This window comes from Furipterus horrens, unplaced genomic scaffold (genome assembly GCF_987537825.1).
Source record: "Furipterus horrens unplaced genomic scaffold, mFurHor1.1.pri manual_scaffold_10, whole genome shotgun sequence".
Taxonomy (NCBI): Eukaryota; Metazoa; Chordata; class Mammalia; order Chiroptera; family Furipteridae; genus Furipterus; species Furipterus horrens.
In genome coordinates this window covers 13,184,500-13,303,961 of record NW_028327180.1, presented here as the reverse complement: position 1 = coordinate 13,303,961, position 119,462 = coordinate 13,184,500, and the positions used below count along the sequence as shown (strand labels likewise).

The 119,462-nt window shown below is 41.1% G+C and overlaps 1 protein-coding gene across 4 annotated transcripts; it reads right to left on the bottom strand.

Annotated features, from left to right (window-relative positions):
* Nucleotides 1-9,195: 9,195 nt before the first annotated feature.
* Nucleotides 9,196-115,900, bottom strand: GAB1 (GRB2 associated binding protein 1). Of its 4 annotated transcripts, XM_090288534.1 has the most exons (12): nucleotides 114,794-115,900; nucleotides 38,964-39,255; nucleotides 30,954-31,179; nucleotides 30,502-30,582; nucleotides 26,299-26,900; nucleotides 25,024-25,109; nucleotides 24,526-24,829; nucleotides 16,244-16,333; nucleotides 14,484-14,577; nucleotides 13,565-13,688; nucleotides 11,305-11,427; nucleotides 9,196-9,737 (listed from the first exon to the last, which is right to left on the bottom strand). In XM_090288534.1, exons 1-12 carry the CDS (start codon nucleotides 114,863-114,865, stop codon nucleotides 9,579-9,581), a joined length of 2,253 nt encoding a protein of 750 aa, XP_090144660.1. In that variant the 5' UTR covers nucleotides 114,866-115,900; the 3' UTR covers nucleotides 9,196-9,578. The 4 variants fall into 4 exon arrangements, with proteins under 4 accessions (XP_090144660.1, XP_090144661.1, XP_090144662.1 ...); XM_090288535.1 differs by lacking the exon at nucleotides 30,502-30,582 and having other exon boundaries at nucleotides 114,794-115,899; XM_090288536.1 differs by lacking the exon at nucleotides 16,244-16,333 and having other exon boundaries at nucleotides 114,794-115,898.
* Between the last annotated feature and the right edge of the window lie 3,562 nt (nucleotides 115,901-119,462).

The following is a 119,462-nucleotide window of genomic DNA, read 5'->3' as shown; positions in this document are numbered from 1 at the left end:
CATAAGGGAAGACGTGAAGGCTATGCTAAATGAAATGAAGGAAAATCCACAAGAAAACAATGGTGAAGGAAAGGAAACTGAGGTTCAAATCAATGATTTGGAACAAAAGGAAGAAAAAAACAGTCAACCAGTACAGAATGAGGAAACAAGAATTGAAAAAAATGAGGAGAGGCTTAGGAACCTCTGGGACAACTTTAAACATGCCAACATCCGAATCATAGGGGTGCCAGAAGGAGAAGAGGAAGAGCAAGAAATTGAAAACTTATATGAAAAAATAATGAAGGAAAACTTCCCAAATTTGGCAAAGGAAATAGACATAAAAGTCCAGGAAGCAGCGAGTCCCAAATGAGCTAGACCCAAAGAGGACTACACCAAGACATATCATAATTAAAATTCCAAAGGTTCAAGATAAAGTGAGAATCTTAAAAGCAGCAAGAGAAAAAACAGAGAGTTACATACAAAGGGGTGCCTATAAGACTGTCAGCTGACCTCTCAAAAGAAGCTTTGCAGGCAAGAAGGGGCTGGCAAGCAGTATTCAATGTGATGAAAAGCAAGGACCTACAACCAAGATTACTCTATTCAGCAAAGCTATCATTTAGAATGGAAGGGCATATGAAGTGCTTCCCAGACAAGGTGAAGCTAAAGGAGTTCATTATCACCAAGCCATTATTATGTGAAATGTTAAAGGTACTTATTTAAGAAAAAGAAGATCAAAACTATGAACACTAAAATGACAACAAACTCACAACTATCAACAACTGAATCTAAAAAAATAAAAACAAAATCCAACTAAGCAAACCAGAATGGGAACAGAATCATAGGTATGGGGATCATTTGGAGGGTTATCAACTGGGAGGGGGAAGGGGAGAAATGGGGAAATGGTGCAGGGATTAAGAAGCATAATTGGGACCTGGCTGCTGTGGTTTAGTGGATTGAGTGTCGGCCTGTTAACCAAGTGTCACTGGTTCGATTCCCAGCCAGGGCACATGACTAGGTTGCACGTCAGGTCCCCGGTTGGGACGCGAGTGAGAGGCAACCACACAGTGATGCTTCTCTCCCTCTCTTTCTCCTTTCCCCCCTCTCTAAAAATAAATAAACAAACAAACAAATAAATAATTTTTTTAAAAGTTTAAAAAAAAGCATAATTGGTTGGTACAAAATAGATTGGGGGAAGTTAAGAATAATTTAGGAAAGGGTGAAGCTAAACAACTGGTATGCATTACCCATGGACATGAACTAGGAGGGGTGGGATTGCTGGGGTAAGGGGTTACTGGGAAGAGGGGAGCAAAGGGGAAAAAAATTGAGACTATTGTAACAACATAATCAATAAAATATACTTTAAAAAATGCTACCACAGACATTCTTGTGTATGTCTCTTTGTACAAATAAGCATGCATATCAGTCAGGCTGATACTAAGAAATATAATTATTGGGCACAGGACATTTATATGTAACATATGTAAAAAATGAGTCAGAGTAGTTGTATCAGTTTGAACTTCCACTAGCGCTGTATGAGAATACCTGTTTCTACACATCCTTGGCAACACATGGTATTGGCAGTCTTTAATTTTAATCATTTTATTGGATGTACAGTATTATGACTATGGTTTTAATTTGCATTTCTCCATTACTAGGAAGGCTGAACCATTTTGTATATTTGAGCCTTTTAATGTATTTTTGTGAAAATTCTGTTCATTTGTCTCCTCCTTCCCTTTTTGGAATACTGCATTTTTTAATGATCTATTGTTCTGAATATATTTATTAGGGTTATAAGACCTTTGTCAATTATATGAGTTGCAAATATAACCCAGACTGTTTTGACTGTCATAATGGTGTTTATATCATCTTGATATAATCCAATCTATCCATTATTTCTTTTTGACTCATCCTTTTTTTGGTTAAGAAATCTTCCCTTTCTCCAAATCATGGTTAAAATCCTGTATTAACTGTGTTGCTCTGCCTTTCACAATGTCTACAGGTTAAAGGGAACTGATATTTGCTTGTGATGTGAGCTAGAAGTCAGTGTTCTTTTACTTATTTATATGGATATCCAGTTTACCCTCCGCAATTTATTGAAAATAACATTATTTTTCTACTGCTGTGCAGAGCTACCTTGTCATAAGTATCCATATGTGTGTTTGTTGTTCTCTGTGCATTGCCTTCCTGCTTGTGAAAAATATTTTCTTCTTTGTTGAATTGATTCTAGGTTAAATACTCCTGGGAACCCACATATTATGATCCAAGGTTAAAATTTAAATACCACCACCGTGAAATATTTTCAAAGAATTAGCTGCAGCCAAAGCTATGATTAAGAAATTTGGAGGTAGCCTTTGCTCGAAAGATTGAAATTAAGATTAAAGATCTGCCTCAAACATTACTCATAAGAAAGTGGGAGTGGCCACATCATTATCAGTTAAGGTAGACTTCAGAGCAAAGAAAAAGTGGAAGGACCCTAATTAAACCAAGTGAAGGGGAATTGGGTCTCCTAAATAGTTGGTCTTCCTTTTGTTTTAGAGGTCTTTTCTGCTGGAGAAAGACACTTGAAGATTATTATTCTATATTATAAATGGCTACATATGTATGTAAAACTTAACCCATCCTCCATTGTTGGATATGCTTCTAATTTCTTGGAGATAAATTTTTGTGCACACCTTTGATGCTTCAGGGCTAACTCCTTGAAATGCAATTCCTGGGTTAAAGGTTAAGTACAGTTGCAAGACTTGAAGATTGTACTGACCAAGTGCTGTTTAGAAAAGTTGTACCAAATTATGGTCTGGTCCCACTGGTAGATATGACAGTCTTCTACTCTCCATCCCTGTATTGGATATTATCACTGAGTGTTTTAACATATTTGAAGGGATATTATGCAGTCTTCAAAGATGACAATTCAGATCCTTAACACCTGGGAAAATAGTTATGACAGTAGCCAATGCAAAAAGCAGAATCCAACTACACATTCAAAGATAGGGAAGAACACAGCTTGTGGGCATTCTTCCTCTTCTTTCTCTTCAATTTTTTTCAATTACCAGGGTTTACAATATGAGAGTAAGAAAAAAAATCCAAAATGCAAGAGGCTTGGCTCCTCTGTCAATTTTCAGACCCAAGCCCCTCCAGTAATTTTAAGCAAAGATGAATTTAATGTAGAGAATTAAGGAATTTATAACCACTGACGGGTGTGAGGGTCCTTTAGGAACGATTCTTAGAACATTGCCACAGAACTGCCAGACATTGGAACGATCAGGGATCCAGTTCAGGAAACCCCCATACCAATGGTCAAGTCCAGGATCACATGATCATAGATAGCCACATGAGAGTGCAGGATATACCACCTCCACTCTTAACACATTGTTGACCGGCAATTTTACACAGAAGCTATCTCATGTCACCGGCTATTATTTCATAATGGAGTATGAAAGTGACACACTCTAATAAAACTTCAGTATACTTTATTTATACATTAGGAATTGAAATGAAACTTTTTAAGTATCTTCTACATAAATTTTAATAATTTTTTTTGGTATGATAAACTATATAGCAATCACCTACGTGCAATGGTACACAACAGGTTTTGCAAATATATCTGGTTTCACTGCGCTTCCCTTTTGAAGAGCATACTCTGCATGTTCTGGTTGGATTCATTTTTAGGCCAGTGACTATTTTTTCTAAAACATCGTCTTTTAGTTGTTCTGAGAGCCTGTGAAGTGTTTCTTGACTCTTGATATTTTGACGATCTTTCTTTTGGTAGCTCATTGTTGGTAGTGAGAGAGAATTACTTACTATCCGCTATCATTTATTATTTCACACATACTATCCATAAAGATAAAAATGATGTAGGTTTCTTCAGCATGTCCCATGGCACCTAGCATGATGCCATGTGTAGCAGCTACTCTAGTGAAATGAGTTAATTTTCAATCGGCCATCATCCACTGGAATACAAATTTGAGACAAAAATACCTTCTTCTTAGTCTGAATTCTACAATTATTGCATTGTCTAAGAATCGAAATAAGCAACCTCCAGACTCACTGCTTTTACAAACTTGAATACCAAGTACTTTTAGAGGTATATAGGATACGTGTTTTACATATGCAAGGGAAATTTAAAGCAGGGATAATTAAATAACACAACCCAAGTGGCAGCAAATGAAATTCTGTTCTTAATAGAATACTGTGCCCCATACAGCAAGAATCCAATAACCTTTCTGTTCCTCTTAGCAGTTTCCCTCAATGAAGATGCTATTTTAATGGTTCCTGAAAGACAAAAAAAGTTATGCTAGCAGCAGAAACATGTTTCACTGTTGGCATATGGCTTCAGAAATTCATCTCCACCACCTTAATTTTACAAGAGAAAGAAATTTGGGGCACAGAGAGTGCCAATTTATTTCAAATTAAACCTCAAAACCATTGCTTGGTCCATGTGGAAGTGGCACTCAGATTAATGAATGAATACCTGTATCAGTCAGGGTTCTCCAGAGACACAGACCAATAGGATTATCAATACACCCACCATGCATCCATGCATCCATCCGATTTCAGAGACTTGGTTCACACAATTGTGAGAGCTAGCAAGTTTGACCTTTGAAGGGCAGGCCAGCAGGCTGGAGATTTAGGAAGGATTCTAGGTTACAGCCTTGAGGCAGAATTCTTCGGTGGGAAACCTGTTTTTGCTCGAAGGCCTTCAATTAACTGGATGAGCCCTGTCTCTACTATGGAGGATGGTCTGCTTTACTTAAAGTAGTTAACTAATTGTACATGTTCATCATAGCTCCAGATATCCCCACAGCAGCATCTGAACCACTGTTTGAACAAAGGCAGGCACTTCGGCCTAGCCACATTGACAGACACGTTAACCATCACTGTACCACATTTGAGGAAGTGGGTTATTTTGAGAGATTTGATTTTTTTTTTCTTTTCTGAGTATTCAAAATATTCGGAGCATGATTTACCACAAGATCAGAGACACGTTATGCTGAGAGTTCATCACCAACAGAACTATTAGTGATAGCAATCATGTCTAATGAAGTATATAGAAACACATCTTAGAACAACTTTCTAAAGCTGTTCATTTATTAAGAAAAATCTTTTTTTGTAGTCTTCAAAAAAGGAATCTGAGGAGTGTTACCCATCACAACAGTTGATAAAATGCCTCCCATCACTGACTCCACTTTTAAATACACAATAACACAGTCAAGTTATTTTCTGTAAAATCCCAACAAAACTGCAATTCAGAAAGTGTTTATCAGAGAAAGATTATTTCCCCCCAAAGTTATATACAAATATCCAGTAGTTTCACCATTTACAAGGTGACAGAAAGACAAGGAGGAGAGACTAATCTCAGAGAATATAACCTCACCCACCCCAAACTCCCTAAGTATGATTTAATGAGAATTGGAGCTACAAAAGGCTGGGCCGAGCAGGCCAAAGGGCGGACTTAAAGTGATTTGGGGAGTTTATGAAATACTGGAGATGTTTGAAAACTCTCATAAAACAAGAAAGCTCAAGTCACGTTTTATACAGAAAACCTATTTTCTGATGGTAGAAGTTGCACGCAGACCATTATTTATTGGCCTTTTTACTCAACAAGGCTGGTAGCGCTGGTAGAGGAAGAAAAACCAAGGACATACATATGTGACAACAGTCTCAGAGGCTTTTCTTATTTAGAGGTTCATCCACTTTATTTTATCAGGATTTAGTGAGATCTTTGATACAGAAAATGAGTGACCTTATAGAAGGTGGACTGGAAAACAGTTCATGGAAGGACTGGATTTTTGATTTAGATAAAGACTCTAAGGAAAGATCAAAAATATAAATGTGTATGTTCTTATCGGTTCTGTATTTATCTCTGTATTTATATGGATTATTTAAGGTCTTGAAACCAAATTGCTTGAAAAGTTTTATTTGGTAGCAGAAAATATCTACAATTGGATCTTTACAAAAGTAGATGTGCAAGAAGGGAGAAATAAATGTACACATAAGATTTTGCTGTTGAAATTTGGGATGATCATCAACAATCGATTTAGGTTACAAGAACTCACACAAAGCCATGTCTTTGGACGCAAAGGAAGGAGTTTGTTAAAACTCATAATAGACATTATACTGAACCAAAAGAAAGATTAGTCAGTGGAAGAGAAGACAAATTGAATTATTTCAAGCTGTAGTTATAATAAACACAGTTGGTCAGACTAAAATCAATTATCTCCACAACCTGACAATCGATTTTTCATCAAATCATGTCTATGATGTCTACCCTATTAATTTATACTGTGGCTTTTCATCTCATAGTTTTCAATATTTTAAATTATATGCAGATTTACATATATCAGATGCTATAGACAGTAATGCCTAAACTGGGCTATATGTCTCTCTTTCTGTGTATCCACTTGATTTGGTCACATGCACTCTTTGTCACAGACCTGACTGTCTTCCAACAGTGTAGGCCAACACCTGCCAGGATGACCCAAAGAGAGCAGGAACAGGAAGGAGGGGCCCGCCTTGCTGTTCCCAAAATTCTAAAGACTTTGTATTCATTCAAAATACTAGTACCAGTATTTTTAGTGGGCCAAATAAAAGAGGCACTAAGAGTGTTCAGAAACACTTTTTAAAAATATAAAAAATACAGATATCACTAAATGGGAAAGCAGGCAATTTCCCATTAGTAGAAAAAGAAAAATAAACACTAGTGTTCAATGTTAGATTGTGACTCCCCCATTAATTAAGTACAAAGAGTCCAGAACAAATTCTGACTTATGACCTTAATGTACAAGCATAGCGGTTATTTCTATATCAAAGTGGATTTAGTCAATGATTAAATACAATGCTATATATACACACACACACTCATAGTACCTTTATGGAATTCTCTAAAATGCTCACAGTAGTTTATATGGTACTGAGAGAAATAAACAGGAAAATGTATAAGCTAGAATGTAGATAAAAACCATCTTTTGTAGCTTACTAAGTGATACCCCCTGTGGGTTAAATAGCTTATATTATTCAAGTTTGAATTTTGTCAACAGAACTGTGCTTTGGTATTTAAACCTTTGTGAAATTTTACAGGTTTTCAAAATAAGGAATAAAAGGTAGAGAACATCAAACATGTGGGAGAAAAAGACTTCTGACTTATAGCTGTCACGTGATTAAACCAGTGGTTTTCTACCTAGGCATGGCAAAAAACTCAGCTTCCTGGAGGTGGTTGGGTATTAAAAGGATTTGACTCAAATTTGTTTTCATAAGTACATATTTAAAAAACATAATAAAAATGCACATTCTAATCTGTTACATACCCCAATTATACCATATTGCTTATGTATTAATTTCCACTATCAAGGTAGTTTATTTTGGTATCAGTCTTAGAATACAATTTCAAGAACCTCCTAAAATGTGTGTTTAAAATCTGTTATTATTTGCACTTCTGATTGTGTGAACCAAAATTTTCCTGACAGTATGCAAATAAACCAAGGTATAGAAATAAACTGGCTGCTGAAGTTTTTCACCAACTACTGGTAACCCCAACTTCATATTTGTGTTATTCAGAAACATTACTCAGTCATGGACTAAAATAAGTGAGCATAAATGTGAACTTAAAATACATTTATACTGATAAATAAACTTTTCAGGCTTTATGTATTGGGATTACACAAAATTTTATTTTAAAAAGATTCTAGTGCTAAAAAAATGTTTGGAAAATAACAGACCGCCTTTTAATTTAATCTACTAACAATGTTTAATGTGTGAAACAAGCTGCAGAAGACATTTCAATTCTTAAATTCCTCTGTATAATGGGAACATTTCTACAAATTAGTGTTGAAGATCTTCTAACAAAGAAGAAATTACACCAAAAATTTCATAACTGCCTTAGACTCTTCCGATAGGCAGCTTTAAACAAGATTCCTATTTTTAAATTAATACATATATTGTTGTGTTTTAATCTCAAAATACGGTCCTCCTCCAAGCAACACAACTTTGTTTCATCACACATCCACTGTGTTGTGTGTTCTGAATGTTCAGATACACTTCAATGACTTCAGGCTTTGTGATTTCATTATAAAACAGCTTGTGCACACCAAACTCAAACAATATTCTTATTTAAAAATCCACCTCAAAATTCACTTCTGGGTTTTAGTTTCTGGTTAAAAGGAAGCAAACATTTAAAAGCATCAAATGTTACTCATCCACAATTCAGCTTGTTACGAACATTTTTAGTTTGTGGATTGGGGAAGTAAACCCATTACACCGATTAGGCACAGTACTATGGCCGAGAGGCGAGGCCAGGGATCGGGGCACATCTGTGTACTCGGGCAACAGAGGTCTGGATGGAGGCAGTCACGCCTCAGCGGTGGGCACTCCTATTTCATTGCCCCCTCTAAAAACTGTTAGTAGGTCTTGAAATCAATACGTAGGAGATTGTATGTCACTTAGTTAAAAAAACAAACAACTCTATCTGCTTTCTAAATTACTTAGCAAAGCCAAGACCGATAAAGATAATTGTAGTCTCACTATAATTGGTGGTCTTGACAGCCATGTCACAGGACTATGTTACAGGCGAGACAGAATTAAACGATTCCTCTGGTGGTTTCAGAAATCTGGTTGAAAGAGGTCCATGACTATAGATTTCACATTAGAGCAAGGCTCCAATATTTCCTGAATTGGGACAGTGAATATAAATCACAGTACAAAACTCTTTTTTTTTTTTTTTTTTTTTACTGGAAAAGCAACAGGTGCTACATGAGAATCACTTACATGACATCTATATATTTTTTAAAAATGCAGGTATAAAATATTAATTGCATAGGGATTTAAATATAAGGCCAAGAATATTAAGTAAAGTTAAGAAAAATCATAGAAAGGGCACTATGGTGTCAAAAGATAGAATTTTATCCTTAAGAGTAATAAATCTTAATTACTGTCTAATTAAAAAAATCACAGTATGTTGCTATTACTAACAGTGAATGTCAACGGTTTCATTAATTCCAAATTGGAAACCAAACACTAGGACTAACAAGAACATGACTAAAGCTGTCTAAACCTGATCAGTGTATTAGCACATCAGTGCCTGGTACGTACCTGATTAGTTATATAAACTACGTTTTGCAAATAATGTAAAGTTTAATAATACATGTCAACAAGTGTGAGAGCACATCATCAACTCATGCCGTCAGTGATTTATAGGCTTACTTGGTAGTGTAATTATTCAGTACTGTTATATAGAGTAGTGTGAAGAAAAACAAAAACTCCCATAGGAATTATGTTAAGGTACATTTGGGAATACCCCAACCAATGGTTTAAGTGAAAAAGTGCATAAATACAGTAATACTACAAGTGTGTTAACTACGGAACCAATTTTTTTCCTGGGAGCTAAACCATTCTATTTTCCCACATTATCTACACGTTATGAATTGTCCAGATACCACAAAGCACCATTGACAGTCTAAATTGCTTGATTATGTCTGAAAGGTCCTTGGACTTCAACTTGACTCAGTTGAGGATCTACCTAGAGTAGAAGTGTCAAGTCATCTTCGGTCGAACAGGATTTATCTTTACAATTCAGTTCTCTTTTGTTCAGACACAGCAGAGCAATATTTTCATTTCACACTCTTGGCTGGTGTTTCCGATTCTGTGGACTGTCTCCCATCTGTCCAGGCTTCCCGGGTGCTCTTCAGAGCTAGCGTCTTCTGTTGGTCAACCACAACATAATCCACTCTCTCATCTGCTACACTGCTTCCTGAGCCACTGCTCTTTTGCTAAAAAATAAAAATTAAATTAAAAATAAATAGATAAATAAGTGTGCCCCATAAATTTCTATATATAAAGGAGAGCTTCTGCTTCTGAGTAAAATTCAGTCTTAAAACACATACAGAATGAATAACTCTTGAAATGCTACTTGATCACAAAAAGATAATATTACCTCCATTTAACGGCGCTGACCCTCTTCCAACTCTACCCTGTTTTTCTTAAATGTAAAATTGTTGTATGTAATAAGATTCAAACTAATCCCCCCCCCCCACTGATGAAATTCTTATAAAGTAGATATAGCAGACACTTGGTTCATCTTAAGGTACACAACTTGCTTCTTCTCCCTTTAGCCTTTAGCTTAAGCTTAACCTTTTCAAGTCTTGGGAGGATGTGTCAAGACTTACTTTCAGAGCTAAGAATGTTTTTTGAAAAGCAGTATTTCAAGAATGGCAAATTACATAGGCCCTCTCATCGCTAAAATACAACTTAATACTAAGTACTCGCTAACTTAAAACAAAAGTAATTATTAGGGCATTGTTTGGCTTGCTAGAAAACAGAGGCAGCAGCGAGCTGCAAAAATGGTACAGGCGGTGTTGTCTTCGGGATGAATGTCAATGTCAGCAATGTACTCAGGAGGCCGTGGGTGGGAAGACATGCTGAACTGGAACTGCCTTGTTTAGTTAGCTAAGGACCCTTGATAGGAACTGACATGATCCTAGCATCGAGCGCTACCTGCTTCCTAGCAGAAATCAGTGCAGGAGTCCCACAGATAGCCTCAGCGAAATGAATTCCCAATAAAAATGTGTAAAACACACCAAGAAAGAAGCTATCAGGAGTGTGAGTTAGCAAAAAACAATAAGCACAGATTTAGACCTCCAAGGACTTCAGATATTGAAATCACTATAAAAAGAGTATATAATATATGTGTATAAAATGCTTAAAGGAATTAAAAAATAAAACTAAATAAAATGAATAAAATAAGAAAGGAATAAGAAGCTATTCAAGTCAGCTAAGCATATTTGGGGGGGAAAAAAACCCAAGCAGAACTTCATTTTAGAAATAAAAAATAAAATAATTGAAATGAAAGATTATACAAATGGGCTAAACAGGAGAGTGGAGAACTAGTGAAATTAGTGATAGATGTAAAGAAATTACCCAAGTAAGCACAAAGAGACAATAAGAGAGGACATAAGAGAGCAGTAAATACAAAAATCAGAATGGTGAGCACCTAAAAGTAGAACGTGTATAACGTCTAACCCATTAGAAAAAAAACTAATTTATTTAGTCTCCATAACTTTGTTACTTGTGGTTTATGGAACTGCATTAGGTAACAGATTTTGCTAAATTTAAATTGAACAGACGAATAAAACTCCCCCAAAGGAGATATGATTCTTTAGGTTTAAAACATGATCTAACTGTACAGGGTGGGGCAAAAGTAGATTCACAGTTGTTCATGTGGAAAATAATGCAGTAATTAATAAATAATAACATAAGAGTAAACTCCGTGTTTCACGTACTCACAACTCTAACCTACTTTTGCTGCACCCTGTATTTACAGAAGGAGGTTTCACTTACCTTACGTGGTGGTGTGGATTTCCCAGAATCTAAATCTAGATCGAGGTATTCCACTTGTTTGTCCCCTTTGGGCTTGATCATAGGGCTGCTTCCTCCATCTAGATTACTGTTGCCAAAAAGATGCTGAAAGTATAACACAACCAAATCAACCACCAAACATCTGGGAGACATACTGCTGTTCTCATTCGTTACACGCTAGAGCCTAAATATTTATTTTAAGAGAACATAGCTTAATCCATTCAGCTTAGAAATTTAAGTAACATTTTAGGATTGGGGAAAACAAGTAATGTTTCAAAAAACTGATTAAAAGTTAGCTTAGAGTAAGCTAAAAGTAGTTTCAAAAGCCCACCTTGGGCCCTGGGGGGCAGGGCACATAGTGGAATCAGCCAATGATGCATAAATAAGTGGAACGAACAAACAAGAAAATCGATGTTTCGCTCCCTCTCTCTCTCTCTCACTCTGCGTCTCACTCGCTCTCTCTAAAATAAATTTTTAAAAAAGTCAAACTTGGTGCAAACCAAGACTGGGATGTCAAGCGACCATTAGTTGCGATAGCTCAAGCTAAACATTATTAAAATGACATTTGTAAATTTCAGGATCCTTATGCTCCTCGCTTTCAAATGGTATTTTTTAAAAAAGTTCTATATTTAAAGCCTTTCACACTAAAATTAGTTTAAAATAAGTATGCTAACTAAAGGCTATGAGTGATGACTTTATTGACAAAGTCTATTTTATTTCAACCATTTGAAATTTTTACCACTTAACTTCCTCTGTCTTCTAGTGCCCTCGACTAGTCTCTAAAAAAAGATGAAGAAAAAAAGAAGACGGTGAACAATTTTTGCTCAGGTTACACAGAGTAGGCTGGGACTCAGGGCAAAGACCACTGTTAGAAAACTACAGTCTATTCCCTCATTTGACAGCATGTGTGCCGTGTTTCTGCGAATCAGAAGACGGTGCTCTTCCTCTGGGGCAAGGCCGCGCTGCGCCAGGGCCCGCTGCCTGGTGACCTGGACGAGGCCTGGATTGCAAGTGCTCACGGACGCCGTGGGCTGTACATACTGCATCCTGTGTGCAGGGCGTTGACAAAGTAATCAATCCACCCGACTGAATGTGGTCGCTCTATTTGCAGGAACAGATTTTTAAGCCAAATGTATCGACTACTTCTAATACAACACTACTCAATATTGACAATAACATCCAGGGAAGAAAAAATAAGCAAGTTTTGGCATTTAATTAGTACAAATAGCCATTTCCCCCCCTGCCTTTTTTTTTCTAATTCATAAAGAAACTGATTTTTTCCCTCTAAATGACACGATTATTTCATGATCACATTAAAAAATCAAGCAGGTGTGTGTGTGTGTGTGTGTGTGTGTGAGAAAAAGTTTTGTATTCAAATGTGACCAATGAAAGAACCCATACCTAGAATTTCCCTAATTGGAAACATTTAGAGTTCACAGTTATCAGAAGGCTGTGAAAGGAACCTATGAGTTTATATTTTGTACATATTTAACTTCATAAGTCGTATCTAAAGAGAATTTCTCAGAATTGCTAATTAAACTGTTTTCTAATTATTAATGGAACTGGAAATTTTTCATTTTAAAGCATTGTTAAAATTTATGTCTCTACAGGGAAGTCGATTTGCTCTTGACCTAATCTTAATGGGAACAGCCTGCCACTGTGTTCTAGCCTTTAACCTAGTGCTTTCCCAAAACAGTTTAGAAAAACCCTAAGATTCTAGGAGTTGTTATGAGTGTTCTACGAATTAAAAAAATAAAATAAAAGCAACAGTAGTACTTTGCTTTTCTAAAATTCTTTTAAAAATACATAAAGTTATTGAACATATTTCTGTGTTATTGTTAGATAATAATATTTGTCTTTAGTAATGGTGTAATGTCATTCGAATTTCAGGAGTCACACAAAGGATTCGCTCCATGAATGCTTGACTTTGTATCTCTGTATAAATGAAAAGGCAGCATCCAGCATAAGGTGTTTTCTTGGATAGTTTCAAAAATCAAGTACATCTTAAAAAAACTATAACTGGAAACCTTTATAACTTTCCATTAAATTTATATCTACTTTTTAGATCCTGGTATTACACTTTGCTCTTCTATTGGTTTTTAGACTTTACCATATTATTCTTCAAAAGCACTTAAAAAAGTTGTCTTTTATCCTTTTTCCTTAAGTGTCGAGAAAGCTGGAAGGATAAGACCAATAGACTGGAAGGAAGAGGAGAGAAGTTAAGATGGAAGACTTTACATACTGAGTCTTCGCAAGAGAGGTTTGGGTTCATGGGAACATAATTCTCTTCACTGTCATGTGAGTCGCTGCTTGAAGTTGTGCTGTGCACCGAATCTGGTCGCGGAGACATGGGAAACCTAGAGGAGCTAATTACAGAAACTATCGTTACAAACATAAACCTTGACAAAACTTCTAAAATCATTTTCAATAAAAATAAATATAGTTTACATTCTTTCAGATATCTCTATTTAAGTTTATAATCATCTATGTACACTTATTATAGCTATACTGCAAATGTATATTTTTGGGCATCTAATTACCTGAGCAGAACAAAGAAAAAGTATTGCTAGTGATTTGGATAATCAGTAGAAAGCTACAGATATAAAAAGAAAGATTTAAGAACTCTTATTGAAAATATGGATACCAAAAAAAAGCAAAATATATTCAACACAGGTTTGTAACTTCATATATTCATTTCCCTATATACACTTAACTAATCTTAATTAAATAATTCCTACAAGAAACTAAAACATTTTCCAGATCAGTAGTTCTTAGAAATTTCTGGCCTCGTAAACTCTTTACACTCTCAAAAACTATTGAGAACTCCAAGGAACTTTGGTTTATCGGGGTCATATCTATTGATATTTACCACATTACAAACAGTAGAAAAACTTTTCAAACATAAGAATACGCAATACACATTCTATTAGGTGTCACACATATCACCAAATACTGTGTAGCCTCTGGAAAACTCCCGTATACACCCATGAGAGAAAAAGAGTAGAAAAATCAAATGACATCTTAGTATCTTAATGAAAATGGTTTTGACTTCACAGAACCCCTCAAAGGGGAGCTTCCCAGACCATCCTTTGGCAATCCCTGTTCTAGATATTTTCCATTATAATGAACAACCAAGCTATGTATTTTAAACAAAGACTTACTCTCGAGCAAAACTCCTCGTGATGGGAGATCTAACTGGGGCTTGTAATTCTTCCCATTCTGGCAAAGGTTTTATTTCTAAAGGTGCTGGCTTGGCTGAAATAAAAGAGAGAAAGAGAGACTTTAGTATGCAGAAATTTTGGAAAACAAAACCAGATCCTCTCCCTGTATCTCTGTTTATACGTTATAGCCAGAGTACACCTAAGACCAGCTATGTTCACAGATGAATCGAGGTTCATGGATGTTATGTGATTTGCCCAAGGTTACACAGCTAAATAATCAGTGACAAAGTTAACCAGATAATGCTTCATGATTATTGACTAAAAGCCTAAAGCTCTATTACAACATGTTACTTCTTCATTTAAGTAAATATTTTATGAAGATAAACTAAATGAGAACAAGAGAGAGTAATGGGATACAGTTCCTTTACAGTTACTTGATTTATACCTTTCGTGACTTTCTTATTCATTTTTACCTAATTTTATCTTTAAATATGGAGATTTAACTTCTGTATTAAAACATTTCTATTCTTCAATATTGAAGCTTCAGTTATACTACTATATGTGTAAAATAATGTATGAATTGTATTAAATACAAACCTTTGCTAGAACAAAAAACAAAAAATTCATGACCAAATGTTTTAAATTAACTCATGCACAGTCTGGAAACAAATAACACAAAGCAATAATTTTATCTTTAGGCCCAAACTCAGCTTTGAGAAAAGGCCATAATTAAAACAATTACCCAAAACTTTTACTTAATTTAACAGACAATATCCTTCACCAAATTAAATAAGTGTGAATATTCCTATTAGTTTTACTTATAAGTGGTCTTTGCTTGTTTACCTCATTATTGCAGTAGGCAATTACTATGCTAGTGCATACCACTTAACATTGACTGAAACATTTTTCAGAAGTTAATGAAATGAGCAAAAAACTAAACCAATATTACTTGTTAATATTAATTATATTTTAAGAGACTATTTAAACATACAAGGTAAGTATTTTAGTTATCTTTCATCCGGCCATTCTAAAGAAAACATTTTCATTTTTCCAGGTTTCCTTCTTCCAGTGTTTGTCCACATATGTGTACTCTTAATCAACTATGTTATAATAACCATCAAACTATAAGATAGGTGGTCATTTTAAAGGGCTAGGCAGATTCACTGGAGCGTGTAAGGAGGTATGTTTGTCAACTCAAACACAAAAGCTTAACGTGATTTTCTGAGGATGGATGTAAGTTCAGGTTAATTTTGCTCGTCTATACACCTGCAATGGACATGCACAGAATACTGGGCTGACTGAAAAGATTTCTTTAACTCTTATGTTTCACTTTTCTGAAACCCAAAGGTTAACAGCAGTCTACTTGTCAAATCCTAAATCATGGCATAAAACAATTAATCCCCGGAAATGAGTCTATATTTTATCTCAGAAAACATACATCATCTGTGAATATAGAAGACAACTAGAATTCACAAAGTAGCTTACAAGTTTAAAATAAACAATGTATTGGTGTCTAAAGGTTAAAAGAATGCAAAATGACAAGACTGAATATCATATATTATCAAATATTTAACATGCTGCTGTTAATGGAATAACAACGAGACTCCATGTGTATTAAGGGAAGCATTCACTTTAGAAAAACAGTGCTGGAAAGCTTTATTTACAAAAGCTCTTCTTTACTTTTAAAGGAAAAAAAAAATCACAAAATAAATAAAACTCCCAATGCCCCATCATCCAGCATGCGGTACTAAAGTACATACCCTTTCTTCTTGTAGCAAAGTCACGTATGGTTTGTGAATCAGTTCGCTCTAAACCATGGGGTTTGGGTCTTAAAATTTTAGGACTTTGACCTAATTGGTAAAAAGAAGACTCTCTTAATATGTCATTTTTTAATTGGAAAAATGGATTCTGTCAAAAAGCAACAGAGCTCTGAGCAGAAATGTGACATCTCAAAAGTAGAAACAAAAGTTTGTGGAGACTATTTCAATCTCGCTACCTATCGTTCATGCTCAGTAACCTGGAAAGGAAAGAGCTCCATGCAACAATGTCATAAGCAAAGTGTTATGAAAGTGGGAGGGTTTTAGTGAGATAAGTGGCCTGGTTAGTTCTGATCTTTATTTATGGAGGAAAAACAGGTACCATGTTAGTTCTTCTACCAGGCTTTAGAAAACTGGATAAATTAAAAAAAAATTTTTTTAATCTCTCAGTCAGATCTCAAGTACCTCTTTTCTTTCAAGTCTGGTATCTCATAAGAAAGAACCCAGGCCTACTTCCTTTCTTAACAGTAAGTACTCTCTTAATTTCGTGGAGGTATTTTAAAAACTTTAATCTGACTTGACTATCCCTTTCCCTTTCTGACCAAACCCCTTCTAGAGAAGCAGGTGGATGCTACAATGTTTACTAATCCGAGACCAACATTTGTTTGTCCTGGATACTCAGCGGCTGTCTGCTGACACTGTACAAGGATCAGATGTCTAGATTCTGGAACTGCTGATTGTCTAGCTTCAATTGAAGGCATAAATTCATTTGCCGTGATTTTCTTTTCACTTAATCTGTGGCACATCCACGTGCCGATGAAAAACCTTATGAAAAGGACAGGGTTAACACCCAGCAACTGGCCTACTTTATCCCTACAGGGAGCCTGGATGTCAGAACAGCTATATATCATTTGAAGAAATTATTCAAGCTATGCTATTCTCAGTGGCACCAACTTTTCTTTTTTCATGGCATTTACAAAGCTAAGTGGACATCTGTTAAATGGCAAAGTAAGAATCCGCTAATATCCAGCACCTTATCTACCGAAATCTAAAAGTTATTAAAATACGATTATCTAGATGAGAAAATGTGAAAAATCTCTAATAACCAATTTTCTAAGTCAGGCAATGAAGACATAGAGCTAATTCAGAAATGAGGCAAGCCTACTTTATGATGTAAGTGTTAAAATTCTGGGCCGTGATCCTATCCCTAACACTGACCCATCCAGGGCGCAGCCTGCCAGGGCACTTTTCTAAAACAAAGGGGTACGTCAGCTTTTTATACTCCTCCAAAATGGTGTGCTTGCTTTCCAAAAAAAGTGAGAGGCAGGGGATAAGCTTTTCCATAGGAAAAAATACATTTATTTTAGAGCTGAAGGGCCCATACAGACCGCACCCAGCTTTATTTTATGGCTGAGAGAGCTCTGGAGAATGAAAAGAGGTGAAGCGACAAAATTGAGACTTCCTTTGGCCCTTACCTGCTGGCGCCATGCGCCTGCACTGCCCCACCTTGCTGCTGTACCTCTCTATGCCTTTGGGAAACAACAGAATCTTAGAAAACCTGTGTTTCGAGTTCAGTTTTGAACTCCTCAGCTGTCTGAGACCTTACATCAACTTGAATGCCACAGACGGTGGCGATGAGAGTGAAGTGATGTTGAAACATTACAGACGGCTTTCAGGACCACTTTTGGTTTGTTGGCACCCCCTCTGCGTGTTCCCCGCCCTCTTCCTTTTCTAAAAGACCCACTTCCATGAGCGCTCAGCTTCCTCCTGATTTGTCACTGTGGTTTACCTACCAGCAATCATTCTTTACATTTCTCAACGTTCGCCCTCGGTATCTTACCTGGACCTATGGTTAAATAATCAAGGTCATGTGCCTGCTAAATCTACCTAGTTATGACCCAGTTCCGTACTTCAGTTGTCTGACAGGTCACCCCCATTATCCTTCCAACACTCGACACTGAGCTCATCATCTCCCTCAAAACCAACGCCACCTCTCAAGTACTCTCGAGGGTGCTCCTTGGCTTTCTTAATAGGACAGCACTGTATTGAGTAAGATTTTTAAAGTGCAGTTATAAAATTGACAGGTGTTTTCTACTCCATCCAAAGATTAAGGTTGATTTTAGGATAAAAGTCGCCCCATGGATATATTGCCCTGAATTGTGCTGGACCACTTAAGACACTTTGTTAGCTTTATTTCTCCATATCTTTCCAAACTCAATGTGACATCTATGTTCCAGACAGAAATAAAAGTCATGCCCACATGACAGCTCAGTATTACTTATGAGGAGAGAAAGGAAAAGAAGTCCAAGGTGTGACTACGTCTGCCTTAGCCCTGTCTTCTCTACGGTTTGTAAGCAAATCCTTGAAGGAAAGTGTGAAAATGACGAGTAAGAAACAAGAATTCGAAAGTAAGGGCAAAAATGAACCAATCTGAAGACACACGAGTTCCCAAATTCTGAGCGTAAACAGAGGACCTCCTCTGAGCCTCAACTTTTAAATCCAAGGCAGTTACAGCTTGGCTCTAGCTAGACTTAGGTTGGAACAAAGGAAAGAGCGTTTATTTTCTCACTTAGCAAAAAGCACCAACTGCTGGTGAAATTCCTACTGTGCTTGAACCCTTATGGGTTAAAACGATCTCACCCAGGCTGGCGTCCCCGGGGCCTGTGACAGTTCCCTTATTCAGAGCGGTTTGTAAATCTTAATCTCTGGTTCAGATCCTTCCCTCCCTGCTCCCCAAAACCACCCACATGGGTACTCTGCAGGCATTCATACCACATGTTCAAGACAGAGTCCATCCGTTCTGACTCACCACAAACCTGCTTTGTTTCCTATACTTTCAGGCCCCCTGGCACGCAAATCCCTTAGGAATCATCTCGATTCCACGTTCACTCTTCATCTCCCTGTATCAATGTTACTTGACATCCGTGTAACAGCTTGTTTTTATCCAGCCAAAAATTTTTTAAAATCTGCAAGTCTAAAGTCCTGCCTTCCTTTATTAATGTGCACTTCACTTACCTGGTTTTCCTGGGAGTGATGAACTCGCATGGTGCGGCTAAATGACTTCCACCTATACTACAAGTGCCCTCAAAGCTTTAAAAATTATTCCAAGTCCCCAAGTTGAGGGAGCAACTGAGAGCCAAGAAGGGGGACTGTTGTATGCCTTTCCCATTGATCATTTCAAAACTAAGGCTTCAAGAACTGTGGATTTGGAAAACAGGGCAAAGCACTCTGAGAAAGACGCTGAAAAAGGTATGATTTTATATCATTTTACGTTAAAACTATAATTTGTTTCTGTCGCATCGTTCAATTTTAGAAGGAGGTTTCTAGCGGCCGACCTGATTATATTACTTGCCTGCATAAAACTCTCTAATGGTGTACTCAGAATAAAGCCCAAACTCATTAGCGTGAATCATAATACTCTCAGCTTCAAGCACCTGGCAAGGCATCTGGCATTGGTTCTCTCATTCATACTTTCCTCCCCGCCTCCATCGCCCCTCTTTTTAAAGGGTCTGGGTATGCTGTTTGGTTGGACTAGAAGATCCTCCGCCACCCTCCCCTCCTCTACCATTATTTAATTGCCACTCACCCACTCAGACTTTCCTCAGGGAGCTTAGCTAATCATGCCAAGAGCTTACCTCAGGCACGGCCCCTTTCAGGCTAATTATGATAATGTGTTTACTTTTCTAGCTCCTCCACTGGATGGGAGCTTCTTCAGGGAAGCCATCTTTTCTTCCCTGGGTTTAAAGACCCAAGGCCTAGCAGAGGATGCTAGTTGGTAGGCACTTAAATCTACCATATATAAAGCTGGTGGTGTATAATCTGATTAATGTCATAATTAATTAATTTATTTTTGTCCTTTAAGAGGAAAAAAAGCGAATGAATGTTGTTTTCACAGTTGGTCATCCCCAAATATGGTCAAGGCAGTCACATCGGGGTCATGTCAAATAGGCAGATGCGATCTTTCTTTGCAAAGTCCATACACTATAAAGGATTCTTTTAATAGGTACTGCCTCCATACGCGTACATTCAGCTCTCAGGGGAATTATTTATACTCTTCCAAAGTTTTACAGGTTATGCTACTACTCCCAGTAGGCATTTCAAAATTCAAGAAAGAAGAAAAATAATTCACATTATAATCTTCAGCTAATTCCAAAAAGTAATCAAGGAGGTATAATGAACACTTTCACACTTGTTTTAATGGACTCATTGTAGAGAGAAGAATATAATAATAATAATTCTACAGGAAGGTAAGGAATACTTAGGGGGGAAAAGCCCACCTGTAAAGACTATGCTGTAAAAATGCACTCCATACTCCTTCCCTTAAACTGGGACCCCAAACAAAAATCTGACTGGGATTCAAACTTCAATGCTTGTTTATTAAAATCTAGTTATTTTTACGGGTGTCACTCACCCATCTTCCAAACATTTATTATAGTATAAAAGCCACCTTGAGAAAGCATGTTAATTTTTAATTACATTCAAAAAATTCTTTAGAAGATGTCTTGAAGAAAATGTTTCCAGCAAATATATCACACTGGGCCCAGAAATGACCCACCCAGGGCAGCTCCTCACGACTGGTCTCCTGGATGCTTCCTTCACCAAAGGCAAGACCCAGACCTGATGCTACTTGAACCAACTCGTGTACAAAACACTAGCAGTAACCTTGTGCTGTTTCTAGAAACATCGACACCATAACTAACAGCCAGAATGGACAAAGGCAAACACAGCAAAATAGGCAGCATTTGAGGCTCAAAGAGCTGCTCCATGATGTTCGAAGGAGACTGGATTGGGGTCGGGGGTCCTAGATAAGTGCAGTGATTAAATATGGTAGATTTATGTAAGCACTGACTTTCAGAGAAGCCACGATAGATAACTTGTAGAAATTTCTCAAACTTTACAAACTGCTCTTCCATTGAAATGTAAAAGTTTCAATGAAAACAATCAAGGCATAATTTGTACTATATGTCCAATGATTCATCTGCTTTCCTAATATTTAATACAATGCACTGAAATTAATGTCGTTTTCCTCTAGTAATATACACAAAGATTGATTCAAAACAAATGCTATCATGACAGAAATGGTATGGCTGAAAATTTAGCTACCCCAGGGCAGGGTGTGGGCAAAGGATTCATGGAAGTACATTAAACTTACAGGTTTAGAACATCTATGTATTTCTGCAGCTTCAATTACTCAGAAGTATTTGAAAAACTCATCTGTATCACTAACTACAGCAGCTGACATCTATAATTGGGAGTATAAACAAGACTAGAATGTCACTCATTCATTGTAGACCCTTCCAAAGAAGCCACTCCAGACACTGGCTATATTGAATGTTGAACTAGTTATACTGGCCCTGAAACTAATCAAGCCGTATTTGATAGAATTAGGTTTCCTTATTATTGGGTTTAGTTAATAAGAGATACTAGAACAACAGATTGAGTCATGTGTCTGATGTCACAACACTAGAAATTTAGAACAGACTTATCTGATGCTATACATAATGAGAATTTCATGATTAAATAAGACATTTCTTTTACAGTTTAAGTTTTGAAGAATAAACTTGGCTCCAAGCTCTGAATTTGGATTTTAAAATGTGTTCTTCTTGAATAGTTATAACTTTGTAAAATGGGTTGACAAAGTCTGTCCTACCATATTAAACATCTTCTCATGCATCCTCTCTTGTATCACATTTATTGAAAAAGTAGGATAGCACTAAAGAAAAGCAAAAACATTTTCTTTACTACTATGATTTTAGTAACCCCTTTACAGTTTGGCAAATCCCTGATTTTGGCAAAAATTATATGGGTATTTATTCCGGGTGCTTTCTTGGTTCATTTCGTATCTAAGAAAAGACACCGAATAAATGATCTGGTCCATGAACCCAGACCTGTCTCTCAATAGTTCAGTTAAAATTTTTTAAAAGACTAAACATAATCTCCATGAGTAACCAAGAACCTGCTTTGTTCCGTTCTAGTGTGAAGTCACTTCAGGGCGGTTAGAGGACTTGGGGCAATGACTGTCACGTACTAGAGTATATAGTACTTTCACTATACACATAGGGAGGTACCATTACACAAATATATGTAATATATATCATATGTAGTATACAAACCATATTATTATGATACATATTATAATGTGGGGAACATGAGTGCTGTCAGACCTAGATAGTACTAAAAGCAGATCATTAGGATTTTGAAACTTTTCTACATATACATAGGGATTGTTTTTTGATTCTGCATTACGCTTACCACAAAGAATCCTTAATTGTGTAATCTAGTGGGAATTTTCAAACTGTGTTCTGCACAGCCCGAGGGGAGGCAGGAACGGGCAGAGGAGCGAAACAGAGGGGACTCGGAGCCTGTACCTTACCCACTCCATGCCAGCTCCACCCGGGGGACCTCAAGATATAAAACTGTTTCGTTTGGGGTTACAAAGTGCAGCTCTGCTGCTAACATGCACTAATCACAGAAAAGTAAGAAAAGAACCAGTTTAGCATTCAAATGAATATTTCACTATTTCAAGGAGTTCAGGACACTCTTAATCCTTCAGCAACCTGTGAGCTCAGGGATAAATGTATACGCGACCTAACATACTTTCACATATTGTAAGCAAAGAAGAAAGGGACCAACTCATGTGTTAATAGACTTATAGACAAATGAGGACAAAGAGTAGTGGAAGGAAAAGGTATTAAACAAAAAGCCGGTGACACTCATGCCCTTTCCAAGATAACCGTCCTGATTATGGCCCCGCTTCTGGGGTTGTCTGGGTGGCCGTGGATGCTACACATGACCATGTTTCCAGCTGTTGGACCAAATATGGGCACTTGACCCAACAGCAGCCAAGCTACAGCCTGGCCTACAGTCGATCACGTGGCTTGGTGTGAAAAGACAGGGAAGACCAAACAAATTCTCTCTGAGCAACCTGACGTGAGTAAGCACTGAAGGAGGCACTTAGCAGCCACGGAAGCTACAAGGACACGCAGAGAGTGGACTGAGGCAGACCCGAGGCCACAGAGGGGCGCAGTAGGCCAGAGCGCTGGGAAAGCAGAAAACCACGGCAAGCAGACAGAGGGGAAGAGAAAAGAAGGAAAGGCTGTGAGAGAGACCAAAGCAGGTGCAAAGACATCCCAGAGGACCGACACGCAGAGCAGAGCAGGATGAAGTGACAGTCCCCTGGGAGTGCCTCAGCTCCCAGTCACTTTCTCACTTTAGCACAGGTGTATCCTACTTGTAGCAAAACAAAACAATACTCATTTTCTTAAGATACTCTGAGTCTGTCTCTCTTCCCCACAACAGGTACTTAATTAGAAGTAATATTACAGATCTAAGCCCAGGTTAATGAGAAATTTACACAGACATTACATGCTCCTGAAGATCTACATACAGCACACGAAACTCTTCAAATGTGCCGAATACCCTTATGCCACTCATCATGTAGCTGACATACTACTGTACGAGGTTGTCCAGATTAGGTCATGCCACCGACATGCTGCAACACAGCTAGCTGCCTGGGTTTTAACCACTGAAACTCAAACTTTAAAAACTTGGGAACATTATCACCAATGTGGCCGAAAAGTTTCCTTTACACTGAGTTCTTCACAAACCCTGCTACTTGAGAACTTAGGGTTACTTACGAAGGCCAGTGTGAAAGAATAGACTAGAAGCATTTATTTATACCCCAGTCAAAAAAGAATAATTTTAAAGAAGTTGTTTCACAAACAGCATGGAAAGATGACGCACACAATCTCGCTGTCAGGGGCGTTTGTGTCTCTTATCTGGTTTGATACTAGATACTTTGGTGGTTTGGTCTGCAGTGTCTTGTTCTTTGAAAATAATTACATTAGCTGTTAGGACTTAAAAGTCAAAAGATAATACACTTGAAACCCAAAATTTCTGGCTTCTCTTGATACATCAGAAGATCTGCATGTACCGGTCCTTATTATTTCCACAAGTCAACGCAGGACCGGTGCCAGGGAGCTGTTAGGTCCTCCAATTGGGGCACTTGAGTTTCTCTAATCCGCTCCTGTTCCCTGCCAGTCCTTGTGAGTGTTTTAGTTTGTACCCTCTGCCCTAGAGATAGGAGATTTAAACATCTCACCTGGGCATCGACATACGATGTTAATAATTCTTAATCTAGAAACAGCAATACCACTTAAGCTAATAACTAAGGTCATATGAAACACTTCAGAACTTCTGGTCCCAATTCTGTCCTGGAGGTAACAACAGGTGAAGCAGATCTAGACGGACGACCCTGACCCTTTCCTAAATTGTACCCTCCTTACCTTTTCTGTCTGGCTTGAGGTTCCTATCCACCGGGGGTGGTTCACAGTCTGCAACAGGTACGGGCCTTCTGGGAGGGGTCTTGGGGCTGGACCGGAAGCCCATATGAGCAGGAGGAGGCACTTGCATTCCAAACGAAGAGAAATCAAACGTCCCCGGAGTCATTGGCACATAATTTGCTTCCTGAATTGGCTCTGTAAAACTGCTGGAATGTTGCCGTGGCGGAGAGTTGGGATTCATCGGGACGTAATTTTCATCCAGCTCTTCACTTGATACACTTCCCACTGTCAACACATTTTTGATTTTCTAAAACACACATACATTTCTTTTAATACACAAAAACGGCTGTCAGACAAGAAAGCAATGTAAGACATACCTATTCACAGGGATCAGAAGGGGCTTTTACTTCACGATCTCATTTAGTTGTCTCAGGGAACTAAGTGTGAAGATTTCGGACAATGAAATATAGACTTGATTATGCCAAGGTCAATTATACTTACAAAGTGGTTATGGAAGCCTTCAAGTGAACTAGATCTATCAGTTGGAAATGTTCGTGGAATATCATAGCAGTCTTGAGAACTAGGATCTAAAATAAAGAACAAACGATCAACATCTTTTCCCATACCTGCCGGTTCTCACGGTAATCAGGGATGACCCATTCTTTCTCTTTCTTTAAACACACACACATGCAGGCACATATGCACACAGATTTTTAAAAAGATGCTCACAGAACAGTATCTCAAATTGACACAATAAAACACTAGAGAATGCAGACAAACCCTCATATGCTAATCAATGGTAGTACTTGAATGAATATGACAGTGACTGTCTACCTCTGGGATGAGATCGGTTACCTAAAAATGAAGAAAGATGTACTTCTGATTTCTTACCATTTGCACCATCTTGGACCTCACTCACATCGCACTAACTTACACGCAGCTTATACAAACACTTCAAGAAGGGAGTCAGCAACTGGTACTGAATGCCTAAATAAGCATCGCCATAGTGCTATTCATGATGCATTCAACCCTTATCTAAAGACAGCTGGATAACTCTGAGACAAAATACAACTATGTGAGCACATAGTTTTTAGGGGATGTGCCTGTTACACTTTAGCTTTCTATTTTTAGGACTTTTAAGAATCTCAGGGTATGACCCAGACTCCATTTTTCTCCTCCCAAGGTCTGTGACAAGGCATAAGGGGAGAGAGGATTCGGAGCTTTAAAAATGAGTAACACCGAACAAAAATCAGAGTGGCTTGACTGGAACTGATTATTACCTGTTAGATGCAGTGGAGATCAATAGATGGGACGCAGAGACATGGCCATAATGGCTCACAAATACAAGAAAGGGTACAAGTCACAGACACTGGGTGGCTGGCCCATGTCCTTCTCTTCGGCTCCATCAGAGGAGCTAATCCCCCCCCCCCCCCCCCAGTATTTATAGAAGGTGGGAGACCAGGGCACATACATCCCCAGGCAGGAAGGATTCCTAAGGCCATACTTCTTTAGGGGTGAAAAACTCCAACTCTTTCTCCCTTCTGGCAGACCAGGCACACAGGGACAGGACAGGTGTGCAACTCCCGGCCCCAACTCCCCCCGCCTCAGGGCATCTACTGAGACTCTGGTATCTTCCCTACATGATTGCGTAACTGCAAGGCTGAACAAACAAAGAACCATCATGTGACATCCTACTATGCTTCAAAGAGCAACTATTCGGAAAAACCGGTTTTCTGCCATGAACCTCTAACAGAGGGGAAGCCAACGAGAGCTGACCTTTCCGCAGTTTGTTCAAATCCACAGTGGAGATGGTGTTGCTGCGGGAAGGTGGTGCCCCCGCGGTAGGAACACAGTAACTGCTGTCGGTGTCCGGAGCCCCGCGAGGGATGCCACATGTGTCCACGGGGGATCGGTCGTGAGCCGGGTGTGGTTTCGGTGGCCGGGGTGGAGGAATATCTGGAATAGTGTCTAGCTTTGACGTCTGCCCCAGAGTTCCTTCTGGAAATGTTCGTGGAATCTGATAAGTATTACCAGGTGTTGAAGGAATGTCGTAACTCATAGACACATGCCTCATCTGAGTCTCTATGCTCGAGGTCCCAGTCGGGGTATTAAACACATACAGTTCTCCATCCGCTTCGGTACTCGATGGAGACACCTTTGGTAAAACATCGTGGGAGTAACTCCTGGGCAGGTTATAAAGGCTGGAGTCGACCGAAATGGATGCAGCCCGGGACGGCGGGGAGTCATACATGCTGTGCTGCTGGAAGAAGCCATTCACTCCGTGTTTGCTCTGGGAGGAAGCAGGGTTTTTATGAGAAGGGATGTTATCATTGCAGTCTGTTTCAGAAGACGTGGATCTGGCGGAATCAGCATGTGTTCTAAATAAAAATTGTTAATGACAGAAAATAAAACACAGTGAAGACACGGGGTCTACATTTAAATCTCCCTATTTATAGCTTAGCAATCGAAATACATGGCGTTTTTCATTAGTTTATTTATTTATCCTTTTTGGTGTGATCCACAAGATTTAAAGCAGAACGCTGCTCATTTTTACAATTATACAGCGGACAACAGAACTGCCACCACAAAACCCCCACAAGCGTTCTCTCCAATCTCTGTCCTGGACCTGCCCACACCCTCAACGCCACCTACTAAACCCACACATTGAAACCACAATCTCTGAAGTACTGGAATTAGAAAGGTACAAAACTCCGAGAAAGGTAAAGGATGAAGCATAGACACGAGGGAAAGCATTTCCTCTGAAGAGCATGCAAAAGCCTGGTGCCAACACAATTTATCAAGGTGATCACTGCTCTCTGGCCCACCGGGGCCCATTGTTCTGTAAACCTGCAAGTCTAATGATTACCTGCTACTGCATAAATTCAGTGTGATATACAAGGAGGTAGCAACTTAAAAGGTTCTGCGTGTCTTCCTTTCTACTAATTTTCTTTAACAAGCATTTAGCCAATACTGTAATGACAATCAAAATAGAAGTCACGGGGGTGGGGGGGGTGGGGGGGCAGTTCCAAACTGTAATTAACCTTGAGGCATCTCATTGCAGTATTTTTAATGCTTTGGGTACACGTTCAGTCTCTGCATTTAGTAAAATCACAAAATTTGGGTATAAGGCAAAAGGAAGTCCTGCAGGAACTTAAACTTAGTAATTTAAAAAATATACTCGTGATGGTTTTTTAAAGGTTTATCTTCCCTGGTCTCTTAGTAACACCTGGTTCTGTGTGCTCCACTTATTCACCGGAACTTTCTTCTCCTTTATTAAGAACCAATACAGTGATATCCCGATTTTCCTCATCCCTCATGGACATTTCCCTTGTCTGTTGACTAGCTCTTTCTTCCTCTCTCTCTGCCTGGGAATGGCCAACAGAATTTGGTCTTCTCATTTTTGACCACACACACCATTAAAAAGCCCTCCTGTCTCATACCATCACCTTTCACTGAATGCTGACAACTCCCATCTTCTCACTTAACTCTGTGCCCCGTATTTCCCGATTGTTCCAATGTATTTACACTTGGTTGTCCCAGCATCACCTTGCTCCTGTGTTCCGAACCAAACCCACCTTACTTCTCCAGCCAACTGCCCTTTCCGACTTGCCCCTGAAAGAAATCTCTTGATCCAGGTTCTCTCAGCTCCAAACCCAATCAGCTTGGAGTCCTTCTCTCTGACCTCCACATGACTTACGCACAAAGTCTTTCTTCCTAACTGCGTGTCTGTCCCCTGCTCTGTTTCCCCTGTCACCACCTCAAGTTCAGGTCCTCGTCTCTGCCACGTTCTATACCACTGAACCCTCCTATGTGAATTTCTTTTCCTCAAGTTTCTCTTTCTTCCAGTATGCAGAGAATCACACTGCTAGGCTGCGGTTAAGATCAACCCTTTCAAAACACGGTTTTCTTATCATTCATGTACTCAGAGAAAATCCTGTTTCGGGTCCCTACAGGTTGTGGGAACTCCAAAAAGTCCACAAACTACTCCCCTGGGCACTGAGGCCACTAGTAACCTGGCTCCACCTTTTATGTCCTTATCTGAGGTCCTACTATTCCCAAAGGAAACCCTGGATCCAGCAGGCTCTCCTCCTCACTATCTTCTACCCATCACTGTGGCTTTCACCCCTCCTTTCCCTCAAGCATTTTTATGCAAATTACTAGTGATAGTCTCCTTTGCTCTCTCCAACCACATATAGTTCAGATCCTGCTCCTCCCAGTGTGGGAATTTCCAACCTATCTACCTGTATTGTAAAAAGCGCTCTGCCGTTGGATTCCAACCTGGCAGTTATAAAACGCAAAAGCATAACGAGCAATAAACTTACGGCCTTTGACTAGCTTATAGTTTAGTGGCGAATGAATACAAATATCAGTTATTTCCAATTCTGTGATAAAACAGAGATAGAGAGGTGCCACCAAGATGCTATGAAAACCCAGAGAGGCATTTAATCCAGCCTGGGAGTTTGGGAAGATGTTTCCTAACACATGTCTGAGCTGAGGGTTGCAGGCTGAACAAGGGTTTGCAAGGCAGTTCTCGGATTGCATCCCCATCTCTCAACACTTAATGCAGGTGTTTTGATTACTGCACAAGGTTTGCTCATGAACTGTGGAGGTGACTGTCTCTGAGGGGGCTGCAACGTATGTCGTTACTTTGAACCTTCATAGCAAAATAGCGGGCACATCGTAAATATTAGTTAACTGTCACTTTTACAAAAAAGGAGATGCCAAATCTATCGGAGCATAATTTCTCCCAGAGCAGGAAAGTTGTGATAACAGTGAGATTAATGAAAGACACTACATGAAATGAAGAAGAAAATGTCCTGAAAAGTGTCCCTTAGCTGTCTGTTGGCTTTTAAAAAGTTGATATTGAAAAACAATTGTGACTCTCTGTAAAATAAAACCTTAGTTAGTAGCACAGGTAACAAAGTTGCAAGTGTGTAATTTTAAATACTCACAGCAAACAAGCAAAATCAAGTTAGAATTTGGTATTATTAACTAGTGTTGATTTATGCTTCTTTTTTTTTTTTCTCTCTCTCTTACAGGTAAAATCCCATTAGAACAAATATGCAGAAATCCGTCTTTGGAGTGTTTGTTTCCATTATCTTAGGAAATAGGTCACAGAAACCAATTTGTGGATCTCAGCAAATTCTATATTCTTAGCCTAGTAACAGTCACTTTATACATGAAAAAAAAATCTCTTTGTTATAAAAAATAATACTTAATATCTAATAAGCCTATTTAACCCTTTGAGTGCCATGCGTAATTCAAAATTTGGGTCACCACGAGAAAAAATTGTATCAATATATAACCTGAGGTACAAAAAAAGAGAACAAAACATAAACTATGAATTATTTCATTGTTATTTACATTTATAGCCATTGAAAAAAGAGCCACTGGGAGGGATGCTGGCACTTTTGGGAAAATTTGTCAGCATTGCTCACAGTGACATTGGCACTCAAAGGGTTAAAAATCTTTCACATCTACTATTCAATTTACCCCCACATTTATGCTACAAACTAAGATAATAAATATACCAAATATCATTAGTTGTCAGAGCTGTTAATGGCAGAGACTGGTCTCCCGATCATTATTGTTCATCTCCAACACTCACCAGTACCTCAAGCCTTCTGATTACTCAATATCAAATTAAAATACTTTATAGCTAGAAGAAGAAAGGGGTCTTAGAGCAGGGATGGAGATGAAAGGAAAACCAGGATTTGGAAAGTCTTTATGATACCTCTGATCAAGCACCGAAATCCACGTATTTCTTTCTGCTTAAAAGTTTGTAAAGTCAAGGCTTGGGTAAGATCTGCTTCATTGCTAGGTATGAAAATTCAAACTTCATAGCTTTTAGCCATATATTTGGTTTCATCAAATTTCACTGAAGTTCAACTGGTATTTTCCATAGATTTTTGCTATATTGGGATTTTACCTGTATGATTAATTTCTCACACAGATCCAAGGCAACCACAACACACTCACTGCAATGGAATCGTTTTGCTTTCAAAATCTTCTAGTAGTAGGTATTCCTCTCCTTCTTCAGAAACAAAAGATGACCCTTGGCTGGTTTACAATCACATAAGAAATGGAGCAAGATCACCATTTATAAATCAGTGAAATCTGTTAAGCAAGTAATACTGTGAGTCTGTAACAAAGACTATGAAATAGAAGACAGGTTTCCCAAAGAGCTTTTGGTAAAAGTGGTCCTTGCCAAAGACGCTAGAGAAGGTGTTCCCTTCAATAAAATCTCATGAATATCAGACATCATTAGCGGAGGACTGTAAACTTGAGATACACGCATAAAATATAAGCCTCCATAGGTGGTTTCTTTTTAAAACTTCCAATCAGGGTTAAAAATGTTTAAAGGTAAGATTCCTCGATGTGTGCACACAGACGCACGCACGCACGCACGCACACGGGCAGATGGGGTCTACCTGGTGGGTTCGGGCTTCTTGCTTTGACAGTTGATTAGCAGGAGGTAGTCTTGAGGATCCTCCTGGATGCCAAGAGTTTCCAGGTGCGGTGGAAGGTTAATGAACTGGTACGGAGGAGGGTGGGCAGCAACAGACGAGTCCACCTGGGCGGACGGCGGGGTTGTAATTACAGCTGAAGCCAAGTCTTCTGGGGCTTGTGCAGAGCTGCTGGAGGGCTTCACAGGATCTGCGACACCAATGCATGACTGTCATTCTTGACCTCGTTTTAAGATTTTTTTCTTAAGCAAAGCTACTTGAACGTTTGGGGATAAATTGTTAAACGCATGGCAACAGGCTAAATCATGATGTCGCTTAAAGCAAATACAACCTAAAAGGCAACTTTCATACAGAAAATAACTGGTTGGTATCAGAGATCTAAAGAGTGGGGCTCCTTCTTCCTGAGGCTCTAAAAAAGCCATGGTTAACCTTGTCTTGAACAGTCTTCAGTTTTGAGGGTCCTGAAGGGAAGCTATTCTACAATCTTAGCACAAAAGGCATATTTTTTCCCACGATAATAAATATACACTCATCCCTCTGTATCCCCCAGATTTCACATCTTTGAATTTAACCAACCGCGGACTGAAAACAGTATTTTTGATTCATGGTTGGGAATCCGCAGATGGGGAGGGCCGGCTGTATGTGTTGTTCTCACCGTTTGATACACTGGACATTTATATAAGGTCCTGGAACCAATCCCCCGCAGATACCAAAAAATGGCTGCGTTTTGGCGGGAATTCTCGACTAGGCAGGGGTTGGTGCTCCTAAGTCCCCGTATTGTTCAAGAGGCAAGAACTAGAGAGAAACTTCCATCATGTTCACTAGCAAGCTCACAAAAGGAAAGACCTTCAAGCAGCTGTAAAAAGCATGCCCAACCATTCCAAACAACGTGACATCCAAGGGTCTTTAAAAGGGACGGGGCACCACCGTTCTACCACTTTGGCTCAGAAAATGCTATTTTCGAAGTTTTAGTCTTTGGGATTGTTTTACTCATGTTCTCCCGATCACATACTCAGCTCTGCATATTTGAATGCAAACATTGTATTGTGTCTTAATATACTCCAGCATAAAATTTCTAGCCAAAGTTAGTCACCTGATCTGAAAAAGAAACTTCTGTTCTACATTATTAAAAAAAAAAAAAAAAACGTGATTTGCCCCCATTTGACTCGACAAGTAGTGGACCATGTTTGTGGCTCTTTACCTCAGGTTTCTAACTTACTGTTCTTTGCACATAATGCTGGGATTACGTGTCTGAAAACCAAACATCACTTTAGGGTTTGCTTATGTGTGTAAAATTATTTCCTGTCTCAATTCAGAAGGCACGGAAGAGTGTAATTAGTCTCCATTAAAGGGCTAATAGGCTGTTGGAGCAAATTCCTAATAGGATTTTATTTAGAAAAGAAATAAACACCACTAAGAAAAGCCTTAACCAGCTTTCGCAGAGAGAAGTAGACTATTATGTGAGGAGAACCGCATATAATAAATTGCTCCACAGATGTCCCTAGCTTAACGCAATTTTATCCTACCTGGAACCATAATGCCCTCACAGAAGATGCGCTGCCCAGATGATGCCTTTAAACATTGAAAATCATATATCTTTTTTTGTAACCGAATGGCACAAGAGCTTAAGCCCCAGAAGCAGCTCGACTTTTTCTTGTTGGTAAGGGAGAATACTTCAAAGTTAATGTCACAGGTCCTCTGATGTTTAACTAACTTACTGTACCCTGAGCGGGTGTTAATAAGATGGAGGTGCTGCGCATGCCTTGGCTGAGATGGCCAACATTTGCTGACAGAATAGTATTTTGGATTCTATTGCAAAAATCTTACATTTACGTTCATAATGAAAGGTAAGCAAGTCAATGTTACTCTTTCTATTGATTATGGACTTATCAGGTCTGTTGTAGAATTTTTATTTCTTCTCTAAAGAGAAGTATTTTGGATAGATCTATGTCTAATCGACTTTGCAAACAAGAGTTCACTATCATTAATGCTAAAATAACCTCACTACTGAACACGTTTTAATGAAAGAACATTTTATGAAGGTGAGTCTTACAAATGGATACAAACAAGAAACAGCAGTCGTTGCCATTTTCAGTGAAGCGACCTGCAGTTTCTTTGACTTCTTTAATCAAATAATGAAGACCTCTGATCATAGCCTAATCTATTTAATGTGTTTTAAGCAGAAAAATGTTTATCTTATTTGTCATGACTATCTCCTTAACAAATTATGAAAACTTTCCTGAAGTATTTGAAGATAAACCTTTAGGAAGTGGTGACAAATGTCTAATTCTTGTCCCAGAGGTGCCATGACATCAGAATCACTAGTGTGGGATCTTAGAAATCTAGATGCCTGGGCCCCACCTCAGGAGACTCAATGCATCAGTATCTCAGGGGCAGCAGCTTGAGAATGTATAAAAAACAAAATCACCTCTCTGGTTGACTTGGTCCCCAGAAAAATGCAAATGAAAACTACAATGAGATACTACTACTCATTCCCTAGAATGGCTAAAATTAATGACTGATAATACCAAGTGCTGGTGAGAATGCAGAGTAACTACAAGTCTCATGCCCTGCTGGTAGAAAAACAATTGATAGAGTAACTTTGGGAAACTAAAGCTACTAAACTTTCTAAAAAATGTGTGTATATATATCCTATAATGTAGCAATTCTACTCACAGGTATATGCTCAAAAGAACTACCTGTTTATGTCCATCAAAAGACATGTGTAAGGATGTTCATAATTGTTTTACTTGTACTAAAAACTGAAACAACCCAAATGTCCATCAACAAACAGGTTGATAGTTTGTTATACAGTCACATAATGGAATTCTACACAGGATGAAGAACTACATGCTACAGGTACGCATCCCAGACTTAATATTGGGATAAGCAAGCCAGGCTCAAAGGTTTTAAAAATATTAAGTTCAAGTATAGGCAAAACTAACCTATGCTTACAAAAGCAAAATAATGGTAATATTTGGGCTTTTTGAGGGGGTGGGTTACTGTGAAGAAGCATGAGAAAACCTTTTGGGGGACAGGAAATGTTCCATTTCTTGATCTGAGTGGCAGTTACACAGATTTCTATTTTTATGTATATATAGAGATGTATATATAAAACTACAGTGCGTTGTACATTGAAGTTCCATGCTTTTCACAGTAGTAAAGTGATACCCAAATAAAAGTGAATAAAAAAATTTTAAGTACTGGACCCGGGATGGTTCTGCTGGAGAGTGAGCAGGACGGCTTTGAGCCCTCAGACAACAAGTGTCTGTTAAGAGCTCATCGTCGGAATCGTCGGCAGCCGTCCGTCTCGAGAGACGATGGTGTAGCTTCTTAAGAGTCTATCTGCACCGCCGAGAATGGCTGTGCAGTCCAACTCGGGAGTGACACGGTATCTGTCTCCTCCCGTGTTGAATCGACATCTTGCGATGACGCTGGAGTATCCTCTCCAGTGAAGCTGAAGCTACAGAGCCTGGGCAGGGTGATATGGAGGGTCTGCTGTTGCCCATGCAGCAGACCCCCCCTCTCTTCGCAGCTGAAGGATCCAAGGGAAAGACGGAGTCAATACAGCTTGGCTTCAGGTGCGCCGCAGGAGTTGCCGGTGTTGACTACAACGTCAAACCGCCTTAGGGACTCCGGCTCCGGATTTTCTGTCGGGGTTTACTCCCTTAGCCTTTCCCCTGAAGAGGTATGCTGCAAGGCAGCAGAGGTTTTTTGGAATCAGAGTTTTCCTTCTCTGATGTGCCCTGACTGGAAGATCGAACCAGCGACACTTAGCTCGCAGGCCGACGCTCAATCCACTGAGCCAAACCAGCCAGGGCTACTGACAGGAAAAAGAAGATCGGCACAGTGGTGAGCTCCAAAGAAGTGAGTAAGTTTCAGATGGCTTACTCAAACCTGCTGAGAGCTAACATGGATGGGCTGAAGAAGAGGGACAAAAGGAGAAAGAGTGAGAAGAGCAAAGCAGCACTGTGAGGGGCAGCAGAGTCTCTGTTTTCATCAATGAATCACTGAATTGCTATTTTTCATTCAGTTTTTACTTTTGGCCACAAAGCTAGGTTTCTGATTCCCCTGCATTAACTATTTTCATGTGAAATGGGGGTGGGTCATTTGGACGGATGAAGAGCCGTGATGTTTACAGGGGAGTTATAAGAAGCCATTTTATTTTTGACCTGGTTCACTGGTCTATATTCATAGTTATGTATGCCTGGGCTATAGTTTAAAGTCTGCAGCCATCTGTGTGAACAGCAATGTATCATTAAACCTGTCTATTTATCAGCAAAATAAAAAAAGAAAATTAAGTAGCTAATTAGGAAGCACCACTTCACGGGAAAGGAAGCATACATATAGTCTTATGTATGTATGTATTATTATTATTTTATTACTCTTCTTGGTATTAGTTTCAGGTGTATAACATAGTTGGTCAGACAATCATACACTTTACTAACCTACTTTCCCAAGGGAAGAAAATCAAACAGAGAATCACACCATTTTTTTATCCTCACCAGAGGACATTTTTTCATTGCTTTTTAGAGAGAGGGGAGAGGAGCGAGGAAGGGAGAGAGAGAAACATCTATCAGTTGCCTCGCACATACACCCAGGCCAGCGATCATATGCACTCAGACCAGTGATGAAACCTGCAAACCAGGTATATGCCCTCACTGGGAATAGAACCTGCAACCTTTCAGCCACGGGACAACACTCCAACCAACTAATCGACACTGGCAGGCCAGGGCTCCTACTATTTATTTTAAGCCACTATTATCTGGACATTCTGAGAAAAGCAACTCAACTGATAAGAGGCAATTTCCTAATGGTACATCCTGAAAAGAGACCAGGAGCCTTTGCACCAAGTTAGTTAGCCGCATACGACACTCAGGCTGTATTTCCTGGCACTTGTTCAGCAGATTTACCAGCTTCCAAGCCGATGGAGAAACAAAAATAAATCTACACATTTCCAAGAAAAACAAAAGAAATTAGTTCCTACCCTCAAATCTACTAAGTAAAAGCATTCCTAGGAACCACACACAGTTCAACAAGCTAGAATTTAAAAACAGATTCAGCCTGCCAGCATTTGGAGTATTCAATAATAGCAATGGTCACCTGGGGAAGCGGAAATAACATGGTAACGATATTTTGAGAGGTTCCTGGAATCAAAACACAGGTCAGATTTTTCCCCTTTCCTTTTGTTTTCAGGAGAAAATTAAGTTATTCTCCTAGGGACTGGGGATAGTTATTTTCTCAGACTGTAATATCCAAGCATAGTCAGTTTCTTCCCATGTCCAGTCTGAAACTAGTATAATGAAATATCATTTTGTGTTTATTAGTTTTAAGCCAAGAGTGGGAACATCTTCAGCTCTGAAGTGGGAAGAGCACAAGGCTCTGGGGACAGAGCCAGGTAAAAACAAAAACTGCTATTTCGTGATTGGTGGGGGCATGTATTTGCAAGCAAGATAATATAAAGCAGGTACTAAAGTCAATGGAGGGACAAAGACATTTTGAAATTTACCTTGTCATATTAAACTGTATGAATGTGATCACAAAGGATAATAGCAGTTCTCGAAGGTTTAGAATTTGATACAAATCTTTAAAGGGGTAGATTTTTTTTAAAAGCCACCTAGCAATTCATATACTCCAAATGAATAAGGAAATACGGTGGTTGATTTTTAAAACTTTTTGCAGTTTTGTTACGATGCATCAAAACCCCAAATTATAGAGTAAAATATTTTTTGTGGTTCCTTGATACCACACAATGGAAGATTGTTCATATTTTACCAATTTCTTCCAAGAAACTCAAGTCTTCAACATAGCATAGTCAGACATTTATGTGGCTATTTAGGAGATGGCCAGAGTAAACTTGTAAAAAAATCTAAATTGTAGAATTAAAAACAAAAACAAAACAAAAAAAAAACAGTTGCATTTAGATATAGCTCATGAACTAAACTTAGAAAACCCTGGCAAACTGAAGTCCCTCGGGATTTGTTTTAATGAACACATAAAAATGACTGGTGATTAGCATAGCTGTTCTTGGGAACCCACTCAGATTATAAATATCAAATTTGATTCATCATACTATTAATTTTCTTACAACCTCCCCTTTTATGGATATTGTGAAGATAAGAAGTTCACAAATTGAGTTTCACATCAGGCAAATATACTTCTAATCTGTTTTATAAGGATTTGAGAGCTTGGCTACCGAAGAGATCAGTGTAGCTTCCACATTTCAGGACCTCCTCCTCTCCCTATACTGGCAAGTTAGTAAAATAAGAACGGACACTGTGCTGGATTCTGACTACTGACATCAAAGAAAAATTTCTGTTAAACACAAAAACAACATTTTCGGTCCATTATTGGTTAGAGCCACAGAGACATTTAAAACTACCTAGGCTTTTCCTGACCCTCTTAAGACTAAATCAGCAGTTCTCTATGCTTACTTATTGTTTTCTTTAGCAGAGCACTTATCAACTGGTATATAATTCCTAGATTATTAGCCTGTCTCTCCTACTAGACTGACTGCAAGCTCTCCGAGGGCAAGAACTGTATTTATCGAGTACCACGATAGTATGCTTTAACATTATATAATAATGCTTTATTGAATATAATGTAAATTATATATATTAAAGCATAATTTTATATATGTATGTGAAAAAATACATACATATATATGTGTGCGTGTGTGTGTGCGCGCGTGTGTGTATGTGTGTGTGTATACATATGGAGAGCTCTGGTTCATTAGCCACCTCCTGTCTACACTGGGTGCCTCCTTCTGCCTCTTTGCGCTGCTCCATTGGGCACTCTGGAGTCTCACCAGGGGTTTCCCCGATCCACTGGGCCAATCCCAGCCCTGGAAGGCCCTTCTGCTGGGCTGCTGACAGGCCAGAGAGGAAACAGCATGCTGACCTGAGCTAATTAGAGATGATTACTGTTTCACTTCAATTCAACACTTGATGTTGATTGTTAGTACAATTTTTCCACCACTCACTGACTCTCCAGCACTCCTAAATATAGATATTTGGAAACTCACACTTGTAATGTGAGTATCACCCTGAAGACAATAAGGTCAAAGACCTTATTCCTCATTCTTGGCCCTGCCAACCACTCTTTGTATTGGAGTTCCTTTCATAGGTTCTTAGTGTTTCTTTCAAAAAGGAAGAGACGTGGACAGGGAATATGTGGTCAGGACAGCTATATAAATGCCCCTGAGGAGAATCCCACTTATAAAATTCTTCTGAGACCTCTTTGCAGGACAGGCACCCCAAATCTCAGATCGTCAAGCAATTCTCCCCTTGCCCTCTGGAGTCAAGCAGAATTCTATTCTCCTATTGGTCTTTCCTCTCTCTAGCTGCTAAGCCTGGAGGGTTCTACCTCCCTCCTTTCACTTATATAGAAATACTACTTCCTTCAAAAGTCCACAATTCATAATTTATCTTTCCTGAGCTTCCTTCACTACCTCTTATTCACACCTTGCGCCTCTCTTACCTCTGTGTTAAGTAAATTCATTGGTTTGTTATTTTCCCTCATGTTTTGTGACCAATTCTCACTTGCTCTTCATAGATATTGATAATCACCATGGCAACAACATAGATTTTAAAATAATAGCTAAAGAATTAAGTTGAGCCACATGAAAATGCGGCTTTTAATAGGTCTAAAGTAGTGAAATACCAGAAGGGTTAGAAGGATCAACTTAATATTTATATACAATATAGTATGTCTTGTCACCTTCTTCAGGGCATTTATTGCAATATTTAGACAATGCCCCACAATGGTTAAATTTCTCTTTCTAAAACCTATAAAAAGTTTCTGTCTAAACTGATGAAAGGGTTTAGTTGCTTTTTCCAAATGTTGTTATCATTATTAAAAAATCCCCAATGTTCTGTTGTGTAACTGAAATACAGAAATATAAACAACATTTTATAACAGTTCTAAAAATGTAGTACCAAAAGAGAAAGTTGAATAACAAAACCTTGATCTCACCTTCTGTAGGGTTAAACCCACAGATGTCACAAATACATCGGACCCACTTATTCATCTCTTCCTCGCTGTCTGCTACCAAGTAGAAAATTCGGTCAATGGTGTTGATATCAAAAATGTAGCTGTTTTCAAATTCTTTTTTGTTAAATGTCAACCCAGCATCAACTTGCTGACATAAATTTAAATCAATGATACGGATGGGCTTCTTGGCGTGATCATTTTTATAATATTCCAAGACATCCGGGTCTCCAGTTAAACGGCCGCTGCGTAGCACGAACCACCTCCTCTTCCACGCCTAGACACAAAACATAGCAAAACAAAAAATACATCTCGTATTAATCGGAGAAATTTTTAAAGATGAAGCACATCTATCAAATCAATTTTACAAATGCATTATATCTAGAGATAATGTTTCCTCTGCTTTCACAGAATTACCTACCACTCCAGCCAAGTTTACCAGTGCCCCGATTAAATTAATAATATGTGTATATACACATTTATTATCTTCTATAAGGTCTTCTAATAGAATATTAGAAGATATCGATTGATGTTAGAAGATAGTACACCAACATGTAATATCAAGTCAACAAAACTAGGAAGATTTAGTTTAAAAAAAAACATTATTTCTTTAGTTTTAGAGAGAGGGGAAGGGAGGGAGAAAGAGAGGGAGAGAAACATCAATCAGCTGCCTTTTGCATGCCCCCCAACCAGGGACCTGGCCCGCAACCTAGGCAAGTACCTTGGCTGGGAATCGAATCAGCAACCTTTTGGTTTCTAGGTCAGCACTCAATCCACTCAGTCACACCAGCCAGGGCAGAAGATTTAGTTTTTACCAAATAAAAAAGCAGCGGTTTCAACAAACAATGCAAGAAAAACTGGATACACACATGCAAAATAATGAAGTTAGACTCTTACCTTACCATCATATAAAAACTCAAAATGGGTCAAACACTTAAATATAAGAGCTAAATTATAAAATCTTAGATGAGACATAGGAGAGCTTCGTGACATTAGCTTTGGCAATGATTTCTTGGGTATGACACTAAGACCATAGGAAACAAAAGAAAAAATACATGAACTGAACTATGTTAAAATGTGTAACTTTTATACACCAAAGGATAGGATCCACAGAGTAAAAAAACTCAAAGAATGAGAGAACATATTTGCCAATCATATATCTGATAAGATTAATGTCCAGAATACATGAAGAACTCCTATAATTCAATGACAACAAAAAACAAACCACCCATATAAAATATGGGACGAGGAATTGTATATCCAAAGAAGATATACAATTGGCCAACAAGCCAATTAGGGTAATGGCAGCCTATGCTTACGGCATTTTCAGAAATTTTATCGATAGCAGTAAATAAGTTTAGCTACATACAGACTAATTAGACAAAGAATGCTTGTGACGTTGGACCATAGCATAGGCCAATTTCCCCCAAACACTATTTCTATTTATTCTTTAAGATATATCAGTCTATTTTTTTAAAATTTGCTGCCAAAAACAGTGCTAGTTGGACATGATAGGATCTCTATATTTTTCGTTTTATAAAATTTGGCATATGTAACACAAAAGGCATCAATTAAAAACTCTTCATTTTATCCTGAAAAATACAGGTGAGTAGAGAAAAGAGAATTCACTAAAATCCATATACACTTCTCCAACACGTACTTGGTCTTCGCTTCCACCTTCGCCTTGTTTTATAAGTCCTGACATGAGTCAGTTTTGACTTGTATTTCACTGCCAGAGGTGCCTGAAGCTATGATGGTGGTTGAAGCAGACAGAAAAAATGAACACTAAATGGCCTCCGTGATCCATACACCAGCTCACTTGGTCTTTGATATCTTGGACATTTGTACCAAAAACTAAATGAACTGGGGTGATAACTTTAGGGTGAGTATTATAATAGATTCTTTAAATTGTATCCACTCGAGAAAAGTTAGATATATTAAGAAGTCAGACAGTGAATTTACCAGTCAATAAGTTATTGATTACATTGTAAATCTCATGCCAGGTAGATGTGGAAAAAAAAAAAAAAAGCAAAAAACAAGTAGGTAATTCATGACTCCTACTCTCGAGGAGTTTACTAATTATGAATAAAATACTTTACCACACGTGAAAATCTTTGAGAATATAGCAACCCTGACAATCTGTCTGCAGAACTATTGCTAAATGGACAGGCATACTTTCATGGAAAAACTTATGCAATCTCTTAACAAGAACATTAGTAGAGAAATCATAAAGTCCCCAAAATATTGTGTAGTTCTTTAAAACCATCAAGATTTTAAATGAACTTCTTATTCTGGCGGTAGCTCAAAGGTAAAAGTAAATGGCCGGTGTTCAGAGGGTGGCAATGGGGAGTTCTACAGATGCTTTAGATAATACTGAAAAGTCATAAAGCACTGAAATTCACATGAAGTTAGCACTGGTTTCTGGGTTACAAAAATCCATTCAGCTAATAAATAATACCACCTCTTAGTAAAATTATGCCTTTATGGATACCTCCTTGTCAAGCGATAAGCATGAAAAAGTAATAAAGAAGTAAACAGAAAAGATAATATAGCATTATGTCACTTGTCCAGGGCCATCAAGGAATCCCATCTTTGAGTAAGTGATTTCTCCAGATAGTGAATGTTCCATCTTTAAACACAGAAATGACTACTTAAACGTTTAATGTCTCACATGAAAATCTTTCTAAAATGCCTTACTACATAATTCATTGCGCATAATCCACCCATTGCCTAATGGCTCAGACTAGGTATTACGGGCATCAGTTTCTATAACTGCACGTTAGACGCTCTCAGGGCACTGGACTGCGTGGAGGGTCACTTGCCCCAATACTTCACGGTGCCACACTGCTGTGCTTGCAGAGTTCACCCACAATCATTGTTATCCATGGTCCCTTCTCCCTTCTAACACTACAGTTGATAGGATGCCAAACTGTCTCCTGCCCCAGGGACTTTGCACATGCTATTTCCGCAGGCCAGTAGGTTCCCTCTCCCAGACTTCACAGGCTGACTCATACCTTCAGGCCTTCCCTTCCCGTTCCACCTCAACCCACCCTTCCCGACGGAAAGCAGCATCTAGTTTAAGGCCCTCTGCTATTTACCTACGTAGTGACTTTTTACAATTCTACATTTCCATTTTTCTTTATATGTATTTATTTAGTATCTAACTGCCTACGCAGACTGTAGAGTACGCGAAGATCGTGACCATAACTGCTTTATTTGCAATTACTAACTCAATGCAGAGCACAAGTGCCTGATGCCTAGAAATATCTGTAACAATAAATAGTTCCCCTATGACTATAACGCTGTCAACTTTTTGAGAACATTAGATTAGCGACATGGGACACACTGAGTGGAAAGGTGGAATTTCACAACCTTTCCCACTTGAGAAAAGGAACTCCCATACTGAACATACACAGAGTAAAGCAAACGCAGCGGAGACAGCCCTACCAAAGCACATGCAAAAAACACCTTGGGAAAAAGACAAAAAAAGAAAACAACGAAATGAGTCCTTCCGCTATAGCTTTGTGCCACTCTTTTATCTCCTGCTTAGCAGTGGCTCCCCATCCGTTTCATTGCCTCCCCGTTGAAATGATATTGTTAACATTTAAAAGGGCCTTGGAAAGGAAAATAAACAGCCAAGAAATGAGCAGCACTGAATCGAGGTGCACGAGATGGATGGGGCTGGTGATTGCAGAGGTCTGAGTCGACATTTTCTACGAGATGAGCCCTTTACAGCTGGAAATGACAGCATGAAAACATGGAATTTGGGCCAAGCAGCACCTGCCACTTATTTACTCATTTTTAACAGGGTCCAAACACGAATGTTTGTCTCAGTCACAAAATGAGTCACTCTCATTGAATCTGGCGTAGATGAGGCTGGAAAACAAAAGCAATTATATAAACTACACACTTGAATCGGGCAGAGACAAAGGTTCTCTGGGTTGTGGTACAAAGCACAATTTAGCCACAGAATAAAGCGCGATGCTCAGCCAGAGGACTGACATCAGCACCCTTGCTAATCGTGGCACAAAGGCTTCTCTATGTTTTGTCAGAGCGCAGAATGGGCCCACATAAGTCTGTCTTTGTTATCCGAAAATATCTGGGATTCTTCAAGTTGGCCCTATTTTTATCCCCGCTGCCTTGGTAGCCCCAGAGAAAGCTGAGCACTGCCGCACCAATGCTGCCGAGCAGTCATGGACAGAAATGACAAGTTTTCTAGAAACCTTCAAAGCCGAGCACGCAAAGCAATTTTCAACAAAAGTCACCTGAAAAGTCATTTTAACGACTGGACTCCTATGACGAGCAGGTTTACGTGAGGCAAACGCTGCAAAAAGTTTTGCTGTCATTTCCTCTATGTATTAGCCACTGCAATTTGACATTGAATAAATGATGACACTGAATAAATACACAAGACTTCATCAGCAGGTCTGCATCTTAAGAGCCGTGCTCTGACACCAGGGTCCCACCTCAGGGCCCCGGGATTACCCTTGGCTACTACAGTAACATTAAAAGAGAACGTCAGGTACAGCCCACAAATCCCAATGGCAATATCCGTAGTAGATCAGACCGCCAAACTAAACAAATATCCATCACGTTTGGGGTCTCTGCATGGCCATTTACACATTCCTTTGCTCAGTGAGCACGAGTGCCTGTAGGATGAAGCCCAAACTCCCTGGCAGGACACAGGGCTCCAAGTCTTGCCCCCTCTTCCGCCCTCACTTCTGGCCTCTCTGTCTTGCAGCCACACCGGAAATGCCTGCAGATCCGCCTCAGGGCACCATCCCTGGGCGGGGCCCCTCCAACCTCTCCCTTATGCCTCCTTCCCAGATCCAGCGTTTGACATCCCTACAGTGAGTTTCTTGAGGGCTGGAATCAATGTCTCTTCACCTTTCATCTTTCTCCCCTTGCCTTGTCCCAGGGAGGTGCCAATCAAAGAGGCAAGGACAAAATATAGACAGTCTCACGCCATCCACGCTTTAAGGGGATATTGACCCGACCCGACCGCCACCTGCCCATTCCCATTTGCAATTTGGCTGACAAGAACTGCCAGGCCAGGTAGAGGTGTATAAACCATAACTTAATAATGAAAATAATAATAAACCTCTCCAGATGTGAGGGGTATTTTTAAACTTCATTTTAAAGGAACTGTTCTTTTAAATACTTTCTGTATTTAAGCAAATTGCATACATGAAACTGAAGATAGACTTGTCCCATTGAAGCAAGGTCTTAAGGTAGGTTTATCGCACACCCTAGAGAGAATGGATATGTATGTACAAATCCGCAAGGAAGTACGAATGGAGTCCCATCCTCCCTACAGAGATGCTCCCTAGGGGTGAAAGAGAAAAATCCATCCTGCATTAGTCTCATGCCGCTATCTGCAGTAATATTAACACGTCCATAAAATAAGCCTGATTTGCCTAAATGGCAAATGGCCTCAGTTATAAGGAAACCTTGGTAACTTCTGCGAACTTGTTTTCTGAGTTCTCTACAGTGTAACTGACGGAGCACGTGCCTGGTGCAATGCTTGCCAAGACCCCCGAGTCTCTCCCCTGTACCTTTGCTACAAGAGCTAATTATTGAAGAAATAGCAAATAGATGAGGGAGCAAAAAGAGATCAGGATGGTACAGTGATTCGCAACCCTAATTCAACATAAAAAAAAGTCTGAAGAACTTTAAAAAAAAAAAAACAGATGCCCAGGGCCTTGCTATATCCTACTCTGGGGCTTCAGCCCTGGCCCAGGTAACTAATGCACCGCCAAGACTGAAAACCGCCATCCAATCCATAAGACAGAATTAGAATGGCTCCTTAAAATAGAATTAAAAAAAAAAAACAGCTCAGGTCCTTATAAGTGCATGCCTAATCCCTTATCTTCTCATGCCTTCTGCTCGTCCCAATGTGACCTGTAAGTCCCTCCCCGTTTTTGGTCACCACGTTACTTATTCTTAATGGAGAATGTTTAAACTCCTTCCTACTGCTGGAAAACCTCATCCATTCTTCAAGATTCTGCCCAGTCCGCGCTACACCCTCTCTCTAGGCTCTGAGCAACCATGAGCTACCGCCCTAAGAGGTCTCTTGCATTGCTAGGGAACAATTTGGACCCATCTGCTATTTTTACTATGTACGTTTCCAAAAGTCCCAAATGCTTGTGACTTATTTTCCCAAATAGACTTCAAGTTCCTTGAAAGTCGAAACCATTCCTTAAATTGTTCCTGTATCTGTGAGAGCACTTCATATATTGTGAAGCCCTAAAAGCCCGGCTGGAATGCTTTTAGTCTTCCGTCCGTCCGAACGAGCCCGGGACGCCAGGGATCTTAAAATGCACACGGGCGTTTATGCCGAAGTATTATGGTGGGAGCGGGCGAGTTTTTGAAATATGCACGCGAATTTTTATCGTTACGTACAATCACTATAAATTGAAAACTACTTTGAATTTTTTACTGAAACTTTGATTTTCTTACCTTAGAAGGTATTCTTCATCGTCAAAGATATGAAAGATAAGGCACTTGACGCAGTTTACGAAAAACGTTAATTTTACGTGTCCCGCATACAATATGTTACATGGAAAGACTGCAGGGCAAGAAAAGCAAAACCCGAAGTTGTTGTTAGGGCCAGGTTCGAACTCCTTGCACGGGATGGTATACAAGGTCCTCAGAACCATACTTACCCGCCTCGCCGCCCCAGTCTCTTACCTGCACGAACGCCTGCAGCGAACACCCACCTGGTCTTCTCCCGCCTCCACGGCTTTCGAGCCTGTTGCTTTGCTTTTATAGTCTAACTCACCCTCTCTCGTCCAATGAGCTCCGACTAATTCGTCAAGCCCGAGTCTAAGAACTCGTCTTTGATGCTTCCGCTCCCTTCCTGGGGAGTCAAGACGCCTATGCGCTGCCCTCCTCTGAGCCCTCAGCACATACGTCCGCCAGGAGCTTGCTAACGGCCTATGGCCTTGCAGCGCTTCAGAAAGAACTCGGATGACTCCTGCGCTTAGGTCTCAGGTTGCCAAACCCTATATGGTTAGGTTTGACCTGATATAACGTGGAGAAGAACAGCATTTTCCACATTCTTGAGCCAATAGCCCTTCCATTATGGGACATCACCGCTGGCACCTTCCCACGCCTACATTATCCTAGAGAAGTGGGAGAAAAGGGCAGTGGAACTTTCTTATTTTGAAATCTCTTAAAAGGTGTTTCACGACTGATATTTCAGGAAAGAGGATCAGGACAGAGGATTCTTTGGTAGAATTCAAAATGTATGTACAATCTCAGAAATTTGTAAAAATGTTAGGAGTGAAGATAGTGTGTCTTCATACTTGTTTTCTGAGTTTGCTACGGTGTAACTGACGGAGCACATGCCTGATGAAACACTTGCCAAGACCCCCTGGTGTCTCCCCTGTACCTTTATGGGAAGAGCCAATTATTGAAGAAAGAGCCAATATCCGTGTGGGCAAAAAGAGGTAAGGGTGGTCTAGTGAGTCTCAACGGTAACTGTACATCTGGGGAACTTTTTAAAAAATGAAGCCCAGGGCCTCACGTGAGATCCACTATATCCTAGTCTTGGGGATTCAGCCCTGTCCCAGGTATAGGTAGTTTTATATGCTAATGTGCCACCAAGACTGAGAACCACCAACCAATCAATAGACAGAATCAGATTGCCAGATGAAAATGTTATTTTTCGAAAGACAGGTTTTAATCTAAATTCCATCTGCAGGGTAAGGTTAAATTTAAATAAATTATGAGGCATTATACAATAATAAATCGATACAAAAGCTTTAAAAAGCAAGAATGATCTATATATGTGAAAAATGCCCACAAGATCATTGTTGAGTTTTTTAAAAAAAGCATGTTGCACAATTGTACATAAATTACTCCATTTATCTGAATGATTGGGTTTAGTATACACAAACTATGTTTAGAGGACAGGTCTGGAAGGAGACATACCGGATGTGTTAACTGTGGTAATTTCAGAAATAGGAATGGGAGGGTCAGACAAGTTTCATATTTTTATTTTATACACTTTTTCAATAGTCTCAGTTTTCAAGGAACTTCCATTTACTACTCCTATAATTTAAAAAATAGTATGCGTTTTAAAAGTTTATGCCTAGAAATGTTCTAAAAAAGAAAGTTTTTCAATTTTTTAAAATCTAGGAATGATATCCATGGAACAAAAGGTTCACGTACCTATGGAAATGCATACTCTTCTTACCCTGCGACTAATGAATGAATTTAAATATAGCATTCCAGGATACATCTGGAAGGAGTCTTAGTCAGGAAACAGGTTAGACAAATACAGTGTAACTACTTTCCTTTAAAGACTGGGATTTGGGAGTTAAAAAAGGAAAGTTGGGCGCACTTAAAAAGAGAGGAACAAAATCTCCTCTTCTCATAAAATCTGATGGTTATAATATCCATGCTATTATGATTTTTCTTTACAAGCCATGTCAGTCAATGGTAATATACTTAAATACTGAAAAATAGCTAAAATAGGTACTTTGGGAATTACCTGTTAAAAATATTGGATTTCCATAATAACATTCTCAGGGTAAATAAGATGAAGAAAAACAAATTAACCACGAAGCAGGGACAAAAGAAAAGCATTCACTTTGAAACACTTTAGCTGTTTTCCAGGAAGCGCCATCTTTTCTCAAAGAGCAAAATAAGGAAAAAACAGGCTGGATGGAAGTTTCCACTCCACGGGCTCTATCAGTATGGTCATCTGTTCCAAACACACACAAGCCTAAAATTTCCTGTTTTCAAACTATTGTCACCATTTTCTAGCCTAGTGTTATCTGTGCTAACTTTAGCTTAGTAATATAAACAAAAGAATACACCAAAAATAATGCAGAACAATGCCTAGATGTAGGCTAACAACTGACCCACAAACCTTTTAAAGAGGACTTTACATATGTGGTCCAGACAAAAACAAATGAGCTGCATCTGAAACTATTTCATAACAGCAAAAAATAAAATAAAATAAAAAATCAAAATATCAAATTCAACAGAAATACCATAGTAGCTGGGGGTAAAATTCAGGGAATTTTAAATGATTACTTAATAGTACACATAATTTACTTGTTGAAATCATTACGGGAGCCCACCCTGAAGCTCTGCGTAAGTCCTAAAGAAAACAAATAAACAAAAAAGTAATGACAAACACTCCTTAGCACTTAGAATATACAAAGTATCTAGTTCTTACACCTTTTCTGGGTCACAGACTGCTTTGAAAGTCTGATAAAAACATTGAAAGCTTTTCTGAGAAACAAGGCACATAAATAATACTGTTCACAGTTTCAAGGGTTCACAGTTAAGAACTGTAAGAACAGCTGCATCAGGGCTGCCCTTGAATACTGCTTTCTGCAAAGAACAGTCTGGTTCGAGACCTTGGACCACCAAATTTAGTTACTAAAAGTTTCATAGGAAAGCGGGTCCCCTGAAGTAACTCTCAATAGAGCACGAGCGGGCAGGTCAAGTATATTTTTCCTTGTAAATACTAGTTCATATCTCATCAAAATTACCAACTGTCAAGGCTATGGGGGACACACTCTTAACTCCACGGTTTCAAGCCTCCTTGCCCTGCCCAGGAGGAGGCTGAAGGGAAGCAGGAGCCTGGCTGCAATGTCCTGCGTGACGGGGAATGGAGACCCAGCGTGATGCATAGCTGAACCCGTATTGGGAAGAAAGACCAGCTGCCCTGTGTTTCATCACACATCACCCTTTCCTTCCTACCAGGGGCAGCAGGACTCAATGAGTTCACCTCAGGGTCTGGCCAGAGGAAAAATGGTGTCAGGGAGTCCAGTCCATCTTTGGGAATTGGACTCAGCTTGCCTCCGGCCTAAACAAAAGGTAGTTTGAGTCATATGCAATCTGGCCAGTTACGGGACTGGGAGCTGCAGCTACTGATAAACAAGTCTGTACCTGGCCCTGTCTCCTGCTTATCTCCCGAAGGACCTCCGGAGCCAGAGGCAGCATAAATGTCCCAACTGACTCCCACCCATCTAGATGAAAACAGTACAAGTAGAATAAAGTACAGTAAAGGGCTGTGAGCATTATCATGAAGGCTCAGAGTCACTGAGCCATTAATTCCATTTCTAGGAACCTCATCTAAGGAAATAATGACAGATACAGCTAGATAGGTAGGCATCAAAACACTCAACTCAGTGTTGTTCGTATTAGTAAATATTTGACACAATCCAAACATTCAACGGTACGTGGGAGGTTCAACCATCCCAGTTTCCCTAGGACCATCCTGGGTAACCCCTCAGTCCTGAGCAAACAAGGAGGGTTGGTGACAGGAGGGGACTGGGTAAATCAATGATAATACATTTCCATCAAGGAGTCTACACAGTCATTAAAGCGACACTCTTGAATGGTATTTTAAAGATTTTTTTCTTCCCATGGTTTGCAAAATTTCCAAAATAGTGAGATCTTGGCAGAGAACTGATGGTCTCTATTTGGAGCAGGTGGAATCTAGTGTGAAGGGATACTGCCCACATCTTCCTCTCTATCTTTTCTGGCCCCCCATCACCTGTGCCAGGTAGAGCCAACTGCTTCGCAATCCACAGCACCTCGTGCACACCTCTATCACAGCCCTCCTCCTGCATGTCAATCAATCCTTCATACAGCGGCTTTCCTCCCGTGACCCTGTCTTACTCCATTTGCTTAGCGCCGGGCAGAGCCTGCAAGGCCTTGCTGCTTGAAAGGCATGTGTGTTACCTGAATCAAATGAACAAATGAACGACTCCCGGTGACCCTGATGATGTCTCTGCTCTTCCCTAACTTAGTCTTTACATCAATGGATGATACACCAAACCAACAGTGGGCCCTCTCACTGCAGTAAGAATTCAGCTGCAAACCCCACCAAATCTCCAAGTCCACAAGGCTCAGTCCACAGAAAGTGCAACTGAAGGAAAGTCAATGTGATACCATACCAATATGCTAACATTAGGAACCCAATACTTCAGACACTGCCTTTGCATTATGAGAATGTCTGCATATTTTACTTACAAAACATTATTTATATTAGCATATTTATATAGACATAATTACACATTCTATGTATATAGAGTCTGACACAGACATATATTCAGATGTATATTATATAGTATATATATTCAACATTGTTCTGTGTGTGCGTGTGGATGTGCAAGAACACTCAAGTCTCTGAGGGTACAATGCAATGTCATTAGAGAGAATAAAGGCAAATGCTATGTGTTATAAGCTGTGGTATTAGTATAGATGTTTAACAGAAGAACAGGGTGAGAGAAGTTTACTTACATATTGTTGTTTTAACTGATAAGAAATTGATGTCATATCTCAAATGAAAGTCACACAATTTTCCAGCACAGATGTGAATTCTAATTGCAGTTAGAGGGCAGTACTCTGCTGACCATCACAGTAGCCACTAGCTATATACAGCCACAGAGAACTTGAGAAGTGGCTGGTATCGACGGTCTAATTAATTTAATTTAATTTAGTCACATGTGGCTAGAGCGATCATATGGACTGTGTAGTTTTAAAGGCTATTTCCTTGACTTAAGGGAGTAGCAAACCAACCACTTGCCGAAGAACTGTAGCTCTGAATGATAATAAAATAGAAAATAAAATCAATGTTTAAATTGTGCAGTGCTGCTGTAAGCTATTGTAGCTGATATGTTAACAATCATGTGCACCTATTTCCTGATTTTACTGCATTCCACAAACTTATCGCCCCACAAATGCATGTCACTTAGGTTGTTGTTACTATTTTTTTGGAAAAGAACATGCTTGCTTAAATGAAGATTTTTAAAGAAAATATAACACCAATAACAATCTGGAATTTTTTTAATCAAAATTTATCTTCCATAAAACCAACAAAGTTCTCCACTCTATTGGTTCAGTTACTCAATTCAAAATAATTCTGGGGTAGAGACAGCATTTTGAGTTTCCAGCAAAATATACAAAGATATTCTTATTTTCTCCTCTAAGTTTCTTATTGAACATTCACAATTTACAATAAATTCAAACAATGATGCATTGAAATTTGGACCACATTTCAAAAACAACACTTACACATTAAGAACTAAAGGAAAAGCACTGAAGTGCTACAAAATGAAATTTCAAATTTCCATAATTACATTTATATGCAATAAGCCAAATAATACTTAGTATAATTTTCTTCTAAACATAAAACTCAATCTAAGGCTTCCAGAACAAAAGATCCATGGCAATAAAAGGTTTCCTTAGAAAGACATACTTCAAAAGAGACGGATTATGCATTCTGGAGTCATTGACTACAAAACACATTAAGTTCAAGATGCAAGGAAGAATAACGTCATCCAGAGAGGAATTGAGTACACAGTTGAACATGATACAAAAATTATTCCACCAATAATGACATCAAGATCTTTGATATGAATATGGGAAACTCAGTCCAGCGCACTGATGACCTCTCTGTCCCCTCCATGACAGAGGGGAGTGTCACCCTTCTGTAAAACAGGATTCTTTGGAGAGGGAATGCTTTTTCATCCATGTAATGTACAGATAATAATCTCATCATCCAAGAAAAGCTGTTGTCCATACCCCTTTTCATTTTCCACCCATTGAGTGCTATCTTGCCCGTTCTGTGGTGGTCTGGCCCTAAAAAGAGGCCAGCTTCCCATCTCCCTCCACAGTACCCAAGCCTCTGCAGAACCTTTGACCCACAGGAAGCAGATACAATGGACTGAAAATAACAGTGGCTGTATGGATTTGTGTACATGTGATTTAATGCTCGAGGACTAGGAGAGAGGGCTGGGGGGCGGAGGAGATGGCTGTTTTCCACCACAGGCGTAATGGTGCCATTTGGCAAGACCCAGCTCATCTTAAACTCTAAGCAAAACTGTTATCCAAGTCATATAGTCCATGAAGGCTAATAAACAAAACAAAACAGTAACAACTATGTACTGTATGTATAAAAATACATATAGAGATATAGCACGCAGTTGACGCAGATAATTTACACACTTTATCTGCGCTATGCGTGTTAGAAACCCTGTGAGACATTCAGTCATTCACAGGGGGCTGGTGTCTGAGGTAACAGACAACTGACCGTGTCTGACTTGCCAACTTCGACATTCGCTCAAGTCTGTAAGAGCTAAAAATAACCACATAAACATGTTTACAGCCTTTTAAAAATACAGGATCCACACTGTCTTCTAAATATACACCTGGCATTCGGAGGCCAGGGATTGGCTTTGGGTTTTTCAGAGACACTTCGGGACATCCCACACTTGACCACAGAAATTCACATCTTGCTCTTTTCCTCTAAATACGCACTCGGTGGTATTTAACCAGAGAGAAGAGGAGGCGGATTTGGAATGGGGAAGGCGAGCAGCCCTCATTTAATAACAGGGCTCCCAGAATACAACACGCCCCCAACTCTTCGTGACGGGACGGCACCTTCTTGAAAGTCTGAAAAGGGGTATCCTGCCCATGTTGTTCACTCCACACACCACTTCCCAATGTGGCTGTCCCTTTCCCCTTTCTCGCTCCCAAACTTGCAGATGCTGCTGCAATAGACACCTGCAGACAGGAAGGCAAGTGGGACGGGCACATCCATGTCAATTCCCACATCCCAACTGCTACATGAGTATATTCATCGTGAAGACAACATTTCTAATTCTTGCCTGTTCCTGAAGAGTGTGACAATTCTAAGTCAAACAGAGTTCCCCTGTGTTTCTAAGTTTTCCACTTTCTAGCTGAAAGCCATAATGCTCATGTCAACGGGAACTGCTCCGGGGCGGTTGTACTGAAACCATTAAGAATTCAAAGGAGTATTTTATTGACCCTGAAAAAGAGAACTACTGTGTCTCTTATAAGTATGTAAAATTATTTTTATATTAATTTTTGGGTAGGATTGGTTTAAATTTTTTCCTCTGCCTTTAATTCTAAGAACTCTAATTGGCAGCTACTAAAAATATAAGAGAAAGAAAAACCTGTAGCAGCAAACTTAGCCCTATAGTTCTATGTCGTAAACATCAAGTGTCTGTGGCTCTTAATTTGAAGTACTATGATGAAACATACTTCCAGGGTTATTCAATATCTACATGAAGTATTCTCCAGAATAAAATCATGTAAGTCATATGGGAATTTTCTTAACAAATTTATTTTTAATAAACTACTAAGAACAACAAGTTCAATTGAGAAATTATGGGGAAAAAAATCCTTCCAACATTAAAAAAATAGTCATGACCAGTCCTCAAAGCCAGTGAGCCTGAGGGACAATTCCACCCAGTGATGGGCCAACAGCAATCAAGGCTCAACTATGGCTGGAGGGCACACACAACCCAGACAAGGGACACCCTGGAGTGTCCAGTTCAGGTGACTGGGAGACTGTGCCACTGGGTCCCACAGGATACCTATTATAATGAGGCCACCCTGCCATGTCTGAGAGATGTAGCAGCTCTATCTAATACATAGAAACAAACACAGTGAGGCAGCCAAAATGAGGAGACAAAGAGACATGTCCCAAATGAAAGAATAAAACAAAGCTCCAGAAAACAAACTAAGCAAAATGGAAACAATCAATGTACCAGATACAGAGTTCAAAATGCTCGTTATCATGAACTTAGGAGAAAAACAGATGAACTCAGTGAGAACTTTAACAAAAACAGAAATGGTGATAGAGAACAAAAAAAGAATGAGTCAGAAATAAAAAATACAGTAGCTGAAATGAAGAATACATTAAAGGGAACAAACAATAGATTAAATGAAGCAGAGGCACAAAATATTTAAAATGATGACCATCAAGGTACTCCAACCAAGATTACTCTACCCAGCAAGGTTATCATTTAGAATTAAAAAAGAGAGAGACATAAAGAGCTTCCCGGACAAGAAAAAGCTAAAGGAGTTCATCACTACCAAACCAGTATTACAAGAAATGTTAAAGAGACGAAGAAGAAGGAGGGGGAGGAGAAGAAAAACAACAAAAATATAAATAAAATGGCAATAACTACATACCTACCAATAATTACTTTAAATGTAAATGGATTAAATGCTTCATACAAGATAAGAAAACAAGACCCAAGTATCCACTGGATATAGAAAATGTTGTGCATATACACAATAAAATACTACTCAGCCTTAAAGAAAATGAAATTTTACCATTTGCAACATGAATGGACCTGGTGGGTATTATGCCAAGTGCAATAAGTCAGACAGGACAGACAAATAGCATATAATTTCACTAATATGTGGAATCTAAACTAGAAAATAAACAAACAAACAAAACAGAAACAGACTCATAGATACGAAGAACAAAGCGATGGTTGCCTGGTGGGAGGGAGGTTGGGGGCTGGGCGGAAACGGCAAAGGCACTGAGAAGTACCAGTTCCAGTTACAAAATAGGCACCAGGATGTAAAGTACAGCAGAGGGAACACAGTCAGTAATACTGGAATCACTAGGTGTGGTGTCAGGGGTACTAGACTCATCGGGGGGAATCACTTCGTAAGTTATATAAATGTCTAACCACTATGCCGTACACCTGAAACTGGTATAATAGTCAATGTCAGCTATCATTGAAAAATAAAAATAAAAATCCACATCGTTAGCTAGCCTCCCAGACATGGCACAGATTAAGAGGAGGGGCTGGTTCTCTCACTTGTAACTGAAGTCCCCATACCAACCCTACATGGCATTCTAATCTTTGAGCAATTCAAAAAGAACAATTAGAAATAAAAACCATCCAGCGTTGTAGCCATTAAGAATCCCTTCTGGTACCCGGGCCGGGTAGCTCAGTTGGTTAGAGCTCTGTCCCGGTACACCAAGGTCGTAGGTTCAATCTCCAGTCAGGGCACACATAAAAATCAACTAATGGGCTCTGGCTGCTGTGGCTCAGTGGATTGGGTGTCGGCCTGTGAGCCAAGTGTTGCTGGTTCGATTCCCAGTCAGGACCCATTACTAGGTTGCACGTCAGGTCCCCAGTTGGGGGTGCGAGTGAGAGGCAACCACGCAGTGATGTTTCTCTCCCTCTCTTTCTCCTTTCCCCTCTCTCTAAAAAATAAATAAATAAATAAACAAACAAATAAATAAATAATTTAAAAAAAATCAACTAATGAATGCACCAATAAGTGGAACAACAGATCGATGTTTGTTTCTCTCTCTCGCTCTCAAATCAATCAGTTAAAAAAAAAAAAAAAAAAAGAATTCCTTCTGGTTCCTTTCAGCCTAGGCCTTTAACCAAAGGCCTCAGAGGGCAGTCATAACTAGTCATTTGTTTATACCCCATGTCTAGGCTCTTCCTCTTTTTCAAAACTTAACATACCCAATGCCTCACACAAAGTGGGGATTCAGCAAGTGGGGAGGGAGGGAGTGAATGAATGATTGAGTCTTGATGCACAGTGTAAGGTGAACCCTAGAGGGATCAGCAGGACAATTACAAACAATTACTAAGTGTTCATTATTAAGTAGTTTGGTGGACACATGCCAGAAAGGCAAAATTAATATTATGGTACTCAATTAACTGAAAAATTACCATTAAATCAGTATGAATGTTTACGCTTTCAATGTGGAAATAAGCATGATGAAAATTACTTTGGATGCTATTATAGGCAATACAACTAAATAGAAAGAAGTTTCTCCAACGGATGCAGAAGGAGCAGCAAACAGGGCATGAAGTTCAAAGTGAATACAATGCATTGACAAGGGTTTCCTTTCTTGTCCATCCTTTTATCTGCCCCCTAGTGGAGTCTGTATGAGGAGAGAAAACATGAGAAAGGCAGACACTATAACAATCAGGAAAAACAGATAAAAAAGAACAGAACGGAGTGGAACAAAACCCAAAGCACTAAGACCTTACTTTGGTCTTCTACACATCAGTCACTCAGGAACAGAAGAGTTAACTTATGAATTCCTATTAAACACTTTTTGTCCCAAACACAAAACTTTTCTATCAGCTTAGGTTCACCATTTCCTTGTGCACCTTTGGACTTTTAGTCGTTACCTTTAAAGGAAGAGTCTGTACCTCTAAACTGCATCTAGGTGGTATACGGCTTTCTTAATATTTAAGAAGACAAACCATTTACTGATAGCTAGTAAGCTGACATGGTCTGGCCCCTTTATTTTTGGTTTCCAGGGGTCTTGGGTATGAATGGCAAAAACAAAATCATTTCCATAAAGAAGACTGGAAATCTATGGATTCACTTCCACAGCACTCCAAGTCAAGGAACAGGTAAAGTGAAATGGAGTCGGCAGTTCAAGACAGCAGGCGTGGCTGAGAGACTCCTCTCAGACGGCATGCTTATCTGCATGGGGATCTCTCCGTCTAGAAGGGGGTGTGGGTTTTGACTATGATCTCACCAGCTGATTCTCCTCTAAGCGGGCTGCCCGTTCCATACTAGAGTTTTGTACTCGCATGTACAGTTCTTTAAATATGAAGATGGCAGATGTGGCAACTGTGACTTACGTAAACAACCAATCACCTGACACCCCCGCCCCTCGTGACTGGTGACACATAGTTACAAGACAACCCTCCAGGGTTGTACAAGCTATCGTCACTGAACAAAACATGAGAAAATTATCCCTGAAGGGGAAATACAAGTATTAGACATAATTTCTGGGCTTCACTTCTTATCTTCTAGTGCCATCAGAAAGCGTTAACAAGTCGCGATTCTTATAAACAAAATGATTTCTAAAGAGGCGATTCTAGATTTTCTCCCATATTGAAGGACTCGAACAGGTAAAACTCCTGCATCGGGAGGAATTCTGTTTCCCAGAACTGTATAAAAATCAAAGGACAGAATCAGGGACTAAGATAAACAAAGTTGACTTAATTACTATTTTTAACACCCTTTGTAGAAGTGAAAATTCTGGCAGGTTCTAAAAGCAGTGCTCTTCCAGCAATTTATGACTACGCCTGGCATGTATGCGGTCCCAGCTTAGAACACCCTCAGCAGCCTTTTCACGGGGGAAACAGAATAACCTCTAACCAGGGAGACGAAGGGTCCACGGGTTCATTTTAATAAGAAAATGCTCGGGATATAGGATCACAGGATTTCAAGTTTTCTGTTCTCAGGCTGTTGTGAATGCTGGGAAGGGTGGGAGGAACGGGGAGGCAGTTAAGCCCCTTCCTCTGTTCATTTATCTTCTCCCTTTAGACCAAACTGTCAGCCACAGGAAGTATCAAGGAAGACAGAATAAAACCCCTGGGCTTGTACTGTTTCTCCCAATGTCTCTGTCATTGCTCAGATCTCTACCAAAACAGAAAAAAGAAAAAAGAAAAAAAAAAAAAAAGCCACTTTCAACCAAGGGCCCCCAAAGCTTTATTGCAATCATCAAGGTTCATATGTCAGGAAGAGGGAAGGTGGGGGAATTTCCCTGACTCTATACTTAGATATGGATCCTTGAGTTAATTTTTATCTGTTGTCTGTTGTACTGCCAAATTATTTATAGAGGGTAAAGCAGCTCAAATAATTCACTTTCTTAAAATTTACTATACTTAGACAATGATACCACAGAGTTTTAAATACACTAACATCATGATATAATTCTTAAAGCATGTTTATACAGCTAATTTAATGTTTTGGAGTCTGTTCAAATTATTCATTAAAATGAGTAACAAAGGAACAAAACAATGAAGAGGCAACTGTGCCATCTGTGTATCTGATTTGGAGCCTGTAATGTATTTACAGTTAAATAGAGCAAAACAGGCTACTCAAGAAAGAATTGTTTCCACCCCCGAATAATGATATTTCAAAAGTTAGTGTTGTACCATTACTAAAGACTTAGGTTTACGCAGGCAACGCTAACTTTTTTGTGTGCTAAGAAAGTAAACTTAATAGCATTCGTCACTATTTGTAATCATACTTATTATGTGTTTGCCAGTTTGTTTAGCATCCTAGCTCTCTGTAAGTAGACTCTAAGCATTTTCTGCGCAGAGACTCTCCAGTTTGAGTCATGCTAGTCCACCAAACTCCCCGCACATTAGACGAAATAACAAGGGCTGAGTGAAAGTTTTTACGTTAAAATGCTCTATTAAATTCACAGCTGCAGGAGGTTAAAACATCAACTCCTACCAAAGAGCTTCTAGGCAACACAACACATAAACCCACCACTAGTTCTACTCCCAAGAGAAGCAAGTCCTGGTTTTGGCTCTTCGTGGTCCCCCTGCTGGTTATTCATGAATTACAGCACCCCCTTTACTTTCACCCCCTCCCACCCATTCTCTGTTTGGGGATTGGGGACTGTATTCCCTCTTTCCTGGCTTGAACTGCCAGTTTCCAGCAGGGGCTGCAGATTTCCTACCCTGGTAGTCCCTCCTCCACTGTCCCAGGGATCACTGGTCCTGTGTAGAGAGTTTTCAAAATTAGCATTTATAATTTCTTCCTGTTACTCCAGCCCTCAAGGTGTAAGGACCCTAATCTAAACCCAGCCCAAAGTAGTACTGTAAGGAGTCCCTTCATTCAAGTCAGCATTTCTCACCAGGACACTACAAAAGCCACCTCATGTTTCCAAATTCTATGCTTATATATGATGGCAACTTTAGACATGAACTACTGAGGGCCAGCCCTAAGAGTTGGCTCACTTCCCCCAGTGCCTTTCCTCCTCTTCCAAGGCAGTGCTACCAGCAGGCCCTCAACCAGATGGCCTTCAAGCCACATACTTCGGCTGCCGTTGGGTTCATCAGTCACAGAGCGCAGCTTTCTTGGAACACTTAGCTTTCATCTTGTCCCTTCATCTTCCTTCACTGCGTAATTTTCATCTGCTGGAGGTATACTTGTACATTATCAAGGTTAATGACATTTACCTTGTGTTCTGCAACCACGTCAATTTTCTACTTTTTTTTACTCTAAAGGTTGAGTGTAAGAGCTTAAATTCAATAAAAGGCATTTACACTGTCCGGACCATGGATGTGTGGTTCCTTCCCGACAGTCCCAAGTAAGGGCTAGGACTGCACTTACGTCTGGGCTGGTCCGGTGTCAGGACCACCCCCCACCCTCACCCCAGGCCAACAAGGGAGAATGCCCCTAGGGTCAACGCCTAATGGATTCCGTTTCCACCTCACCCATTACCTTGATCAGCTCTTCAACTTTCCCCAAGCCTCCCATTCTAATTCCTATTTTATCAACCCCTCCCCACTTTCCTCGGTGGGCTCTGTGGGGCCTCCCCGGCCTGCCCTAACTCAGGCCGTCTTCCACTCATCCCCACGCTGCAGCTTTCCCCCTCAGGCAATGCCTTTAAAAGTCTTCTCAAACGTTTTTTTGGGGTTCAGAGTTCCCGCTCAAAACCTTACCTGCCTGAGTCATGTACATCTAATAATATCACTGTTCACCATTTTATTTATGATGATATTAATCCATGAAGACATGGATTTCATGTTCAGTTTCCCTTTTATGTACTCAACTGTATGTTTGTTAAACAGAATTCATTCAAGATTTAAACTATTCTTCTTAGCATGAAGACATCTAAAATGATATCGGCTGACAAGCTATATGCATCTGGGGAGAATATTCCAGTGGAAATAATGAGTAGCTATCATTCATTTATTCCTCCAAAAATGTTTATTGAGCACCTACACACACAGCCTCAGCGAACGTAAGTTCTATGAAGGAAAACAAAAAGTAGTAAACCAGCAGGCTTGATTCTAAAATTCTATAATTGCTACGAAGGAAAGCTCAAGTTGACCTGAAAGTCCTACCTTTACCTAAATGACCCGAAGAATGCAGGGACGTGTTGAAACACTCTCCTGAAATGTCTTAGTACACAAAGCCACCACTACTCTCCACAAAAACCCTCTGGGCAGTGACAATTACCGAGCCCCTAGGATCAGATCCTGCGAGCAGAAGGTTTGAAAGGTCTGTAACCGCGTCCCCGACAAACGTCTCCATCAGCTAATAAGACACGGTAACCAATGTGCGGCTTCACCAAGCAATCGCCATGCGAGGCCCTCGCTTCCGTCCCTGGACGTCATCGAATGCCAGTCCTGTGACACACATCTCTCTAGGCCAATAGACAATAAACAGAATACACAACTCGAGTGAAAAATAAGGAAAAAGAGAGGACGAATTCCACTTCATTAATGTTTTTCCAATTTTTAAAAACATTTTCTACCTTTTAAAAACCGCTAAGTTTATTCTTTCCCTGTGCAAAAGAGCATGGGGAGCAAATAAAAAGAAAGGTAGTTATGAATCAACAGATGGTTTATGATGACTCAGGCAAGTGGCTAAAGGTAAGAAAATTACTAGGGAAACACACCTTACATACAATGTGTGTTCAAGAAACATTATTTAACTTCATGCTGAACAATTATTTCTGCAATGGGAAATAAACAAAAGGAGCCACGCTCTCTTTCCAATGGACAGAATTGAACTGCGCACAGTAAGTGAGGTGGGCTCCCAGGGGAGGGAGGGACGCTAACAAGGGAGATTCTGAGAAACCCCGAGCCTCCTTTCTGACCTAAATCTTTCTCCTGTTCCACTGACTACCTTCCCCATTGCTGTTTCCTCTTCTTTCTCTTTCACCAAAAGCCCCTCTTCTACATCTCTCACTTCCCCTTGGTTTCATCTTGCACATTATCATAAGTACACCAGAGAATTTTTATTTTTAGTGTCACATTTAAAGTCTTAGTCTTAACTTAGAAAGCAGGTATCATTATTATTTCCTTTTATGCTTTCAAGAATTTTTTTTCCATTTGAGTATGGGTTTGCCTTGATTTTTTTCAGTAAAGTAGGCACTATTAAAAAGAAAATGGGCTTTCATTCTTGATGAAGGATACACAAAATGGTCTTTGACAAGTTGGACATTCACCCACTGAAAGTGAGGACTAGTTCCAATGGTCTTTAAAACGTTCCACCACAATGATAATAATAATCATTAACATTTATTGAATACTCACTAGGTACCAGGCATTGTTCTAAGCACTTGATACACTAACAACATTTTCAGCACAAGTCTATGAGGTAGGCACTGAAATTATTTCCATTCATAGAGGAGAAAATGGATCGCAGAGAGATCAGGTAATATGCCCAAGGTCATACTAGAAGTGGTAGAGACAGGATTTGAAACAACGCAGTCTGACCCCAGTGCCCTTAATCACTTAATATCATACTATCCATCTACGACGGGGGGTGGAAAACATTTACGAAGGGCCAGATAAGAAATATTTTAGGCCTTGCAGGCTACAGGGATCTCTGTCTCATATACTTCTTTTTCTTTTCTTTACAATCTTTAAAAAATGTAAAGAATCCCCTTAGACATAATCAGGCCTACAGGCTATAGTTTGCTGACTGCTAGGCTATGATTTTATTACTTCATGAAACAGTCTAGTATGTTTCATTTAGACAGACTGAGACAGAAGCAACAGTGGAGGATCCCAGGCAGGTGAATTTATAATCCATGGTCCACAAATGCCCAAGAGCTCTCCAGTGTGGGTTGCCACTAAAACAGCGAAGGTAAAGAAAATGCAAAAGTCAAACCAAAGAATTGTAGGTGCTTTGTGGACACACAAAGACATAGAGCTTATAGATAGGAACCAGGTGCAATGTGATATGAATGGAAATCAGTAAAAAACAAAAATCTAAGTGATCTTTTAACAACCTAATATTTCACAAGTAGAAAACTCCAGATATTCATCTTTCAAATATTAGCTGTTGAACAGAATTACTCTTGTAATCTGCTCAGTGATGTCCAAAAACAGCATCTGCATATTAAAGAAAAGCTTTACTTCTCAATGTCCTTCATGAATATGAATCCATTGTTGCATTACCAAAATATTCATTACGTTCAATGTCAGGAACCAAAGAACAGTCATTAATTAACCACTAGCTTAAGTCCCCTGTGGAATTTGGGAATCATAGGAATATGAACTTTCAATCTGCGTTCTACCTGGTCCTCTGGCAAGGTCCTGCTCATATAAAGTATGAACATGTCACCACCACTTACCGCCCGGATTTCTTGAAATAAGTCTTGTTAGGCTCCCAAGAGTTCATCACAACTTCATTTTCTTTTAAAAATCAAACTCCATTTCAACAACGCCTCAACCATTTTGATAAACCCAATCAGAAAGCAGGAAGGGAATCACTTTTCTTTAGCCTTTGACTCCACAAATCAAACAGCTCATCTACCACCTCTTAAGACAACTGACTCCTTAGAGGCAAACCTTTGGTTCCAAGGACATATTGTCAATTATTTTTGCCATTTTTGGGGGGTGGGGAAAATCAAAATTGAAAACCAGATGTATACCCTGGCTGGTGTGGCTCAGTGGATTGAGTGCTGGCCTGTGACCCAAAAGGTCGCAGTTCAATTCCCAGTTGGGGTGCATACCTGGGTTGTGGGCCAGGTCCTGGGCTGGGGGTTTGCAAGAGGCACCCGATTGGTGTTTCTCTCCTTCACTTCCTTTCTCTCTAAACATAAATAAATTAAAATCTTTTTTTAAAAAAGAAACAGATTCACGTCTACTTTCTTTCCTATCAACTTTGGACCATCTGTTTAAAATAAATGCAGCTATGTTCAGCAGTTAGGCACTGGGTTACTTATAAAAACAAGAACATATCACCCTGTTATCAAACATATATATAAGCACGATCTACATGCAGACGAATCTACTGTATATCACTCGTCAAGCCTGAAATGGTAGATTTTTTTTCAAATACGATGGAGCAACTCAGGACATCATTTCACTCTCTTATTCTTTCATAGCAATTGCTAAACACTCAAGAACAAAATAACTGTGAGAAGGTACTTTTTATAAGCGGTTAAAAGTATTTCCTATAACACCAGATCTTTACCCCCAACTTGGGTGTCCTTAAGAATCTGTGCATTTCTTCTGTGGAGAAAAGTTGCTTACTTAATAGTTAATTTTTACCTGAAGTACTTCTAAATGCAGCGACTGGTGTATTTAGCCTTTGGTTTTTTTTTTTTCCTTTGGCAGCAGTGTCAAGTCAGAGATAATTTCCATGACTATTTATATAAATTTCTCCTGTCCATAGTACAAAGCATGTCTTTTAAAGAGAAAAATCAAGGTGAATGCTTCCCGCGCAATCCCCTCTTCTCTGCCTTCTCTTCTGTGCTTGGAAACAACCACTCAGCTCCTTCAGAGTCTCTTTAGCAGCCAGTGTACTTTGTCCTTGCCAGGTCAGATAAGGGATTAAGTTTAATTTACAGAGCGGGCCTCTCTGGTTAGTGGCGCGGCCAGAGAGGAAGGAAGAGCACAGCTAACCAGCGCTCTCTCCTTCGGTCACATTCCTGCCCCTTCTACTGCTTCTTACTGCCCTTTCTGTTCTCCTTCACAGCTTACCTGGATTCACTACTTAAACACCCCTCTCCCCCCAAAAAACAACTACCACCTTAAGGGGGACACGAACTCTGTGCTGCAGCTGCTCTTTAATTCCTAGTGCCCTAGAACAAGGAGATTTAAAACCTTACTTGAACTATTATTTTCTAATAAATAAATAATGGTCGCATTAACTAAGCGCTGTGCTGCAGACCCTTCGTTGCTCAGTGAAATCTGTTCTTCCATTCTTCCACAGTGAAGGCGTCATACCTGGGTGCCTAGCCTCCAGAGAAACCACACTTCCCAGCCTCTCTGGTAGACAGATGTGGCCAGGGGACTTAATTCACCCCAACAGAAAGGGAGTGGCAGGCATGGGTACCTTTTCTGGGTCTAGGCCTGAAGTCACTGGGCATTGATGGCTCTCTATGTTTTTCCTTCTCTCAGGCTGGGACACAGAAGTGTCATAACCTTGCTCTGACTATGTAGATGCACTCGCTGATGTAGCAAGGGTGGAATGACAAGGGAGGAGCAATCTGGGTCCCTGAATTTCTGGAGGGAGCATGACAGCCTAGAATGCTTGCTTTGTTACCTGAGCAATACATACAGTTGAACCCCCTCTAATTCACTGTCTTTTGGGGTCACTGTTACAGCAGCATAGGCTTGGTATTGTAATTGATTCAAGCACTACATGTAGCAATGTCCCGAGGGCCTTACACTGAATTGGCTCACTAACGGGCCTCTGAAGAAAGTACTGTTATTATTCCCATTTTCCAGAAGAAGAAACACAGCTCTGTCCCCAAGGACAAGGAGCGGCGGTGAAGCAACGCTCCACTGCAGAGCTGGGTGACGCAAAATTCCAACGCCTATGGCACAACAGGGTTTCTGAAAAGGAAACCTAATCTCCTTGCAATTGTACGATCTTGTCCTAATTGAGATTTTTCTTCTGTGTTATCTCTTATCTGCCCAGAGCAGAAATTATGAGCTCAAAATTAAGGGATATAAATTACATTTGGCTTGTTCACAAATAGCTTTAATCTAGTCACTGAAGATCAGAATTTGTATAAACCCCCCAGGCTTCGAAGGACTAAGACCGCAGGCCAAGTTGAAACAGCGTCTGGATGAAATTTTTTACTCCCTTTCCAAAATCCTATTGTGTTACACACAAAGCCCGGGTCTGTGCCCCCGTTGAGCGCTGTAAGACACAGGATTAATTCAAAACGAACCCATTTTGGCTGTGTTTCATATTATGTTTATTATGAAAGGGCCCGTGAAACACTTACACAACCTTGGGGTTTTCTTTTCAGTGAGAGGCCACACAACTTTACTCCTCCCAAACTTTTAAAACTCACACCAGGAGAGTTGCCAGGACGTAGGACCAAAGGAGTTTGGGCGGGGGATTGAAAAGACGAGCTTCTTTCCTCTTTACAATTCTCCCCTTAAAAAATCATTTCACTTAAGAACCCACTTACTCTTCCAGAAAGCTCTTAAATGAAGTGCCAGAGTCCCTTTATTTATTCCTTTAACAAACGCGAACTGAGCATTCACTGTTTGCTGAGGACCATGCCAGACACGGGACCCAGAATAGTATGCACAAGTCGAGTTAAGTAAGAGGGTAAAGCAGTAACTTTCACACGATGGTAATGGATTTTATCCTGCCTTCCGCTTGAATAAAAATTCCAGAATAAATGGACTTATTCTTTCATAATCGCAAAACCCATAGACTGCAAGAGAAGAAAACCCTTCTCTGTCTGGGTTTACCTGTCAGACAGCCCTCCATGGGGTGGGGCGGGGAGAGGGGGAGGCGGGAGAGAACTCTCTAAGCCCCCTATGTTCCCAGGATCAGCTAGGGAACCCACAGGTGGAGCCTTACAACTCTGTGTCTAGGCAGCGCCCCGCCCCCCCCAATCCTTTCAGAAGGTCTGAATATACAGTTAAAATTCATGTGTCTCCATCTGCTTCCCAAGATCACCGCCAACTTCACAAGGTATTAATTAACAGGAGATGAGTGAACAATGCGGCTTCTTTGCCAGCGTATGTAAGTACTTCATTATTTAGATCAGTCTCCTCATCGTATGCTTGGTTAACAAGACGGAGGAAGAAAAAGAACCTGGCACCCCAGAGGGTAAATCATTTCTGTAAAAATAAAAGCTCATCTCACATTTGATTAACGACTGTGGAAAGATGAAGCTATGAAAAGACCACCTTTGTGAATGTCATGTGATTTTAGATGGGTCTTCTAGGTCAGCGATTTTCAGCCTTTTTCATCTCCTGGCACACATAAACTACTAAAATTCTGTGGCACACCAAAAGATATATATTTTTTGCCTATCTGACAAAAAAAAAAAAAAAAAACAGGCATAATTCTGATTCGTTCACACTGGACAGCTATTGTGTTGGCTGTTGTCTTTTTTTTTTTTTTAATTTGCCAACATAAGGGAAAAGAAAGAGGTCAGTGCCCCTGAAGATGCTTGCAGCGCACTGGCTACAAGTCACTGTTCTAGGTCAGGTGTGGCTCTGGGAGGAGAAGGTGCCCCAACCTTGGCTCTTCTGCAGGAGGCCCTGCCCACAGGCCCCTCCTTACGCCTCACAAAAGTGCTTACTGTCTGACTTCTGACTCAGTCTTGGCTTTTAAGGAACGGTTTAAAACTTCCAAACAGAACTGCATTCAAATACTGTTTCAGGTCTTAAGAAAATACTCTTAAAATGTAGTGCTCTTTCACTAAAAACTAGCTAAAAACTGCTCTGGGTTAAGACCTTAAGTGGGACTCATTCCAACAGAATTACTCGGGCTCTATTTCCATGTGCACTTACTAAGGTGCTCCAGGTGGTCAGTTAAATGGTTGCAGAGAGGCATTCACTTGCGGACGGCATTGTTTGTAGACAGCATCACCGTGACACTGACCAACACTGCCCAGATGCAAGTGAAGACCGAGCAGCTCAGACCTGGACCCAGCCTCAGAGACCTTACAGTCTCTGCAAGACTAGAGACAGACAGGCAGGAAATAACTTCGAACACCACAGAAAGCTGAGAATGCCGCAAATGATATCAACAATGCCCTATAAGCCTTCAAGGAGGGAGAGCGTATCCCCAGTTCAGAAGAAGGGGCCCGCTGGAAAAGGAAATGCAACTGTGGGTGGTACCATGCATCTCGCTGTGAATGTGCCTACCCTGCACCAGCTACTGTCCTGGGTCCCCAAATCCTCTGGGCAGAGGAACGCTCAGGGGGCAACAGGAGCCAAATACACAGAGGCGGCAAAGTGCCGAGGGGACAGGAGATGTTTCTGTGAGGCAGGAGCCCAGAGTGTGCGGCAGGCTGTGAAGGAAAACAGAAACTACGAGTGAGAAGACCCTAAGTGGCAAACCATGGACTTGGGCCTTTGCTGAGGAGGTTATAGGAACCCGCTAGAAGTCCTTTAGAGGGGAGCAGCATAAGAGCCACACCCACGGGAGGTTGCCCTGGAGGGTCTGGAGGGTCTGGGGGGTGGGGGGTGGGCTGAGACTCCTGCAGGCAGACCAGCGAGGAGGCAATGAGTGGAGAGGAGAGCCTTTGGCCCCAGTGGGACCGCAGCAGGTGTCAAAGACAGAGAGTGGGCTGCAGGACGGGGTTGTGGGGGAAGTACTTCTGCTATGATGTTCCCCTTTATTACTATTATTTTATCTTTGCCCTAGGACTTTTTTCATTGCTTTTTAGAGAGAGAAGTATCGATTGATTCCCTCCCATATATTCCCGGACTGGGATTGTATGTGCCCAGACCGGGGATTGAACCCTCAACTTTTCAGCTTTGGGACGATGCTCCAACCCACTGAGCCACACCAGCCAGGGCTGATGCTCCACTTTAAAGATGGAAGCTCACCTCATGAGCAGCCTTCTATACCCTCCCCCTTCACCTCCACCAGGTCACATCATGCCTGGCTCCTTAAATCTTTCCTTCAACATTATCTCTTCAACAATCACTTGCATCCCAACTCACCCTCCCTTCGGTCGCGAGTCTTCCTAAGAACAAACTCCTAGTTCTGCACTTCTAAGGCAGTGAGTGACTCACCTGCTTACCAGATCCCTCCCTGTGGCAGAGACTACCAGGTGCTCCCCTAGTGTTAATGTCCCCACTTTCTCTAGAAGAGGCCAGCAGACTTCTGTAGAAGGCCAGAAAGTAACTGTTCCAGCTGGACAGGGATGTGGCCTCTGTCACAGCTACTTTGCTCCTGCCGCTGTCCTGTGAGAGTGGCCACAGAGGACCCATAAATGAAGGGGCGTGGCCGTGCGCCAATACCATTTTATTTACAATGACGGGCTGATGCCATGCAGATTCTTGCTCGCTGACCCCCCTGCTACAGTCACAGGAGCTTGTTGCACAGGGTGACGTTTTCCAGCCTCCCTGGCAGCTAGCTGTGGTCACATGACAGTACTGATGACGAGAATGGGAGTGAAAATGACTGTACAATATCTAGATCATCCCTCCGCCCCTCGACCAAAAAGAGTCCTGGTGAGTCACCTTTGACTGTGAAGATGGGGACAATACCCGTGGGATGGCACAGAAATGAGACGAAAGGGATTTGTCCATGGAGGGCCCATTCCAGCCCTGGGCCCAGAATGGACCATCTGGATTATTCTGAGACGTAAAGAGAGAAGAAAAAAGAAAGCCCCCACCACTTTTACTGAGGTCATTATATTGGGGGGCATCTTTTCAAAAAGCTTCGTATTTTCAAGCTTATCTCACTGCAAAAGGCTGTACTCGGGCGTGGGAAGGACTCTGCTGCAAGGCTATCGAATAATCAATGATCAATCACAAACCCACACTGCAGTCAGGTGACTTGGCACGGATCTATCGTCATCACAGGAACGAATATCTAGTGAAAGCTTATTCTGGGCCATGCACTTATAAAGTCCAAGCTCTCACTTATCTTGAAAGCAATTATTACTATGATCATTTTTTACAGATGAGGTCCAGAAAGATTAATGTGCCCAAAGTCACATTGTTCCTAAGTAGCCGTCCAGATATATTAACTCAGGGACACCGGGCTCTCAAGCACGTTCTCTCCCCCCCCAGATCAGCTCCCCTCATGCCCAGGACAAGCCACAGTAGTCAATTCCAGGGTGAAATTGAGAGATGGCTCTGTGACTCCAGGTTTCACTTTTCAAACTGAAAAGCACGGCTGAGATCCACAGATTGACGGCTCCATTTGGTTTAATTACTACTCCCTTCTAAAAGCCAAGTAAACCAAAGTGACACGAGGTTAAATGACTTACCCAGATTCCTTTGAAAGGCTTGGAGAATGCCAGAAAGTGCATTGCATGGGACAGCCACAGGGGCTGCCAACTCGGCCCCAGCTCGGCCTCCGCCTCCTCCGCCTCCTCCACGGCCCATTAGAAGTTAGCTGCCCAGACACCTGCTACTCCAGGCTGCACACAGCCTGCAAAGCACTTGCAGAATAAGCCGGCAGAGGGGAAGAGCTCAGCTTCTTTCCTCTCCAGGAAAGGGTGAGCCACGCCACGGACATGTGCTGTTTACCCTGGGCTGTCAGGTGTAGCATCCGCCTCTGCTGGGAGCTTGGCAGCCACCAGGGCACCCTCTGGCCCCGTTTCCCCAGCTGCACGGCCTTTCCTGTCCCGCACAGCCTGGAGGCTCAAGGAACGTCGGGTTTACCCCGAAATCCAAGCACAGCCAATGATACCAACTGATTACGGCAGACAAACCCCAAATTCGGTTGTGGACATTTTAACCGACTCCAAAATTAGTTTGATTTTGTAATAGTATATATTGATTTTTTTAAAAACTTCACTTGTTGTATCTGCTATAAATGGCTAATTAAAAAATAATTATAATTAGTTGTTGCTATACCAAAGACTGTCATGTAAAGAAAATGGTTTGTTACAAAAACACAGAGAAATGAATAAATAAGTCTACCTTGGGTAAAGCACAAAATTCACATGCCCTCAACAATACAAACCAAACATTTTTAAAATGAGAAAGGAAGACCTTACCCCCCAACATGGACCTTTTTTACTTGAACCATCTCTAAGTATTTCCAGAGTCAAACTGTAACGGATGCCACACTATGCAGCCATTTAAAATCACACTTTCAAAGAACACACTGAGATGCGGAAAATGTCCTCACACATATTTTCATGTTAAAAGAAGCAGGTTTCAAAAAGGTTTATCGCCATTCTTTTAAAGAATGACTACATATTCATATAAATATGCACAGAAGATTAGTTTGGAAATAAATAACTCAACATTTCAAAAGCAGTTTTCCTCTGAGCGGCAAAATTACAACTGACTTTTATTTTCTTCCTAGCATTTTTATTTTTAAAATTGTCTATAACATATCATAAAAGTATATATTTTTACAAGAACTAAACTATATAAAGAACATCACAAGACCGAAGGCACCATTTTCTCCTTTCATTGTGTTCGGTAAGAGGACATAGAACGTTGTTTGGGAAAATAGTGCAAGCTTTATTACGTCAAAATTGTATATAAAAATCTCAGAAGTTCACGTATTAAACAGCACAGGTCTCAGGGGCCTGACAGGGCACATTTCAGAAAGATCAGAGATGTACCATCACATGTGGAGAAACGGAGCCACCGGAGACAGGAGCCAGACTCATTACATAACACACAGCTATTGCCCACATTTTATCTTCACTAAATTCACATTAGAAATGGAGCGGAGTGTGTGCAGAGCAATCAAACATCTGTCACGTATCATTAAGGAAGAATATTTCCAGGAATTCTAATGCACAATTATTGCTTTCAAATGGGAAAAAAAAAAAGCAAGGAAGAAGAAAAAACAACAATGGTAAATTAAAAAGAAATATGTGCATGTCACAATTTAGCAGTGGCTAAAATCAACTAGAAATCAGTTTTTATTTCACAACAAGAGTTAATAAAACCATTAAAAAAGAAACCACAATTAGGAACAGAAGTCAGAATAAAGTCTAAAACAGTATCAAGTATTTCCCACCCATGGTCACAAAGCACAGCAGGGTCTGAGGCCACATATTTATTTGCAGATATTGAAAAAAAAAATCATCATGGCTCAAGCTAACATATCACTGCCCCGGGTTTCACACTAAAGGTCATACGATCCTCCAAGTGCTGTTTCTCAGACAAACAGTCTCTTCTTTTATGAAGTCAACAGTTCATCAAAAAGGCCTAAACTAATCAAGCTCCTTTACTTTTCAAATGATGGAGCCTCTTAACAGAGGAAAACAGGACTTTGAAAGAAATATTTCAGGAAAAGGTGAAGCTAGGGAGTTTCAGGAAAAATGTGTGATAAAATTCCATTGCTTTTCCAAAACAATAAAAACTAGTTTCCCAAGCCCCAAACACAAAGGCAGAGCAGAAAATAAAAGTGTGTCCTCGTATTACACTAGTCCTATTATTTCACTTGTTAGTTCAATTAATATATTCTCTATAGCATTATTTTATTTACAGAGAAGAGAGACAATATAGACTGAATAATCCCCAAGTGTGTGTGTGTGTGTGTGTGTGTGTGTGTCCTATGGAAACATGCAGCTCTGTGGAGAAAATTTACCTGCCTTAAATAAACAATTAGTTAACTGAAGAGAAGATTTTCAACAATGAAACAATGGACAAAGACACATAACAAAACAGCATTCGTCTGTCAACCAGAGAGTAAGCCAAAGGACAGCCCCAAGAGATAAAGGTCGTAGGCTAAGAGGACAAAAAACATTGCAAAGATACTCAATAAGATTCTGATCTATTAGCATCAATGTGAAGGCAACAAACACACCTTTCATGCAGGCTGCCTAGCAGGGCAGCGTCCCCGTACCTCTGCCTGCCATCATCCTGTTCATGGCCAGAATCTAGGAAAGTAATATATGCCCACAGAAACACTGGCCTGGCCTTCACCCAAGTCAGTGACTTCAACTGCTCCACATTAATAACAAAAGCTGTACAGAGGGGACAGGCAGGGAGAGAGAAGAGATGAAAGACTGGTGGGGACTTCTAAGGGCAACTCTATCTCCTATGAAAGAAATGGGCCAAGCACTATTCAGAAACAACAGCCTCCTCAATGGAAAAGATCAGTTCTCTTTATAAAGCCTACAGTTCTTCCATGCCGTATTTTTAAAGTTTGCATTAAACTCAAACAAAACAACAGGGGGGTTTTCAGTGGAATAGACTGTAGTAAACACAGAGATGTATGTGCCAGAGACTGTTCGGAGTACTTTACATAGATTGACCCCGGGGGGATCGCCAACAACCCAAAGAGATAAGTGCTATTAGCCTCAGTTTACAGATCAGGAAACTGAGGCACTGAACAGATCAATGGCTTTTGCAAGATCATGAAGCTAGTACAGTGGAACCCAGGCTCTGTGGTTCTGGAAGCCAAGGGCTTACCCATGAAGCCAGGCTACTCCACCCTGAGCCCCGCGGGGGCACGCAGCCCCGAGGGCTACACCGTAGGCAGGCCTTGGTCACGGTGGCCCCCAGGGCTATATTTTGTGGCCACTCCCAGTATTGGTGGGGAAGGGGAGACAGCTACCTTGGACTGAGTGTGTGTTCTATATCAGCCCCTTCATAAAAGAGAAATGCTCTCATTTATCATGTGATATCAGCCTTTTTGTGATTATTCCCTTTTACAGATGAAGACTGAGATTCCAAGGGGTTAAGTAGCCTGTGAACATGAACCGGTTTCTATTTGCAAGAGTCCATGGTCCTGTCCCTACAGAAAGCATCCTACCTCCCCAGTCCAGGTTCATCCACTAAGTGGGCCACCCATCCAACAGCCAAAGATAACCTCCCATATTTGCGCTAATTGTTTTACAGACAAATGCTGCCTGAACAATTGGAAAGGATGGGGAGAGTGAGGAAAGAAAGGTCAGTGAAATTCCAACACACAGCAAAAAAACCCAAAAAAACCCAACAACAACAACAACAAAAAACTCTCAAACCATAGAAACTTCCCAATTAGGTAACAAATAACAGAAAGCATATTTGGTGTGTACATGCTCAGCACTGCTGCAGAGAGCTGAGTCGTAAATACAACCAACTGTGCATTTCTGATGCACATAAACTCAGCTTCTGCAAATCACATTACCTTTTAAATGCACTAGTGGACCTTACTATTAAAAAGAATTTTCTGGCCCAATCCCTTTTAAGTCAAAAACTCTTTTATAATAATCATCCTATAATTTACTTTCTAAGCCTCTGAATATTCAAAAGCAGGTATAATCTATTTTACAAACCTAATGAGGTACATAATAATAATGCAAATTAACTCACATAGGTTTGGGATCTAGCTCTGCCTTAAAACCAAAGAAATAGACCATTAGACATTGTTAAGTTGCCTATCACATCAACAAATAATTTAATTAGTGTCTACATCTAGGCTAAGAATTTCTTAAAATAAACAGAATAATAGGGGTCAAAAGCCTGATGATGAGAATAAAAAAATATCACAACACTGTGACTCACAGAAATGTACAGGCATAGGGCTTTAGGATTCAATCTCCTCATTTTGTGGATAAGAAAACTAAACCCCAAGAAGTAAATAATCTTCCTAAGTCTTAACTAGAGCCAGTGGATATTTGTTTGTTTGTTTGTTTGTTTTTATCCTCACTGGAGGACACGTCCATTGATTTTAGAGAGAGGGGAAGGAAGGGAGAGAGAGAAACACTGATGTCAGAGAGAAACATTGATTGGTTGGCTCTCACACCCCCCCCAACAGGGGCTCAACCCCGCAACCAAGGTATGTGCCCTCAGCGGAATCAAACCCACGACCTTTGGGTGCACGGGACGACACTCCAACCAACTGAGCCAAATGGGCCAGGGCAATTACTAGAATCAGTGGAAGAAACAAAACTAGAACCCAGTGCACCAACATCCAATTCTGTGGGTGCTTCACGGTCCAGAATCAGCTTCCTCTAATAATGTAAAGTAACACAGTACTATAAACTATGGATGAGCAGGAACTGTGTCATATTTCTGGTTTCTAAGGCCCTACGAATTGTCTTCCTTAATAAATATCACTATTTCTCCCTGTGTTGGGAGGAGGGAGTCAGAGGTGGTGGAGCAGGCTACCCCCTACTCCATTTCTCGTCTTTTTAGCTCGGTCAGGTAGATCCTAGGCTCTCAGCACACAGCTGTGCAAAATCAGTGCCGCCCACAAAAGACCCAGATACAGTGTCTTAAGGACTTGCTACCAAAGCACTCAGGATTGGAAGGCACGAGACACTTGCAAACCATTCCCTGGCCCAGGTTAAGAGTCCTCTGCTCCAAAATGAAGACGTTGCACTTCTTGACCTCTAAGGCCTCTTCCAATATTAAGTGGTATTATTCTGTTTGGTCCTTACATTTGTAACTTCACAGAAAAATATTTTAGTATGCCCCTTCTGATCTGCCTCTTAGGTTCGCGGGTTACCGTGAACCTTACGCGTGGTCAAGTAGTCCCCACCCCCAGCAGTGAGGCCGGGAATTGGAAAGCTTTTCTCGGTGATGGGCACCAAATCCTCACTTCCTCTCTTAACATCACTTCTTCCAGAAAAGCTCCTTGGGTTTTGGGGAAATTAGGCCCATTGCCCTTCTGGTTTTACTCCCGGATCAGGGCCCTAGGCCGGGCCTGTCACATCAAAAACTCTGTTGCCAGACTGTGCTCCCCCAGACAGGCTGCAGGGTTTGGTATCCAGTGAGACCTGAGAAAGAGAGGGCCCCTCGTCAGAGCTGATCTGCAGCTGGGTCAGCCAGGAGCGGGGAGCTGGTCTGAGGCCAGAGGCTCAGGTCAGAGCGAGGCCAGCAGTGCGAGCCTGGGGTGTAACCTAAAACTTGAGGAGGCAGCTAAGAAAGAAATACTCAGACAAGGAGAGAACAGGGGAGACTTGGAGACTAGAAAAATGAGAGCGTGAGTTAGAGGAGAGAGCGAGATTACCTTGGAAATTCATTCCAACCGTCTCAAAAAAGCAAATGTTACTGTCTTCTAAGGGAGTCAAAATAACACGTATTCATTGTGTCTATGGACTAAAGGGGACCTTAGTCATTGTTGTTTAGCATAGTTTTGCAACTAATACATGTGTGTGGAGAAAAAGAAAGGCCAGAGGGTAGAATTTTCATTATTAAGGAAAGAACGGGAACTTATACTGTACACTTGTATAGAGCTTCCCAGTTTAAATCCCCTTCACGTGTACTTTCTGCTCCGATTCTCAAAACGACTTCATGACATTTGAAGAAACTGAGCCTTGAGAGGTTGATGTAATTTTCCGAGATGCTCGAACTGCGAATAGCGTCTCTTCAGGTCCACCTGGGGCTCTCCAGCCGACCACCAAGTCTCTAAAACTACCTTCCTTCCAAACCCACCTTGTAAGAGAAATAAAATTTATTCCTTATTCATTTCTAAGCTTTTTTTTTTCAATTTTATTTCATTTTTAGCATTGAAACAGGTTGCAGGTTTGGATAAGCTGCACACCACTGTCCCTTGTACTGCAAAGCATGTTGGCACATGATGGGTTAAATAAATTCGGGGGCTCGTGTGGAAACTTTACCACATATGCTATACTATTGTTTCTATAGGCAGCTCTGTTCCAAGTTCCAAGCAACTGACTTAAAAGAGATCTTTTGAAACACAGGAACATGGCCTAAAAATAATCACCGCTGCAAACTTAAGGAATTTCTTGGATTTCACTTTTCTTTTTCATTTCATTTAAATACATACAGACACACACAGAGCCTGTTTTCACTGAGCTGCATGGACGGTATGAAAAGCTAAGCATTTCAGTATAACAGAAGAAATTTCATAGAACGCCCACATATTATGATTGTGGATAACATAAAGAAGTGGGAAAGTCCCCTTCTGCCCCCAGACTCTGCCAAGACATCTGACATGCTCCTGTCTGCCAGGACTCCTCAGCTCCTCAAGTCAGAATCCACTTTTTAAGCAAATCAGCATAATATTGTAATGATTCAAAAAGTTCAGAAAGGATCCCTTGCCAGAAAAATGAACTTTTTGAAGACCTCCAAAAGATTCCTTCTCAGAAAACTGTCTCCTGGCCAAGGGATTTCAAATACACATGCTCCTGTCTGCCAGGACTCCTCAGCTCCTCAAGTCAGAATCCACTTTTTAAGCAAATCAGCATAATATTGTAATGATTCAAAAAGTTCAGAAAGGATCCCTTGCCAGAAAAATGAACTTTTTGAAGACCTCCAAAAGATTCCTTCTCAGAAAACTGTCTCCTGGTCAAGGGATTTCAAATACTAAAAGGAAAATAGCAGGTTTTCAGTTACAAATTTTCAACAAATCATCAACGTCCAGGGGTGAAAGTTTCTTCATTGAGGACTGAGGTGCCAGGTTGAGGAAGATAAAAAAATTCCAGATGACATGTAAAGAGATACATCAGAAGGTGGTTGTGATCACCATGGCTATTCAAGGACACAGATGACCAGACATTTGGATGAATTCAATTAGTAAGTTCTCCTGATGCTTTCTGAGTGATTAAAAACGGGCTTGACCTATAACTTTTCAGGAACACTCCTGTTCTTTAGGTTCAGACGTCACTGAATTACGCTTTAACCCAACCAAACCAAAACAAAGAGAAATACCAATCAGATGGAATCTCAACGGGACACCGTCAGTGGCAAGTTCTGACAAAAATCTGCCAGCTGGATTTCACCCTACCTCAGAGAGCAGGTATTGCGTGGAGCCGGAGGCCTGCCATTTTCTCTTATGTCCTCACTCAGGACAGTCCCTCCAGCAGAATCTTCAAAAGACAGACTAAGAACGACAGGCACCAAAATAAAAGGCAGCTCGCACGCATGAGAAACTCCGAGTTGCCTCATTTCAATCCCAAAGCGTCTCAGTCTGCCGATCCTATAATTTTTCATGAAGGACAACATCAACCTGTTGAAAGCCATTTGTAATCAAAAGGTACAAAGTGTGAGAACCACATTCTCTTAGTTATTGAGCTGGGTCTTAAAATAACCACAAGCAGCTAATATTTAATTGGGTGTTCTTACCTCTCTGGGAGAATTCTCAGCAAGACACAAAAATGCCCTTATAAAACATAACCCGCAGTAGAAATATCTCATCAGGTGGGCCATTATCTCGATTATCTAGATACAAAAAGCACGCCATTTTTTGAAAAAGGCCAATTATTTTTACTTTATTCTTTTCTTTTTCCTTTTAGACACAAGCACTTAAAATAGTCTTATATGAAGCCTGCCTAGCTCCACAAGGATGCTTCAGAAACCCAGCCACATTCTACTGAGCCGGCTCTATTCTTTTTCATCTGAAAAAATGGTCAATAAACATATCGAATTCTTTTTTTAGTGGTGCCAACCTTCAGTTTTTCTGTGTTACAATCCTTAGCCTCCCTGTATCTGTTTCTATAAGGCCCTGCTTCCTTTTTTTGAGTTGCTTGAAAGTAGACACACTTGCCTGATCTATAAACAAACTCAGAGATGCCTACAGTCCAAAATCAATGTTACATCAAATACTTGCCTTTTTTCTGTTTTTATATTCACAGATTCCCCTGGGTCATAGTTTCTTCAGGTACAAAAGAGTGGTGTGTGCTGGAATGGGGGTGGGTGAGGAGCAGCAGGATAAACGACATGCTGGATGGTCTCTAACTTCCCTTCCAACCCCAAATTTCTATTATTTGCTTGTTTCTCTGGTCTGTCTCTATCCTAGACGTACACTCCTGTAGAGCACTGGTTCTCAGGGAGGAGAAGGGGGCATTTGTCTAGAGACACTCTGGGTTGTCACAGCTGGGGGTAGTAGGGGATGCTACAAGCATTCAATGGGGAGAAACCAAGGATGCTGCTAACCAGGCGGCCCTATAATGAGGATCATCCGGATCAGCGCCGCCAATAGTGCTAAGGCTGAGAAGTCCTGATATAGAGTAGCAAACTTGGGAGACTAAATGATCTGTTATATTCAGAAAATTGTAGATGCCATTTCCTAAAATATTTGCAACCTTTCCTTTTCCTAGACAGGCAGCTCAGGTGTTCCAATTCCTAAAATGGAAGCCGAAAGCAATAGGACAGCCCCCTTTCTTCCCCTATTCCTTCTTTCTCTTATCCACACCTCCTGAATGATCAATGCTGGGATGATACAAGAGGAGTAAGCCATGGTCCCCCTGCCTTCCAGGGGCCACCATCTAGTGAAGGAGACAGAGAAGTTGACGATGTGGGCAGCACTTGGGTAGAGAAAGCTGAAATGTGGTTTGCAAAAGCCCGCAGGTTCTTTAAAGACTCATTAGGTATCAAAGCTTCATTTATTCAGCAGCTATCACTAGCAAGTGATAGCCTTCATTAGCAAGTTTTTGTATGGATCAATCCAGCTAGAAAAGCTCATTTACATTAGGAATGTGTTTTCTTTCTGCCAAAATGATGAGATTTTGTCCCTGAGCCATGAACATCATCTCTGCCCTTCTAAAGAATTAGGTAGTCAAATGTCACTCCAGGAAGACCAAACAATATTCCAAGAATTATTAAGTTTCCTGGTCCAATTCACTGGAGTTTCTGTAGGGAGAGGTGAATGAAGAAGACCCACAGGACAGAGCAATGACCACATAGAGGGAACCACCCGCTTTCTAGGATATTCTGGGATGCATCCCAGGTGATCGCACAATCTTTCTTCCAAACCAATATACTTCTGAGAGTGAGTTACGTTGGAACAACAGTATAAACCAGGACAAGTGTTCGCCGAAGCCAGGACAGCTACGGCAGCACTGCCGAAGCAACGTCAGGTGAACGACGATGCCCACGTGAACCGGGAACAGCTGCGGCTACCAAACGTAAGCAGGGCTTCTACTTTTTCAGTCAACAAAAAGCCAGTTATAGTCAAAAGGAAAGAAATGTGATACTCCGTATAAAATCAACACAGAACACACCCAAGCAAATACCAAATCTGGAAAGCCTGAACATACTTTGTTTATGAATCTAAAGCGTGAGATTCCCACAGCAGTGCGCACAAGGAGGGAGTCGGTCTTGTCTTCGCCGCACGTAGAAAGCAAGGAAAACTATTAAACAGCCTCTGGTCTTGAAGCTTGGCTAATATACTGATCCTCCTAAGATAATGATCCTCCAATGAGCGCAAGCACAGTTCTGGAACCTGCAGTCGGTCTAAACCCTCAGTTAAAAGTCATTTGACTATACAGGTTTGCCATGTTTAACCACATTCTGGTCCAAGGACACTTTTCTGTGTCAGGCAAGAGACGGCCTCAGTAACTCTCCCCTTTCAAGTTCCATGACCAGCAAGGTGGATAGGTTCATGGGCATTAAAGGGGAGCCAAGATGTTATAACGTTTAATCTAGAGGACCCTAGAGCACCGGATACCAAACTCTTTGGAAAATAAAAATATATCCAGGAAGAACAAGGTCAGCGCTCCCTTTTTCCTAACCCACAAATAAGGAGGTCTCTAAAGAAAAAACTATAGTCAGACAGGGAGCTCACACATGAAACACCAAACCGATTACATGTACTAAGGCTCTGGGCACCTACCGAAAGCTAAATGCTCAAGTTCACTGCCTGCGGGTGTGTTAGGAGACGGGGGAGGGCAGGGGGGCCCAAGAGGACCTCAGGTACAGCAGCAGTAGTAGCAACTGTGACAACACAGCCATTCCCTCCCTTTCTTCTGGGCTTGTGAAGCAAGATAAAAAACCTTCAGGAGGATGATACAACCTTCACCAAAGTCAGAAAATCGGGTCATTTGACTTCTAGATTTGATCCAGAAAAAGACTTAAAACTGGAAATGGTAGCCCATCCTAAAAAGAGGGAACAAAGGCCGCTTTTCAATTCGAGCCTCATCTCCTCCCCGGGGACCGAGGGTGTGACTACTGGTAAGCTCCTCTCTACGCACGAAGGTGGAGGTTCCAGGGAAGAAGAAAGAGTAAACCACAGACAGGTAAGCTTGTATTGATGTAAACAAAACTCTGCCTTGCAGTTTTCAGGCCCATGAATTAAGACTTCGAGGTAGGAGGGAACGGCAATGGCTTATTGTACTTTCCAATGTCAAGGCAATTATCCTAATATGTTCTTTGATAAGCCCAATATAAGAGAAATGCCATAAGCAGAATATATATTCATTCCTCAAAACTGTCTGGATAAATGGAGAAAGGTGAGAGAGATGGCACAGTTAAGGAGCTCCCAGGTTTTTGAATGGCCATCCTAAAAGAGTCGTCGGCAGCCGTCCGTCTCGAGAGACGATGGTGTAGCTTCTTAAGAGTCTATCTGCACCGCCGAGAATGGCTGTGCAGTCCGACTCGGGAGTGACACAGTATCTGTCTCCTCCCGTGTTGAATCGACATCTTGCGATGACGCTGGAGTGTCCTCTCCAGTGAAGCTGAGCCTGGGCAGGGTGATATGGAGGGTCTGCTGTTGCCGATGCAGCAGACCCTCCCTCTCTTCGCAGCTGAAGGGTCCAAGGGAAAGACGGAGTCGATACAGCTTGGGTTCAGGTGCGCCGCAGGAGTTGCCGGTGTTGACTACAACGTCAAACCGCCTTAGGGACTCCGGCTCCGGATTTTCTGTCGGGGTTTACTCCCTTAGCCTTTCCCCTGAAGAGGTATGCCGCAAGGCAGCGGAGGTTTTTTGGAGTCAGAGTTTTCCTTCTCTGATGTACCCTGACTGGAAGATCGAACCAGCGACACAGCTCGCAGGCCGACGCTCAATCCACTGAGCTAAACCAGCCAGGGCAAATCCTAAAAGAGTATTAATTATTAAGCAGCTATAACCTGAAGGTACCCTGGCTGGTTTGGCTCAGTGGATTGAGCGTCGGCCTGCGAGCTGTGTCGCTGGTTCGATCTTCCAGTCAGGGTACATCAGAGAAGGAAAACTCTGACTCCAAAAAACCTCCGCTGCCTTGCGGCATACCTCTTCAGGGGAAAGGCTAAGGGAGTAAACCCCGACAGAAAATCCGGAGCCGGAGTCCCTAAGGCGGTTTGACGTTGTAGTCAACACCGGCAACTCCTGCGGCGCACCTGAACCCAAGCTGTATCGACTCCGTCTTTCCCTTGGACCCTTCAGCTGCGAAGAGAGGGAGGGTCTGCTGCATCGGCAACAGCAGACCCTCCATATCACCCTGCCCAGGCTCTGTAGCTTCAGCTTCACTGGAGAGGACACTCCAGCGTCATCGCAAGATGTCGATTCAACACAGGAGGAGACAGATACCGTGTCACTCCCGAGTCGGACTGCACAGCCATTCTCGGCGGTGCAGATAGACTCTTAAGAAGCTACACCATCGTCTCTCGAGACGGACGGCTGCTGACGACGACGACGACGACGATGTAACCTGAAGGAAAGGACTGGTGTCGTTAGTCTTTTTTAGTTGAGTAATTATATTAATCACATAGATGAAGTCTGAGAATATGCTTATTAATTTTGTAGATGACAAAGTTAGATGAAAGACAATGGTCGAAAGACTCTTACTGTAGAATGTAGAATTCTGCATACACAGCAGTGAGATGACAGTGGCCATGGCCAGTGTGGCTCTGTTGGTTGGAGCATCGTCCCATACACCAGTCTGAGCACATACCTAAGTTGCATTTTCAATTTTTGGTCAGGGTGTGTATGGGAGGGAGGCAACCAATCGATGTTTCTCTCACACCGTGCTCTCTCGTTCTCTCTCTCTCCCTAACCCCTTCCTCTCTTTCTTATATCAATAAACATATTTAAAAAAATAGAGATAGATGTTGAGTCCCATATTTAAGAATAAGCATAAACTGTACAAACAAATGCTGGAGACCTGGCTTAACAGTACTCTTAAGAGTCAGAAGTAACACAGCTATTAAAAAAAATTCAACCTTCAGCTGCATTACTAAAATTAAATAACCAGACCAAGGGAAGAAACAGTCTACTAGGGATGAACCAACTTGAAACCACACTAGAGAACCAAGTTAAATTCTGGAAGCAGCATTTTAAGAGGAAATCATCTGAGAAAGACCAGGCCGATTGAGAGTACTGTGTAGACATCATACCACACGAGCAACTGTTAGCGGTTTGGCCTAAAGAACACTGTGTTCTATTTAAGAGGCTATAGTGGGTACATCCCCTGAACAAATTCCCATTTGTCAGCATCCCCTCTAGGGTGTAAACGCAATACTAGGATGTAAATGCAATACTCTAGGTCTAGCTGGACAATAAGCAAGCAGAGGGAACATGACCTTTCTAGTGTTGGGCTTTCTGCTTACCCAGCCTAAAATGGAAGCAGGCCTTTGGGCAACTGCATTACACACGATGACTCACAGTGAGTTTAGACCAAGTATGAACCATCATTGTGTCTGGTGAAGATGGCTAACAGCTGATGGCCTCAGCAGTTATCACCCCTGGACATCACATTATATATTTGTTTGCTCAGTGTCTGTCTCTACCCACTGGTCCAGAAGTCACATGAATACAGGAGTTTTGTCTTGTTCACAGCTGAATATCCAGCACCGAGAACAAGTCCTGATCCAGAGCAGATATTCAATAAATACATGATGAAGAAATGAATGACCGTTAAACAATAACAAAAATGAAGCTCAAAGGCAAAGGGCAAGGAGGAGCCTTGCTTTGTGTGGCTCTGAAAGAGAGAACTAGCAGCCACTACAAGTTACAGGAAGGAAGGTTTCAATGCAAGAAAAACCTTCCCAATAATTAGAGCTGTTCAACAATAGTACAAGCTGCTTCATGAAGTAAGATTTTGTTCTCTATATTAGAGGTTGGACGAATAGGAAGTCTGCATTTTCTGGATGCGTAAACTAAGTCACCTCAAGCATTTTTGAGATTCAGTGATTCTCCATAGAAATGAGTTCTGCAGTATCAATGGGGAAGGCAGAGCTGTCCCGTTCGATACGGAAATCTCTTTTTCTAGCGTCCATTCGGTACTGGACAGTTTCCATGCCCCCTTCCAAATCCACTCTCCACCGACGTCCATCCCGCTCGGAGCCTGGGGAAGCTGAACTGTGAAGCACTGCATCAAACCCTCATTCTTCAGCTTTTGATTGGGTTTGGCCATAGGACATGTAGGGCAAGGAGCCTAGGGTCAGGTGACTGACGCCCTGGCCGCACCCCTGGGTGCTCTCAATGAAGGGCCATGCACCCTTGACTGGGGACCTCAGCTTCTGCCAGGCAGCCACTTCTACACAGCCCTCCCTCTTGGCATTTGGTTAACATTCCCTCCTTTGTCCTCTTTTGCTATAGGTGTTGGCCACCCCTCTTACTTGCGCTTATAAGCTCACTGGACTCTGTATTTTGGTAAGTTGTCTTTCTATGAAATGTTCCTCAAATTATCTAACTTGAATGTTGCCACCTGCTCTCCACCAGGCCCCTGACCCATGTCCCACCTAAGCGGGTTCTCATCAGTTTCTGTTCGAACACTTCCAGGGACAGGGACAGAGCTCCCTGGGGTTTAGAGCTCTGCTGCCAAGTTCTCATTATTAAACGTGTCTCCTTTCCATTCAGCCGACTCTATAATTCTTATTCGTTAGTTTTAGAGCAATTAGGACAATAACACTAGGCCTTTCAGTTACCTGCAGCCAGTTTTCAAATCCAGCCACACCAGGGGAGGACAGGCAGCCCGTACAGTTTACAGTCAGCTGCGTGGCCCAGCACAACGGCTTCAGCAGCTGGACTTCCTGTGCATTCGCTCAGAGCCGTTTCCCGGGTTAGTAAGCAATTTGGCTTCACATCCAATCATTCCTTCAGAAACAGGAAGCAATGTCAGGTTATCGTGCAACAAGATCAGCCTTCGGACACCAACGGCGCTATCAGGAAATTGTGTCTGTGTTGTGTTCTTGTTCCAGATAGGAGTTTGTGAAAGAACGAACAGCACCAAACTTCTCTTTTTTGTCTCTGATTATTGAAGCTGGTCTTCTGTGGAAGGTACTAGAGCAATGGGACATACTCACCCTGCACTGGTTTTTATCTTAGAAAGAAGGTACCAAGTGGGAAAATACTCTCTTCTCTCATGGCCAACAGAGTGGTATAAAATGAATGAACATGCTTTGTAAGGTTCGGTGTTCCTTTACATGGCCTAGGAACATGGCGAGCATTAAGCAGATGAAAGATCAGGTGTGGAAAGTACACATAAAACCTGATAAATTTAGACAAAGGAAAGGAAAGACAACCTTATACATTATTCCATAAAGAGGAACAAAATCTTGACAACTGCACAAAACATGACGAAAAACTTCCATAGAAATCTACTGCCGAGAACAAGTACTTACGCACTATAATTAAAACATTTTTAATTGTATATATTTATAGAAATTTGGCATATCTCTGGCAACTCAGAGAGGTAGGAATGGAAAAGATAAAAATAAAAGTCATACAGCTTTTGAAATTCCTGCTGTGACATGTTTTCAAACTGTTTAAATATCTAAGTTTTAGACAATCACAAGATGATGGAATAGCAACATCTACTCCAAAAACAGCACAGTCCTGTTTTGGGGACAACTGTCAGGGAAAACAAACAGAAACTAAGAGACTCTAAGAGTCTGGTGCTCACCTCTTCCAACACTGGGCTGCTGTCTTGCCCTTTCTCTGGTCTTTGACCACATAAAATAATTAGCACTAGGATGTAAGAAATTCTTTGTCATGCTAGTAGAACCCCTGTTAACTCTTTTCTTCAAAAAAATAGGACTTACCAATCCATCTTTCTTGCTTCTCAAAGGCCATGCTGCACCCAAGAGGAGCTCTGGGAATGGCCCATCTCCAGAACGTAAAGGCCCTGGAGACCCGAATCAGCAATTCTACCTCCTGACTTAACGCTGATCCAAACATGGCTTCAAAAAGGAAGGAAGTTGGACCCTCAAGCCCTTGCACTTATAGTAGAACTTACTACAGTCTGTTTTCTTAAGGCTCCCGTGTAATGGGAACTTATCCCTCTGGAAGGGAAAAGAAAAGAGCAAACACTTGCTGACAGATCCAAATACGACACATTCAATATAAAAGTGAAAAGCATCTGCTCTGGGCTCTCTGACAAAGAGGCCCTCCCCAAACACTCTCCTCATTTGACCAATACATGCTTCTACTCTTATACTCGCTCCCTTTTAAACTTGGGCCTTTTGAGTATATTTATAAATCAATACCATAGAAATACCTTTCTAAAAACATTGAAAATGTCCCCAGTTCTGCTACCGGATATTAAGTCCAGTTCAACAAACATTTATTGAGTTCCAACTAGTGCCCAGACACTAGATCACTGTGCTAATTAATGAGAAGACAGGTTTTTCCAAAATGAGTTCTCTTCCTTAACTCCTGAGACAGTTTTTTGGCATCCAACTAGGTATCAATTATAGCCTTAGCCTTAGGACACCCAGGTGATCTCCAATGATCTCATTCATCATTTTAAAAACTATTGATTGATTTTTGGCTATCTGGAAGGCAACTTCTGATAGCAACAAAAATGTCCCTGTCTCATGTATTTAAATCTGAAATGAGAGACAGGTATATAAATAGCCAAAAGCACAAGTTCAAACTGTGGAAAGGAAATGAGCTGTGTGAATCTGAAGGAAGAGACATTGCTTATTACTCAAGGGATCAAGGGAAAACTTCAGAAAGCTGCATTTGAAATTATCCTCAAAAAAAAAAAAAAAAAATAGTGAAGACCCATCCATAAAAGGTATGGGACAGGAACACGGAGAGGTAAGAGAAAGGAGCCTGGGGAAAATCACGAAAGGCCTGGGAAGACTGTAAAATTTTTAATTCAGAAGTAAATTTAATCCATTTTGGATACACAAACTGTGATAGATCCACATAATGGAATGGCAATAACAAGGCATGCGGTTCTAATACATGCCATGACATGGAGGAACTTTAAAAACGTTATGCCAAGTGAAAGAAGCCAGACACAAAAGGCCATATGGTATATAATTCCATTATATGAAATATCCAGAATAGGCAAATCCTAGGTAGTATCTTCCATAACTTTCTGATTTTGTATTTTGCCATACACAATGAACTTAGAAAAATCTCAAGTATAAGCAAAACCTGGCTCATCACAAACAAATAACAGCTTAATTAAATGTTCATTTTAAGAGTAAAAGAAAATGAAACTGAAAAAGGTAATAAAACCATAAAGAGCTTACCAATTCCACACCAAGTTCATATACTTAAGGCAAAATAGAAGAAAAATGCCCCACAATGTGCAGACCTGTGGATTGTGAGGTGGCCTTGGCTTCTAAATCTAAGTATTTACCTTTCTGTCATAAATGAAATGATTAGTATTTATCATGTACCTATTATGTGCCCGTTATCAAGAAAAGTCTTTCCCTCATTTTCAATGACTCATTACTTTGCAATACTGTGATTTTCTCCTAAAAATGGAAACTTTAGTTACATATGATCTTCCAATAAACTTGTCAAAGTGTCTCTACTTTTAATTTCTTTAACGGTGAAACAGTAAGTACTGATTAAACCAAGTTAATATGAGTCTAGCTGGTTCTAATTATTTAAGATTCTTGCCAACTCTAAGCCTTGAGCTTTGTTAGTAGAAATGCTGTGATGTACACCTGCACGAGTTATCATTCTGTATTAAACAGAACAGCAAAGAGTACTTACAGGATCACCGAAGCAAATTACTGAATAATTCATGAATTGTTCTTTCACTACAGCTGAACTACTCTTCAAATGTGGGTTTTCAATTTCCCATATTTATGGGGAGCTGAATCCAGCTGAAGATTGGCTTTCACATGAAAAGAATCTGCTAAAACGATGAAGAAGAAACCAGCAAGGCAACAAAACACGCAGTTTATTGGCAGTTATTACGTAAAGAAGAAAAATAACATTCTAAAATGTATTCACAAATTCTAGTTTCAGTACTAATTCAGAGGTTATCCCATTATCCTAATCATTAAATGGAACTTTGGAAGCTAGACATAGTAGCTGTTTCTCTCCAGGTCCTGAGAGGGAAGAGTCATTAATCCACCTGACAGAAACAGTTAATGTATTACTTGAATTATAGACTTCAATTTACTAAAAATAAAAGAGATTCACCAATAAAGAAGTCTGTGGTTCAAAACAGATTAGAAATTAACTACCAGGAAACTTTTCCAAGTTTCAGCGCAGAATAAGACTATTTCCAGAAAGTACAAAAAAGGCATTTTTTTTTTTTTATTCCAGGGAGTTCTAAGCATATTTCATAAATGTCTGTAAAATCTTTTATAAAAACATCCAGATTTCCCATAGTCCAGCTCCCAGAAACAAGGTTTTGTTCACTGAGTATTTATTAAGACACATGAGTAAATAATTTGGGGGGGGGGAAGCATGCCTCACTGAAATGCTTTTACTGATCTGAAGAAATATTGTGCATGGGTGTGTGCGTGGTGGTGGCAGTGAGGCAGTGACACATACTTTCTGTAAAAAGTTGGAAAATTACAGCAGAGCAAGCAGAAAACACAAACAAAACTATTTGTTAATCCAACACGCATATTCAGGGGATGGGCAAAAGCAAGTTTGCAGTTATGAGTGCATGAAACACGGAGCTTACCCTTGTATTATTACTTATTAGCTATTGTATTATTTGCATTACAACTGTAAACCTACTTTGGTCCACCCCAGTGTATTATCCTTGTGGAATAGTTCCCTCCCTCCCTCCGTCCTAATCTCCTCACCCAAGGATATGTTCATTGATTTTACAGAGAAAGGAAGGGAGAGAAACATCCATGTGGGAGAGAAACATCGATCAGTTGCCTTCCATACACACCCTGATGGGGGATCAACCTGCAGCCCAGGTAAGGTCATGACCAGGTCTCGAATCTACAACATTTTTCGTGTATGGGACAAAGCTCCAAACAACTGAGCCACCTGGACAGTGTGAAATACTTCTCCTTTCAAAGTAATAGCCCCTATCATTCTATGTTTACATCTAGTTCATGATGTGTCTGGCTTCATTCTTTTTATGATAAAAAAGCCAGAATAAAAGCATAAATGGTTATTCCTGGATTTTGCATTCTTCATAATAAAGACAGAGATCACATTTAGAATTATTTAAAAGCTGGAGAGGTGGGGTTGTTGCTATTAATTGTTACTCATGAATATAAATATGCTTAGTGCATTATTACCTCAAAATACATTTTATAACAGAACTATATATGACAAGGAAAATGAGCAAATGAATAGAGCAATTCAGAACGACGGAATTACTGAATTTAGGAGCTGGAAGTGGCCTTGTGCACTACATGAGTCTAATTCCTATTTAACTAGAAACCTGACTATGACCTCACCAAGATAGAGCCTCTATTTTATTCACATGTGAATCCTTCTTATGAAGCCCAGCGTGCGCCAGGCACTCTATAAATACATTTGAAATAAACTACCGTGCTTGTTGGATGAATGAAATTCACTTTAATGTAATAGTTTATAATCTCCGAAGGAAAGACTTCTGGCTCTGCTCCTTCTACAAAGAAATGGCTCATTGTTCATTTATATATCGGTAATGAATACAAGCCTGAATGGGAGACCATGCAATGCAGTCCCCAACTAACGGAAAGGTCGTAATCCAAAAGTGTGTATGTAAGTAGCTTTCTTTGAACTCAGAATGCATTTTCCCATACAAACAATGTATATAATGGTTCACTTCTCTGGCCAGCCTACAAAAGCTTCCTTAAGTATGGAGTTCCACAGACTAACCACCACGCAGAAACTGCACCCTGGACAATGTGACTAGCACCCCATTACAGGAACCATCTTTTTGCTGCTGCTGGGAGGCAGGCTCCTTCAAGGTTAGAGACTGAGGGGATGAGTAAGAAATCAGGTCAGGTTAAAGCTGTCAACGGCCATGTACGGAGAAATAAAAGCTTACTCCCCTTACTTCCCATCCCTCCTTCATTCACCCAACGAGCCTGTTTTGAGGTCCATACATTAGACCCTGTGCTAAGCACTGAAGGTCGCAGCACAGATCAAGATCAACATAGTTTCTCTCCTTCTGGAGCTTCTAGTCCAGTCCAGTAGGGAAGACAGACATGGAAAGGTTAGAAAGGAAGATGGCGTGGAGGTGGGGTGGATGAGCAGGAAAGGGAAAGAATATTAGACATGTCCGGGGTCATCTCCCCTCCTTCCGTTTGCATTCATGCCGTCCTTGGGAGTGATGGAAACAAGGAGAGCTCTCATCTTCATCGTCCGCACTTCCAGCCCTTTTTACAAATCCCAGTGCCAGCCAATGCAGGGCAGGATGACAGGCACCCACGGGGCCTGGGGGAGCGCACTAGCAGACCCGGCACGGCTGCCGCGTGAGGAAGGACCAGAGAGGCCCGAGGAGGGAAATCATCCGCCCCAGAGACAGGAGAGATCCTGCCGCGAGCGGGAGCGGGCGTGGACGGGACAGGGCTGCGCCTGACTCACGGTAGGCCGCCCGCTCCCCCGAGACAGGCGGCTCCAGACACGCGGCCTCGCAGACAGTGACACCTGTTCCGACCCCTCTCCGGTTCCCCCATAATCGTCTACCGTCTTTTAGTTTCAGTGCCAGGCCTGTGTACTCTAAGAGAGAGGAACTGCACTGTAAAGGGCCACATTTTAATCACTCATCCTTTCTGAAGTTGAATTACAAAAATGCTTGCAGATGACACTAAGCTCTTTGATTTGCCAAAAGACAAATAGGCTTGGAGATTTCACAAAGCTGCCCAAGTAGGAAGGAACGTGGCAGACTAGCTTCCACGTGGGTAGTAGGCATAAAATAACAGAGCAGGACGATGGCATGCATCTAAAACCAACAGATGTGACTCCGGAATGGGAGGTAGGAAACACTTGAGTCCATGATGACTCTTCACTGTGTGGGTGCCCCTCCCCCCAAAAAAGCCCACCAAAACCAAAGCGTCATTTAGAAAGGAATTAAAAATGTAAACACAAAATTTTATGTGTCCATTGGGTATGTAAACCTAAAACACAGGGTGCGCTTCATGGTGGACTTACAGAGAAGGGTTAAGATTCAGAAAACATTAGTTCACATTCCACAGGGGCACCGTAACATCCCGCATGGCCAGTCCACACCAGCGGCCGTTTTCTATCCCATCCCGTTTTGATCCCCGCAGCACCGGGCTCCCAATGACACCTTCCTTCTTACACTATGATCTTTGGCTCCCTGAACAGGTCCCTACTCTGGATCGCCTTCTACCACGTAAAAACCGCTCTGCGTCTTCTGCTGCGTCCTCTGCTTCTGCTCTGTCCCAGAATGAGTGTTTCTGTAAGGTCCTTCTCTTCCTCCACAAACTCCACCTGGTGTCTCCTCGGGGACACTTCTCGGGAATCCCGCACCGGAGCTTTAGCCCCAGCCACCCCTCTGAGCCTAGGAGGGTCTCCCGATTCAGAATAAATGATAAGTGATGGATTCGTGAGAGAAATGACACAGAAGCACCCACAAAATTTTCTGGTTTACATCAGGGAGGTCATCCTTGTTTTTTTCCACAAAATTTCTGTGAGGAGGAAACCTGCTTCGATAGAGAAAACAGAGCAGAGGTTTTGAAACACACGAATGGGTTTGAAGCTCGGCACTGCCATCGGCCAGCTGTGTGAATTTGTGAAGTTGTTCGGAGCATCAGTTTCTCTCCCTGTAACCATGTGGGCAGTGAGGTCTGCTTTACAAGATTGTTGCGTGGACTAGAGATTAACACACACACACACACACAAAAGACAACGAAAACCCGTCACCCAGCACATAACAGCTACTCAGTAAACAGAGTGCTTGCTCTTAGGTGTGTGGAGGCTGCTGTTATGGGAACACTGAGAAATTACACATTTTGCTCTGGCATTTTCCCCTCACACCTGTTATTAGCAGACATCATTTTAAGTACAGTAGGAGGGTAGCTGTTATCCATATATTTAATCCTCTGATATGCCAGGGGTAGTAGATGGTTCTTTTAGGTTGTCCAGTATCTGAACTCCCCATTTTATGTCTGGAGAATCATTAACCCTACTACTACAAAGCAGCAAATTAAAGATGATCGTTTTCTGAGCTGTCATTGCAACAGAGCGCAAGCACATGATTAGGTCCACTGGCTCCAACAAACACATTCACCCCCGACTTTGAATCTCAGGCAGGTGCAAGACACAAGAAGTAAACAGAAACCTGGGTGAGGGGGTGGCCATGAATGCGGCCTCCAGAGGCAGCAGCGGCAGGGTTCAGTGTCCCATGTCCCTGGTGACAGCAGTGTGAGACGTGGGGCCTTTGGCCATGGCCCACGAGGCAGTAATGGCATATTCCCGGGACCGGCTTGGTGGCATTGCTCTTAGTTCAAAACTAGGTTCTTGGCTTTCCCCAATGAGACCGTGAGCTGCCTAATTTATCCTTAATGAACCCCTTTCCTACTGAAATTAGGCAGAGGTGTCTGTTGCTCACCATGAAGAATCCTGACTGATATACCAAGTCAGGTAACATTTTATTACTTTTGGTCAAAGGCCACGGTAAGATTCACAGTGCAAACAAGTACAGTGAGATCCTCCCAGTAAGTCAGAGAGTCAGAGTGAGCTGCCAAGCAAGATGTTATGGAGCATTTCTGAAATCATTTCTTAACAAGAACAATAGAATGACGACATTACCATACTGCTTTAATAGTAGTACCTATATCTAATATGATTTATTTTTCCTATCAGACTGAGAAATGCAAAACACTAACTATGTCTTAAAAAACATTCGGTTACTTTCTTGCATGTTGTAAGGTATTCTATTGCTCAAGAAGTTCAATTGCTCCCTTCAAAAACCTAGAATTTTTATCTTCCTACTTAATTATCCCCAAAGGAAGTATAGCATTACCTTGTGTTAGCCTGATAGAGAAATCTTAAATATACACATCCTTGGGGAAAAGAAGAGGTAGATACTGAAAACTGTAATCTCTGAAACTGGAAATAAGTAAATAAGTACTCACACTTTATCTTCAGTTAGAATTGAGGTTTCTCTTACAATAATCTAACTTCATTCATGTTGGGTAATGCATTTGATTTCCTCTAGTTATCATAACTAAATTGTATAGATGTTTATATTAAAGTTTCTTTTTGGCTTATTATCATTAACTTTTACCATGGTGCTTATAAAAGTATTTTCAGTAAGACCCAAATGGCTGCAGAAATCACATGAAAAACAAAACTTTGGCACATGAGAAAATTCTTCCTAACAGTAAGCAGCAGGATTCTGAGAAAAATCAGCTCACAAGAAAACTTTTTTAGTATGATGGCAAGGATTTGGGAAAAAGGAACTTACAGGAAGAAGAGTCTGTGTTGCCAGTTATTCATTTTATAAAAATAATTTTTTTTGCTACTTTTGCAATATCCAAGTAGAGTTCCTTGTCCTAAACCCAATTTCATTTTCCATTTTGTGCTTTAAAGGTTTCACAATCTTCTGATTATAAACTCCAGTAGTCAGCCCCTGAAAAGACAGTGACTCGATGGATGTAGGTTTTTAACCCTCAGTTCAAAATTAAAAAGTCAGAAGAGAAAAATATATTTTTGATCTCAGTGAAAGCAAATTTAAAACAGCCAAAATAATGTTTAAAAAAACATATGCAGAAGAATGTGAACTGTTTGAAACTTTTCCCAACTCTGAGTTGTGGTTAAAAATAAATTTAAAAGTATGTGACATATACAGGGTTATTCTTCTCTCATTATTTCAGACTAGGATACAGAGTGGTGAATGTACTTATACAAATGAAGCTTCTGTCTGTAAGCCAGGATTCATATGAAGTTAGATCATTTGCACAAACATTCACAAAAGGGCCATTTCCTCGTCTACGCTCTAAAATCATTTAACCCAAGACATATTAAAAAAAAAAAAAAAAAAAAAATCAGGCAGGCTGCAACCTGCCTGACCTACAGAAATGACAACCACATTTAGGATATTTTGAATTAAGAGTGACTCATGGGAAAAAGGTAGGTTGCTGCTAAACTGAGATCTTCTAAGTTAGGGCTCCCCAGTCTTTTTGCTGAAAGTTAAGCCCGAGATTGAACAGGGGAGAGAGTGAGAGGCTGCAGAACATCACATGGCAGCAGGAGGTCACGGCCAACATTCTAGGTGGACCAAAGCACCTTGGACCCTGCGATCCCCTGCACATCGCAGAGGGCCTGTATGCTTTGGGGAAAGACTCCTCCATCCACATGAGATCCCAATTTCCACCTGAGGGACTGATGAAAAGTGAACCTGAGAAGGACATACTCAACACTGAGGGGACACACAACCCCCAGAGGGGGAAGCGCACCCTTCACAAAGCTGAACGTGTAAGGATGAGGACGCTTTAGAAAAACCAGTCACCCTGCAGCTGGGGACGAGGGAGGAGGCAGTGCACATTAGCCTAACCCCGTGCCGGGCAGCTAACAGAGGTGCTCATCCCAAAGCACCTGGGACTCTCCTTACACGCCGACGGAGAAGGGGAGCAGGACTCCTCCCGTGACCCTTGTCCTTCACTGTTTTCATATTGGGCACAGACAGATGGAGATGGTACGGTTTGGTTTGTTGGTTTCAGCCTCTGCACAGAACTCATTAACGGACAGTGAACATCTACTTTTAGCATCAGACATTCTCAGTATCGGACATGGCAGGCTGATGTCACCTGGGTGAAGGAGTGGTCCTGCAGCCAAGCATTGCTATCGTTTCACATTTGTTTCCTGTTACTCAGAGAAAACGGAAGTGACCCCAAAGGAGGCCGACCCTGGGACACCTGACAGCTGGGGCCTTCGGCCTCATCACTCCTCAACTACTGTTTAACTTCTAATGCCATTTAAAATGTTATCACACATTTACTCAGCTCTGTAGTTTATTACAAACCTACCAAACAGGACAAGCCAGTCTGGATTGTGTAGGACAATATGTAAATAAGCCGGGAGCCAGGAAGCCAGCTGACGGGAAAAGAAGGCAGAACAATGGCTAACTGAGTTAGACCTCACCGCACCTGAAGGCAGCCTCTTCACTCACCTTTCTCTGCTACTACTTTAGGAGTAAAGTACGAAGAATACAACAACTAATAAAGAAGTTCTTATTATATGTATTTCCACAAATACGAACTCACTGAGTCATTACAATTAAAAGGGACACAAAAGTCACTATTTACATTTCATTTAGGTTTATTTTTTGTTTTTTGTTTTGTTTTGTTTTGTTTTTTTGAATCTGGTATACCTATTGAATAACTCATATTTGGACCTAAAAATATTAACGCATTATAAAGAGATTATCAGTGATTAGTATCTTCTTCCCACACACACATTCTATCTGCTTAAATGTGGGCCTAGTGCCAGAATTCAAGTTTCACTAGTGTGGTTGTATGACTTGAATAAATTGTTTTAGTTTCGTGCATGCACTTGCTTGAGAAAGAGATTTTATAGCTACCACCCTCAGAGATGCTGAAGGTGTACTAAACAGTGAAACTGGTAAACATTTCCTAAGTATTCCTATAATATGATAAACCAACACAATAGAGAACCTCCACAAATACAATATTTAGCATTTTATAATAAAAATGGAAATCACTAAAATGGTAATCAAAGGTATTCATTAAGCCTTCATAATGCTTCACGAATTATATGATTACAATCACCTATAAGTTTTTTCTTGTACCCAGGCTGTTATGAATCAACTGGGGAGGAGGGGAGTTATGAAGAATCATTTGTAATTAGTTTAGAGTAGATAATGATTGTGTAAGCATAATAATCACACAAAATTAATAAAGTTACAAGTTAAGCAGTGAAGTGTGACAAAAGCTAGCTGAAATTTAATAACTTCAGTCTAGAAGTTTAGAAGCACATATTTATATATACATGTGATTGGCACATGGCATATAAACATATATGCTCATTAGAATACCTGTTAATGGTATTATAGGGCTTGGTGGAATGTACCAGAGTTCTTTCCTAGGTTTTCATTTTTTAAAAAGCTTTTTATAACAGCTACGATCACATTCGTTCTTTTTTGTTTTTGATACTCCATTTTTGTGATTTTAAAAAGTCATTCTAAAGAGCTACCTTTAAAGATACAAAGAAAAAAAGCAAAAGCTCCAATGGTGGAGGGGGGACCTCTTTTGGCAATCTTCCTACATGCACACTTAACATATTCGTTATTTCAAAATCTTTGACAGGAGTGAGAGTTGGTATCACCAGGCTGTATCTTTCCATTCCAAAGAGGAAGCATGAGGCAGGGCTGCAAACTAGCCTACACCATGGGAACTGCTACATGGTGGCAAGCTCCCATGACTTCCACAGATTCTAGAGTCAAATGCCACCTCACTCCATTGTCGTCCCTACCCACCTGTCACTGCAATAGGTACACAGGACGGGGAAAATAGCAAAGTGAATGGTTTTTGAAAAAGCTCCCTGGTGCTTCTAATGCTCCCTTGACCTGCCCCCAAAAGAGACCTACAGAACCAAGCGTAGGCACTGCCTCATCATCTCCCCCATAAAACCCGATACAACAGAGTATCTAAGAACCCCCGGTTTCAACGGGCTACCCCTGTGACTAGTTCTAGAGCCCCAGGCTGCAGTTTCAGCCGGACAGGTGTCAGTGCAAAGTCCAAAGAGTATTTCTGACAGATACAGACACAGGCCACAACCCTGGCACCTTGGAAAGACCATTCTGTCCTCTATACAGAGTTGAGTCAGGCTGACTTCTTTAGGATTTGAGCATCTACTAGTAGGAGTTGACTCTGCAGGCACCCTTGTTCACCCTGCCTGTTCTGTTCACACGATGAGCTTATTATAGCAGAGGCTCCCCAGCCAGGCTCCTCGAAAGAGCTTCAGGACTAACCCCGCACAGACAAAAAAACAGGCTGAGTAGGAGCTCAGCCCATCCAGGAGGGAGCACCAGTATGTCCCAGGGTACATACCCCATAGGAGTATGGAAAGGTGGTGAAAGGAGAAGATCCAAGGTTTCTGCAATTAAAAAAAAAAATGTTGGGAGAGTAAGGAAAATATGCTACAGAGGCTCTTCTAAAATGTTGCCCCTCGAAGAAGAAAAAGGAAGCATTTTCCAGGCTCAGATCTTTATACACTCCTCTCAGAAATTCCCATTGCTCACCAGCAGGCCTCCACGTAGCCCAGCTAAGCTGGCAAGGGTCCAAAAGCAGTGCTTCAAAATATGCTAATGAGGCTCCCAGGGGGTTCCCACCACGTAACCCCACCCTCCCTTTCTTTGTGTGAACTGAACCTGTGCAGGTTAAAACAGGAGCGCCAGGCACTTGCTACGTGAGATTCCTGACGGCTCAAAGACGGCCAGTTTGAAATACGCAGCTAAGGAAAATGGCTTTGCTCAAAGCTATGCCGTCTTCAAAAATAAATATTTTGAGGGTTCAAGTCACTTCCACCCCCATATTGCTCTACTGATACAAAAACAGTCATGGTGATTTACATTTTTTCAGTGCCCTAGTCAAAGTATCTTAAAGATTTCAAGCCACTTTGCAAGTATTCTTTTAAAAATAATTCCTCAAGGAAATACTTTGCAGTCTATGGATGAAAAAATGGAAGTAGTAGTTCCAATTGTATAGTTAATGGTAACTGGGATCAAAGGCAGGACTTGGATAGCTATCCAGTTAATACAGCTATTCAACAATGATCTCTTTAGCCCGAAATCAAGTATTTCCTATGAGTACATGAAGATATAAAAAAATGTACTCATTTTTGACCTGTACATATTCTAAAAATCTCAAGATTTTCCCCCACAAAATAAGACTATTTAAAAATTGCCCTTCCTCTTTCTCTCCGCCGCCCCGCAGAAGCATTGACTTGTTTCTTCATCCACACAGACATTCCACACATAGTCTGAATTTTAAAATTTAGGCCATGCAGCTTCGTTTTCTGTGGAACAGAAAGTGCTCATTCCAAAAAAAAAAAAAAAATCTCAACACCTCCTAGTTCCTAAATCAGTCCCCAGCTCACCGGACCTTAGGAAGGAAATCAGGATCCAGTATCTTAAGTTTAAAAATTAAAGGGAGGTTGGAAGGAATGTAAAAATGGGTTTACATACTTCCCTAGGGTGACTCACTCTCATCGGCTTAAGAGTAAACTGAGCACTGAACCTGAGATCAGGTAAGAATTTTTCCTCAGGGGCAGAAAGGGGTGTGGGGTTTCCAAATGTGCACTAATGCAGGTTCTTCTGTTGTAGATCAGGTGAGCGAATCCCACATAATTAACTTCCTACCACAGCGCAGGAGCAAATTCAGGTGAGGTGCACGCCTTCCCAAAAAGTGTTGGTAAGTTTTATGTTATGTGTTTTTATCCCCAATGAAAATATGAGAGAGACTGGGGTAAATTTACTATATTGCCACTGCTCTGAGAGGCAGCTAAAATGCTCTCACAATGTCAAGTGTCTGAACTTTAGAAATTACATCCACCCAGACCCTGGCCAGGTAGCTCAGTTGGTTAGAGTGCCACCCCGATATGCCAAGTTTGCAGGTTTAGTCCCCTGTCAGGAGAGCACATACCAGAATCAACCAATGAATGCACAGATAAGTGGAATAACAAATCAATGTTTCCCTCTCTCTCTCTCTCTCTCTCTCTGTCTCTCTCCTTCTCTCTAAAATCAATACAAAATAAAATAACATAAAATACAATAAAATTGAAAGGAAGAAATTGCACCAACCCACTGAAGAAGGAGGTGGATGGAAAGACTGGGAATGGCCCGGGGCTGGGCAGCAGACAGCTGTGCTCATGTCTACCTCTGCCCACTGGAAACAGCTGGCCCTGGACTCAGGGTATTTCCAAGGCCTCGGTTCCCGAGAGCCCCATTTTCCTCTTTAAGAACAGAAACAGTAATGGAAGTTTTCCTCCTTTCATTACTCTGAAAAAAACTGGCCTTTAATCCTCCTTGAGTCATTTTCTTCCCCTTAACTATTCAAATTAAAATCTCAAGTTATGAAAATTTATTCTGCTTTGGGAACACATGGTTTAGAAACACAACAGATTCTATGTGAAAACAGACATGGATGCTTTCAAGACTTGAACCTTATCTGAAAGATGAAAATTGTTTCCATATCCATGTTCCAATTTCCCTTAGTACAAAAATGGGTTTCTCAACATACAACTGTTTCTCCAGCTTGGGAATAAAAACCACATTTGCTAAAAAACTACCATAAATGAGTATCTTCTAGTTGTTTAAGAATCCCTGGAATAAGTAGGGAGATGTTAAATATTTATATTTTTGGAATATTAAAAATTACACCTTAAAACATAGAAATAATCAAAGTATCAACATACTATGAATTTTAAGTTTTCACTTAAGTAAAAATACAATTATTATAAGGCTAAATATCTCTATTAACTTTAATGTTCAGTCTTATATCATTATTAAACATTCCCCTTTATTAACTTATGCAAAAAATAATAAATTTGCTTACCATATATTTTATAACATTTTTTCTATATGTTAAACCCAAACCAGAATATGTTGTTAAAATAGTCTCACTGAAAATTAAAACTATATTTTTTGATGTTGCACTTGGATAAGTATTTAACGTATGGTTCTTCCTCAGTATTTGTACTTGTTCTCAGCCCATATAAATATTAATTGGAAACATTTATCACCATGTTAAACAACATATGGGTTAAAATAACTAACAGAAATGAATCTGAAAAGATAATTAAAACTATTAAGAAGAAAAGAGGTTTACCAAGTGTATGGTTTAAAAAACATGCAAGCAGGAAAGTAAGGTTACCAGCAATGAAGAGAGCAAGTCATGAGCCCAGCCTTCATTCTCTGTGTAGGGTAGAAGTCACAGGAATCTAGCCTTTCCTGGTTGCCAGAGTGAATGGTAGAAGCTGGCTCTGGGTCTCCACCACCATCAGCAACAGCCCTTCTATTAGTCACCTCAGGAGCGAAGTGATCTACTAACCAAACACACTTGAACTGTCAGTGCAGTAAGAGGGTGTGGTAGACTTCATATAATAACAATAATGACGGACTTTAGGTCAAGATGGCGGAGTAGGGAAGGACAGATAAAGAGCTTCCCAGACACAAAAAAGCTGAAGGAGTTCATTGCCACCACACCAGTGTTAAAAGAAATGTTAAAGGAACTTCTTTAAGAAGAAGGGAGAAAATGATTTAAAGATGTGAATAATAAAATGGCAATAACTACATACCTATCAGCAATTACTTTAAATGTAAATGGATTAAATGCTATAATCAAAACACACAGGGTAGCTAAATGGATAAGAAAATAAGACCCTTTCATATGCTGTCTACAAGAGACCCACTTCGGACTGAAAGGCAGACTGAAAGTAAAGGGATGGAAAAATATATTTTATGCAAATGGCAACAATAACAAAAAAGCTGGGGTAGCAATACTTATATCAGACAAAATAGACTTTAAAACAAAGGCTATAACAAGAGACAAAGAAGGACCTAGTGATTCTGCTTCTGGGTATTTACCCAAAGAAACCCAAAAACATTCGCTGCAGCATTATTTACAATAGCCAAGGTATGGAAGCAGCCTAAGTGTCCATTAACAGAGGAATGGGTAAAGAAGAGGTGGTACATATATACAATGGAATATTAGTCAGCCATAAAAAAGAACAAAATCTTGCCATCTGCAACAACATGGATTAACCTAAAGGAAATTATGCTACGTGAAATAAGTGAGACAAAGAAAGACCAATACCATATGATTTCACTTACATGTGGAATCTAAGAAACAAAATAAACAAACAAACTCACAGATAAAGAGAACATTTTGATGGCTGCCAGGTGGGAGGGAGGCAGTGGGGATGGGTGAGAATGGGGAAGAGATTAAGATGTGCAAACTGCCAGTTATAAAAACAGTCACAGGGCTATAAAGTACAGCATACGGAGTCTCATCAATAATATTGTAATAACTTTGTATGGTGTCAGATGGGTATGAGACTTATCAGGGTGATTACTTTGTAAGTTATATCAATACTAATCACTATGTCGTACACCTGAAACTAATATACTATTGTAAGTCAACTGTAATTGAAAAATAAAAAGCTACTTAAAAATAATAACACTAATGATACTCAACACTTACAAAGGAGTCAGGAAGATCCTATAAGATCTTTCAGGCAGATGGGCATAGTATAGTACCTAAAAGGCTGAAATAAAGAAATTGGAGAAGGGAGAGAGGGAAGATTAGCAAGCCAGTGAAGAAAAGGCCTACAGTATACAGTAGTCCCTCTCTATATTGCGGTTCACTTATCGTGGCCTCACTGTATCGTGGGATTTTTTAAAATATTATATTTAATTATTTATCGCAGATTTTTCGCTATATTGTGGGATTTTGCAGTACTGTATACGTATGTTGTTAAAGTTACGTAGGTTTAAGAGTGTAGAATAAGTTTAAAAACATAAGTAGTGTTTATAAAAGTGTGGAAAAGGTTAATAAGGGACTGGGAACGGTTAATAAGTGTGTGGGAAGGGTTTATATAACCTTAAAAATATATATAAATACTAAAATAAATGTAAGATTCCTATTTCGCGGATTTTCACCTATCGCGGGGGTATGTCTCTAGAACGTAATACCCGCGATAAGTGAGGGAATACTGTAATCCAGGTTCCTAGCTGGAAAACAAACACTTTGACACCGAGATGGTTAGGGTATAGCAAATATAAAAACGAACACTTGAACAAAGAGATTGAACAAGGTAAAGAATGATTTAACGAAAGCTAATGATAGTAATTTTTATAAGTAACTCTCCAAATTCCTCTACCTTTTGCCAAGGCATTTGGTCAAGATCTTTCTGCAAGGTAATTGAAAGAAATCATAAAGTCCCCCTAAATAGTATGTCAAAAAATAATATAGCTTCCTAGAAACGAGTCAGTTCAGTAGGTCACTGGAAATAAAATTCTTTAGTCCTCTGCTAGAATTAAACAACCACTTCTACTTAGTTCTGCTTCTTGATCAATTTTCTAAAAGTCTGTCTTATTTACCTGTCTCTCTCTTTTGCTTTCTTTCTCTAAAAGTGATTTTAAAATCAAAGTTTAGGTTAAAAAAGATAGATTAGAATATATATATTAAAGAGAAACGGGGGGAGGGGGGAGAAGGAGAGAAGCAAGAGAACTTCTTTAATCAAATAAACCTACTTTGGTGCTCTTATCAATCAAAAACATCTCAACTAACCAAAATTTGGGCCAACCAGACATGTATAATAAAGAAAATGGGAAAGAATGTTTGAAATCAGAACTAGTCCAGGAAATCTGGACTGTATTTCAATAACATGCTTTCAGATCCAATAACCAGAATAACCAGAACTCAGGTGAACAGCTAATCCTCTTTCATGTCTCGTCTTCATTTTAAGTCACTTATAAAGTCTTGATTCAGGAACACATACTCTTTTTTTATATCGATACCTATATAATACCTTCCTTGATTTAATAACGTCCTTTGAGCTTCCTGGCAACAGTTAGGTACTTTCTCATACTCCAACCTTTCTAAAAAGTTCCTTTCACTTTTGTCATCCTCTAAATATGTCATTAGGAGACAGTCTGATCTACAGCACTGCGAGAAAACACTAAGCACATACCTTTTCAAGCATTATAGCCTATTTCCCTCATCTCACAAAAGAGAGGCTAAATGACTTTCTGAATTTGGGTTCTTGTCTCCCTATGCCGCTTGTTGTATGTATTTACTTCCATTGGACTTTCTTCCTTCTCTCTTTCTTCCTCCATATCTAACTCAGAATTTCTCCAAGTATAATTTAAGGACCACCTACATGAGAATCAGCAGGGGTCTGGATTAGAAAATATAGTTTTCTGGACCTCTACCTAGATTTAGTAGATTTAGCGCAGTGATCACTTCAAAGGGATATAAATGTTGAATAACTAAGCTGTACACCAGAAACTCATATAATATTATACAGCAAGTATACCTTAATTTTTAAAAAAGAAGTGAATGAAAAGAACCGAGTGAAAAAAATCTTGATTTTAGAAGTTACCTAAGTGATTGTTACATCCACTGAAGTCTGAGGAGCCCTGACCCAAACCCTTGACTCTCCCCAAACCAAAGGACACAGGGACTGTACCAAGCTGGAAACAACTACCATCAGAGCATCTGAGAAGAGAGAGCCTGGTGGTGGTTCTCTGTTCACTTTCCCTTTAAAACACAGAAGGAAGAGGCAAGAAAGCACGGAGAGGACAACAGGAACTGAATGTGAGGCATCAGCATAAACGCAGACCTGTCAGCCCTGCTCTGTGGCTACTGCCAATTACAGCAGCCAGCCCTGCAAGAGGCGTGATTACATGTAATTTATAAAAAGTAAACAAGCTGGGTGGCTTGTGAACAATGAATGGTGATATTCAAGCCAAGAGGCAATAAAAAGCATGAATAAATGACTCAGCAGCCCCCTTCCCACCCAGACAACAAATGCTTGTACTCTAGGTAGAACTAGCAAGAGCAAAATGAGTATTTCGGTAACGACTTAAATGACAACAGACGGTTTGAGAGAAATTTTGTTGATTATATAAGCCCGTGTGAAAGGGTCACACAGCACCAACCTCTGGTGCTCAAAAGCTCAGTCACCTTGGTGACTGCTTTTCTCAACCTTATGGAAGTCAGAAAAAGAAATGTTTCGTGCCAGTGCTACAACACAATCCTGCACATGAATTATGGCTCTTAATGGAATCACAGGGAAATAAACTAAATACACAATACAGATGTAGAAACCAAGCTTTGTGAATAACGCCTCTACAGGAGCGTTAACTTCAGCACTACGGATACTTTGTCCTGGTAATTCTTTGTTGTGGGGTTTGTCCTGTGCATTGTGGCATGTTCGGTAGCATCCCTGACCTCTACTCACTAACAGCCAGTAGCACCCCTAGTTGTGACAACTAAAAATGTCTCCAGACACTGCCACATGTCCCCAGTTGGGGCAAAACCACCTCCCCATTCCCATTAAAAACCACAGAAACATCATGAACAAATGTTCATATTAGTGGAACAGCTCACAGAATATATTTCTGACACCATGAAAAATCTCATGATTTTTACTCTTAAATATGTAAGTGTGTGTGTGTGTGTGTGTGTGTGTATTATAAATACATTTTATCACCCTGTTTTCCATACATTTTTCCAAGGACTAAAATGCAAAATCTTGATATTGTTGTAGTAAGTCATCCAGACCATCACAGAAGTGCCACATAACAAAATAACTAAGTGGGCTCCGCACCCTCTCTAGTCATAATCAATCAGTTGAATCTCCAAAGCATTTATGTCCATTTTAACAGGCCAGAGTCTCCATCAGGTATAGGTGGCACAGTGCTAGGGCCCGTGACGCTTGTAGGAACCCACAGAAAGTGTTTTGATAGTCATTTCTCTTAAAATCAGAATAAAAAATGAATACAGACAGTCCCCAATTTACAACGGCTTGACTTAGAATTTTTCAACTTTATGATGATGCAAAAGTTATTTGACTTCAGTAGAACCCGCACTTCGATTTTTGAATTCTGATCTTTTCCCGAGCTCGCGATCACGGGTACAATCCTCTCTCGTGATGCTGCAGAGCAGAGCGGCAGCGAGCGCAGCAACCAGCCAGGTGGGCAGGCGATCCACAGACTCAGCAGCCCCTACCCTACAGGGGGCTGGGCTGCCGTGACTCTGGATATTGTGTTCTGAGCATGTTTCAGATAGGCCAGGCTAAGCTACGATGTCCAGTAGGTTAGATGGATTAAATGCATCTTCAACAGATTATTTTCAACCTATGGGTTTATCGGTACATAACCCCCTCCTAACAATGAATATATAATATTAAAATCAGCTTGGAATATACTCATCTTCAGACTGATGCAGTTGTGAAATATAATTTTTATTCTTTTTTTCTTAGGGGGTGGGGGGTGCCCATGAAGGCAAAAGTACCTGAGGTTCACAACAGTCACACTGTGGCCCCGGAGAATAAGCAGAAGTTAGCAGAAAAGGGAGAAAGCCCAGAATTCCTGGAGGAGGGGCGAGCACAGGCAAAGGCCAGAGTGAGAGGTCACAGGGCCCTCTTGGGACATTGAAGTTCAGGAGAGCTGATGTGGAAAGCAAGACTGAGAAGGCAGCAACAAAACCTCTGGAGGCACTGCAGGTACCACGTCACAGAGCCTTGCAAGCCACGAGAAGCGGTCTGACCATTGCTGAGAGCAAAGGAACGTTGCGGAACAGCTTCCGACGGAGGCGTGGTGTTACCGGATCTATGTCCAGAAAGGTCAGGCTGGCTGGCTACCTTGATAAGGACAGTTTGGAAAGGGGGAAAGAAGGGAAGTAGGAAGACAACTGGGTCCTGCAACAATCCAGAAGAAAGGTAAAAATAGCATAGGCAACAGAGGAGTCAGTGAGTCAAGAGATATTTGGGAGGTAAAACGGACAGGATTTGGTCACTGAATGTGGAGAATGAGGGAGGGACAACAACAAAAACCTCCTGGCTTAGGCTGCCAGACCCGGGATGGTGGCATGACTGACTGAGAGGGAACAGTAAGAGGACTGGGTCTAGGGACAGGCTGTGGGCATGCTGCCTCTGAGTCGCTGCAGGACATCTAAGCAGATCCGCAGACACGGAGTGAGAAATGGGTTGAGCCAGTATCTTCAAATCCTCAGCCTGCATAGAATTCAGAGGCATTTCAGATCCACAGATGCGCTTTCAAGGTTAGAACACATGCAAGGTTATAGGAACACTTGCATCCAAGTTTGTAAGGATTCTGTGGAAACTGAATGCTCAGAGCTTTTATCAGATGTTCATAAACTCACTACAGACAAAGGACTGCTAGCAGTGAGAGACGGGAGAAGAGACCATCCACAGAGTACACGAGAACCCACAGGAACGCCAATGCTTGAGGAAGCCAGAGCCTGCTATCAGGAAGGCACAGGAAAGAACGTACTTTAAGAGGAGTTGGTCATTTCCATCAGGAGTCCCATGAAAAATAAGAACCAAAAACTTTAAATCCAGTTCTGCTTGATTTGGCAACCAAGAGGTCACCAGGGGCCATAGTGGGAGCTGTTTAGACAAGAGTGGTGGAGAAGGACCCGGGCTATCTTCCATTAGGAAGGGAGTGGCAGGTGAGGAAGAAGGAACAGCCAAATGCACAAAGCCCACTTAAGCGTTTGGCTGGGAAAGGGAGGAACAGAGTCTCACTCAAGCCCCATCTTTGAAAACTGAATCCTTGTTTTAAAAGTCCTGGTGAAATCTCTCTTACCACCTTCATTAAATCTTCAGAGTCCCTGAATTCACCTCATTCTGCTATATGCTCCTAGAGTTCCGTCTCACTTCACTGATCATAATATGATTTGCAGCAGTGAGTGTATCCTAAGTCCCTGGTACCATATGAACTCCTGAAGGTAGAGACATGTCCTCTTGGTCCTCTTCTTCTGAATCCTTGACCTGGGAAATGAGACGTGTGGCCCTGCCAGAGCCGTTGATTAACTTGGATGACCTTGGACAAATCTATTACTCTCCCAGAGGCTAATTTTCACTCCCTATAAAACAAGGAGGTTGAACTCTTGACTAGCGGAGGAGGAGATATGTGTGATTGGAAAAGATATTCACTATAGCTATTGTTTCAGTGATACACGTCATAGAAAGTAAAACTGGATGAAGAGTCCAAGGACATTCAAACAATACCTTGGAGAGAAATGGGTTAGAAAAGATTGAGGAAACATTGAACTAGATGATTTATATTTTTAGGTTGAAAGTCCTATGATTATTTGGTCGTTTTGTTCAAGAGGCTGTGCAAGGTACCCCACTGTACATTTTAGACACAGAGAACAAATGCCACCTTTGTCCTCTGGAAATTAATATCCAGTAACAAACACCAAAGAATGATACATGAAGCCCTAATTTTCTTTGTAAACAAATCATGTGTATACACCTACTTTGTATGCTGTGGGTCATTATAAAAATCACCTAGAACAATATATTGTATTTTTCACACTATGAGGACCACCTGACCATAAGACGCACCTTGGTTTAGAGGAGGAAAACAAGGAAAAAAAAAAAATCTGAACCAAATGGTTTACTAAAATATTTAATAAAATATAACAGAATAATATTTCAACCATGTAAAGTGAACAGCAGTCAACAGCAGTATTAAGAACCATCGTCACTGTCATTAACAAATGAGGAGAGACTTTAAGGTTCAAGTACTCTTCTAGTTTTCTGGGAACCCCAGGTCAGGTAATACATATCACGGTCTGTGATGCAATATTTGCTCCATAAGATGCACAGCCATTCCCCACCACTTTTGGGGGGATGAGGGGAAGAAGTGCATCTTATGGAGTGAAAAATATATTTGAAAATATATTTGGCTTGCTTTTCCTGTTTTGACTATTTGCTTCAATGAAGAGAGAGGGAAAAAGAATACTATTCAACAGCAGCAATTTAATTTTGTGCCCCTTTCTTTGGAGATAAATGACCTATATATCAAGTGAAGGTTACTCAGAAAGCCTTGATTCTATGTAATAGCATCACTCGGAACAAATCACCTTCCCAAATATTTTGCACTCTTATTGTACTAGTTCAGTAATTCCTTTTACCTTTCTCAACACTTCAAGCACTTAAACCTGAAATCGTCAGGGAAAACTTGTAAAAGCCAATACTCCTACACAACTTTGGGGTCAATCATAACTTTGCCAGAGGGCAGGGGCTTCAAATAATACTCCCCAAGAGAAATGCGGAGATCATTCCTCCTCACGCTCTATGTAACTCCATTGGAATTCAAAACACAGGAGGTGGCCTTTTACCAAGTGTTTCTCTTCCCAAAGTCAAAAATTAAAGCACTTCTCTTCTGCCAGTCAAATGGGTCATCCCTCCAACCAGAAGCACTTTCATCCTAGCTACTGTGAGACTCTGGCCAAGACACTGATGGGAATGTGATGGACTGGAGCTGAGAAAGCACACCAGGCACTTCATTCTTCAATCAGGTATTCATCTGGGGAGGAGTTCTGCTAGTCAGAAAGTGGCCCAACCACATTTTCCAATACAGCAGTAACTTAAAACTGCATTTCAGGAGAGAAAAACAATCTACATGCCCGTGGACCATTATCATTCCTAGTCTCAATTACCACATTACAGGGCAAGACTCATTCCCCCTTTTTGGAGAAAAGGTAAAAGAACGTGTGTGTCCAGATTTTGGCACATACTTTGTGATGTTTGTGGCCAGGCTTATATTACAGAGGAAGAAGTGGAAATAAAGAGGAAAAGAGTAGGGATCCAGGGGACAAAGAATGCTTTCATCTTTCTGCCACTTAAACAAGTTAGCAAATAGAATTATGTAGCAACTGGCTCACTGATATATTAAATAATAAAAATGAGAACAGAAATAGGTTGAGTTCCCAACCTTCTCGTGATGCTGTGGTCCTGCATTTTCATTTCACAAAAGTGAATCTCTGAACTAAAATTATATTCACCTGCTTATCCTGTGTAGTAGCTAAGCAATAATGACAAATATGCAATGCAGCCAAGAAACTGGGAACATTAAAAAGACTTGATGTTAATTAACATGCCCCGCCTTGAGACCAGATGATCTTCCTGCCACTTTTCAAAAGTAAAATGGAACTCTAATGTTTTCTTTTTTCTTGTGAGATGTTCTTAAAGAGCATATAATACTGTCCCCCCCCAAAAATATGTAGACTACATGAGTCAAAAACAAAGAAAAATAAATAAAAGAGGGAAAAGAAAAATGAACAGCATAGTTAAAGCAAAGATTAGTATTTTTCTTCCTTCAAAAGAAAAATGACCTAAGATTTTTTACATTTAAAAGACATGTTGAGTCTCTCGGTATATTGTTTTTAATTCATAGACTAATATAGCCCTTCCCCCAACCCGACTTGGGACTTTTTTTTTTTTTTTTTTTTTTTAACACATAGGGAATTACCTAGGCCAACTATGAATTCAAAGTAAAAAGCAGGGAGGAAAAAAAAAATCACCATAAGAAAAGCTCGTGGTAAATTTGGCATTCTTTCCAGTATGTAAAAATAAGAAAAACTCAGTTCAGAAATATGATAAAAATGTCTGAAACACACACTAAGGACAATTAAATGGTAGAAAAAAGTTAAGATAACTCACATGGCCTCTTCTAGAAGCTCTTTTCTTTGCAACTTACATCTTCATGTGCAGTTTGCATATACTAAGTAGCTCTGCTAAAAACAACCACATGGAAAATTTTTGCCCCAGATAACACTGCAGGACGGGGCTTGGCAGCGACAAGTTGTAATCAGAGCGATAAGGACCTAACATGCATTTCAGTGCACAGTCCTGACTGTTTTTTATAAAGCAGGCTGGGATCTACTTCACACGCGTTCAGCAAGAATTCTTCTCTTCAGTTAGGAAGAATTTTGCTCCAATGCATAAAAGAATCGCTTAAAATATAAGAGCCCTTTTTTCAGGTAAAGCATGCTTGTCACACAAACGAGCCTGGAATGCTCACAAACTTCCAGTTCCCAGTAATTCCACAGGCCTGAATTCCAACTACAATTCATCAAGGCTCCCCCAGCCCTAGAACTGGCAACTGAAGAGACTCCGTATTTAATGGACGCAGAAATCCGCTGTACAATGAGCCCCCTTTCCCCAGGAGCAACCTCACGAAGAAAAGAATGCTCATTTTACTTGAGCTGGTAGCCGGAGAGGGAAGAAACAAAGGGACCTGGGGCTTGATAAGTTTCCTTTAGTTAAGGGACAGACGTAGATAAAAGGAGTCACAGAAATGTGACTTCAATCCAAGTTCAAATGGCAAGTTCAGATGGAGCTCTAACACGGTGGAAACGAGCCACGCGTTAGGGCGAGGAACGTGAAATGAGAGAAACCCCTCCAACTGACACTTAGACGGGGCTTAAAGGGACCCAATGGGGTTCTTCTCTGGCCTCCAACACGCGCTGGCACTAGCACAGCTGGGCTAAAATGGCTTCCAGAGTCCAAAGGAAGAGGCTAGCCCAAGGCGGCGCTGGCCCTCCTGCCAGAGCTCAGCAGCGAAGCAATCAAAGGCTCTTTTATTCTCCCTCCCACCAGAACATGCTCCCTCTCTGTTGTCAATGGAACGCTTGCCAGAATGAATTATTTAGCTCAAAACAGACATAAAGAAATCTTAAATAGCACATGCCCCTTGGAATTTTAATAAATTCAGGTGACCAAACAAGTTGCTTTGTGTGTTGCTAGTCTGATACGGAAAATTCGCTTGCGGTCAGGATCCCGTCAGCAGCATCAGATCACGGCAGAAACAGAAACTTCTGGAACCAGAAGCACAGCTCCGTCTCAACTCCGCGGATGAGCCTGAGGTGTGCTGAAGCCATTCTTTCCACGAGGGCATCTGATCTCAATACGAATTCTTCGTTCTTCATTGAAAATCAGACTTCCCTAGTGATTTTGCTATTTCTGCCAGCAGCGACCCAGTTCTTCCAAGAACTGAACCTGAAATTGAATTCTGAAGTTTTCCCGGGCAGCCTCTTCTCTCTCCCCTCTCAGTCTGAACTCTGAAGCGATCATCATCCGTATCATTTCATTTGGCGACTAATCATATCTGGCTTTATAACGTGTCTTATAAAACGATTTAAATGTCCGTGCATTAATTAGTTTGTCTTCACAAATAGATTAGAAACTCCTTAAGGGCAGGGCGTGGGCCTTTCCCTCCATTGTATTCCACACAGGGCGCAGTACAAAAGCTCCAGAAATACCTGTTCATTTATTTATTCAGTCAACAGAGACTTGGTGAGCTTCTCCTTGGAGCCAGGCCCTGCCCTGGGTGCTGAAGACAGAGCACCCAGCACAGAAAGAAACCCAGCTGCCGGCTGCATTTCTGTTAAGCAAAACACCCAGAGTCCCCGAAAAACTCTGCATGAGCAATTTCTACATAGTCACTAAACTATTTTAAATGGACAATAAATTAAGGTTTATTTCCCCCAAAAGAAGGACTATTAGAAGCTCCACATCTGCCTCTATCTCCCAAGGAAACATCTGATAAGAGGATTGGAAAACCTGCAAGAGTTCAGAATGTAGACCTCTGGGCTACCCCTTCCCGGGTTTACAGATAAGAGGATCAGATCAGTAGAAAGATCACATGAGTAGTGGCAAAAGTCAAATCAAACCCTGGGTCCTGACACTCAGTCCGGGGTCCTTAAACAGTAGCACAATCTACCCAAAAAACCTTTCAAAAATAAAGCCATAGATAGTCTACCCACTACCCCCATTCTCCAGTGTTAGTCCCGTAAGAAAATTAGAGGCTGGTACTTAATGTTTTGACTCTATCACCTCTTAAAATTCCTCAATCTACAAATTATTAAGAACTTACCTTCATTTTTATCTTTTTTCTCCATTTTTTGTTGATGTTCTGTAACAGTTGTCCCATCTTTCCCTCATTGCTCTCCCCTGTCCCCCAACCCCCCCCCCCCATTCATCCCTACCCTGTGTCCATGTCCATGGGTCATTTACCTTAGTTCTTTGTCCTCTTCTTTCTCTCCTCCTTCCCTTCCCCTCTTACCTTCATTTTAAAAAAGATATTTTATTTATTTTATTTTTAGAGAGTAGGGAGGGGAGAAAGAAAGAAAGGGAGAGAAACACTGATGCAAGAGAGAAAGATCAATCCCTGCCCAGGGACCTGGCCTGCAACCCAGGCATGTGCTCTGACCGGGAATTGAACCGGCAACGCCCAACCAACTGAGCCACATTGGTCAGGGCCTTATCTACATTTTTTATGTTGACTCCAAAATATGGAATTTTATTTAGCCTTAAAAAGTGCAGACTTGCCCTGGCTGGTGTGGCTCAGTGGATTGAGCACTGGCCTGTGAACCAAGGGATCGCTGGTTCAATTCCCAGTCAGGGCACATGCCTGGGTTGTGGGCCAGGTCCCCAACTGGGGGCACGCAAGAGGCAGCCACACAAGAGGCAGCCATGCACTGGTGTTTCTCTCTCTCCCTTTCTCCCTCCTTTCCCCTCTCTCTAAAAATAAATAAACAAAATCTTACCAAAAAAAAAAGTGAAAAAAAAAATTTTTTTAAGTGCAGACTTACAATGACAAAACACTGAAATAACCAATCAGCTGTCAACCAGATTACCTAAGTATAATTCTTGCTGTATTATATTTTGTTCAAAGGTGATCTTTTTAAAAATTTAAAAACAAATTTTAAGACCAGTAGAACTCAAAACTATGCTGCAAGCTGATACACTTTTCTAACGGTAATCCTGAATCCCAAAAGACAACAAGCAGATTTTGGAACTCAGCACGTTTTTACATGGAGTTTTGCAATCATCACTAAGCCCAGGCACAATGAAAGAATTAGCTATCATCAATTATCATAAAGGCTTAATGCAATCAGTAGTAGATGATCTTTGTTAATAGAAACAATGTTCCTGCCACACTGGAAAAGGTAAAAAGAAAACATTTGGAACTTGAATGAAATGTTTACTAACATGAGGACGGCAAGAAAAACATCTTCTTCAACAAAATAATTTTGCTACTCCAGTACCTGTAAGCAAAAGCTTCAGAATCCATTGATTGCTTCTGGTAATTGCCAAAAGGGGCAGGAAAAGCTTCCAGACATCACAGTCCTCTTTGTTGTAGTGACATTATTGAGCAGAGACTTGATGCTTAGCACAGATCCCAGGTTGTCCTTGAACCAAGGAGATGCTGCTACTCTGGCTGCCCATGAATGACCCTCTCTCCATGTAAGATGTCAGGTGCCCACCCAGAGAGGCTATTTCTGTTTCTAGGCCCATTTCCAGAACTGGGGGTGTGTTCTGGGAGTCCAGACAAGAACCATTCTCTTAACTGACAGCTGAAGAGCAGGCCCCAAGCTGGGTGCAGATTATACATACACCCGAGAGCTGGCTGAGTTCTTGCTCCCAGGCTGGCTGGCAGCTAACAGGCCACCTTGCCCTGGCCTCAGAAGCAGGTTCTCCTGCTGAGATGGCACACCTGCCCGATGCTGACAGCAAGGCTGTGGAGGAGCCCAAACTTGGTGTCCTGGCTTGAGGAAGGCCAGAGGGAAGCTCCTCCTGCAGAGATAGGGTGATCACCAGCTGGCCTGAATCAATCCTTTGTGTCCAGACTTACATTTTATCTCAGTTAAAATTTCAAGTTCTGATGAAAATGCCATTATTTCAAAATCTGAGCACTTCTGCTGAATGCATACGACTAAGGGTTTACTTGTTTTCTGTATTCAAGAGGCAGTGATCTGTGTATGATTCCATTCAGGCCCTTGAAAAAGCAGCGGCTTCATATATGACACAAGACAGAAACAACATGGGAGCAGCTCAATGGAACGAAAGCATGTAAGTTTTCACCTCCAATTTTAGTAGACTTGAAAAAATTCACAGGGAATGAAAGAAACACTTACAAGACCCATTGGCAAACAAAGGTAGAAAAAGTTACAGAGACAAAAAGGCTAGGGAATCCGCTAACTGCTCCCAGCTTTCCCTCACTTTCTCTTAGGCTACTTTCACTCGGTTTAGGAAATTCAGGAAAAGCTTCCTTACCAGAGGAACACACCAGTATGTAAAAGCAATGCTGCTTAACTTGACTGTCAACAGTGAACATAAGATGGAACTTAAATGGAATGTACTGGGGCTATAACTTGAGATGACTTTAAAGATGAAACTGAAACAACTTTTTGTCACTTAAGAGTCCTTACGGATCATCTACATCAATCTTAGGACAACTATATAAATACTGCAAACAGCGAGTAAGACAACTGTTAGAAGTCCCATGGGCCAAATGTTTCCCAACAGAATGAATGCTCAAACTCCCTGAAGTCTCATTTAACAATGACAGTACCACGCACCCAGGTCTTTTTTTTTTTTTTTTAATGTTTTTTTAAAATATATATATTTTTAAAGATTTTATTTATTTATTTTTAGAGAGAGGGGAGGGGAGGGAGCAAGGGAAAAACAAACATCAATGTGTGGTTGCCTCTTGCACGCCCCCAACTGGATACCTGGCCCACAACCCAGGCATGTGCCCCAGCTGAGAATCAAACCAGCAACCCTTTGGTTCTCAGACAGGCACTCAGTCCATTGAGCCACACCAGCCAGGGTGCATCGAGGTATCTTTTCACAGCAAATCCATTCATTCATTAGAAACCATTATCAAACAACATTTTGCCTGTTTGGTGGCCAAAAAAGTTTCCTTCTATCCAGAAAATAAATATTTTTACATGAACAGAAAACAAGCACAAAAGGAATAAATACATGCCTATATCTTCAAGGGTCAAAGGTGCTTTAACAAAAGCAATCTGAACTGGATACCAAAGCCAAAAGATCAATAATCTGGGAATTTCAAATCTCCTGGGCAGCCAACTTGACAGCTAAAATACACACAAGCTTCGTTTTAACTTGTAACACCCCAGTCACCTTCTTGGACCCCTCAATTCTGACAGCCACCCTGCCCACTGTCTCCCGGGGCCATTTCCATGGACTTCTCACTAATGTGTGAAGAAAACACTAGTGTTCCGTCAGGCAAGAGAAAAATCTCAGCCTCCCTCCAGCTGTTAGGCAGATTCTTCCCCCTGAGAGAAACAATTTAGGGAGTCCATTATCTCTCTAAAAGTATTCCCATGGTTTCAAACTACACTGATCTTGTTCCTCAAAACATCTACTTAAAACAAAACCAAAAAACGGCACTCAGCTCGGGCACATGATCAAAAACAACTTTGCACTGTGGGCTCACTTTTCCTTCTTCTCTTAGACTCAGAAAGCCACTTGAAGGGTCTTATGTTTCTTCAGCAATGCCCACATAATCTGCACTTCACCCCTTTCCTTGCATTCCAAACTACTATTCATTCATACAGACTCTTAGAAAGTTATAATCTGAAAGGAAATTTAGAGATGATCTAGTCTGAATTAACCTTTTATAGCCCCATCAGTCAGGCAGATCCTGGTTCAAATTCTGCCCCTGGCCCATTCTAGTTATGTAGACTATTTTCTTATCTGTAAAACAGAGATAAAGCAACTCCATAAAACTGTTGGAGTAATCAAATAAAATCACAACTTTTAAAAAACTTGGACTTTCCTTTTTTTTTTTTTTTTTTTTTTGGTCCTGTTAAGACATAATCTGCTTGGCTGGTTTTCTTCCTGGCTTATGTTATATTCATTTCCAAGCCAAAGAGGCAGGGCCTTTTTCCTACTGTATTTCCTAATCTTAAGGGGCCCAGTCCAGTGCTGCAGCATCTTTTGAGAGAGCCATAGACCAACCCTGTGAAAGAATGCATGAAACCTCTTTTATCACTGCCAGTCTCAACAAATGTATTGTTCTTTAGTTCCCCCAAGAACCCAATCACTTAGGTCTAGGTCTTTCCTAAATGTGCCTTCTCAAAACAAATACATCTCTTTATCTCTCTACTTCCTCTTCTTATACACATACATCCTTCTTTTTGAGAGCTGGGGTGGGGGGTTGGTGAGAAAAACACCGCCTCTCCCAAATTTTTGGAATAAAGTTAGCATCTCTACCAGGATAGTAAGGCAAACTGTGATAGGCAGAGAGAAAGAATTCAGAAGGATTCAAAATCTCTGGAGAATTTTCTTTGGGTTTGTGGCATCAAGGGCTTAAATGAGAATTACCTGTCTATAACAAATTCTGGCAGAAAGTAAACAAGAAACGCACTGGTCAGTTGTCTTTGAAGGTAAGTATTGCACTTCGTTTTGTGCAAGCAAAGAGCAACTAATAAGATTAACTTAATTCCGTTGTAATACTGGGCATAGATATCCTTCAACAAGAAATAGGTTCCATTAGAAGTGTTGGCCCCTTGGTAGTAAATTTATATTTAAGGGAGCATAAATTCTGCTTTTGAAATATATTTTGTTAGAAAAAAATTTGCTCTGTATGCCAAGGCAAAAGTGTCATTTCTTTCTTTTGCAGTGGGGCAACGACAAAAGAACCAACGGGGGAGAAGCGGCTAAGATCCCGAACCCCTGAAGGGGGGGACAGATGTCCACCAAAGTAAGGTTGATTCTTTCAAGGAATATTTTTCCCAACAGCTTCTACACATAATCGGCATCTTGTACCAATTACACAAATGCCATTTAAGCAACTCTGGCGGTCTGGGAAAAGATCACAGAAATCCTTCTGGGTCTCAGCTGTCCCCTCCTGCAGGGCTTGACGGCATGTCCAAAGCGCCCAAACACCAGCCACCAGGCTCCCCCCAGTGCCCTCCTCTCGCAGCAAACTGCCAAGGCTCCCAGGCCAAACTCCAATATCGCTGGATTCAAAACCGCGAAAATGTGAACCCTGCTAAGCAAACGGTAGGGCGTGTAATAACTTCTCATTCTTTCTCTTTTTGCGGACTTGAGGTGCTTGTGCCAAATGCCAGCGTCCCAGATCCACAGCCCGCTTCCCGTAACCCACATCGGGAGAAAGCGAGGGGTGTGCGGACCAAAGAGAGGGCTGGCGACTTCTACAATCTCAGCGGTTTTCCTAGTGCGGGAAATTTAGTACACAGCAGCCCCACGATGATTAGATGCAAATATAAGGCAAGGAGAACGCTCTCCTCCCCACCTCTGCAAAAAGAAATAATAAAAACACATGTGGCAGACGTTTAGCTGGAAATACCGGGTCCTCTTCTGGACCCATGAGGCCCGAAAAGCAGGCGTTTGGAATCTGGAGGAAGAAAGTTACCTGGCAAAGTGGAGGCCAGGGAGTGAGGGTACAGTCTAGGTTGCAAAGGGCCCGAGAGGAAAGAGACTCGAACTAACCAGCCCCACGCGCGGCTAGCTGCAGCCGCTGGGGATCGGGCGGGGTAGAGGTGCGGGAGCCGAGGCCCGGGAGCCCCAGGAGCCCCAGCCAAAGCTCTACTTACATAACGCTTCAACTTTTTCTCCGGGGGGGACTTGCGCAGCCATCCCGAGCAGACCACTTCGCCGCCGCTCATGTTGCACGCCTCTTGGGCTCCGGCTCGGGGAAGCTGAGGGGCAGGCGGGCGCGCTCTCGACTCAGCCGACGCCTGCCGGCCGTGCAGCGCAGAAGATCTGGCTCTCCGGCCCCACACCCAAGTCCGACAGGGTGGGCGGGGTGGGCTGGCCCCGCCGCGGCACGCTGGGGCTCAGCCGCCGAGCCTCTACCCAGGCGGTCAGCGGGACTGGAGCAGAAGTGGGCTTCGCTGCCGAGGCCGACACCTCGGGGCAGAGGCTGCCGCCGCTGGCTGTGGGCACCCCGGCCTCCCTTCAGTGCGCCCGCCTCCTCGCTAGGCGTCTGGTCCCGCCGGCCCCCAGCTGCGATCTGGCTCCACGGGACTCTGCCCCGGCACCAACCCGGGGCCTCTGTCCCCAGTGCTCCGCCCCCTAGGGGACAGGACCTCCCCAGAGCGTTTTCCGAAACAGACACTACGCTGTGCACACACTCGCTCGCTCACACACACAATGCCCAGCGCGGCGTCCACTCCGGCTCTGTCGGTTTCGGTGCGCCGGGGGCGATCCTATCCCTCCTCCTCCCCGGGGGAGGCTGGGTCACTTCTCCGCACTCCTGGGAAGGCTGGAGGGAAGGGGAAGCCGCGAGAGTTCCGTGGGCAGTGGACGCAGGGCAGGTCCTGGGTTAGTGGCGAAGCACGGGGCGTCCCTCAGTGGCGGGCGCTGGGAAGGGAGCAGGTCCCACCGAAGGGCGGGTGCGCGCTTGTGGCCGCGGAAGAGGGCGGGGAGCGGCGGAGAAACGCGGTGCTCTGCTGCTCCGCTCCTTGGGAAGGATTCCACTGTCCCGCGCCCTCGCGCGCTCCTCCAGGGCCGCCTCCCCCACTCGGGGCGCACGGCAGGTTCTGAGCCGCCCTGCGCCGGGTCCCGATCCCTCCTTCTCCTGGCCTCTCGGCTCCCTCTTCCTCCCTTTCCTCCTCCCCTTCCCACGTTCGGGCCGCTCCGATTTCAGCCAAGACTTTCTCTGAAACTCCGCCCGGGCGCTTCCAGCCAAAACAACAAGGGCTGGGAGGAGGCGACAGGGTGGAGGAGGGAGCAAGAGAGGGAGGGAGCCGGAGTCCTTGAGGCACCCTGGGATCTGTAGTTCGGGAAGCTGGAGTGGGGTCCTCCGCCGCCCCAGCCGGCCGCTAGCAGAAGAAGGAGGCTGAGGTCGGGGACAGCGCCGCTGGGGCTTGGGGCGGGGAGGAGTGAGAAACGTCGAATGATCTATCGGGTTTGCCATCTTGGAGCACCGGCTGTCACTTTGTAGTTTGTACTATGCGCGAGATCTGAAATTTGGGGAGTTTTCTCTACTTGACAGCCTGCAAAGCCCAACGGCCCGGAGGGAGACTGCCCGGGAGACCAAGGGCCCAAGGACGGGGAAGGCTGGGTGCTGGGGTGAACGCCCTAGATATCAGCCTGGAGGGGCGGGCAGAAGGGGACCCACCCGGGCTCATGTGGGCGGGTCCCGGGAGCCGCCCTCCCAGAGTGGTGGGAACTCTTGGGATTTGGTGGGGCCAAAGGATTTGATTGAGTCTACCTCTGGGACACTTGAAAGCTTCAGCACTGCCTCCTTTTGTTCCCAATTTCTTCTACTTGACTGTATTTGTTTAAAATCTGCCCTTGGGATGTTGGACTAGAAAAGAGAAACTTACTGGATGTTCTATGTGCCTACTTGTGTGTGTTCTACAATTATGATACCTAGTCCCGAGTTTAATATGATCCTGTAATGGTAATATTTTTTCAACCTTATTTATGAAAAACAAATTTGAGAAAGTAATATAAATTAATAAAATGGTAACTGCTAAAAAATATTAAGAGATAAATGAATATTTCTGGAAACAACAACCTCAATCATTTTCTTATGAACAACATTAATATTAAGGAGTTCCTCTGAGTTTCAAAATGTATAATCGTAGCAGGAAATTAGATGCTGGGGGGTTGACATTCAAAGGTCCCTGCATTCACTGAGGTGACATGCCCGTGGTGGCATAGGCTAGTAAACAAATATAAGGTCTACATAGCACAGATTGTGAAAAACGTGCCCCAAGAGAAATAAACAGAAAGGTAAGAAGGTGGGACTGGGTCAGACAGGGTAAGAGAGAAGTGTTCCCAGAGGAGGCATTTAGCCAGATATTTGAAAGATGTCAAGAGAGGAGAGTCGGACTTGTTTTAAGGAAGAATGAAAGGCCTAACCACCTCTCTTCTCACTCTGCACTTTCTCATGCATGGCAGTATCCTGTCCTTGTATAGACACTTCACGAATTTCCACCCCCCAGCCTAGTTTTCTCTCCTGAAGAACCAATCTGTAAATCCAGCTGCCATCTTTATATGCCACTGGGCTCTGCAAAGTCAACAAAATTAGAATCATGATCTCCTCACCAGCCCTCAGATCAGAACTCTGGAGGTCCCTCCACTCAAGCAGTTGCTGCCAGTCTTCAGCTGAATATGAATCAGCAGGTGCAGGTGAAGAAAATACTTGACAATGGGCAAAGAACCACTGGAAAGGATGACAAGGAAAAATCACACAGGGTAGAAATAGTTCTTGTTCTCCCAGCAAGAGTGAAAAACATCCCCATTCGCAAGGCCCTATAAACTACTCTGAAGGATTTTACCTCAATAGAGGCACAAAATTAGCCCTAGACTAAATACTGCTGTGATCCTCCCTAAGAAAACTTAACAAACAGCAAAATCCCAAAGGATCAAGCTGTTTTCAAGTAACTTAACAATTTCCCAAATAAGAGCTCAATGTATTTATAGAAAAACAAAAATACCTAATGACCAACAAAAATAAAATTTTCAATGTTTGACATTTAATTAGAAATTGAAAGAAGCAGGTATGTCTGACTCAAAATGAAGAGAAAAATTAAAGCCAATGCAGAAATGACAGAGATGATAAAATTAGTTGACAGAAATAAAACAGTTGTTGTAACTATACCCCATGTTTAGGGAGCTAGAGGAATGAATGACTTAATGGAAACATAGAAGATATTACAAAGACCTAAACAAAACTTCGAGATGAAAATACAATGACTGACATGAAAATATATACTGCATACAATCAATAAATCAGTGCAGAAGAAAAAATTAGTGAGTTTGAACACAACAATATGAGCAGAGAGGGAACAAAAGATTGAAAATAATGAATAGAGCATCAATGAAAATGTGATCACTTCTAGTGGCCTAATATTCCTGTAACTGGAGTCTCCAAAGGACAGGGGCACAGAGAAATATTTGAAGAGATAATGGTAAAAAATCTTCCAAATTTGTCTCAACTGTAAATCCATAGATTCAAGACATGCTAGGAGAAATTAAAGAAGACCAAGGTAAATTATACTGAACTCATAAATCACAAGATAATATTGTTAAGTTGTCGGTTTCCCCCCAGACTGATGTATAAATTCAACAAAATTCCAATCAATTCCCCAGCAAGTCTTTTTTTTTTTTTTTTTAAATTGGTAAACTAATTGTAAAAGTTACATAGAAATGCATGCAAAGGACTTAGAATAACTAAAGCAACTGAGAAACAACAACAACAAAGTTAAAGAACTTATATGACCTGACATTAAGAATTATATAAAGCAGTGGTTCTCAACCTGTGGGTCGCAACCCCTTTGGGGGTTGAACACCCCTTTCACAGGGATTGCCAAAACCATCGGAAAACACATATATAATTACATATTGTTTTTGTGGTTAATCACTGTGCTTTCATTATGTTCAATTTGTAACAATGAAAATACATCCTGCATATCAGATATTTACACTATGATTCATAACAGTAGCAAAATTACAGTTATAAAGTAGCAACAAAAATAATTTTATGGTTGGGGGGTCACCACAACATGAGGAACTGTATTAAAGGGTCGCGACATTAGGAAGGTTGAGAACCACTGATATAAAGCCACAATAATAAAGAGAGTGTAGTATTGGCATCAAGATAGACAAATGGATTAATTGAACAGAAAAGAGAATCCAGAAATAGACTCATACATATATGGTCAATTGACTTTTGACCAAGGTGCACAGGCAATTTGAAGGAGGAAGGATGGTCTTTTCAGTAATTGATGCCATAGCAAATGGCCATCAAAATGCCCGAAAAAATCAATGAAATGCAGCTTCGATGCACACCTTGCAGCACATGCACAAATGTACTCATGACAGGTCATTGGCCTGAATGTAAAATATGCTGCAAATAAAATTTCTGGAAGAAAACAAGAGAAAATCTGTGTGACTTTGACTTAGGTAAAGATCTCTTAAATATGACACCCCAAATATGACTCATGAAGAAAGAAAGAAGTGGTAAATTGGTCTTTATCAAAATTAAGACTCTCTGCTCTTGGAAAGACACTGTTGAGGGAATGAAAAGACAAGCCAAAACTGGGAGGCATATTTGCAAATAAAATACATGATAAAGGACTTGTAGCCAGATAGTATAAAGAACTATCAGAACACAATAATAGGAGAATAACCTAATGAAAATGGGCAGAAGATTTGTACAAACAACCAAAAAAGACATACAGACAACAAATAAGCACAGCAAAAGATGTGTGCAAAATCATTAATGAGTTAGGAAATGCAAATTGAAAT

Excerpts from the sequence above, each read along its gene's own strand:
- GAB1 (XM_090288534.1), bottom strand. The coding sequence starts at position 114,865 with ATGAGCGGCGGCGAAGTGGTCTGCTCGGGATGGCTGCGCAAGTCCCCC. Across the intron at positions 14,578-16,243 it reads CTTTGCTACAAGAAGAAAGG|CCAAGCCAGCACCTTTAGAA; the intron begins GTATGTACTTTA and ends CTTTTATTTCAG. Across the intron at positions 13,689-14,483 it reads ACGAGGAGTTTTGCTCGAGA|CTCCTCTAGGTTTCCCATGT; the intron begins GTAAGTCTTTGT and ends TTCTGTAATTAG.